Below are 104,227 nucleotides of genomic sequence, written 5' to 3'. Positions count from 1 at the left end.
AAACCAAGGTGGTAGTTCATAAAACAATAGTATTTATTCCCGTACGTAAATAAGAGACAGTGGTAAGTGTATGGATGCAAAAGTAACGATATAAGGTCGCGGATCTATGCAACGTATTGATACAGTAGTAGAGTAGAACGAAATGTGCGCAGCTGAGCCGGATAGATAAGCAGGAGATCACCATCAGCACAATAATTGGAGGAATAAAGTAGTAATGTGCACGAGTCTATGTGCACAGGCATCGATCTTTATAAGATCCTTTTCCAGAATTATTCGAATCCCTGATTCAAAACACAGGCAGTGATGCACTTTAATTTCAGTCGCAGGTGGCAGGGCAGTCATTCTATGAATGGAATTAGGGGAAAGGGTCGACCAAAAATGATGACAACTTACTGGACGGGTGAATGTGAGCATGTGGCAGGTGATGTAACCTTTGGCAAAACCAGCGCCTGCATATGCAAACAGGTATTGCCATTTGCGCCGGAAAGTGTCGAATTCGGCCGTGTCTTTTAGACTAGGGTAGTCTTTGACAATCAAGTCCTGTCTGACATTGGCATCGAGACGACGTCCCCATTCGCGCAGCGTCCGTGGGTAGTCTACACGTACACAAGATTAGTTATTAAGAATGTCATTTAAAGTAAAAAAGCACTTACGAGCCGCGTGATTTTCAACACCCTCGAGCGTGAAACGCCCTTCTGAACCAGTGTTTGCGGCGGTGATGAGCGCCGTGGCACTAGGGAGGCAGGAATTGGGCCACATGTATTTGCGCATGAAATCCTCAGGCCTAAATCTTTAGGTGAGTATGTGGAGTTTTAGAAATGCGAACAACGTACTGATAGCCAGAGTATCGGGATTCTGGGAATGTTGATGCACTAACCACAGCTGTTGCATTGCTGGATTTGAGAGCAAAATCGACCAGTTTGAAGTAGCCGTGGTAGTGCTTAGAGCCCACATGCTATACGGTCGAGCGTAAATTATCGCGATGCCACCACTGGTAATTGATTGCATACCTCAAGCATCTCGATGCTGATAAAAGCATCAAAGGCCTTTTCGAAAGAAGGAGGGATCTCGCGGTAGTCCATGAGATGAACACGGATGACATCTTGCAGACCAGCCGCCTTGATGCGTTCCTCAGCAAGAGCCTTTTGTTCTTTTGACAAAGTCAAAGTGTCGACTTCGCAACCAAACGTGCGAGCAGCCTGAAATAGATGAAGATGAGGGATAGAATCAAAAGTATTTGTGGCGCAACGGACCTCGATGGCCATACCGCCCCAGCCCGAACCAAATTCTAGTATTCGGTCGCCTGGCTTGACTTTGGCTGCGGTGAGAACATAACGAATTTTACGGAGCTGGGCAGCTTCCAGGTCTCCGGGTGTGGGACCAGAAATCAAATCTCCACGGACACCACCTTCGGCTTCGGTCCACAGGGCGCAAGAGTACATCATCTCCTGACTGAGGAAGGCCTACAAGTAAAGGCCTGTGAGATCGCATTATTGCCGTGAGAACATGATTCTTCATTACCTTGAATAGCTCATTTGATTGATCGTAACTGGCGATGGCATTCAAACGTGCTTGGGAGCGCGTCTGGCCGAGAAATGCGTTCGATATGCCGGAAATTGCCGAAGTTACGCGAGAGACAGCAGAAGACAAGTTATCCATTCCAGACTCATTGTCGAGCCAGAGCTAATTGCCAAAAAGAATTCATCAGCGGCCGCATTAAAGCAATTGACGCGACTTACGTCCATGACACCCTTGAGGCTGTCGACTTCGACGTCTCCCATCATGTAGGCTTCACTGACTATAGAAAATTGGAATGATGTTTGAGAGATATGACGTAGATGAACTTACAGCCCAGATCTTGAGAACTGGAGTATTATTAGCAAGATGTGAAAGTGAATGCATAGAGGGGACGTACAATAGAATACGCATCCAGAAGTCGTTGTTGACGACTTTGAGGTAGACATCGTTTGAGCCTTTTGAGCGAGTGCCGAAGTGATGAACGCCCTCAGAATCGGCGACTGTCAGGTGGCCGCAAGTGATGGCTTTCTCCATGACGGCAAGGACCGAGCTCCGCGCTAAAGTAGGTGATTATCATGTCAGAGGGGGGACGATAAGTGTTATCTATAATGATTTGACTGACCATAAGTGGATATGATAGTCTTGGGATTTGGGAGAACTATAGATAATGATGAAGGAGAACGATAAAAGTTTGGAGTGGAGGAGAATGTCAAAGCGGTTGAGGACGCTGCGTTCAACATTTTGTATATAAAGAAAGGGAAGAAGTGTATGATATACTGGCTGAGGAAGGGGAAGAACGAAAGGTACAGCGCAGCTTGTGGAGGAAGGATATGGGGGATGGACAACAGGCCTTTTATACGTTGAACCCACGAAGGACCTTGTCATGGTGTCGCTTGGAGGAAATCGTGGACTGAGACCGGCAAAAATAGATGGTGCATAGTTTTGCATTGCACGCTCGTAATGGTATATTCGCGGGAACTTGGCAAGTTTTAGATCTCGATCCAAGTCATTTTGACGGAGTAAAACTTTGACGAGAATATATAGATCCGTTGCCGGATGTTATTGGGTCCGCGAAGGGTGATTGAACAATGTGCACATGTCCGTATACCGTAAAACAATAAAGAAGTATTCCCCCCTAGACCGGGATTTTGCGATTAACCACAAGGTTACCAAGTTAACTTTGCGCACTCAAGGGCAATCCTCATCTCAGGCTTACTATTGCAAGCGACACGTGGCTCCCACACCAAGTGTTCTCATTCCCTCGTTCCGTGCCTCGTCACAAGCGTTCATTCGGCCTTTTTATTGTCGCCGCCTCGCATGGCCTTGTCGCAACAAGACTCCACGACACACTGCCATCCGAGTCAGGGTCAGACGCCAGCTCAACAAAAACTCTGAAAGGTTCACTCGTCACGTGCAATACCGACTCACTCTTGTACGTGGCGTTTCATACAAGACTTTGATCTACATGTCACAACCACGTCGTAAATTGAAACATTAATAGCTTCTCAAGCTTCAAGAACAATGCTCAACTGTCATTGGTCATTCAGATCTCCAATCACATCCGTGCACCGTGACGCGGCGTTGCCAGATCAAGTCTTGTTTCAATTGGTATCGCGAAAGGCACACGATCGAGTCGCACATTCTGCTAATCTTCTCCACCTTCTTGCGTCTCTCCACCTTATTGGTTTGTCCTAATCTGCACGAGTCACACACAAGCCCTTCGCACAACTCCCCGATCCCAGATATGACTCCATTCCTCCCAACGGACCATTACTACCCGTGAATTCCCTGTGCTCTTGCAACAAACACGGCCCTTCTCCCCTCATTCCATTCCATCCATACCTTATCGGGTTTGATCTTTGTTTGCTCCACCACGCGTCCTGACCCTTGCTTAGTCCACGTTCCTGCCAGGGTGCCATATATCCCTGTTAGAACATCTCCATGATAATATTTCGTCATATAATGTTTTGTTAGGTACCCGCAACCGCATCGGAAGGTTGGTTCAAGCCACCCATCGCTTTGTTCCGCTCGGTCAGCACCAGCCGGCGTAGTTGACCGTGATCCGGCTTCCCCCCGGGGGCCTGGAAAGTCTAAACTTTGTTGTTAACCGATGTTATGTCGCCCAGGGTCATCTGTCAAACACACTAAAGTCAAAGCACTTTGACCTCACATCTTACTTAGACCAATGTTCTGTCTTTTCCTCTCCATTGCGCCTCTCGTCTTTGATGGACTTGCCGCGCATGCGCGCCGTGGCAGGGCAACGGGCAACGGAGTACGATCATCGCATTAAAATGCAATGGATCGCCGTGACCCTAGCCATCCCTGGCCTCGATACCAACTCCTGCCTAAATCGATTATCCGCCCAGTTTTCGATGTTCTATAAAAGATGATCCCTCGTGTTTTTCATATGCTTGAACACTGCCCAGGTTGGCCCTGACAGAGTGCATCGCCAAATGATCGTCAAGAACTCTGGTGATGTTCTGGATATATGTCTGGTCTTCTCAGAGTTTCCACTCAACTAGCACACTTTGTCTTTGTCTCGGTTTTCAGTTTTCAGCCTCTACACTGAATTCGAGAGTCGAATTTATCGACCGTTCGCCGCTATGTTCTCGTAATGCAAACCTGAAGTTCGCTCAGGTTTGCCCGTGCATCTCGCAAAATGCCCTATGATGCACATGGTTCTTACCCAGGCACGATTATGCACCGGCTGATCCGGGCTGATATGACGATATGAGTAGCTGTTTCATGACAATCCGATTATCGTTCATAAATGCGTAATGCACAGCGTGAACTTCTATGATAGCTAGTCTGATTCAGGAAAAGCGAATATCCACCTGAAGCTATGCGATGGGGTGGGTAAACACAGTAGGTGATTGCACGGTACAATCAAGTAGGACCACAGGTGATCTGCGCCATTCTGCCGACTCGGAATGTTGGTTCATCTGCAAGCGCACTGACATTTTGAGTCTTACCAGTGAAGATGCCTCGACAATCTGATTATCTGAAGGTTCGGTATCCCCTGAGAGTACGCACCCTCGAATCTCATGCACTAATCCTGAAGCGTTGATTCTGAAGACCTAACTCCCTGTCAAATTTTACGTGTGCGGTTACCTGCTACCCGCTAGGGATGCCAACGAGTGGAAACGTGACTTGCACGCAGCGCTGAAACCGCAGTGGATCAATAAATTTTTTTAACCTAGTACAATCACTGAACTTTCAGGCGATAAATTCAAGGAAGTAGCTTGCTTCTCTCAAAGTTATACCCATACGGGTAGGCCGTGTCATACTACCAAGTCGTTCGCCCGACACCCCCGCTCCTTCTCTGCAAGGAAATAATATGGGCCGTCTAAAGAATAGGGTCGCAGTTTCGGTTGCACGCTGCGGAAATGAGACCTAGACCGTCATGCGGCGCTCAATCGACATGGTCTATGCGTCTCAGTGAAAGAAGCGCATTCACAAGCAGATTTTCCAGATTTTCGTGCGCGCGAGATGGAAAAAACATTACGCGAAACTAGTCGAGCTGTAGTAAAGCCTGTGAGCTACATCTTCAACGACCCAGTCGAGGCCTTGGATCAGATGAAGACCAGTAACTGCACTGCATGACCAGATCTTCCAGTTGTGAGATTTGATGCCAGGTAGATCCAGTGCCTGGATAGACTCATCAGCATCACTCGAGGCCATCTGAATGGTAAGGAAGCTGGCCTCGCTGATTTCAAGATCTGACATCGAGCCATGTATATCTTGTTTGTTCGCGAAGACGAGGAGAGAAGCTCCAGATAACCGCTAGCGCACGATTTGGTCAGTTGCTGTCAATAACAAGCGTAAAGAACATATGTTACGTCTTCGAGAAGAAGGTTGTGTAGCTCTTCTCTGCAGTCCCGCATTCGCATTCTGTCCCCTGAATCGACTACCCAAACAATGGCATCTGTCTGTTCGAAGTAGTTGCGCCAGTATGGTCGAAGCGTTCGTTGACCGCCTACATCCCCTGATAGCAAAGATGTTTCCGTCACGAGAAAAGCATAAGGGGGGTCTGTTCACTAACAAATGTTGAGAGTGTATCTGTGACGCGTGGCATCACGCCGATCAAACAGAGAAGAATTCTCTCAGTTGCAGAGAAAAATCCAAGTTGAGTTACCAGGCTCACTTTCTGTGAATGAACGTTTTGATATTGAATCCAAGCGTGGGGCTCACGCTGGATATGTCTTCCCCATTGATCTTTTTTAAGATAGTCGTCTTACCAGCATTATCCAATCCTCTGCGCGGTCGTTGAGTGGGAAGAATAAACTCGGAGAGCTGCGGATGGCGTACAGGAAGAGAATTCTCATCTCCCGTTCTTTTTGCCTGCTTTTACGAATGATCGTGAGTAGGCCCATGGTGAAGGTGTAATACTGTGACTGGCCGTCGGAGCAAAGAGTCAGATCCTCAGTACTGGCAATCAATACAGAACCGTTTTGGGACTCTATGGCGGCATCGATTGCTTTTTTATCGAATTGGGGAATTTCCCCGAGCCCGTCGCGGCATCGCGGTGTAACACTCGACCTATTTGTTCGGATCGATCGAAACCTTAAAATTATGTTCAACTACTTTGTTGGCGTTCGCTGTCTTTGATATTGTATAGACGTGTCATTTGACGTACTTGAACATATACTATGGTTTACAACATGCGTGCTGCGTGTCAGGACACAGGACACACTCACACTGAGTCATACCGATGACTGATGTAGCTAGGGACATCGCAAGTCCAGAATATGTAGAGGCCGGCGGAGTGGTGATCGGTAATTCAGCAACTCCGCAAGCACAGGCTGGATCCGTTCATTGGAAAGTGAGTTAACACAGACACAGTGAAATGCACCCACATCCATAGCATGCATGTCAATCTCTCCGTGAGCATGTGGAGCTCTGCAGAGGCCAAGGAACTCACACGAAACCTTATGGAACTCACACGAATTGCATTGCCATGCGGGAAGTACGACAACCGAGTAGCTGGAACACAACTTTATGCACCCGAAAAAATTGGGACACGTACAAAATATTCGGAGACTGCACCGGAGCTTTGGAGACTGGCTATTTCACTCCCAAGGCCTCTGAAGGATGACGAAGGATGCAGAATGCGAATGCGTTATTTATGCGGAACGTGACCTTGGAGATGTGGAGCCACGGAATAAGTTATTACATAAATGACAGCATGCAAGCGTGGTTTGCAATGTAACAAAAGAAACGAACAATTGAACTCACATGGAACATCATAGAACATTGCAAACAACCCCGAGCATAGGTCAAGGCAAATGTGAAGAAATACCAACTCAGCAAATCAATGATTGGTTGAGTATTTCATTGCGGGCCGACTCGTGTCATAGAAGAATGTAATACTTGGTATGTATCAGCATTATTCCACGATGATTGATATCAATATTACTTACGAGGTTCCCTTAATAGCAACATGCTCTTGACAAGTGTTTCCCAGAAAACAAAGTCCCGGCACCCTGGTACATGCAGGATTTTCGATCAGCGTCAAAGTTGATACATGATGAAATTAGCTCAACAAAAAACAATAAAATTTCAATCCGTCAGATGCGATAGGTACATCGCTGCTGCTTGTAAACATCGACATTGGTTGCATTGCTCTGCGGGATCATATGTTGCTGATCCTCATCGACCACTATGCAACACTGGTCTAAATCGACGAATCACGTCAACAATACCGGCAGTGAGCGAAGATCAGGTGAGCATCTCAGTTATGACTGGCTCAGTTGCTGATTCAGAATTCTGCATCGTGGCATATACGAGAGCCCACATGGCTCATGTTTGCACCGCACGCGTAAAAAGCTTGGCCAACGAAATCAGCACTGCGCACACCGATAATGAAGGCAAACCTCCAGGATGGCATAGTCGATAGCAGACATGGAACTTGCTGCGACAAGGAATAATCGGAGGTCCATATGGCGAGAATTTCGACGCTGACGACAATGCAGACATGTCAAACCATGTTTTTTATGCTCATTCAAGGGGGTCTATTCGCCAAAGAGCAACTTGGCAGGCTTTGAGAATTCAGAGAACACCAAAAATCAAGTTCAGTAGATCGCCTTCCTGCCTGGATTATTTCTCTGTGAGATAGCATGTGTAGACGCAGCCTGACATCATACCTGTAGTAACCTAAATGCGGCTGGGATGACCCAGGTGATGATCGTGACCTTTGCAAGACTCAAGTCATACACCGTGATTGCAATTCTCGAGTAGAAACATAGCTACGAAAATAATGCCAAGGCAAGAGTCGACGAACGTGAGAATTACTTGCCTGCTTTGTTTAATACACTGATTAGATGTCAAAATCTACATCCCTCAGCCCAAATTCTTCTCTACTAGTACAAGCGATTGGCGATCGTATTAATCATGCCGCCAAAAAACAAAGGAAAGAAAGGAAAGGCTAACGACGACGATTATTGGTGAGCCTATTGGAGTCAATGTTGATCTGCCCCAGTTGTCTCAAGTAGCGAATTCTGAGTCAGGGAGACTGCTGGTGTATCAGCGGAGAACTATAACGCTATCGATGACAAGATCGGGAAATCTGGTGATGATCGCCTGCCCGCTTACGAAACAGCACAAGCTGAGGATGAGTTCCCGGAGCCGGACCAAAAGACCAAGAAGAAGAAGAAGAAAGGGAAGAACGACGATGATGTCGCTCCTGACGCCGCCCCAACTCCCGCACCCACACATAATGGGACTGCTACAGCCCCCGAGGATGAAGAAGACGGTGAAGGAGTAGACGCTGGAGATTCGGATCCAAAGAAGAAGAAAAAGAAGAAGAAAGGGAAGAAAGATGAGGACACCGCTCCTGCCGCTGCCCCGACTCCGCCGCCTCCTGCACCTGCAAATAACACTACTTCAACAGCACCTGATGATGACGAAGATGGTGAAGAAGCAGGGGCAGGCGAGACGGACACAAAGAAGAAGAAGAAGAAGAAAGGAAAGAAAGATGAGGACGTCGTTCCTGCCGTTGCCCCAACTCCCGCACCTGCAAAGAAGGCTAAAGGCGGCCTCGGCGCCTTGAAGGCCATGATGGAGGAGAAGAAACGACTGGAGGAGGAGGCGCGAAGACTGGAGGAGGAGGAACGGAAACGTATAGAAGAGGAGGAGAGACGAGCGGAAGAGGAGGTAAAGCGCAAAGAAGAGGAGAAACAACGGAAGAAAGAGAAGGAAAAGGTATGATCCAGCATCTCGCCACAAAGGTAATCTTGCTTACAGGCCTTTCAGGCCAAGCTTGAGCTGGCCAAAAAGGAGGGTCGATACATGACGAAGAAACAGAAGGAAGAAAAGGCAGCCGCAGAGCTTCGTCGGCAGGCCCTCCTTGCATCAGGTGTTCAGATTGAAGGCCTGCAACAGCAGGCAGGCATTCCGTCAAAGAAGGTCGCGTTCGGTAATAGGAAGAAGAAGGGCCCGCTTGCTAAGGAGGCCACAGGTTCGCCTACCCCTGAGTCGAGACCGGAAACTCCAGAAAACTTCCTCGAAACTTCCGCCCCTTCGCATGTCGAGCCAACTACTGAGGAGGCCAAGTTGGACGGCGTAAAGGATGAGTGGGATGCAAGCAGTGGGGATGAATCAGATGAAAGTGTTGACTCGGAGGAGACGCAACCAGAACAACCAGAAGTCCAAACGGACATTCAAGTCGACCAGGATCTACCCGACGCGGCGCAAGCAGGTGCAAGGACAGCGCAAGCAGATGCAAGGACAGCGCAGGCGCATGTGAGACCAGCTAAGACACATGCGGCTGCCACTACGGTGCACAGTAAAGATCAGAAAGATAATCTTCGCAGTCCTATCTGTTGTATTCTCGGACACGTTGATACCGGTAAAACGAAACTTTTGGATAAGGTCTGTTGTTTTACTTGCATGTCTTTATCTGTCATACTCATCCTTTCAGATCCGTCAAACAAATGTACAAGAAGGCGAAGCAGGCGGTATTACCCAGCAAATAGGTGCTACGTACTTCCCGTTAGATGCCATAAAGACAAAGACTGCAGTAATGAATAAGGCTGGTCACTTGAATGTTCTAACGATTCCTGTTTTCTGAACAATGATACCAGGACAACTCTCAAGAATACAAGATCCCTGGATTGTTGGTTATCGATACTCCTGGACACGAATCCTTCACCAACTTGCGTAGCCGCGGAAGTTCTCTGTGCAACATCGCGATTTTGGTGGTAGATATCATGGTGCGCTCTAATTTTCTGCTAAAGATCTTTCCTCATTCCCTATTCCAGCACGGCCTTGAGCCACAAACTCTGGAGTCTCTAAGGCTATTGAGAGACAAAAAAACACCGTTCATCGTGGCCCTTAACAAGGTGGATCTACTTAATATTCTCTGGTGTTTGGTTCCGATTTCGTTTCGCAGATTGACCGATTATACGGCTGGAAAGAAACACCCGACGGCGCCTTCCAAGAATCACTTGCAAAGCAAAAGCGATCGGTGCAACGAGAATTCGAAGATCGTGTACAAAAAACCATCCTCGCCTTTGCAGAACAGGGCTTAAACGCAGTCTTATACTACGAGAACAAGAGTTTTGCCCGCAATGTTTCTCTGGTACCTACCTCTGCTATCACCGGGGAAGGCGTTCCCGACATGATCATGCTATTGGTCAATCTTACCCAGCAGCGCATGAGTGATCGCTTGATGTACCTCTCGGAGCTGGAATGTACCGTCCTCGAAGTGAAGGTAGTAGAGGGCTTGGGCACGACAATTGACGTTGTCTTGTCCAACGGTATCCTACGTGAAGGTGACAAAATAATTGTATGTGGTCTTAATGGCCCGATTGTTACTCAGGTTCGTGCGTTGTTAACGCCTCAGCCGCTTCGCGAGCTACGAATCAAGGCAAGTATACAATTTGGTGTTTCCAGAGTGGAACTTATATTCTTCGTAGTCGGCATATGTCCATCACAAAGAAGTCAAGGCGGCACTGGGTGTCAAGCTTGTTGCTCCTGACCTTGATAAAGCTGTTGCAGGTTCACGGCTCCTTGTTGTTGGGCCAGACGATGATGAGGAGGATTTACTCGACGAGGTCATGTCAGACCTCACCACGCTTTTAAACTCTGTTGACAAGTCAGGTCGTGGAGTTTGCGTGCAAGCCAGTACGTTAGGATCTCTCGAAGCGTTGCTCGACTTCTTGAAAGTCAGCAAAATTCCTGTATCGGGGATTAATATCGGTCCCGTACACAAGAAAGATGTCATGCGCGCTGCCACGATGCTAGAAAAGGCCAAGGAGCTCGCAGTCATTCTTTGTTTCGACGTACCAGTGGACAAAGATACAGAAAAGCTCGCTGAGGAAATGGGCATCAAAGTGTTCAAAGGTTTTAATCTCCGTTGTTACTTCGGTGATTGTTCTGACTGGCCATACAGCCGACATCATCTATCATCTGTTTGACGCCTTTACTGCCTATAACAACGATATCATGGAGGCAAAGCGACGAGATGCGGCTCCGCAAGCGGTATGGCCTTGCAGATTGAAGATTATAGCTGCCTTCTGTAAACGGGATCCGATTATTTTGGGAGTTGACATCTTGGATGGGACTCTTCGAGTGGGCACTCCGCTTTGTGTTGTCACGGTCGATCCGACAACACAGAAGAAAGACATCATCGACCTTGGGAAGGTGTAAGTCCTTCATTTCAGACTTTCTAAGTACTACTGCTCATAATCCCGTGACAAGCACATCGTTAGAGATCAACCACAAATCATTTGATGTAAGTTTTTTGTCCTATCCTACGGTGACATCGTGTCATTGAACCTGGCCCCACAGATCGTCAAGAAATCTCAATCTGGTGGTGGCGTTGCTGTGAAGATCGAACACGCTGTGTATGAATCCGGAAAAATGTTCGGCCGACACTTCGATGAAAAGAATGAACTTTTCAGTCACATCACAAGACAGAGCATTGATGTTCTCAAGGTTTGGCTGCACATGCTGTTGTGGACTTCAAAGCTAACATTAGCAATGTCTAGACGTCCTTCAAGGCTGATGTTTCCACTGAAGAATGGCTCCTAATCAAAGCTCTCAAACCTGTAAGCCTGTCAAATCCCTTTACCTTTTCCAGATGTTCAATCATTGTACCTCAGCATCTCAATGTCCAATAAATATTCATGACAGTCGGTTTGCCGATGGTGGCGGATCGGCGGGCCGGCAGCTGTCCATAGATCACAACTGATGCTCCTTATCGAACTTTTTTGTGTGATTTTACTTCGGAGTTACAACTACAACCGAGTTATTCAAGTGTATTTATACCATCCTGCCAGGCCTTGAATCCCGCTCGTACTTTTATCCTCGTCGTCTTCCAGCTCGTTTGCCACGATGTCTAACCATTCCAGCACTGGAGAACAGAAGACAGATGATGTTGGTGGTGATAGTGAAAGTGGTTCTATCGCAGACACGGACGCCCTGCAGCTGGTAATTCACTCCTCAACGACAGAAGGGAATGACCTTGCAGGAAATGACGCGTTTGGCATCACTGAATCAATCGGTATGGTGATAAACTGGATGGCTGCGGGTATCCCTACTGTTGACCGACTCGGAATCGTTTTTGACCATCCCGGACGGACTCTGGGTTGTCACTGACGTCTGAGTTGCAGTAGGGGTTGAGATAATACCGCTCGAACCTGAACAGCGCTCATACCTGCGTAGGGAAGCCCCCAGTGTCACTTCGCTTTCCCACTCCTTACGAGGAGCAATGCATCTTGTGCTGATTCTATTTTTTCATGATTTCAGGCACAACTTGGCTATAAACAGGTGAGACCATATGTACCCTGGTTGCTATCCTATCTCACCTATTTTAGCAATTACATCGCAGCTGGCACCTGATTGAGAGCTTTGCGGCAAGTTTTGTTGCCCTGAACTTCATTGGAGGCGTCAGGTATGTGACTGCATTGAGCGCTTCTGCTATTACTAATATCACTTCGATAGATCTTTTCTCTTCCTCGGGCTTCTCGCGGGAGGGCCCGCCGCGATATGGTTTGTCCGTTGATTTATGTTTTACTCGCGCATGCTAACACTAACACAGGTCATCATATGTTGTTACAATGATCTTCATGTTCATAACTGCCGCTATTCTCGCCGAGATCTGCTCCGCGTTACCATTAAGCGGCTCTATCTACTTATGGGCTGCAGAAAGTGCTGGTCCAAAGCATGCCAGATTCTTCGGCTTCCTTGTTGCTTGGTGGGCATGTACCGCATGGATGACCTTTACCGCGAGCAACTGCCAAGTATGTCATTTAAGATGACGGTGGACTTAATTCTCAATTTTATAGACCACAGCCAATTACATCGTTTCTCAACTTGCTGTTTGGGAGGTCAACTTCCCTGGGGGTGTTGGAAATGACAATATCCAGTGGCGGGCCTTGATATGGGCCATATCCGAAGGAATGCTGTTGTTGTCAGTGGCTATCAACTACCTTCCGCCAAAATATTATTCTGGTGTCTTCAAATTTTCCATCGGCCTCATGATGCTTGACTTTTTCTTATGTCTCATCTGGTTGCCTATCGGTGTTTCGAAGACCTACGGTTTCCGGTCCGCCAGTGATGTCTTCACGATGACTTGTAAGATGTCCACTCTGCCAATGCCTTTAATCATGCTGATTTTACGGCAGATAACGGCACGGGAGCCCCACCTGCGTGGAACTGGCTCTTATCTTTGTATGTCAAATTGTAATTTCAGTAATCAGCCAATTATCTGACACAATTCTAGGTTATTCACAGCGGGGACCTTGACTGGCTTTGATGCCTCAGGACACATCGCCGAGGAGACCAAGAATGCTAGGTATGATTTTCGACAACATCGTAAGGGTGTCCCTGTTTGACTTCTCGCAGTGTGGTTGCAGCAAAAGGAATTTTATCGAGTGCAATTGCAACAGGTGTTTTGGGTTTCATCACGACTATCCTGTTTTTGTTCTGTACGCCAGACCTCGACACTGTGTTTGCCCTCGATGCGCCCCAGCCATTCGTGCAGATCTACGCGCTCGCTCTCGGGAAGAAAGCCAGCATATTTATGACTGTTATTGCGGTCGTTGGCCTGATCATGGTGCGTACTACCTCGCTGAAATTGCCCCGATTTTCATTAGTCGGCCTGCTAGAACACAACTGTTGCTATTGTCGCATCCTCGCGCCTTGTGTTCGCGGTCGCAAGAGATGGGGTTTTACCATTGTCCGGATGGATCGGCGCTGTCGACTCGAAAGGACAACCTCGCAATGCAGTTACCGTCATCTACGTCTTTGCAGCCGCTCTTCTCTGTACAATCATTCCCAGTCAGGTGGCATTCACGTCATTGGTCTCAGCTGGGGCCGCTCCGACCATTGCTGCATATGGCCTCATTGCTTTGTTACGCTTGACGATGACACCCAATTGTTTCCAGTCCTCTCATTTCAAGCTGGGAAAATACGCAAAGCCATTCTATGTTTGTGCTGTCTTATTCAATGCGCTGGTATTTGCGGTGCGTCACTTTCACTCCATGACACATAACTCGAACTCAGACCCGGTGTCAGGTCGACATATCACCATTTGAATTCCCTGTCACAGCTCAGACATTCAATTTTGTGAGTGTTACAGTTTGTCCCCATCAATTCGTGCAATGACTTTGCGGAAGGCCACCGTCATCTTTGGCGCAATTTCCATTTTTGCTTTCTTGAGCTGGTACTTCACTCCTGAAGAAAAGTGGCTCAGAAAGGACCAGATACTCAAGGCGTATGAGACAGTCGATCATCCTGAGGATGAGTGATGTTATCTTGGGGCACGTAGGTTGGGCGAGATCTAGATGTATATATGATTCTCCAGCCTCAAATTGGCTCCAGTCCTAGTAGTCCCTGACATGCACCCTCTACATCTGCAATCTAAACATGTGTGCGTATTTAGTTCATCCGGCGAGGAGAAGAGATCAGGACGAACCTCCTTTGGTGCACTAACACTGAGAACCACGGAGTGTTTCTCGCCAACAAGGACTTCGTCCTGTAAGTTATATCAGTGAAACTGCGGGGAATACAGATATCCTAGCCAACCTCTATCCGAATGCCAATGTTATGAAAGTGCTTTGGGAACTGGGCAGTAGGCGGGACATATATTCCTGAAATGTTGATCAAAGTTAGTGTGGTCATTGTTAATAGAATGCACAAAATACGCACCTGGCTCTACAGTGATTACCATCCCAGCTTTCAATCTTGTGTAGATGGTGAACTCTATATCTAACGAAGACGAGATGTACGTACAGTTCTCCTCTGTCTGAATATGATGATTCATGTAAATCTAGAAAATTCCTGCATTAGGACCCCTGAAAGTAACGGTAAAAACCCACGTACCAATCCCAATTGGATGACTGAGGAAATGAGGGTAAAGTATTCTCTCCAGATCTCCTGTATGGAGAGTAAAGCCTATCTGTTTCAGTTCCTGTCTGAGGAGGTCGCAAGATTTTCGATGCAAGTCATGAAGACTCAATCCCTCTGCCTCAGTGCATAGCCCCACAAGAGTCTTCTGCGCAGATAGCACTGCGCTATATAGCTCCTTTTGCGGAGGTGTAAAGGATCCATTGGCTGGATATGTGCGAGCTTAACCAGATATGGGTAACATGATATTGGAAGAAGAATGAGTAATACCCACTGATATCAGACGCGTAACCGCTTGAAAGTGTTAGTGCGCCAGAAAGAACTCGACGACATGACTCACTTATATTCACATCCAGCGTCCATCAAAATCATTTCACCATCTTGTATAACTTGATTGTTCGATGTATAGTGTATGATGAGTGCATTTGGCCTGCACTACATATTCAAGATCTTAATGTCATACATTAGAAGCTGATAACTCACCCAGATGCAACAACGGGGACATATGCAAGGCGCTGTGAACCTGATAGACTACACAAATATTCAAAATGAGCTGCCAGTGCACTTTCTGAGATGCCGGGTCGTGTAAAGCGCATTGTCTTGAAGACGAAAAACTATCGCGTCAGAATAACAAATGATGGTCAAAATAGCCAATGACCTTCGCATGGGAGCGACCGCTAATGTCAGCGGCCATTCTCATGACTTGTTGCTCGCAGACACTCTTGAATGCTCTTAATTGGGCAATGAGAGGAGCAAGAGGTTTCCGCCGGGAGCTTGACAACGACTCCACGACACTCTCATACTCCGACCGAGGATTGACAGAAGGCGAGAGGTACCGAAGTAATGACTTGGTGGAACGCGCATTTTTGCGTGGAGACTGGGGAAGGTCAATATAAACATTAGAGTAGAGGCTAATCATGGATCGCAGTTGACCAGGAAAAGCCTTGATTGTTAGCGCGTCGTCCGCTTTAAAGACATTCAGAGCATCATCGAAGCCTGTCCTGAAAAAGATATTGTTTCAGGACACGGTGTTAGTCTCAAAATTTACCTTGGACCATCCCATTTCTCTTTCGCAGAGTCCTTCCCATTGGAGAACAGTGTCATTCTATATCCTCGAGAAGACGCATTCTTCTCTGATAAAAGGTAAGTCGAAACAAAAAATATCAACTCCGTACTTACCTAGGACAACAGCAGAATCGGGTTCTTCAAAGCCCGTGAGATACCAGAAGTCGGATCCTTGGCGGTATTTGTAACTTGAAGCCATGATGTCAGGCAAGCAATCAGCACAGACTTGGTGAAGTCCTACAATATATCTTGAAACGGGTTTTAAAGTGTTGAAGAAGGAGAGTAGAATGTTCACATACTTCCGCTCATGTATTTAACAGGTGCAGCAATCAGAACCACCACACTATTGCTAGGTAGGCTGTCCATAAGTTCTTTCCGACGGCGCTCATACTCTTCAGACGGAATCCCAGGTGTGAGTTCATTGGGCCTAACTGTCTTGGCTTTGATAACGATGTAGGAAGTGAACCAGAAGGTTTAAGCTCACGTAGGTGGGGGTGTGACTGAAAGAGCGGTTGACCGTAATGTGAAGGCTTGTGGTCGTAACCTGGTACTGCTTCAGTAGCATATGTTCTCAAAGATGTGCAGATTTGTGACGGAGGACATCTAGCGGCGACTCCGCGGAGAGCTGGCAGCAACGAGCGGAAGCTGGAGCACATGAAGAAAGCTAAATCCCAGAACCCGAAACGGGTACTGCCAGTTGGTATAACGATTTTTTATGTCGGCGATGACGTTCACACAGGGCCGAGTTCATACCGGTCTGAATTGTTTATATTTGTTTTTGATTTGTCAGCTGTTTCCTTTTCCTGCCACGTCTGCGGTCACCCGATTAATGCCATTTTAGGCACTACTGAGTCCAATTTGGGATCTTTTGTGTCGACATAATCACAGGCTTTGTATTGGCTTTCCTTTGATCTGGAATTGTTGTTATTCTTCACCTGAGCAGCTGAGGCATGGATTTGCCCAGCTCACAGATACCCTTCGTTCTTACCTTTAATCATGGACTATGACTGGCAGAGGTTTGGTAGGCACAGTCTTGACCTCACTTCAGCAGCGACTTCTCTTGCTTTCACCGCTGTCAAGGGTACAACACGACTGGGGGTAAGCCGAATGGTGCCAAAATTCCGGTGCAGAGCTCAGGTTACTCCGTAGTTCTCGGTTGCTCGAGATGCAGCGTCCAGTGTCGTGGGTGTAGTTGCTTCCGCCCTCGATCACGCAATATTCGGTGGGAGCGAGATCGCTGCGCCGGTCCTAGAAGGCGCGGTCGTGAGCGCTATCACCTTCGCCGAAAGACTTACTCTTGCTCCCATCTATGTTGGCGAGTATATTTCATCAGCTTCCCTACGAGCAGCTTATAGCTCCATCGACATGCTCTCCGTCATCTTCCCTGGCAGCAGCGAAGCCTCTTTCTCTTTGGCATCGTTCATCGATCTGGTAAAGCGTGAGTGGGATCATCCTGGCTCACACGAGCATATCCCAGGGAGAAAGTACGGAATAACAGAGGTCGCTAGAGCTTTGGTTGCATGGGTGTCTCTGCAGGGCATCACTCACGAGTGGCAAGAGCAGAGTTGGTTCCCATACCTTCGCGAGATTCAGTTTCATGACCCGTCCACCGCCCCTCAACTTAAACATACACCTTCACGAGTTCGAGTAACGTCTGACGTGATACTCCCGGGACATCGAGGACAACTAATATCTGCGGACATCGGAGAAGCATCCACGCAGTCTCATACCCGTTCCAGGTCTCCGAGTGTCCTGTCGAAATTGTCAATATCGTCCATATCCTTTAGATGGGCCCAACCGCGCATAGATGTCCCGCAAAAGTCTATAGTTGAGCTAAAGACTAACTTGCGACGATTTTCGAAGATGGTTCTTGCCGGCTATGGTGGCGCAAGTCTACTCTTCTTCGGAGTTCCTCTGCTTCTGACATCGCCGTCCCTGCGTAATGAAAAGGACGCAGAAGAGGCGCAGCTCGAGGACGCTGTGAATGCAGCAGAAGATGAGTTGGAAGGAAACTCCAGAATACCTTCTGATAATCTGGAATACTCTTGGTGGGACATATTGATGGGCAAGCATGACAAGGAAATTTTTGAAAGATCGGTGCACGGGGAGACAGTAGAGCAGCCAGATATACAAGCGAGGGCTCGCGCAACGGCTGTTGTTGGGATAGAGCGCCAGATGCCTAGGTTCTGGGTTTTGACCGACCACGATAGACACGAGGTTGTACTTGTTTTACGAGGTGGCTTTATTTGAAGCGAAGCTGTTCGTCTTAGGCTAAACATGGATTTACAGGCACAATGTCACTCAACGAGCTCGCTGTTGATCTGACATGCGATCCGGTAGAATTTGAACCTGCATTGAGCGCGTCTCAGGAAGATGCTGGAGACAGCATATCACTCCCTGGGTCAAGTAGAAGGAACCCTCGGAGGCGTTTATCTATTCTTTCGACGACTTCTCATGAGAAGCAGCCCAAATACCAAGTTCACGGAGGGATGCTTCGTATGGCCCGCGTGATGGGCGAGATTGGAAAACCAGTCCATGTGGCCGTCATGGATGCATTGACTCGCAATCCTGGATATGGTAATTTAGATTGTTACGATAACATTCGTTAAAGCTGATTGCAAACCAGAACTCATACTTTGCGGGCATAGTTTGGGAGCAGGAGTTGCGGTCCTCTTGGCTATGGTGAAAGTGACGAAACTGTGATTACTATGTATTGATATGTTTCATTCAGATGTGGGCAGACCCTGCAACTTGCTTGACAGTGCCTTCAAGCGGCCTGCCAACGGACCACAACGTATCCGTATATTGTATAGGACCTCCGTACGTTATGTATTTTATCCGACTCGGACGTTTTCTGAATCCCCCTAGTTGTCTGACAGATGCTAGGGCTTAGCCGGTTGGCATCGAAAATGGTCACATCGTTTGTATGCTCCGATGACATTGTGTCTCGACTGTCGCTCGGTTCTGTCCGGGACATTCGTAATGCAGCCCTCTGGCTGTGTGATGCAAATGAGCGGAATGGTGATACGGAAGGATATTCGGTCATCACCAATAGAATCAGGCGATGGAAAGCTGGAGATGGGTCATCGGATGACCTTCATTGGGTAAGTTCTATTTTGCACCCACAGCTCAACAATTTTGGTCGGATTGACACATGACACAGTTTCTGTCGATGCGAAAAACTCTCGAGGCAAATATGCAAATGGCTGATTTATTCCCACCTGGTCGTGTCTTATGGACTGTTAGGGACTGTGACCTACACCCCTCGCATCAGTCCCAGCGGCCTAATACGCATCCCGATAGAACATTGAGACTATTCGAAGTCTTGGACGTTGAGAAAGTATTTTCTCAAATAGTTTTCTCAAGAAATATGCTTAGGTGCGTTTTGACCCGTGACGCGAGATTACACATTGACGCCCTCCTCTAGGTCACATATGCCTCATCGATATGACCAGGTCCTTCATGAACTGCTTTAATACCAAGAGCTTGCTAAGGACATACTATTGTTGATCACCCATATATCCATTACACCGCATTATAAGTTTTGCTCGACTGTCATTCTGATATTCTTACAAGTGTATTCCCGTGCATCCATGTATATCGGCTACCGTGTTGAAAGCCATGGATTAATACCTTCTTGTTCTGCCGAGGACTATCATATTGTTCTGATTCGATCCAAGTACCATGTTAATACTTCATGATTGCTGGACCTGCGATACCGTACAGAGTTTGTTTACATAGACTCAGATAGTTGCATGAAAGGCGATCGAATGTAAGCGCTAGCGATAAGTCTCTGCAGCTGCTTGTTCAAATATTTCAAGGCTCCCGACTCAGGCGCTGCTCCGGCAACTATGGGCCATAGCGAGTAAACAATGCGACGTACAACAAAGATCTATACTAGCTATTAATTCTGCTACTAAGGAAGCTAGTGTAAATTTTGACAAAACTGAACTGTAACATGAAATGCAACACACTATAAGAACATGCTAATCCTGATCACTCTGGTCTCTTGGACGGTACTTGATGCCACGGGACTCAAGTTCAGCTTCTACATCTTCTGGAATACGACCTTTCACGCGGACAGCATACATTCCCCGAACATACTTTGCTGTAGAACAAATTGCAAGCAGAAATCAGCATATATCTAGTAAGCTCACAGTAAGGTAAACTTACATGTCCTTTGCCATCGTGCAACCCAACTAGCTTCAGTGTCAATGACAGCAATAATACCATCGAAGTAGGTGGTGGTGCAAACACTTATGCGGTCAGGAGAGCCTTTCATCTGACAAGACATGAGCGAAAACAGAGAGAATTTACGATGACCTCGGCATACCTGCATGAGCTCTTCGCAATTTGGACAACCATTCTTCCGAAAATCCATAGGATGTTGAATGATAGAACATAGTAAGCATGCTCGGAGCTGTTTGGACCTTGCCTGAGGAGGAATACTAGCCATGACTCGGTTGCCTTGCTACTAGTGTGGTGGACTGAGTTTCACCCCAGCTGGCTTATGTAATTCAAGTTTCGAGCTGCAGCGCGCGTCCTCAGGCTGCAATGTGCATCATAACTAGTAACTTCTTCATGGTTGGACGTGCTGCTATCTTGGCTTTGCTCCCTGTGGTTGGTGTGCTGGGGTACTCGGACACAGTTCCAATTGTAGCATGGTCATCTAAAAGGTTTGTCAACTGTATCAATAAGTCGGTCATTGGACTCACTTCGGCACAGCTCGTCCGTGTTAAACGGTTTATCTCCAGACCTACGTTATGAAGATTCTGTGAGCATAATTGATGGTGTTCTCTCGCCAGAAGGTGCCTGCTCCTTCGATACTGTTCTGGTGATAAACCAGCCAGGCGTATGTACTAGCTTGCCAGTTGGCTATGATACTGACATTATTCTGCAGCTCCGCAGTTCTGACCTTCGTGCATTACCTACTTCTTCCGGACTCTCTGCCATTCTAAACACTGCGCCATCATCAAGACAGTATCCCCACGTGAAGCGTAGTGCCTCTGCTTCCCTCCAGGACATCACGGAGTCTCTGGCAAGGCGCTGCGGCTCGACTTTGACCAATGCTAGTCCAGCAGATGGCCCTTTAGACCTTGCTGAGAACTCCAAGCACGTCGTATGCGTCAATATGCCAGCAATAGAGGGTAGCCCAAAACTCCGCAAGGTGGCTATGTTGGGTCATGGTGAGTTCATACCAAATTGAGGTGTATCAACTTTACACATCATGCACCAGATCAATACCTCTTTAGCGAAATCGAGAAGATCGATGCAGCGTTCACGAGCCACTTGGTTTTGTACGTTGGGTCACCACTTGAACACCCGGGCTACCGCCGTCAGTTACTTCCCCCTTCCGAATTTGACTCAACATACGCTCCTGACAACTCGACTCTTTCTGACGGTGGTATTTTCAAGAGATACCAACTGTTCTCAACACCCCTTCTTGTCGCTTTACTCGTCGTTTTCTTCATCATTGTACCCATTATCATGATGGCTGTTTCAGCTCTTGCCAGCCTCCAGTCGTCTGTGCGCTTGGAAGCACCGAAGGGTTACCATGCTCAGGAAAAGAAGACCCAGTAGATTCCACAGAATTTGTACATTTGTGTTTATCGAGTTTTTCTCTCATAGTAATAAACATGGTCAGGCAAGCAAGAGGGAACGTAAGCAGTAAGGATACACAGGGTATGCCCCCGGCTACCACCAAAATAGTGTGGTACATGTAACAGCTGTAGGGTAGTTACCAAAAAAGCAAGATAGCGACAAATCTACTTGTTAGAAATCCAAAAAAAAAGACAAGTGAGGGACTGAAGCAAAGCCTCAGCTGATGTCTTCCTGTCTGAGAGAATGATGCATGGCTTCGAGTGCAGCAAGATGAAAAGGCAGTAAGGGGTATTCTTGGAAGCCTAACATCGCGCCTGCAAGAACAGACAATTCATAAAAATTGAGTGTGATATCCTTGCGCATGGTATCATCTGAAATTGAGAGGGAAGAACCAGGAGTATGAAGTGCATGGAGATGGTGTATGTAGATGGAAGATTGGGTAGAAGCCGTGCGAGTGGACGGAGACCGAATGAGGATGGATGTAGATATTGGGAGGATGGTTGATGTATCAGAGGTAGTGCCGTCGTTGTCTGGGATGAATGTCAAATCTACCTGTTCCTGAAAAGAGCGCGAGGCAAGGGGAATTCGTGTAGAGGGATATATGGTGTAGGCAGGGGCAGCAGTGTCCACGTAAATAGATTTGGAATCCTTCGCAGGTGCCCGTCTGGATGCCGCCAAGCCCGAAGTTTCATTAAGGTGTGATAGGATAGGCCAGCACAAATTTTGCTCCACGGAAAGCAAGCTGACATGAAAAGGGGGCAAGTCGTTGCACAAGGGGACGGCAGCGGCCAGGTGAACGTTCCATCCTATAGAACACAATAAATAAAGGCAATATAAGAGTCATTCGATAGCACCAACCTTCCAATTCGCTGACAGTCATGGACCCTAGTTTCGCAATGACAATCCGCCACTCAACATTAGCTCTCTTCGCGAATTGCAACGCAAAATTCCAGACTTGCACCACTGCCGATGTCTCTATTTCGTCCTGTATCAGCCATGTCCCGAGATCATAAGTTTCCCCACGCTGGTCAACACACGCAGCGAATAACCATTTTCCACAGGCGGAAAATCGGTAGCCAACGTGAAGGAACGTGTGCCGATCCATGACGTCAAGGGACCGAGCTGGAGTTGTTTGTGCGAAGTGGACAGTACTCGAGGGGCGGGCCAGAACAAAGGGCTGCTCCTGGAAATATGCAACTGTTTCGCTCTTGTCAGAAAATCTTCTAGACATGGAGCGCTCGACGGGTTTGAGCATTCGTCGGTAGGTGGCGTAACAGAGGGCATCGATCTCCGAGTTTTCACTGGAAGGGCTCTCCGAGGAGGAAATTAGGTGCTCAGGGACAAACTGAAAGAGAATAGGAGCCTCAGAGCGCTTGGCTTGGGTCTGCTTAACAAAACTAAAGATTTCGCGCAGGAGGGGTGAGGAAAGCCCAATCGCTAGGTCAGGGATGGCTATATAGAAGACAAGGTCATTGCTTGACTCCAAGCACTGCAGAAAGGACCCTGTTTTGAGCGTTATATTTTGAGCGTATTAATGATCACGAGAGAACATACTTATGGACTTTCTCAAATTCTCTAGCCTCAGAGGCATGACTCCGTCCGCTGAGCACATCGTGCTGCTCCCAGGAGTGAAAGAACCAAGCTGCTTGGCCTGTCAAAGGTAAAATTGATTACTTGAAAACGAGACGAAGGCGGACTCACACTGTATTCCGCAGACATCTTGTTCAACCAAGCTTCAGCTTGATGCTGCTTTTCCAGGCCACCTTCTTCGAGAAACACAAAAGCGACAACATCTCTTTTACCACCGTGAGGCGTGAGGCCCAGCTTCTCCCAGAAGCGCAATGCTGACGGTAATACTTGCACGACACAACCCGACTTGCCCACTGAAAACATGGGTGGGTCTAGTCTTTGAAGGTGAACCTTTTCCCCGACGGGTACACCATCTGTATTGGCGTGGTTGAGCGACAAATGTGATATAATCATCAGAAACTTACCGGATGAAAACATGGTCATTAGTTCTACTGGTCCGTCAAGGACATCCACACGTTTTAGAATGTCCGCCAGTTCTTGTATGTCGCTGGGCCAAACCTGTTCACCCTCTGTAGTATATCGACAACCCCAAGCGCGGGCCCAAACAGAATTTTCAACGACCTCCCGCGCAAGTACTGCGCCTGCCGCTGCCACCTCCTGGTTAATTTTCTCCAACGATGCAGCAGGAGAGACTGGTGTGTGGGCAGCCACAGGTGGTGGAAGCACCAGGCTCATGGGCGCAACTGCCGATCCTGGCGGGCGAAGAGGTTGGCAGAGTGGAAGGAGAAGCGCGTGGTGGAACTGTGTGTGAAGGAGCATGGGACCTAAAGGGAGGTATGATGGAGGTGGGGTGGTTGAGCGCTCACGTTCGTCGTCCATATCTGCGTCGTCTTCAGAAACAGCCTCAGACTTTTCGTCGTCCTCTAGGGAAGGAATTATTTCTTCGTGGACGACGCTGTCATCATACGAGGACAGGAGGAATTGCCGGCATCGCGCTCTTCCATGATCGAGTGACTTGGACTTGCGTTTGACGCCGATAAGTTGACGTACGACGCTGATGCGCGGGTCTGTTGCGACGCTGTACCGCGCACGCAGATCAGCAACGGAAGCTGTACTGTGGTTCTGTGAACGCAAGGTAGGCAAGGGTGAGGTGCGGTCCTCTTCATCTGGCGGACTGGGGAGAGCAAACTTTCCAGCGGAGGAGTACTTGGCATCCGCAAGACTGTGAGAGGGAGCGAAAGCGATGGGGTCGAAGGTACGAGCGAATTGGGAGGGCGGGTGCGTGACCTTCACATGAGGTGTAGAAGGCGCTGAGTGTGAGGCAGTCGGAGAGGGGAGAGCGGGTGCGGGTGCTGGAGTGAACGTTGGAACATCTGGAGAGAGCTGAGTGCCTACTGCATGGGTAAAGGACACACCAACATCTGCAACACCAAATATGCTTGGTGAGAGTGCAAGTGGTGCGGGCGCAGAATCCGATGGGCGCGAGGGACGATCAAAGAAACTGAAGTCATCGTCAGTGAACGTGAAAGTATCGTAGTCTGCAAAGTCTACATCGAGACGACGCTGACCAGCAGGATCCATATCATAGTCCATAAAGTCAGATGCGGGTTGTGACCAGGTAGAGTCCATCGTGTTGAACGGGTCAAATGAAGTGGGGACAGGTACAAGGTTTGTCTGCGGCAACGGTGTTGGAGGTTCAGACCCAGAGGGGGGCCCGGGAGGAGCAGGGGGATCAACTGCAGTTACAGGAGAAGGATAGAAGACACTCGGATGAATATGTGGTTGTTCAGTGGGTACTGGAGGGGGTGGATGCGGAAGATTTGTGTCGGGTGCTGGGGTGGGGACGGTAGAGACTATAGCTGCAGCCGGTGTGACCTGCGGCGAGGCAGATACTGATGCCATCGCTTCGCGCTCCCTGCGAATTCGTTCCCGTTCCCGGTCTCGCTCACGCACGACAGACTCGACATAACCGCCTATCTCTGATGCGACATTCTGCAGGCTGGTAGTGTGTGAAAGGGTTAACGCGTGGAGAGCCCTGAGGGGGGATGGAGAAGCCGTGGCGGGGCGACGTGTTAAAGGGTGATTCGTTAATACCCTTAACGGTGTGCTCGGCGTGTCTACACGGGGTGTCCCGACATTGATTGATGGTGGAGGTGGTGGAGGCGGGGAAGGCTGAAGCTGCGCAGGTAGTTCTGGAATATGTGACAGTGGCTTGCGTGATGATGAATTTGAAACCAGACATAGGGCTGTGGGCCAGATTATTGGTGTACCCTTGTCTTCGCCCTGCTTATTTTGCACCGCAAGCCATGCGATGATATATTGAGGGTCTTTGGGGCGCGGGAGGGGGTGCGGTGCAAGAGATCGAGTAAATTGGATGGCAAGGGAGGCAGTAGGACCTGAGTAATTGGCGAGGAGGAAGGCAGGGACGCCAGTAGGAAGAAGGATGAGTGGTGTACCAGGTGGGAGGGGGAGGAGTGCGGGAAGGGGGACGTGTGGGAGGGGCCGAAAGTGGGAGTGAACTTCAAGTCGATTGGACGCGAGGTGGAGATCCAGGTGGCAGTGGACGAGCGGGCTGGACAAGAATTATGTCAGTATCAGAAATAATGGGCGGTAGGGACAAGATTCATACCGCAATTGCGCATGATGATCCCAGTCTGCGCCCCACTCGTCGGATATTGCATTGGATATGAGCAGGAAGCCATTACGGAAACGAAGAGCGGAAGTCAATGATGCGTTAACAACGGAGTCTATGAGACGTGTCCGGACAGCATCAATAAATCGAGCGTATATTTGTCGGAGTGGCTTCCTTGGAAGGAGGCGGGCAGTAGATATGAATGGAGGATCGGTACACGATGCGCATGGGTTACGACTGTCTGCACATGCCAGACTGCATGGATAAAGCTCATGCGGTGTGAAGGACGAAGTTTCTGATACTGCCGCAGTAAGTTGGCGGAGTGAGTGTAGGGTTAGTGACAGCGCACGACAGCTGTACGTAGACTCACTTATCAGATCATCGAATCTGAGCTGTTTCAGAACAGACAGAGAGCTGTCGACTTCCTCGTCGGATGCCACAATGAACGCATGAAAGGTAGACACATCCCGATCGATGTGAACATAGGGAAGGATTGAGTCTTGAAAGGTAGAAACCTGATTTCGTGAAACAAGTTGTCTCCGTGCAGACTCTAGCACATCGTAGTGAGGTGCTGTTCCAGACAGTGAGTATGTCGCGTAGAGAATGCATGGATTCGCGGGAAGTGGGAGCACGGATGAGAGTAGCTTGTCCAATGTGGTGAGCGTCGCAGAAATTTGAGTAAAGGCACTTGATAAAGGCGCTGTTGTGTCAGGTCTGTGAGCCATATAGGCTCATTGGTGTCAATGACGTCAAGGAGCAAGTTGCAAGTCGTCGAGAGTGATGGACAGCAATGGGTTACGCGGTCTGCATGTTCTCTGATCCGTGGTGCCAACTACAAACTTTAACGGACTCACTAAACCAAAAATTCTCAAAGTGAATCACTGCAAAACTGATTCACATTACACTCGATTCTATTGCGTCGTCGTTGTCTACAACGATGATGATTGTATGGACAACAAGTATCGAAGTCCTTATTCGTGCTTTTTGAGATCTACGATATAATATCTCATAACGACCACAGCGACGATGACCACGAGCCCAGGTTAACAGCAGCTTCTGATGCAAACACTGTCATTGTCGTCGACAACGTTGAGAACGTTGACGGACACTGGTAAGGCCAGTGTTGGTGGTATTATTAGCTTATGTAATCGTCGACTACTACCTTTGAAACCCTTCTTCGTTCAGTGACCTTGTCATTGTGTTGAGCGTCTTCCTCGCCATCTTCCTCGTCGTCCCCATAGCTTCCAAAATGAACTCGTCATCTCGCCCAGCATCTTCCTCGACACGTCCTACAGTATCACCAAACTCTAGACCTCAAGTGAATACCCACACAAAAGTTCTAGACACTACACACGGTCGCATCCTCTGCATCGCAGACATCCGCGGTCGACTTTCTGGCCTAAACGATCTCGCGCGCGAGGCTAATGCCAAAGCTATCATTCATACTGGTGACTTTGGTTTTTTCGGTGAGCATGGGCGTCTACCAGTGATCGTTTTTTTTCGTGCTTGACGCGTTTATTATATGTAGAAAGTAACAGTCTGGACCGCATAAATGACCGCACTCTGCGTCATCTGACCATGTATTCGCCACTAATACCATCCACGCAGCGTTCCCACTTCCTCGCACCTGACAACACCTCCCAAGCAATCCGCGCCACCGTCGATATTTCCCTTCTTTCTGAATTCCCTCTCCTCCTCTCAGGTCAACTCAAGCTTTCTGTCCCTGTATATACTGTTTGGGGTGCTTGCGAGGACGTCGTCATTCTCGAGAAATTCCGTGCTGGCATTTACAACATCGACAACCTTCACGTCCTCGATGAGGCAACCACTTATTGTCTTGATGTCGGAGGCGTTAAGCTGAGGCTTCTTGGTTTGGGTGGCGCACTCGTTCCCCACAAAATGTTTGATAATGGTGATGGCAGCGCAACCATCGCTGGTGGTCAGGGTACCATGTGGACAACCGCCCTCCAGATCGGTGAGCTCGTTGATACTGCTCAGCGTGTCTTCGATCCCACCGAGACGCGTCTCCTTGTCACCCACGCAAGCCCCGGACGCGAAGGCATAATGGCTCAACTTGCACTCGTTCTCAAGGCTGATCTCTCTATCAGCGCGGGACTTCACTTCCGTTATGCCTCCAGTTATAATGAGTTCAGCGTGCAAAGCGACTTAGAAGGCTTCCGTCACAAGCTCATTGCTGGAAAGGAAGCCTTTGATAAAGTTTGGGACAGTGTGAAGCAGCAGGTAGACACCGTCATCGATGAGCATCAGCGGGTCCTGCTTGACAAGGCCCTGAGTGTCATTGAGAGGGTACCAAATGCGCAGGGTCCGGAAGAGCCCTCTTGGAAGAACTGTTGGAATTGGAACCTGTGTGACGCTGCATTTGGTTCACTTGTGTTGGATGTCAAGGATGGCAGGATCAGTGCCGAGTTGAAGAGCCAGGGTAAGCCGTTAACACTTTAATTGGTGGCTTTCACTAAATGTTTTATAGGTTTCAATTATGCGTACCGTCGCACCGCAACGCCCAGTAATGTTGTTCCAACACCCAATTCAACGACGTCCTCACTACCGAACGCTACTTCGAACCCACCCACCAAGGGTTCAACACCCGTTCAGGCTGAAAAACCTCTCTCGCCGCATCCAAAAGAGATCAGGTCTCCTCTGGTCCCTGTGGCATCTGGCAAAGAGACACCAAAAGAGTCATCTCCATCCACTCCTGCTCCCAAGTCTAACGGGAGTGGAACACCTGCACCGCCATTAGACAAGGCTGAAAAAGAGAAGCAGAAACGGAAAGAGAAAGAGAAAGAGAAAAAAGAACGCAAGGACCGTGAGCGTACGGAAGCGAAAGAGAAAGAGGCTTCTACATCCGAAGAGAAGGCTGATCCTGCTTTGAACGCACTTGCTCCAGCTCCGACCTCTGCGTCTGCTCCAACTCCAATTCCGGTGTCTGCACCAGAGCAATCAGGCAAAGCAACACCCGAAGCGCCCATCGCTGACGTACGTGACGGGATGAAGTCGCCAACAACGGACAGTACCGGCGTCAGGACACCGACAAGCAAGCGGTCATCGAGACATCCTTGGACTTTATTTGTTAAACTCCCTCAACAGTCGACGGAAGCAGACGTCAGGTCATTCTTTGGCGGTGAGACAGCGGGAGTGACGAAAGTGACATTCCTTCCGTTCAAGGGATCCCCGCATCACCGTGCTAGACCCCTTGCTTATGTAGAGTTTGGTGATGATGAGACCATGAAGGCAGGATTGGACAAGAATGACGAGGTAAGGCACCCGAATGTCGTCCTTTTCAGTGACTGATATTTGCGGTCTAGAAAATGGGCGAGGGTACGGTTAGCGTGCAGATAGCGACAGATCGTGAGGAGCGCGCTGATAGAGGGGTCCGCGGTGGTCCTAGAGGACGTGGACGTGGATTTGCTGCACGGAATTTTGCCGCAGCCGGGCTCACCCGTGGCACGCCTCGCACGAATGGCGAGGCACGCGAGAGTGCTGCTACATGATTGACTCACAGAGTGATTTGATACGACCCTTTGACGACATCATCGGTTTCTACTTTTCCATGATTTCAATGCCATGTCATGTTCGTCTGTTTCTTTATTTAGGCCTTTCACGCAGTTTTTTTTATATGATCGTTGAGGGTACGGTATAGTTTTTGTTGTACTCGTCAAATCATGTTCCTTTATGCACATTGTGCGACTCTGCCATTGACCTACTAGGGGTCGGCGTTGACCGGATATCACGTAACGTTAAACAGTTTGAAACTTTGGCACGAGAACGTCGGAAAATGGACACCCCCAGACTCGGACCCAGACAATACTGCCGGAGTCGGTGACGGACTTGCCCCCAGACTGTCCATTAGCTCTTCCTGATCGGCACAGTGCAGTCACAGTCGCATGTCTCTACCTCACTCGAGCTTCTTCCCGACCAGTTCCATAGTATATTCTAATCTTTGATTTTATATTTCCTGTCTAATCAAACGTTGTAGGACCATGCAGCAGCGGGTCTCGGAGCGGGCGTTGTCGCCGTCTTATGCATGCACCCTCTCGACCTTTTGAAGGTCAAGCTACAGGTCGCCACCACAAACCCACAGGGTGGAATCGGAACCGCCATATGGAACGCTCTGCGCAAAATTCATGCAACTGAAGGATGGAGAGGGTTGTACCGGGGCGTAGGACCAAATATTGCAGGGAACGCCTCGAGTTGGGGACTCTATTTTCTTTTGTGAGTAACGTTTTATCAGTTTCGAAATTTATTTGCAGGGCACTGATATACGTCAGTTACGACATGCTGAAGAAGCGGTCATACAGAGACGACCCGGATCATAGGATGTCCCCGGGAGCATACCTGCTCTGTTCCGCTCAAGCGAGTTCGCACATCCATTCCCTTTTCTTTCTATAATAGTATCTCAAACTGAAATTTACAGGCGCGGTCACAGCTATAATTACTAACCCTATATGGGTCGTAAAAGTGCGCATGTTTACGACGCGTGCCGATTCACCAACATCCTACCTAAGCCTTTCACGTACGTTCGTCTTGTTTCATTTTCATTTGTTAAGCGGGTCGTGTCATCTTAGATGGTATTTCCTCGATATGGAGGCAAGAGGGCTTCTCTGGTTTGTGGAAAGGGACTAGTTTGGCTTTGGTCGGTGTGAGCAACGGCGCGGTGCAGTTCATGGCATACGAAGAGATGAAACGATGGGGTTTCGAACGAAAACGAAAACAGTTTGCAAAGGCCGGAAAGGTGATGGGACCGGAGGACGACAAGCTCGTGAGTCTATCGCTCTCTTTTCTTTGTCTCGTATTTAACGATATTGTCTAGTCGAATGTATCTTATACTTTTATGTCAGGTGCGAGCAAGATATGGGCGCTTGCGCTTACCTATCCATACCAGGTCATCCGCTCTCGAATACAGGTGAGAGACGATTATTGTTTACTCCGTCACATCTTCATCCTCATTTCAGAACAATGCCACAATTCGCCTATATCCTAACATACCGACCACCATCAAACGCACTTGGCAAGGCGAAGGGATTCGTGGGTTTTATCGTGGGATGGGGACGAACCTCGTGCGCGTTCTTCCTGGAACTTGCGTCACTTTTGTTGTATACGAGAACCTTGCATGGTTATTACGGACATCTGCAGCGCGCAGGGAGGCAAAGAGACGAACATGAATATCGAGGAGCATTAATCCACAAAATTATAATAATGCGTCGCAATATTAGAAAAGTCGCTCTCTCTTAGAGTCATTTTTATCTCGAGTTTCGTCATCCCATGGTCCATGGATAGATACATCAATGAGGACGGCCTTAACAGGGTTTGGTTAAATGTTGCATAAATATTAAGATTCAGCAAATATAGGCGGTCTTGATCAAACAGTGGGGACGTACTACCATATCACTGCCATCCTCTTTATATCGACACATTCATTCACTCCATTTATGAAAAATGCTGCAGTTGGTCAGCATTTGCTCTCAGGTCAGAACAACTGATGCGCCTCTCATTGCACGGCTTGACATCTTCTGACTTTTCAGGTGCCCTCTCTGGGTTTGGGGGAGCGATCTTATTACAGCCTCGTGAGCACCTTGGGGAAGCTCTTAGTATCCGATTACATTCAACTTGGTACACAGTCGACCTCCTGAAGACCAGGATTCAACAAGGAGATTCTGCTTTGAATGCCGGGTAGGCTTCATGTACAATTGTATTGCTCAACAACTCATGTCTCTGAAGCAATACAACTATTATATGGCGTACGACTAAGGATATTATCCGGAACGAAGGCATAAAAGGGTTATGGACGGGTACAAGTGCCACATTGGTTCGGTGCGTTCTACTATATTTTGCATCTCTCTCGTCGATGACTTTTTCTACACCAGCAATGTTCCAGGAGTGGCCCTCTACTTTACGAGCCTGACTTATCTACGTTCTATCATGGCAAAGTCGCCCTATTTTTCCGCACACCAGCAGCACAGCCGCGACAGCTCTAAAACCGTCCTTCCGAAACTGTCTAGTCAGGGCAACCTCATAGCAGGCGCGACCGCTCGAGTCGGAGTCGGATTCATCCTCAACCCATTTTCTATCTTGAAAGCGCGTTTTGAGGTTCGTGCGGTCGCGTAAACCACTTTGATTTTAATATCCTAGCGTTACGCAGAGTGAGTTGCATGCATACCGTAGTTTATCCGGCTCGCTTCTTTCTATCGCCCGTATGGGACCGTCTGAACTTATGCGCGGATTCGTTGCGTCGTCGCTGCGGGATGCACCATACGCCGGTCTATTTGTCGTCATATATGAGAGTATTAAACGCGAGACAAGTAAGATCGTTCCTGGTGATGCAAGAATCTAACTCATGTGTTCCAGCGTACTTCATCCCAACAGCATATGCAGTAGGCATACATAGCTTCTCAGCAGCATCTGCAGGTGCCGTCGCCACGATGGCGACACACCCATTTGACGTTATAAAGGTCATTTCTTCAGGCCGTCTCACCTTCTAGAATATCTGATGGCTTCCTCAGACGAAAATGCAAGTTCGTTCAGAAGACAAATACCGTGGCTTCACTACAACTGTCATTAGAATTTTCAAGGCTGGTCCCGCTTGTTTCATGTTTGAGTTGTATTCTCATCACTCAATTCACAGCAACGTGGTGCAGCCGGTTTTTTCGACGGCGCATCTCTCCGCATGTCTAGGAAAATCCTCAGCTCGGCAATTGGATGGGCTGTATTTGAAGGAATGCTGCTCTTCATGCAAACGTGACGAACTATTTAACAATATTATCCATTGATACAACTCAAGCCCGAATCTGTTGGTCATCGAGAGTACTCTTGTTGGATGAACTTTGCGATCGTTTGCAATTGGATATTTGACGTCCCCTCGTAGATTGCACCCTGTAAAGAATACCAGCTGAATAATATAATCCATTCAGTCAGAGCGTCACTCACGATCTTCGAGTCTCTCCAGAATTTCTCAATCCCCGTCTCCCTTGTGAACCCGACACCTCCGCACCACTCGATAGCTGACCCGCTCACATCTTGAGCTACCTGACTAGCCCAGTACTTGGCCATTGCCGCCTCCTTCGTGAAGCTTCGACCTTCCTCCTTCCGCCGTGCTGCATTATATGTAAGCAGACGTGCAGTTTCGAGCTCGACTGCAGCCTTTGCAATTTGGAACTGCATGCCCTGGAAGGTTCCAATTGGCTGACCAAACTGAGTCCGTTGGTAGGTATAAGGAACAGCTTTGTCAAATGCGCCTTGAGCGAGGCCCAACATTTGAGCAGCAATACCGATGCGACCTATGGAAGTGAGCTTTCATAGTGTCGACAATGAATATTGCCCACCCTCGTTCAGAATTTGGATGGCAAGCTGTGTTAGGAAAACTCAGCGATTTCTTCGCCTGAATCAAACCACTGACCTTGTAGCCCTTGCCCTCACCGCCTATGATGTTCTCAGCTGGTACTCGGAGATCGTCAAAATTAAGTGTGCATGTCGATGACGCTCTAATGCCAAGTTTCTCTTCCTTCTTGGCTATTTGCACGCCCATCTCTTTCGTTGCAATAAAGCAAGTAATACCCTTGTAGCCCTTGCTTGGATCGACCTAGGGGCTCTTTCAGCCAATAACGTAAAGCGGGAACAAGCAGAATTCACATTGGCAAAGATGAGGAAGATTTCAGCCTCATGCGAATTGGTGATCCACATTTTGGATCCGTTGATAACCCAATGGTCTCCGTCCTTCTTTGCCCTTGTCTGCAGCGCGAAAGCATCTGAACCTGACGCAGGCTCGGACAAGCAGAATGAACCAAGCTATATGTACACATGAGCGCACATGCAGGAAAGTTCGTGTTCAACTCACCTTTGACTCCGACAGCAAAGGCAACCACTTGTCTTGCTGCTCCTTCGTGCCGTACGTGCGCAGAATAGTGTTCACCAGGGTGTTGTGCACATCACACATGACAGATACGGAGGGGTCTATCTTTGCAAGCTCCTCGATTGCAATAATTGCGGATACAAAGGAGGCTTCTGCACCTCCGTGCTCGACGCTTGTCTCTATGCCCATGAGCTGCAGAGTGGTGTTAGCATGCTTTAGAAAGAGACGTGTTTGGATGCCGACCCCTTGCTCAAAGAGACCCTGAATGATAGTTGGGTCCATAGATTCTTTCTCGTCCATTTCGCGGACCTTGGGGCCAACTACGTCTACCGCGAAGCGCTTCACTAAACGTATGTGATCGGTGTCGCGAACGCAGGTAGATACAAAGATCAACATACCTGAATCACGAAACATGTTCTCCTCCTCCGTGAATGTGTCCAGCGAGTTGAGTCGGAGTCCCTCTGTCCGTATTGCAGACATAAATAATGTTCTGGGTAAGGGATTACAGTGACTTGTACGACCCCTGCAACTTGAAGACCACGTACCTAGCTGGCTCGACCAGTTTTGTTGGACGATGCTTGGTAGCTCGGAGTGCTCGTGATGCGACGCGGAACATGTCGGTGAAAGCGAATAACAAAGCTAGAAAGTAAGCGTGCGCACAATACAGCCGCATGACATCAATTTAAATACTGGTCCAAGTTTGGTCCAAGTAATCACATGGTATTGCTTGGTCGGATCTTCTCTCTTATCATAGCTTAATGCCATAGCGTTGATGCTGAGCGTTCTAGCGCACATAATGCATGGTGATACTGCAGCGAATTTGCAAATGCCGGACCATTGGCGGGTAAATCAATGACGACCAACAGTATTGGGCCGCTCACAGTTTCAATCTATTATCACCATGCCCTTTATATTCGCTACTATGCTGCACCTCAGGCAGCACTTCTCGGTGCCTATGAAGGGTCTAAGAGACCCGGTTTCTATGTTATGGGAAACTAGTCTCTGAGACCCACCCTCCCACCATCTAAATCGTCAGCTCGGTAGTTTTGCAGGTGCGTTTCAATAGCTTTGCTCCAAGTATGTGATCATATCATTCCCAAGTTCTTAGTACACTAATTGATATCCTGCGCATCATCTCGCACCCCTCTCGTACATCCATTGCATCCTCTGATGCACCCTCTGTCACATTCTCTTGCACCCTCTTGCACCTCTGTCGCACCCTCTCGCACCTCTGTCTCATCCTCTTGCACCTCTGTCGCACCCTCTCGCACCTCCATCTCATCCTCTTGCAACTCTATCTCATCCTCTCGCACCTCCGTCCCATCCTCTCGCAATCCTCTTGCACCTCCACAGGCTCCACCCCATCCTCTTGCGTTCCTCTCGCAGCTCTGTTCTATCCTGTCGCACCTCCGTCCCATACTTTCGCACCCAAGAGAATGCAGACTGGCAACGACGCTCTTGACATCACGGAAGCTGCGCTATAACTCGGTGAGTCAAACGTCTGATGTTTTCGAAAATATTCAATAGGTCTTACAATCACTCCAAGTTCTCCATCGCGCGGATTGTATCCCGAGCTCAGTGGACCACGAGCAAAACGAGGCACAGTCGATCATACATTCACATTACTCGATGTCTTCCTTCCTGCCCATCTCATCCATCTCCTCTCCCTCGTTATCCTCCCCGCCTTCTTCCCTTTTCCTGCTCTCATCCGTCGTCCGTATTCGTCTAAGTCACGTCAGCAGTTGCTGACGTGCACTGGGCGTTTGCGCATGGCGTTTGCGGTGTTGGGAATTGCGTGGTGGAGCTCAAATATTGATTGCACAAAGACACGGTCCCGAGAGACTTCTTCGACATCCCATCGTCTGCAAACTTATAATTTGGTCGGCAGCACTGTTATGTTCTCGCTTACCTGTATTGGGCCGTGGCTCAGGCCGATCCGCTGCTGAGAGTAGTAGAAAGCAGGTGCGCGTCATGATCAAGATCAATCGCCTGTAGAATGTGAACTCGAGACGACATGGATCTCTTGATGGGAACTTCAAACCTGCCTCTGCATCCCAGCAGCTCATGAGTCATAACGAATCATCTCATCACGGTCCAACGCATCCCCGTGTCTCATGACCAAAAGAACAGGTCCCAGCCGCTACAGGTGGTGGTAGCGGGATGACAGTGTCATATGGCAGCAGGAGGCTGAGAGTGCAGGATTTGTGGTTGGCAGTGGCCTAGCTGAGAGTGTCATCGCAGGCAGTGAATGTCGACAAAAATACGAGCAGTCACGCTAAAGTCCGAGTTTTTAAGCAGGCTAAGATCTGTCAAAGAAACATACCAGTATATCATATAGTAGCTTCAAAGATTTGGAAGCGTGTTAAAGATGTGTGCCATTGAAGGCCGTTAGCGACTCAGTGGAGAGGTGGTTGTGGTAGGTTGTCGAGTTCAATACTGTGATGAATTCTGGTCTAGTACGTACTACTATATATATGTAGTTACTAGTACTATTGGTGGGCCGTGGCAGGGCCCCTGAAGCTCCCCCATAGGTTTGTCCGAATTTTAGCATTTTTGAGGCCGAAATTTGGCCAAATCTCTGTCCGGACTTAGCATTTTTGAGGCTTTTGGAGGGCCGATGTCTGTCCGAAGTTAGCATTTTTGGCGGTGATTCAGGCGCACTTCAGGGCAGGTCATGTAGTGACTTGGAGATAGACTGCAGCTCGTTGGAATGCTCTTGCACGTCCCTCGGTGAAGAGGGTTATACTGAAGCTTCCAGCAGTGAGGAAAGGATTGTCTAAGAAGCCAGTTAGAAGTTAAATATCCCCAAGCACTAACATACCTTGTTTATGTACTCCCAGTATTGCATGGTGCACAACGCAGAAATGTCACAATTTGGCGGAGGTCACACTGTGTGACCACTGACCTCTATCCGACTTAGCATTTTTGACGGCCAAAAAGTTGCATTTTTTAGGGCTGATTTTGGGGTTCTGGACGGACAGACCTTATAGGGAGCTTCAGGGGTCCTGCTGTGGCGGCTGTTGCAATAACTCACAGTTTGCACAAATAGTGTCATATTCCGAGTCATTTCCCTCACAAGAGTACATTATGGTGTCTTGCAATATGCAAGGCCGACTGTACTGCTATTTTTGACCACTCAAAGTGCTGCTATCATCAATATTCAGTCCACAATCAATGTTTTATGTTTCAGTACGAGTTTTATTCATCATTTGATTGGCTACTGCCTGCAGTGAACATTCACTGTGGGAAGTAAATACCCTGAAAATAAACGTGAGAAACCCTGAGTGACATATTCCAGTGACGTAGATACTGAAAAAAGAACCTGTCATTTTCAGTGTTGACGTGAGTAGTGATGCATTGGGCCTGGCCTGAGGCCCTGAGGCCCTTTGGGCCGAGCCCTCGTAGGTCAGGCCAAAGCCAGGCCCAAGGTAAGGGCCTGGCCTGTAAGTTGGACAGGCCCAAGCCTGGAGCTCAGGCCCAGGCTTCCCAATTTGGAAACATCAACGGCATATTCCATCATGACTTACAGTTTATGCGCCACCGGTGAGTGATTCTTCGTGCGACTGATCTACCGGCAGAATGCGAGTGTACTGATGCCTCCCACAGTGATCTCTGATGATGACACACCTGTCACTGTCACCATGCGAGCAAAGCGCACTATCATTTCATCATCTTGCCTTACCGACTCTAACAACACCGCAACACCAGAACTCAGCAGCCATAAAATCAGCACCAACTCGAGAAATGCTGGCAAGCGCACTTTGGCGGATGCAGACTGGACCCCTTCATCGAGAGAAGAATTAGCGGAGTTATCGAGTGAAGAAGACAAAGCGGCAGGCCACAAAGGTATGTTGCAGCCTCTGCATTTGTATACTTACTCTCTCAATGATTCTATAGGCAAACACCTTTGTCGGGCTCACAATCCATCATTTATGGATGACACCCGTTCTCTCATTGATGACACAGGTATGTATTTTTATTTACTTGTTCTATAACTTAACCTCCCTACCAACTAACAGAAGAGACTCCAAGTACTCGCCACACGACACCTGCAGCCACGGACGAATTTCTGTCCGACATCAATGTACAGGACATATCAATGACGCCTGTACTTCGACACGAGGAGAGGGGCTCCGATGTCAGTGCGTTTTTTGGCAAACCTTATGCACACAAGGCCAAGGACGGGAAAACACGTTCAGTCTGAGACTGCGAGTCATGCAAGTAAGTACATATTCTTTCTTCACTATCTCCACTGACAGAGTTGCAGAAAGAAAGGGTACCCATGCCAGATTGTTAGCGATACATCAACGTGTCAACGCCATATTGCATTCCAGCATTCAGTACATTGGTTTTTCATTTTGATACTTGATGCTTTAACATTTACTACAGAATAATTATTGTCAATGGTGCAAGACTAATAACTTTGAGTCGATGTTGCCTCAAGATATCAAGGAATGCAAAACAGCAGTTGCTATTGCGAATGCGCAGCAAACGAGTCTCGACGGCCATCTGCAAGAAAATCCTTCCAGTAAGGTTGTTGTCCCATACACAGACACAGTCTTTTGTGAAGCTGCTATTGAGTGGCTAATTTCCACTAGCCAGGTAGGTGTTGATTCCTTGTATTCACAGCGATTTTTGATTGTTTTGCAGCCTATTCAAGCAATCAATCATCCAAGCTTTCAGAAGATGATTGCTGTAGCAGCTTGTGCTATGAGCGGTGTTGTTCTGCCAAATCGTAACACTACACACTGCGAAATTATCAATTTGTTCAAGAAGCAGATGATGAAGTTAAAAGAACGCCTCAATGCAAGTTTTCCCTTGTATTATCTAATGTTTCATACTGATGTTGCAAACAGAGCAAGCTTGTGTCTGGCACTGTCAACCTGACATGCGATGCATGGCAGGCCAGTAATGCTGATGGCTATTTTGCTGCTACTGGCCACTGGATCGAGGAAACATCACCTGGTATCTGGCAGCTCGAATGTGCCGTCCTTGGATTCACGCAACTGAATAACTCCCACAATGGACAATGTCTTTGGCAGGCTTTGTTCAAGATAGTGGGCATTGCTCATAAGGTAAGGTGTCGAAATATTGGTGCGCTGTGCTCACAGGGTATTAGATTGGCCACATTACATGTGACAATGCCTCGAATGATGACACAATGCTTGATGAATTGGCACGTCGGATAAAGCAAGGGACCGGGACAATATGGATCTCAAAAAAGCGGCGCATCAGGTATAGTTATGTTGTGATTTGTTTCGTACTTTTACTAACATGGAACTTGAAGGTGCTTAGCTCATGTTATTCACCTTGCGACATGAACTGTCATCTCTTCATACAGCAGTGCCCCATACTATAATCCTGAGCATCAAGATTTGTCCGTCCCTCAAGTCCATGGCCATCGAGATGAAATTGGTCTCATACGAGCCATTGCAGTCAAGGTTTGTCATTTTCTTGAATTATTTGAGTATTGTTTGACCAACTGTATATCAGGCGCGATCCTCGGCTCAATGAAAGCAACTCTGGAAGGATATCCAGACCTGTGCACCTAACCCAAGCTCTGTTGTCTCGCAATTATTACTTGACATGCCCATCTGGTGGTCCTTGACTTATGTCATGCTTGACCGTTGTAGAGACTCATGCCTCTCATAGCCTGATATGGCAGTTTTCACTAGGGAGTACATAGCACAAACTTGTAGTGTCACTCTGTGCACTACCCACAGCTATCTCTATATGAGGCACAGCTTTCCCTTGCAACACGCGCCATGCGCGCCCACTTCCTGCACTTCACGATGTATATGCGCGCGCGCTTTCCCGTGCTTGATCTCCCTATAGCGCCAGCCATCCAGAAGCATCCATCCACTGTCCACCAAGCTCTCTAGTGCGTGTATTTCTGTTTCCCTTATTTACATATCATTCCACCTTTATTTTTATCATGGACCCTTACTTATATATATCTTTACATACTAGACCTTACTCGGTAGCGCTTCGGCTCTGCATGACAGCGCTTAGGTACCATATATAAGCGCCAGCACCCAACTTTACCTACTACTTACTACCTAGAAAGTCGCAGTAGAAATCTATTCCTTGACATCTTGCATCTCTCTTCTCTTGACTTGCATCATATCATCACTTAAGCTTAGTCTCACTCATTTCCGCATACCTGCGCACACTTTCCCACGCTTCGTGCCTTGCGTGCACCTGCGCTTTCTCGTGCTTCGCTTTAGTGCACACTTCTAGATCCTTGCTGCACTCGCTTCCCCTTTAGGGTCGAACACACTTGTCTTCTCAAGTATAGCAGACTAGGCAATGCGCAACCTACAACATTTACAGATACAGTCAGGAGCCTCGTTCACGCTTCACTGTGTTGTTGTTTCTACACCATGCTGAGAAGAAGAGACCTGTGTGTATGATAACATAAATGACGTATTGAAACTGACTAATGTTCTTTAGTATGTTGATACATTTGTCTACGAGCTTGGCCTTTGTGAGGCAAACCTTACAAAACGAGCCAAAATTGATCAATTGAAGCTGCACGAGGACGAGTGGGCTCGTATTACTTTATTTACATCTCTCCTAGCTGTGAGCTGGACATTTTCTCTGTAACTCAAGCTGATTATTACTTTAGCACACCGACAAAGCTCAGCAAAGTTTCTCATCTGATAGGGGAGCATCCCTTCACCTTGCTTTACCAGCCCTCGAGGCCTTACACAAGGCCTGGTTGACACATTCTGAGAATCCCAAGTATGAGTCATTTCATCGAGCCCTACAAGAAGGGATTGTGAAGATCCATGAGTATTATGACTGAAGCTCAGAGTGTGATGCATACATCATTTCAATGTGTAGGTGATCAGTGACTTGTAGTAGTGTTGACATTAACTGTATTTAGTGCTTGAACCGTCACAGAAGGACTCTCACATCAAATGTTTTTGGGGCAAGGCCATACATGCCAAGGCTCTCAAGGAGGCAGAATGAATGGTAGGTCTTCCATTTTCGAGATATGATATATGCTTACATCAAGACTAGTTTAAGGAAGAGCATATTAAGTTGTATGGTGAGCATGGTGTTCCGTCGTCACCAAAAAAGAAGTCTGGTAAGGTACATGCACTTCTTCAAGAGCTCTCTAGTGATGATGAGAGTGGTGATGACAAGCCGGAAGAGTTGGAAGTGGATCCCCAGCTGTCATGGCTAAGAGAATTCCACCTCTACCTTAACTCACCTACTCTAGTTCCCGATAACATGTCTATCATTAAATGGTGGGGGGTAAGGTATCATTTCGTGTCAACTGAATTGTTGTTGATCTAGCTTAATATTATAGGTGAATGTTTGTCAGTACCCTGTATGGGCATCCCTTGCCCGTGATCATTTGTCTATCATGGCTACAGTTTCGAGCAAGTGAGCTTTTTCTGCTGCAGCTCTGACTGTCACAAAACATTGTAACTGTTTGAAGGGTGATGTTGTGGAGGCAATTCAGGTGCTTCGCATGATGTATCAACGTGATTTGATCTTCCGAGAGACTCCTTCAACTTTAGAATTAGCATCAGAGGGACTGGATGATGGGGAGGAGGAGGAGGAGGACATTTCAGATGTATCAGGTGTTGAGTATTGAGTATCTAATTTTTCTGGTAGTGAAATAGATGTTTTGATACATTTTTGACTTGTAAGCCCTGGCCCAGGCCTGAGCCAAGCCCAAGCCTGGCCCAGGCCCTTCTAAAGGGCCTGGCCTGATTTTTGTCCAGGCCCGAGCCCTCTAAAGCCAGGCCCAAGCCCTGGCTTTCAGGCCAAGCCAGGCCCGATGCATCACTAGATGTGAGAGTCATGTCTGTCAGTACTTGTGACACTGACTAATTTTCAGCATTCACTTTGTCAGTGCCGCAAGTACTGAATATTTTTCAGTGTTCATTTCGTCAGTGCCGCAAGTACTGAATATTTTTGAACAGCAACTCAGTCTGCAAATCAGCGTCAGGCACAACAAGCGAGTCCCACCACTGCAAACATTCCCCCACAGTCAAAACGAACCTCCTCTCCGCTGGCCCTGACACAAGCCGCACCCAACGTGACGAAACTCCTATCTCCACTCAATCAGCCCTCTCATTCTCCCCCTTACCACACGCCTACTGGCTCATCAGGCGGTGAGAGTGTGACTGCAGTGTATGTGGACTACGTTTCATATAAGCGGGACTCATATCAATCTAATGGAAGCTCCTCCCTTAGGGTTCCCAGTCCGCCACCCACTGTGCAGAAAGCCATTGTCACCGACAATGCTCGTGTCATGCTGCCTGCGGTCAGCAAATTTGCAAGCAATACACCTCCCCTGCAGGCCATGAAGACCTGAACTCTCGACAAGTCGCTGCCTGTCCACAAAGAGCCAGAAGACAATATTGCAACCTCTAAGAACGGCAACGACTATGCTCATGGGAATGACTCTAATGAGGATGGTGATAATGACACTCTCATAGAAAATGACAATGACTTTCCCATCGACAGTAACAGAGACCACGACGGAGAACTAGAATTGTATACCCCATGCTCACCTGCTGCCAGCTTACCAGAACCATACTCTGCCAGGTAATACCCCACGCAGCCTGCAAATGCGCCTCTCAAGCCTCATAAAGCACCACCACAATGGCAGCACAGACCGTCTTGGCCTTCGAAGCTTCGATGCAGCCATCTTTGAAAAGCCTTCCACCAGGTTTACTAAGGAGTGCCGTGAGTTGCCTGCACTTCCAGTGATTATCACTTATTCATTGATGTTGTTTGCTCAGTTCCCTGCATTTCGGCACACGACATGCAGTCTTCATACATTTGCCGTTTCTGTTGTCAAGAAGTAGGCTTCTGTTTTTAGGACAAGTGGCAATGAAATACACTGTACATGTTCCAGCTCCTCATATGTATATATATCAACATTTACTCCGCCTCACTTTCATCTGTATTATACCCAGCACCATCAAAGGCTGGTTTCGCAAAACTGCTTCTGCGGTCAATGATAGTCCATTCCCTGTGACTCTTGACCATCCCTACAACTCCTTTTACATTCCATAGGTCGGTGATGATGCTGGCAAGGTTTCTTGAATAACGTGCTTCCTCCTTGGTAGCATTCCTACCCTCGGTCTGACATGGTCGAATGAGCACAAGCAGAAGAGTTTTGCCAGCAAGCCCTCGCCACTGAGTGTCGTTTGACAATGAGAAAACCAGTATTTTCTCGAGATGACCATATTGCACCAACTGAACCACGTGAAGAGCTCCATTTACACGGTCTTCATATTCATGTTCGTACTAAGTAACCTTGTCAACTTTGGAACTAATGTGTGATATAGTAGACTCACTCGAACTTATGACGAGTTCCTCTGCTTTTTGGATGACCTGGTGGCACTGTGCGTCCGAATACTGTCTCCGCCATTTTGGATACGAACTTTTTTCCAGAGTGCCATCACAGCTGGGAGACGTGCAACAATCACCCCTCGCCTTCCGCCAATAAGTTGCCTGAAATACAATGCAACTTTAACCCACTCATCATGGTCAGGTTCATATGAAGTCACTCGAGGGGGATGAAGAACATAAGCATCATCTGGTAGGACTGTTTATGTTGTTATCTCAAGTCATTGGACGGTGACTTACAATCTTTGAAAACAGTCTCATGCATTGTTAGCTGGGACCAATCCCTCCGAATACTTACTCCTGGACATCATACCGAAGGACCACTTGCTGAAGGTACGTCATATATAGAACTTCTTTGTTAAGGTTTCCCCAAGGCTGAACTCTTGACTTTAGTGCTATTTTGAATTTTTGACAATAGCGCTCCAGGAAAAATGACCATGTGGTCCACACGGGTCCGCATCGACAAATGTCATCAGCAATATGAAGCATTCCGTGAATTGGAAGAGTGCAGGCTGGTAATCTTGACTTGTCATGCTGATAGTAGTACCTTATAATGATATCAGCCATGTTCTACCATGTCCTGCAATAGACTGCTTACTTTTTATACTTGACTACCCAGCTTGCAATTCACTGTTCCAATTCATCAATCTCCGCATGCATGATTGAGAACTGTAGTGTTTTTTTCATGATCCAAACTAACTCGCAAAGATGCTTGTGGTATTTTGTGTTCGGAAAACGATTACGCAGGAGTGTTGGGGCAAGGTAAATGATCCAGAATGACCATGATTCTGCTGTGAAGTTTGAGTGATCATCCACGATATTGCTGAGGACTCGAACAAATGTAGCAGGAATGTTTGCGATTGCAGCGGCAGTTTCTGCTCCAATTTCAGTCCATATATGATCAACTATCTCATAATCTTCTTTTCCAGCATCCATACCCTTGAATTTTCCAGTCCAGTGCTTGACAAGCATCAGGACAATATTCTCAAGGAAGACGTGCATCCATTCCCAAGGAAAGGACCTGGCAAAGTCCATTGACCCTACTTGCCGCCTGTCAGAAAGGTGAAGGTGGCCTGCGCGGAGACCATTTTTCTTGCCAATCCTCTCCTTCTCCGCAGCAGTGTCTGCTTCATCCATCTCTTGCAGTACCTCTTCAAAATAAGCATGGCTGCAAAGGGGGAGCTGAAGGGGGTCCCAGTGTAGGTTCGGAGTATTAAGTTGAGTAGGGTGAGTTAATGGGACGTAGTAATTAGTCTTATTTGCAGACTTATTTCGAACACCAGTGATCAGACATGACCGACATGGTGCAAAGCCATTATGGCCACGTATTTCCAGTAGTTTTTCTATCGCAAGGATATCACCGAGCTTGAAAATGTTGTAGGCATGGAGCCAGAACATTTGCTTCCCAAGGCTATCAAAGGTGAGTGCGCCATTGGCGAGTTTGGCACACTCATTCTCAAATGGGACAAGGAAGGATGCAATATCTTTTGGAGATTTTGGTCCTGGAATGACTCCAAGGCAAATCAGATGTTCGTGGTGGGTGCGCATAGTGGGGGGAAAGTTATAGATCTGGATAAGGATTGGTGTTGCAGAAGGCCCCTTGCGATATCGTCCAAACAGTAGATATCCATCAGTTGCTAAGGAAAATGCAATGTCATTTTTTCCAGAGAAGTACTTATAGTTTTTCTGAATGCCATCCACCAGCACAAACTTGTCCTGGAGAGACTGATAGATCTCACCATCAAAGACATCATTGATGGTATGGGGGCTGCTGTCATATTGATGGCAGTATAAGAGTTTTTCCACTGTATCTTCTTGGGCAAACAGACCCTGCAATTGAGGGACCAGCGGCATGTAGGAAAATTGACGTCTAGGCTTCCCTTGAACATCAAAATGTCTTTCTCCACAGAAGTCACATAGATCACTGACTGTATCTTGCAGTATATGCAATGCAGGAATTGATACAGCAATCTATTTTCATGGGCATGATGATAGTAAGTCCCTCGAAACGCTTGAGCATTTTATACTCAGAGTCGATGTCCATCTTGTGACTGAACTTTTCTCGCAGTTCATTGAACATTGCACGTGGCATATGACTCTTGATGCGGAGACTGTGAGCATGGAGGTTATCTCTATCCTGCTCTGTCAACAAGGTATTGCCTGTATTTAATCTCTTTTGTTACTAGTGAATACTTTCTAGTAGTGATTAAACTCACGAAGTGAATAATGCAGTGCCTCAATCTCAGCATCTACACGGCCACCTCTCAAATCTAACTCGTCTATACCATCATTTTCCTCTTCTTCATCATATGGAACAATTTTGTCTGCGTGACTCAGATTACTCGCAGTATCTTCATCAGACTCCTGATCTGAATGGTTCGGGCTTGGGTCTTCATCATGCTCGCTCATGCTCACATCACCAGGTGCATTGGATGCGTGAATCTCAGGCTCTAGATTTATTGTCTGTGGATCTTCCGATGATTCCGTGGGGGAAACGGAAGGTGATAGATTGATAAGTTTTGCTTTTTTGTAGTGACAGAGTCGCTGGCGATAACTGAGAAGGCATCCACGTTCCCTGCATTCGAGAGAGCAATGGCAATACTTTCTTTTTTTGTTGGACATTATGGAAAATAAATGACAGTATCAAGTAATGTTCAAGCAAGTAATCGTTGTGAGGAAGTGGTGAAAGCGTGATCAGTGGTGAAACCATTGTACATCCAGGAACAGTGTCCTACAATTGTTCTAGCATCACATTTTAGGGAAAACAATCTCCATTCTGGATGTGCATACAATGCATATCACGTGAAGTGTCAATTTCAAAGATTCGGAGGGTCAGAAGGTACAGTTTCCCAATTGATAGTATTGGTAGAAAGAGATGTGCGTGGAATTTGGAGGCTGATGGCAGGAGTGTACTTGAATGACATAAACGAGCGAAGGCAGTACACATCGTGCTCAACTTTTCCAGCCCGAATCGACATTTTGCTCCAAGTCTTTCATGAGGTCCTTAGCGAACAGACTAATGACGTCCTTGACAATATTCTCAGCTCCCGCGGCAATGTACTGAGGATCCACACCCAATTCCTGGGCATGGAAGTCTCCTCCGAGTGAGGCAGATATCTCACCGCTAGGTTCACCTCAGCCCTATTCATCATCATCATGTTCAGTTCAAAGGTAACCAAAACAAAAGCAGAACTCACTCCTTCGGCATACCAGTAGAACTACGAAGCTGTGTGAACATATCATATGTATATTTCATGAACTGGTATCTGTCTGTCATGGGCAAGCGTCAGTGGTGGTCCTAGCCCAGTGGAATGTAAATCTCACAGCCTGAGTATGAGACAGATCAGATGAGTGAAAATCGGCTTCAGCAGGTTCACTGTCATTCTAAGGCGAGGGCGGGTGAAGATGCGAGGGCGGGGAATATGCGAGGCCGGGTGAGATTGGGAGGCCGGGTGAGAATGTGAGGGTGGGTGAAGATGCGAGGGCAGGTGAGAATGCGAGGGCAGGTGAGAATGCGAGGGCAGGTGAAGATGCGAGGGCGGGTGAAGATGCGAGGGCAGGTGAGAATGCGAGGGCAGGTGAAGATGCGAGGGCGGGTGAAGATGCGAGGGCAGGTGAAGATGTGAGGACGGGTGAAGATGTGAGGATGGGTGAAAAGGTCTGATGTTGTGCAGAGGTCATCGATGACCGGTGCATACGCTCCCCATAAATGCGGGAGGTGAAACACTGTGGGACGACATGTAAAGAGAATGCAACGAGGATGCCACTTGGGATAACTTAAAAAGTGCACCTTGATGATTCTCTCTGACACCAGGCAAATTCACCAGCTGCTCAATACTGCATCGCTTGAGGCGACAGGTTGAGTGGTACTGTCTGGTGCTAGAATTGGCAAAGGCAAAGGTGTAGGGCAGCATCTGGTGCTAAAATTGGCGAAGGTGAAGGCATAGGGCAGCATCTGGTGCTAGAATCGGCGAAGGCGAAGGCATAGGGCAGCATGAAACGCCCAGAGGCACAGAGGGTGTCGAAGCACTTGGAGGCTCGGTGAGGGAGGAGCGCTGGAGTGTGCCAAAGGAGAGATCAAAGAAGAGTTGGATATGGAGGACCTGTATGCGGGAGAATGAGTTTGAGGGGATGAATGATGAAATGAACATAAAATGTACCTGATTCACTGTATGTATTCAATCTTGGTAGTGTGGGCATTCCTTGGGGATGATGCAGCATCTTGCAAGAGGGTGAGAATGTGAGGTTGGGTGAGAATGCGAGGGTGGGTGAAGATGCGAGGGCGGGTGAAGATGCGAAGACGGGTGAAAAGGTCTGATGTCGTGCAGAGGTCGTCGATGACTGGCGCATACACTCCCCCATAAATGCAGGAGGCGAAACACTGTGGGACAACATGTAAAGAGAATGCAACGAGGACGCCAACGCCAGCTGTGAGAACGAGTGTGGGGCTAAGCTGCTTGACATTGTATGCAACAAGGAGAGTGCAGCAGGAGAGCGTGTGGTTGATGCCACAGGAGGCGACTGCATGGCTGATTGGCTCAGCGCCATGTGGGATGACTCCTCTGGCAAAGTGTCAGATAACTTTTGCAGATGGTGCACTGCGTTGTGGATATGGTTTCGTAGTTCCTGCGCTTGCTGGGGTTTGTAGGTGTTGTAGCCCATGGGCCAGCATAGGGTCACTGCACCACCATGAATGAATAGGCGGATTTGGCAACTGAACTCTTGTAAGATGAGTAAGGAGAGTTCACTGAGGAGGGTGAGGAGGAACTCCCTTCCATGGGCTGCAGCCATTGAGCAAGCTTAGGGTTAGGGTTAGGAGTTCGCACCTGCGCAAAGCAAGTTTTTGGGGGCAAGTTGGAGAACTTGTACATCTCACAGTACTAGTACAACTTGCTACACCCGAACCATTGGCATCCATGCCAGCTTCCAAGCTGCACTGTATGTATTGCCTCCAGTTTGGAGCTGAACAAGTTGTATTCGTATGTGTGTACATACTTAGAATTCAACCAGTCTTGGTGAAAATTTTGGTTGTAATGATCACGTGACCATTAACACAACCAAACATTGGCTTCGGTTGATGCAAACAACACATAAATAACCCCTACCACTTACCACTAACCATGCCTCACACACAGACTATTAACAAGCCTTCTCTAGGAACCAAGAAGAAATTCCGAGCACTACAGAGGCAAGTTGATGCCAATGAGCGGGAGGTACAACACATGATGCGTAAGTCCTATGTTAGCACTAGTCAAATGTCCTAACTGCGAAAAATCTAGGTGAGAAAGAGGCCTGCAAGAAACTCAAGGCGTGTCAGAAGAAGGGCGCAATTATGTGTCCTGATGGCACTGCCGGACAACATTTCAATTTACAGCACGCTATGAATCTGGATGATAGGGATACCGTGTATAAGAAAATTTGAGTAAGCATTTTTTTTCTATCTGTGTGGATTCTCACAGACATTATGAGGTACAAGATCATCGAAATCGCCAAGGATAATGGTCTACACCTCGAGACCACCATTAGATACCAGCTGCCAATGCTGCTAGGCACATTGGTACATATTTTTTGTTCTCCTACATGCATATATGCGCTAATGATACTAATAGGCCATGCTTGAAATCCCATACCTCACACACTTTAAGGATGGCTGGCCCATCAAAGATTTTTGGCAACAATTCTTACGAAATCATGCCAACTATAGGAGAAGGATGGGTTATGATGCGCCCAGCTCAAACAAGGTATGTAACAATGGCCTGTCATTTGACCATTGACTGTTCATTTTATATAGATTACACTCTCAAGCCATAACAAGTTGACTTGGACGCATACATCCACCGGCTGTGCGAAGTTGCCAGCTCCTGCAGCTCACTCTGACTCAGATGATAGTAGCGAGACGGACCCTGGATCAGATGAAGAATTGGACTCCGAGGAGATTGGGCCAGGAAGTGAGGGAGGTCTGCCTGCTGATATTGCAGAGCTCTTCAAGAAATGGGTCGAGGATTTTTTGAGTGAGCTGCACTCATATTATGTTGCTTGGCTGCACTTACGGCCCTTCAGAAGCCAGACGGGCAAAGGAGGCACTCCAAGCACCTCACACTGACCCTCAGGTAAACAAAAGGCCCACGACAGCAGCCAAGACTCGTATTAGCAGTACATCCAAAGTCACAAGAACCAGTAAGAAGGCCAAGACCATGGCTCCACAGCCTCGTAGTAGCGGTGAGACTGCCATGGCAACAACACCAGTAAGTGACCTCGACAAACCCATGTGTAACTTACCTCCATGATCTGGTGTTGGTCAGCCACAAGTCCAGGCTCCTTCGACATCGTCATCGAAGACAGTGTTGAAGATTCCTTTAAAGGTATGCCCTTTCGTGCATTTTTTAATCTCAAATGTGTAGCCTGCCCCTAACCACACCCCCAGCCTATCAAACCCAAAGCAAAGACCTCATCCGAGTCAGCATGTCATGATGTTCATGAAGACACACCAGTACCGCATTCTGGATCCCAGCACAGCGAAGACATCCCAAAGTTCTGCCCAGATGACGATTGTGAAGACCATGTCCCTCCTGTCCTGTCAGCCGAGCTTGTCAAGTTGTTCCATGACCATGCTGCCTTCATTCAGCAGGACGGTGATGACACTTGCAACGTCCTTCGGACTACGCTCTACATTTGTTCTGCCATCAAATCTGAGAACCATCTGGCACACCGACATCGAGATATCGCTTTGTGTGGTTGGCCGGTATCACCTGATTTTGTTGCACTAAATGATTTTACATGGTCATTGGAAGCTGATATCGCTGCACTCATTTCAGATCGAGGTGTTCGAGCTGAACATATCGTCTGGAAGTCATTTCTCAACTGTCTTTCCCAGTATTACAAAGAAAATACTGAGGAGGCGTGTCTTCATGCGTTCACAAGGGACAGGAAAGGTGCCTCTTCTTCAATTTACATTTTTTCAACAGCCAGCTTGTGAGTGTCATACTTGGCTTTTGACAATTGCTGGTAACTTTCATTCTTGCAGCTATGGTCCAAAAGGAGAGCACATCATTGCTTATGCGCTTGAAGGAATGTTTTGGACATCAACTCTCCCGCTCAACGCCATTCGCCCACTCGACGTCAAAAAGTTCACAGACTTTATTCTCATCCCATATGTCGCTACTAGTGCAATTGCACACAGGTTCGGCATCACCATCGCAGAAGCTCACACCATTCGGCTAGATAGTAGATCAGCTGGAATCGACTTGCATCCTGCTCTTGACTCAGACGAGGAACTAGACCAGATCTACAGGACCAACATCCAGCGCTCAAAGTCCAACACCAGAGTTGCTATCCATGACAACCAGTCTAGTAAAGGTGGTCCGCCAAGGTTGCGCCGGGCAACAGTTCAGCTCATAGAGGTGCTTTCATTTATATTTTCAGACATTCACTGACTGTCTATCCATCACAATGAACAGGCTACACTTCCACAACCTGGACCATCTCAACATCCCAATGTCACGCGGTCCTCTTCTGACTGCCCAAGTCAAGAATGCTCAACTACAACTTCCTGTCCACCAGACAACACACTCTCTCAACTGACTCCACTACCACCAGTGAGTGCTATTATGCTCATGTATCCTTACCAGACTTCTTTTTTGGTGACGACGGAACACCATGCTCACCATACAACTTAATATGCTCTTCCTTAAACTAGTCTTGATGTAAGCATATATCATATCTCGAAAATGGAAGACCTACCATTCATTCTGCCTCCTTGAGAGCCTTGGCATGTATGGCCTTGCCCCAAAAACATTTGATGTGAGAGTCCTTCTGTGACGGTTCAAGCACTAAATACAGTTAATGTCAACACTACTACAAGTCACTGATCACCTACACATTGAAATGATGTATGCATCACACTCTGAGCTTCAGTCATAATACTCATGGATCTTCACAATCCCTTCTTGTAGGGCTCGATGAAATGACTCATACTTGGGATTCTCAGAATGTGTCAACCAGGCCTTGTGTAAGGCCTCGAGGGCTGGTAAAGCAAGGTGAAGGGATGCTCCCCTATCAGATGAGAAACTTTGCTGAGCTTTGTCGGTGTGCTAAAGTAATAATCAGCTTGAGTTACAGAGAAAATGTCCAGCTCACAGCTAGGAGAGATGTAAATAAAGTAATACGAGCCCACTCGTCCTCGTGCAGCTTCAATTGATCAATTTTGGCTCGTTTTGTAAGGTTTGCCTCACAAAGGCCAAGCTCGTAGACAAATGTATCAACATACTAAAGAACATTAGTCAGTTTCAATACGTCATTTATGTTATCATACACACAGGTCTCTTCTTCTCAGCATGGTGTAGAAACAACAACACAGTGAAGCGTGAACGAGGCTCCTGACTGTATCTGTAAATGTTGTAGGTTGCGCATTGCCTAGTCTGCTATACTTGAGAAGACAAGTGTGTTCGACCCTAAAGGGGAAGCGAGTGCAGCAAGGATCTAGAAGTGTGCACTAAAGCGAAGCACGAGAAAGCGCAGGTGCACGCAAGGCACGAAGCGTGGGAAAGTGTGCGCAGGTATGCGGAAATGAGTGAGACTAAGCTTAAGTGATGATATGATGCAAGTCAAGAGAAGAGAGATGCAAGATGTCAAGGAATAGATTTCTACTGCGACTTTCTAGGTAGTAAGTAGTAGGTAAAGTTGGGTGCTGGCGCTTATATATGGTACCTAAGCGCTGTCATGCAGAGCCGAAGCGCTACCGAGTAAGGTCTAGTATGTAAAGATATATATAAGTAAGGGTCCATGATAAAAATAAAGGTGGAATGATATGTAAATAAGGGAAACAGAAATACACGCACTAGAGAGCTTGGTGGACAGTGGATGGATGCTTCTGGATGGCTGGCGCTATAGGGAGATCAAGCACGGGAAAGCGCGCGCGCATATACATCGTGAAGTGCAGGAAGTGGGCGCGCATGGCGCGTGTTGCAAGGGAAAGCTGTGCCTCATATAGAGATAGCTGTGGGTAGTGCACAGAGTGACACTACAAGTTTGTGCTATGTACTCCCTAGTGAAAACTGCCATATCAGGCTATGAGAGGCATGAGTCTCTACAACGGTCAAGCATGACATAAGTCAAGGACCACCAGATGGGCATGTCAAGTAATAATTGCGAGACAACAGAGCTTGGGTTAGGTGCACAGGTCTGGATATCCTTCCAGAGTTGCTTTCATTGAGCCGAGGATCGCGCCTGATATACAGTTGGTCAAACAATACTCAAATAATTCAAGAAAATGACAAACCTTGACTGCAATGGCTCGTATGAGACCAATTTCATCTCGATGGCCATGGACTTGAGGGACGGACAAATCTTGATGCTCAGGATTATAGTATGGGGCACTGCTGTATGAAGAGATGACAGTTCATGTCGCAAGGTGAATAACATGAGCTAAGCACCTTCAAGTTCCATGTTAGTAAAAGTACGAAACAAATCACAACATAACTATACCTGATGCGCCGCTTTTTTGAGATCCATATTGTCCCGGTCCCTTGCTTTATCCGACGTGCCAATTCATCAAGCATTGTGTCATCATTCGAGGCATTGTCACATGTAATGTGGCCAATCTAATACCCTGTGAGCACAGCGCACCAATATTTCGACACCTTACCTTATGAGCAATGCCCACTATCTTGAACAAAGCCTGCCAAAGACATTGTCCATTGTGGGAGTTATTCAGTTGCGTGAATCCAAGGACGGCACATTCGAGCTGCCAGATACCAGGTGATGTTTCCTCGATCCAGTGGCCAGTAGCAGCAAAATAGCCATCAGCATTACTGGCCTGCCATGCATCGCATGTCAGGTTGACAGTGCCAGACACAAGCTTGCTCTGTTTGCAACATCAGTATGAAACATTAGATAATACAAGGGAAAACTTGCATTGAGGCGTTCTTTTAACTTCATCATCTGCTTCTTGAACAAATTGATAATTTCGCAGTGTGTAGTGTTACGATTTGGCAGAACAACACCGCTCATAGCACAAGCTGCTACAGCAATCATCTTCTGAAAGCTTGGATGATTGATTGCTTGAATAGGCTGCAAAACAATCAAAAATCGCTGTGAATACAAGGAATCAACACCTACCTGGCTAGTGGAAATTAGCCACTCAATAGCAGCTTCACAAAAGACTGTGTCTGTGTATGGGACAACAACCTTACTGGAAGGATTTTCTTGCAGATGGCCGTCGAGACTCGTTTGCTGCGCATTCGCAATAGCAACTGCTGTTTTGCATTCCTTGATATCTTGAGGCAACATCGACTCAAAGTTATTAGTCTTGCACCATTGACAATAATTATTCTGTAGTAAATGTTAAAGCATCAAGTATCAAAATGAAAAACCAATGTACTGAATGCTGGAATGCAATATGGCGTTGACACGTTGATGTATCGCTAACAATCTGGCATGGGTACCCTTTCTTTCTGCAACTCTGTCAGTGGAGATAGTGAAGAAAGAATATGTACTTACTTGCATGACTCGCAGTCTCAGACTGAACGTGTTTTCCCGTCCTTGGCCTTGTGTGCATAAGGTTTGCCAAAAAACGCACTGACATCGGAGCCCCTCTCCTCGTGTCGAAGTACAGGCGTCATTGATATGTCCTGTACATTGATGTCGGACAGAAATTCGTCCGTGGCTGCAGGTGTCGTGTGGCGAGTACTTGGAGTCTCTTCTGTTAGTTGGTAGGGAGGTTAAGTTATAGAACAAGTAAATAAAAATACATACCTGTGTCATCAATGAGAGAACGGGTGTCATCCATAAATGATGGATTGTGAGCCCGACAAAGGTGTTTGCCTATAGAATCATTGAGAGAGTAAGTATACAAATGCAGAGGCTGCAACATACCTTTGTGGCCTGCCGCTTTGTCTTCTTCACTCGATAACTCCGCTAATTCTTCTCTCGATGAAGGGGTCCAGTCTGCATCCGCCAAAGTGCGCTTGCCAGCATTTCTCGAGTTGGTGCTGATTTTATGGCTGCTGAGTTCTGGTGTTGCGGTGTTGTTAGAGTCGGTAAGGCAAGATGATGAAATGATAGTGCGCTTTGCTCGCATGGTGACAGTGACAGGTGTGTCATCATCAGAGATCACTGTGGGAGGCATCAGTACACTCGCATTCTGCCGGTAGATCAGTCGCACGAAGAATCACTCACCGGTGGCGCATAAACTGTAAGTCATGATGGAATATGCCGTTGATGTTTCCAAATTGGGAAGCCTGGGCCTGAGCTCCAGGCTTGGGCCTGTCCAACTTACAGGCCAGGCCCTTACCTTGGGCCTGGCTTTGGCCTGACCTACGAGGGCTCGGCCCAAAGGGCCTCAGGGCCTCAGGCCAGGCCCAACGCATCACTAATTGTGATGTGAGCCCATAACCATCGCTCTTGAGTCTCAGCTAATAGTGCATCACCTTGTCTTTGAACTGCTCACCTTATGCCAATGGTGCTGCAGCTGTGTCCTGCTCTCAGCTAGTGTGTGATCTCGTCTTTGATATGCCTTGTCCTTGCTCATTTTCACTTGTCATCCCTCATTCTTTGTCGTCCTCATGAGCCTCTACAACCGCCTTCACAAACCTCTACAACCACCCTCTTGAGCCTCTACAACCACCCTCGCAAACCTCTACAACCATCCTCCTTTAGGTCAACCACACTGATCCAAGTTGGTCCCCACTGCGTGCAAGGAATGATAGCTAGTTGAGAAGGGGTGAAGGGGAAGAAAAGGGGGAAGTGGGGTAAAACTCAAATAGACCTCTGGACGCAAGTGTATTATTCAGCCCAAGGGGATTGCTACTGAGAATGATTCCTCTATGTAAAAAGTGGAGGGAAATCACAGAAACTAATAAGGGGGGTTGAGAATGGATGGAATGTGAAGGCTAGCACAATGCGATGCAAGCATGAGTGAGCTGCCATTGATGCGGTGCGAAGTGAGGTTGAGCAGCCGAAGATACGTTAATGCGTGATAAAGCATGGTCGTGCAGAAAAGAATATGTTATGGCAAAGCGGTGGAACAATGAAGACGGTGGGTTCATAAGTAGCGCAACGGCTACTGAAGCAAAGAACCGATGGGATAACGCGGCCAGTCGATAGATATGCGCGGCGGTCAATACAAAGTTTAGATTTTAGATTCAGACGGTAATGCTTGCAAGTAGGCAATGTCATGGGTATCCAGCACCCACTGTGGGTCGTGGGTGTGGGTACCCAGGGGTATGGGTGGGGGTAGGCACTTATGATACCCACACCCCTACTCACACCCACACGGTGGGTATGTAGGCAAAAAAAATATCTTTGCACTGTGATATGTGATTCAACTTTGTCAAATATGCTAGTAGTGGTCTCAGTGAATGGTATGCCTAGGTTGAATAGCCAACAACTTCATTTTCAATAATACTATCTTTGTCATCTATGTTGATTCCATTTATCATGTTACATGTAGACTATAGAAACATAACTTTGAACTTTGGTTCAGTAGTGTTCAATCCATATGTTACTGATATGTCAACTAATTGATAAGATAAACTAGCCATAGACTCACCTTAAATAGCACTACAATTTTCATCAAGATACATAATGATAATAACAATTTATGTTTGGCTAAACTCATCAATATGTATTTTTACTTTGCTCAAATTACTACTGATTAACAAAATAAGACTCACAACAGACTTGTCTCAACTAGTATTACAAGGATAATGTCAACTTTTATTTTTGCATTTTTCAGAGACTTACTGGTGTTGGGTTTTTATTTAGCTTTATCTCTCTCAAATGACTGCTAATTAACAAGGTGAGACTAGCAATATATTTGTCTCCAGTATTACTACAACATTCATTAAGATATCTAAGTGTGTAGTACCAATCGTTCATGTCGTACCTATGGGTATACCCTCTATGGGTGTGGGTATGGGTAGCCATCCCTGGTACCCACAAATAAACCCACACCCACCAGTGTGGGTGTGGGCTTTTGGTGGGTGTGGGTGGGGGTATCACCACAGATACCCATGGGTATACTCACATCATTCCCTACATGCAAGTGGATGATAGATTCTATGTGGGAGGTAAGAAAGACACATGAAATTTGTAAGTACCAGTATATATGAGAATGCACTGAAGCACTATTTGGAGCTGAGTATGTAGTGGTTGTAGGTAATAAGGGTCTGTGATGAAAGTAATAGAGATATAAACGAAATAGCATCGGAAATATGGTCAGCCTATTCCAAAACAAGTGAAATACACACCAATAGACCAGCCGGAGGACATGGATAGAATGGGATAAGGACGTGCGATGGAGCCGAGTAAAAGCTGTTACGGCCTGATACATGTGTGCAAGCCGTGGCCATTGGCCAATAACAGAAAAGATGCGCGCCATGTTAGCGTTAGCACACGCAACACGAGGACCTGTGGGACGACACAAAAATAGCCTTTACGAGGCCACAAGGACTATAAGTCCTACACTGCTGTTCGCCATTTGTGAGTGTATTGATCCTTCTTTGAGTTCAAGCCACACTGATCGAAGTTGTTGCCCGCCATTTGCAGTTCATGAATCTGTCAATCCTCCTTCTACTCGAGCCATGCTGATTGAAGTTGTTGTCTGCCGTTTGCAGCATGTCGATCCTCCTTCGAGCTTGAGCCATGCTCCTGGTGAGTTTTTTTTAAATTGAACTCATATATACTACAGCTAATAACATCTCACGAGTCACGCCAACTTTCCTCCACTGCACCCTCTCACACCCTCTCAGACCTCTACTGCATCCTCTCGTACATCTCGCACACCCTCTCGTACATCCTGTGCACCCTCTTGCACCCTCAGACCTCCACTGCACCCTCTCATACATCCAGCATACACTCTTGCATCCTCCCTCATACCCTCTTGTATCCTCTCTTGTACCCTCTCACATCCTCCCTTCATACCCTCTCATATATCCAGTGCATCCTCTCGCATCCTCCTTCATACCCTCTCATACAGTATATCCACTGCACTCTCTCGCACCCTCTCTCGCACCTACAATGCACTGTTCAGGGATGTATTAAATGCATAGTCACGACTCACAACCCTCCTCATGCCTATCCTCATTGTCTAGTTGCTCTGTTATGACCACCTACCCTGCTTACATTGGTAGCTACTAGTGATGTGCAGGCCCGGCTCGGCCTGAAAGCCCCGGCTTGGGCCCGGCTTTTGGGGGCTTGGGCTTTGCAAAACCTCAGGCCGAGCCGTGGGCCAAAGCCAGGCCAAAGCCGCGGCTCGGCTTGGGCTCAACGACGGCTTTCAAAAACAAAATGACTCAAAATTCAATATAAGTAACAGTCGAGTCCTACAGCACTTTGTCGTCGTCCACCAAATCAACATCAGACTCTTCCTCCTCCAAAATCAATGTATCCCACCCCTCATCATCTTCATCGATTTCTTCGACACTTGCCCATTTGCTGGTGGTTTCAGGTGTGGTGGTGTCGACGTTTGGTGCAGGAGCAGGCAGGATGGGTGCTTGTGGTGGTTCAGTGGCCGGAGGATGGGTGTCATCGGTGGTGCACTTCAACACCTCTGCAGCATGAAAGGACAGGTTGAGAGGGGAGAGCTGCCTTCTCGGAGTGCTCCAGGAGTGCAGTGGTCGGTTTGACTTTGCGCACTGGATGCACTACACATTGACTTGTCGTCACTGTCTGTATGGACCGTTCCAACCATTAGAGTTTTTCAAGTTAGAGCAAGGGTAGCGACGTACCAGTACCATAGCCATGAATCCCTTTTATCCCACTACAAAGGATCAAGATCGTGATGAAAAAGTATACTTCGAACACAAAGCAACATGAGATAGAGTAACATCAATGGTGCAAAGCACAAAGATGGGCAACCCACCTTTGTTTCTGACGTATGAAGTGTTTGTTGTTGGATTTGCGCGAAGAGACTAGAGTATGAGTGGTATGAGATATACTCAAGTAGTCCTCGATGAGCGAGATATATGTCAGCCCAAGGGGATTGCTACTGAGAAGGTTCTCTAAGTGTATAAATGGAGGGAAACACTGGACTGGGTGCTTTGTCAAGCCTGGTAAGGTGCGTGACGATGAGCGAAGTGCTAGCAAGCGAAAGCAATGTGAAGCGCTGATGAGCGACGACGGCTGATGACAAGTGACAATGTGCGACTTATAATGGAAGCGCATGCTGAGCGGGAGCGGTGCACACGTGCGGGTGGTGGAGTGCAGGGACTCTTAATGAGTCAGAAAACTAATTTGGCAGAGTTTCTAGTAATGTACGGCAGTGGCGCTTGTATTGTACTTAGATACTTTAGATTTATGAGAGAGAACTTTAGACTTCGAGTCCAATGATGTGCGGGCAGAAAGATAATCATTATACAGTTTAGACACGCATATATATACTAAGTAATTCTAAGCACTGTCAAGTGCTAAAGCGAACCAAGAAGCGAAACAGATACAAGATAATATGTAATGTAAGGGTCCATGATGGAAAACATATGAAATATGGTCATAAGTGCCGGAGATATGTCAGAATAAATGAAAATGAAATCGGAATATGCACCAACAAACCAAACAGACATGGAATGGATGGACGGAGGATGGGCGATGGAACCGAGGATGCACACACAGATGCGTGACTGAAGTGCTCATGCAAGTGAGCGGCCGACGAAGTGCTTGAACACGCTAAGAGAGATATGGGTTGCGCTATATTAGGAAGTGATAGAGACATTGGGAATTTAGGTCCCTGCAAGGCCACAGAGATATTAGTCTCTACATCTCATAGCTTCTGACTGTCCCCAGTCAGCGAGTATAGGGGGAATGGACTTGGTGAATTTTCGACGAGGAAAGTCACAAGTCATGTGATTGTGGGCGGAATGCGCCAAAAGCGTATGTGGAATGGTCCACCAGAGTCTTGCGAGTCGTGGATTGTGGGCGTCATTGTGCTGACATAATGTGGTTCGTTTCGGGCATAAAAGAACTGGCCTTGTGTCACACTTCTCTTCTTCAATTCAATACTTCATTGTGTCTTTGCGATAATCTCTTCCTCCTACCACTATGTCCTCCGTTATCTTCAATCCATCTATGCTTACTGCTTCGCCTTCTCCCTCTCCTGAGCCCAAGGAGCGCCTGCAAGAAGGTGGCAACATGTCGACAAATGACGCCACTCTCGATGATCCAACCCCGAAGGAGCCGGAGGAAACTGAGGCCAATCGCATCCAGCATGCTTGGACGGTGATCCTTACAATGATGCATGCTTGTCCAAAGATGCATCCTCCTCGAGCTGAGCTCTTGGAGGAACAAGAGTCATGGCTGCGCGACTGGAATGCAGTCGTGGTGAGTTTTTCTTCTTGTCATGCAATACTTATGTTTCTGATCGGTTCTTTTCTAGGCTGATATGAACTCTGTTTTCGAGCGGGCGCGTGCTGTGACTGTGCACGTGTCACTCAGAAATGCCAATATGGCTGACCTCGATGAGGGGAAAGCCACGGCAAAAATACTGATGAAGGCCGAGGAGTTGGTATTGACCGTGCGCCAGGTGCGCATTGCCAAGGAGAAAGAGGTGGAGACTTTGCGAGCAGCGGAAAAAGGAAAGGGGAAGGTGACCGAGCTGGAGGAGGGAACTTCTCCTGAAGTTTTGGACCTGGGGTGACCAGTGAGTGCATTCTTACTTTTTCTTTCATCTTTCCTTCTTGTGCTGACTTGTTGTTCTAGCGTTTCGGCGGTTGTATCACCACCACGTTGGTGACCACCTGCCCAGAAATTCCATGTGCGCAGTGTACCTTGATCAACTTCCCATGTGTCCTCAGCGACAATAACCTGAGGTGCAACAGCTGTACGAAGGCCAAGAAGGCCTGCTCCTTCAATCTGCCCTTCCTCCTGCCTTTTCTTTTACTAACTTTTCTTTTAGTCGCCGATAAGGCTAAGGACCACACACTGGCTGCGCCAAAGGTGATGACTCCTGTTCCTGTGCCTGTGCCTGTTGTTGTGCTGGCTGCTGGTTCCACTGCCGATGCTTCGCCCAACATTGGTGAGTCAGACATCGAGATCATTGGTGAGTCTACCACTGACGAGGGTGCTGCCGGTGGTTCTCGAACCATTGTCATACAGTGTGCGAAGCGCCCTCTCGCTTCATGACCAGCGCCAGCACCTAAACGCCCTCATCTCGACATAGAGGTGCAGCTTGATCAGGTGCGCATTGACAATTCCCAGTTGCGGATTCGGAATGCCGAATTGGAGGCTGAGGTGGCCAAATGGAAGGGTGTAGTTGTCGACATGTGTCAGCACAGCCGTGTGCAAGAAGCTGAGGTGATGGCGATGAGTAATCACATTTACTGTATGGGGCGCAACTGGGGTGCCTGGGAGAAGGAGATCACAGAAATGCTGGAGAAGTAGGTGGTCTTAGTTAGAATACTCTTAGTTTAGAACTTGTTTGTAGCACCAGCATGCTTGTACTATAGAGTCTCCCAGTGGAGCGGCGCCTGGTGCACCTTATAATTTGTCCTGTCACGTCCAGTCCGATGTCCAATTCCAATTCCAATTCCATGTCCAAATCAGTTCGCTGGCCTAATTAAGTAAGAAATATGAGTAAGTGCATGAAAGTAATATAGAGTCATAAGGAAAATATGGTGGTCATGCAAGCTGCGTGCTTGTCTTGTCTTTGTCGGGCGTCCTTTCACGTCTATTCCTTCACTATTCCCTGTGCGTTGCTTGATATTAGGTGCTGTCGGTGTATGGTCTATGAGTATAAATGGGCACGGCGCAGCTGCGCGCATTCAAAATAGAAAGTCTATGGGTGGTTATGTGCGCGCTTCTATAATAACTTATCTTTTTGTAATATATACTTGGCGGTTGATTATTTGCCGATCGGCTGTATAGGATAGAGTCTGTTGGGTGTATGTTCAATGCAATGCGTGTGTTATGAGACATGATAATTGAGAAACTGAGGTTGCTGGCTGAAACCTGGGGTAAAACGGAGAGAATAGAAATCTATGATATGTTTTTGCGATTGTTTTGTTTTATATATTGTTTTTGTTGATTTGTTGAATGGAGTGATGGTGGTTATGTGCGGATATGTGCGGATATGTGCCAAAAATGGATAAGTGCTACGTGCCAGGTGCACGCTCGGGTTCGTCTTTGTCGGGTTCTTCGACATCTTAGTCAGCTAAATGATCTAGGGTCTCGTCGTCTTTACCAGTGACGCTTGTCACCATGATGCATTCATCGCTGCATGAGAAATAAGGAATGACGTGGAACACTTCATAGCACAATTTAGAGATAGCACCATCCAACTCGGCCAGCAGATATGAGCCTCCTTTTGTGTGGCGCACTATTATCATCAGTCCCAAGTATTGCGGCTTCATCTTCTTGCTCAACTCGTACTCAGCCTTTGAGTTGCGCACCAGCACTAATGTGCCAGGTGCATGGTCATAGTTGCAGATAGTCGTGCAGAAGCGCTTCTCGAAGTTGTGAACAGACACGTAGCATGCCTTCATTACCTTGTCTCTGATAGTGGTGAGATCCTCTATGCGCTTCTGTAACTGGTGTGCGCGCCATGCACTGAGTTCTGTGGTAGTAAACACTACTAAGAACATTGCTTCTGTTAGATCAAAAGGAAAGATCAGCTCTATGCTGTGCACCATACAATAGGGCAATAAACCCGTCGCTTAGTGCATGGTGATGCGCTCAGCTCAAAATACCGAGTGAACAACTTGATACCAATGAGTATCATCTCCATCACAAGTTTTGATGATGGCCTCCTGGACATCACGGTGTCAGCGCTCTACTATACCATTCACTTGTGAATTATATGGTGATATGGAGATCGGATGGATATCATACCGCTCCGCAAGCATGTTGGTGGCGAGTCTATAAGCGGGTGCATTGTCAGTAATGATTTCCGTGATAGGACCCCATTGGCATAGGAGCTCCTCATATATAAGGCCATAAGCAACTTCATATTCTCCTTGCACAGCATGTGCCATTTGGGATATGACGTGAGCGCTGTAGTAGGAGGGTTTGGCCTCAGGGGCATCAGCCAGGGGTGTCAGAGGTCTCTGTAGGTGTCATAGGTCCTCGTAGTCCTTAGATAGCCATGTTCATAGGGTTAGGTCATCATCATTCCACCACCATAGCAGTCTGCTTGGTTGGTTTGGCTGTCTCTCAGCTTGTTTGGTGTTCGAGCCATGGCCCCTCTCCAGCGTGCAGCGTGCTTGCACTAAATACTTGTATCCACCCACTTTGGGCATCTTCATGGTGTCAATATGCACCCTGCGGAACAAACCTCTGGGTGTTGGTACCATCGGCGGGACGTGGAGTTTCAGAAATTGCCTGGTCTGGCATTCATGACATGTGCATGTGTACCATTTGATATTGTCATCTATGTGTGGCCACCAAAAATGCAGTAGCAGCCGCGAGTGAATGGCATATATTCCCTTGTGACCTAGGTCGTTGTGCGCTTGCTTCAGGATCTGGTAGCGCTTGTGTGGCTTCACCACAATCTGATGCTTGCTGTTCGCTTCGCAGCGCCAAAGGTTATCTTCGAGAACGAAGAAGTGCGCCATGTGACTGACAAATGTGGTGAACACATCATCTGTAATGTCAACAGGTCTCTTGCAGTTGAGAAGGAAATGTTCTATCAATACCATGCACTTATCGAGTGCTTGCACTTTCTCAGAGCGCAGGATCTGCAGGTCATCTTGCAGCGGCTCTGTAACATCAAGAAAGGTTCATAAGACAGGTAAGTGTCTCGGCAGCTGTGTGAACGGAATCATATGCATGGTTAGATCATATTTGGCGCCGGCCGCCTCAACTTGGAGCATCCTATCATTCAGGATCGTGATGCCAAATGAGTAAGCGTGGTCTATTTAATCCTCATGATCGTCATCTTCTTCTGGATCATCATCAACACGCGGTCTCCTTGAGAGACCATCTACGCTGGCGTGCTTTGTGGCGGGTACATGAATGAGATTAAATTGAAAGAGAAGGATACCCATGTTCCATCGATTGATGGTCGCATTGGGTTGCAAATCGGGATTATTGATCATACCTTTAATATACTTCGCGTCGACTTCAACCGTTAGGTTAATGATGCCGAATATGTATACACGCATGGTGTGCAGCACACAATACAAGCCAAATCTAAAACCAAATCTTTGAGTGTTTGCATCGCTTGATGCTGCTCTTCGCCAAACTCGAATGGAACATCCTTCTTGGTCAGGTTAATCAATGGGCGCACGATGCGCGAGAAATTATGAATGAAAATATGCAAGACGCCACTTGTACCTAGTAACCCGCGCACTTGCGACTGGTTCTTCAGTTCAGGCCAATCTTGAATCTTTTGTACCTTTGATTCGTCAGGTATGCACCCTTCGAATGTGCACTTGTGACCAACGATGGTCATGGATGGTGTGGCTAGTACAAACTTGGTCACCTGGATAGCCCATTTGGGAAGCCTTATTAGGCTTAGCAATAGCATGCCTCGTCAACTATATTTAGGCTCGAAACTAGTAATATCCCAACACCAGCGTTAAATCACGCCCTAAATATTCTGATACCTTTGTACTGTAGCCTATAGCTAGGCTGGCACTTATCCCGCCTTATCCCGCCCTATGCCTGATACCGGCAGTTTCCACAAATTGCCTGTCTTGGTCCATAGCGGTTTATCTGGTGGGTTCTCACGCCTCTGTCCTCCTACCCCCTGCACTGCTGCACGCTGCACGCTACCGCCACCGTTTCTACAGCTCAGCAGCCATCACCCAGGCCACCACTACCCTCTACAACATCTGTCCCATCTTCCTCACCCAAAATCCCAGTGCCTCAGTGGTCTGTGCACCCCCAGCTTGCAGCATCCTGCAGGCTGCCTCCCACCTCATTCTACAACGCTTGTGCCCAGCACCAAGTGGTCTCTGTGTCCCCAGAATGCTGCCAGCACCAACCTGCTTCCCACCTCATTATCCTTGCCCACCACTGCCCTCTACAACACCTGCCCAAGTGGTCCATGCACCCACTATCAAACCTGGTCTCAGCTAATCGCCTACACCTACAGATTCACCACTTGTGGATCACACCATTCAGATCCACCAATGCCTGGTGTGCTCTATTTGCCTACACCTACAGAATCCTCACTTGGGGATCGCACTATTCAACCATTTGTCCACCTGGTCCGTGCACCCACTATCACCCGGTCTCAGCTAATTGCCTATGCCTACAGAATCCTCGCTTGAGGATCACACTATTCAACCATTTGTCCACCTGGTCCGTGCGCCCACTATCACCCGGTCTCAGCTAATCACCTACACCTACAGAATCGTCCCACTGGCTCCTTATGCCTCATGTAGGGGGTCATTCTAAGCTTAAGGGCCTCTCAAAGTCTATCATCTCGCACAACTTTCGAGGGCGACATCGCCAGACTCATATCCTGAAAGCTAGCCATCAGCTTCAATGCAAGGAGGCAGCAGATGCAGGCCATCAGGCTCAAGTCCAAGGTATACCTTTACATTCTTATTGTTTACATATAACTAATGCGATCTCTCATAGAGATGTCAAGCGAGGACCGCCAGTTGGTGGAGAACATGATGAGTGATTATGGAATGGATGTTGAATCAATACCATACACCGTGCCTCCAGGAGAGGAGGGGATGGAACTGAGTCATGCTGGTGGGGAGTACAAGGCATTTGAGGGACTCACTGGTCAAATAGCGGACCTTGGTGGCTAGTGTGTATTTTTTTTCTTGTCTGTCTCGATTGTTGCTTATACCATCAACCAGTTGCTATATCAATCACAGCACTGGGAGGACCGCACAGAAAGCCAAACGACTCACTGGCAACTTCAAATAGACCTGCTGGTGGACGCTTACCTGGACTATCATTTCCGTGATTCTGGAGACGGCTTACCAACCTTTGACGACATGTCTGCGGAGCCACTTCTAGACAATTCTTCTAGTGTTTCGCTAACTAACATAGAACTAATTGACCTTTTCAGTATGTTTCACAAAGTTCCAATTCTCTGTGCGCTAATTCATTTCTAGAGCGAAGCCACTCTTCACTGCGATCGCAGCCCTCCCACAGATACCCAAACGAGACCTTAATATACCATGGGTACATCGGGTGTGCACCACTTCATCCCACAGCTGCCATATCGCTGCGCACTCTTGCCGCCTACCGTCAAATCCATCGGTCATGTCCCCGATTCAGCATTCAAGCCCAAGTGAAAAGTCTTTGTTTCCTGCATGATGTACGTGTATATTACATCATTTGACTGATCTAAAAATGCCGCACAGACACCCTATCGACCGTACCTTAACGCACAATTTTCAGCCGCTTATGACATCTATTTGGAAATCCTTCACCGCGTGAAACAGCATCATTGTGCAGCACTCAATCATGACACACTGAATTGGTGCATGCTCAATTCATGCCCAGCTTGCTTCTATAAATTAGAGGATGAGCCAGTGCTTGAATTTGATTGACTGGTATCAATTGATGGCAACAATAGTTTGAAGTGCTGGAACTCTACAATTTACGGCTAAAACCCACACATTGATTCTCGCAAGGCACATTCTGATTATTGGATTGATACCTGCAATGTAGACAGGTTCAAGGATGAAGTCAAAACACGCGAGGTAAGACGAGCCTCTCTTCATGCAACAATAGTCTGACTACATGATGCAGAGGGACACAAATGACGATAACTGGGAGGACAAAATGATCGCAGCTGAAGGCACTACCCCAGCATTCAGTTGTGTCAACCGATGGCGCAATGCTGGTCCAGAGACTCGAAAAAAATGTTTTCAGTGTTTGACGAATCCGGGATATTTATTGCAGTGTGCCGTCATAGATTTGTCATTCTAGCTTGCGACATGATATGGAGCGGAGAATTGTTAAGTTCTTTCTTAGCTCATCTTGACAAGCACTGATTTACAACAGAGCAAAATACCTGCTAGCCATAATTGACAAGCTCCTCGCCATATACAGGAAAAAAGGTGGCTGTGCTTATGATATTGGATGCGCATTTTCAAAGACACTGACCAACAGTTCTTTGGGTATGCGAGCGTGCAAGTTAGACTTTCATCTCATGGTGGGCACGTTCCACGGACATGCCCATAACCATAAGTGCCAGCTAGACTGGCATCCCATGTACATCCCCGGAACCGGACACACTGAGGGTGAAGGGTGTGAGCATATCTTCTCGTCATCAAACGAGCTTCCTCGTAGTATGAGACACGCAAGTCTATTCCACCGGCGTCAGACTATCGAGGAACATTTCTCATTCTGGGACACCGACAAGTATGCAACCCTTAGTGAGTAAATATTATAAGTTTTACTACTTTATCACTGATTCTGTCAGGCAATTTCATTTGGAATCACCACTGTGAGGCGCTAAACTCTATTCAGATGCTTACTGCTGAACTAGCTGTCATCAAAGCCGAGCTGAGTCTTACTGATGACGATCTTGTTCAATTTCTCAAAGACGAGCATGATTATCTTGATGGATTGAAGCTGCCACCTGTCTGAGACCAACTCTGCATATGCTATGTTGAAGTTCTCAATGAGCTCACTCAACAACAGTAAGTAAAGTTTCCATGCCGTTATTATGGACCTGATATTTAACTAATTTAGAGCTGATTGGGACATAGCTCGGGAAGTCAGCAATACCGCCCTGACTAGCATTCCCACCGGTAGTTTACAGGAGATCAACAATGCCCTCGCCCAAGCCCAGATTCGTGTTGACTCTTCCTATGCGAAGTTACAGCATGCTGAAGGGCTTGTTGCGCATATTGAGACACAATTGGCTGTGGATCAGCAGTGGGAGATTGGTGGGCCAGAGTACTGACAATTTAAGGAGGAGGCGTCCCTGGGTAAGTACCGCACTGCTCTAGATGAGCTCAAGCGTCTCGTGGTGATGAGGTTATTTGAACTCTCCAAACTCTCACTATTGGGCACAGGTAAGTTCATTTATGCCGAAATACCAACACTAATGACTGTTTATTTCTAGGGTACAAGCTACGCCAGCAGCTAGGCAAGGCTCTACAACATTGTTCGGATGCCATCCGTAATGCTATTAATCGCTACAACACACAGGCCACAGCCCTAAATCCACCCCATTCCAAGATCTCTTGGAAGGACATCGCTGATTATGGTTTTGTAGCTGAATTCGATCTTCTGTGATATTCTCGCAATGATATTCGAAGCAGCACTTGGTCAAAGCCAGGACATTGAGAAGCAACCACTAAATTCTTCAAACTTTGTCGAGCGCGCGAAGAAATCACTAGACTCAACGTTGAAGTCCGCCACTTGTGCACCACCATTCACGATGAAGAATGTCATATGCTTACCGTCATACAGAAACTTCAGGTTTTGGATCTGCACCTAGGCTGCGAGCTGCAACGCCAACATCGTTCACGTGCAGCTATCAATGCAATGCATTGCTACCGCTTGAATCGCATCGAGAGTCTCACAGGCTTTTCTGGAGTCAGGGGTGTTGGTGTCCATGCTGACCGCGCTGCTGACCATGGTATGTTTGAATAGCAAACTCAGATGTTATGCTAATGTTTCCATAGGTCAACCGAATGATCTTGCAGATATCTCACCAACCATTGATACTGAGGATACTGACATAGAAGCCATTGATCATGAAGAAATAAACATGTTGACAGAGGACATGGCTGATTTTCTTCAGTCAATTATTGATTAACTTGGGCACCACATACATACTGCAACTTGTACCTTTAGTTTGTCGTGTCATAATGAAAAACTTTGCCACAAATGATTGCAATAGATGTGTGATACTGAATATGTATAGTAGTGTACACCTTAATGTAGCATACAGTTGTAGATTATCGCTTCGTAATTCAAATTCTATATAGGAGTGAGATGTAGACTACGGCACCATAATGTAGCATGATTTAAGCACGGGTTTCAGTCTGACCAAAAGTGTTAATTGATCCATTAATGAGGGTCTTATTATTTCTCTACAAACATTAAGAGTATACACATTTGTAGAGAAATAAGACCCTCATTAATGGATCAATTAACACTTTTGGTCAGACTGTAACCCGTGCTTAAATCATGCTACATTATGGTGCCGTAGTCTACATCTCACTCCTATATAGAATTTGAATTACGAAGCGATAATCTACAACTGTATGCTACATTATTAATACAGGCAGTGTAGATTATCTATAGAGTGCTGGGCATGATTGTATTCAAGAATCTGAGTACAGATCTATGTGTACATAATAGTGTGCCCGTCAAAATTACTACTTACCATGCACTTGTTAAGCTCGCAAACACGACTCCACTGCACCTAGTGTGCATCCACCATCTCCACCACCCTTGAAGCCATTGCAATCTTCGCCATTGCACTCCATGGCATCTTTACCATCTCCGGATAGCAAATGGTTCGACCAATTCAACATGACAGGTCTTGCTGTGCTGTATCATAATTCTACGTTTGCCTCGGGTTTCAGCAACAACGAGCGTCAAGCAGCCGCACAGGCTTTACTCAGGCATGATGCTCATATTGACGGCTCCCATTATCAGACTAGGACAGTGGGGGCCTTCACCCATCATACATCAGCTTCAATTGGTCAAGCAATTCGAACGAGGCAAAAGAGTGGTCCCTTACACCTAACGAGCTACTTGATGCAGCCACCCAGGATGTATTTGATGCAGTCAGTCATTTCCTTGATTTTTTTTCTTAAAGCTCACAACATTTTTCAGCTCACCACGCAAGACTGTCTTGATGGTGGGATATCCCTTCTCATTTGATGCGCTGGCAGTGAACCTCCGCCGAATCTCTCCCCCAGACAAATTCCTATTGATGTCTATATGATGCCGCATGAGTTGCAGGAAACACAGCAGCGAATTGGTGGAGATCTTGCTGTCTTAGTACAGGCATTCGCACAAGAGTTCGCAGTACCTCATTTGCAGCGTTTTGCTACCCGCTGTGCCATTGAAAAGGTGAAACACAGCAGGTGCTGTAAGTAAATTAATTTTTATTGTATTCTTCGCATTGCTAACACAAGGTGAAGTCCCTGCAACTCATATCAGCACTACCGGACCATGCTACATCCCTCCACCTATGGTTGCTACAGGAGCTCGAATCCAATGCTCTGCACAAGCCCCAGACACCTTTTCCACCAATCTACAGTCCCCTCTCCTTCATTCAGACTCTGCCACTATTCATTGTGGTGTGGAATTGGCTGCCGAATCTGCGAACCGAACTGCACCATCGACACCACACTCGGAGATGCGTCAATGTTGACTGGCTGATGTATTCACCAAGGCTGTCCCACTTGTTGTGGCGCCATCTCAGGGACAATTCGCTTGCAATCTGCCAATGGTTGGGTCGCCCCTTATTAGTATTGGGCCATATGCAGATGCTGCACTTGATCAGTTGAAGCTGGGTGACGAGAATTTGCCGAAGCTCCGAACATTAGTAGCAGCAGTTCGCAGCAGCCGGTGGGAGGCAGTGTTTAGGTCCCCATCATGGGACTTGACTTACGAACAAGCTTCCATCTTGTCTAATGCCCTCCCCATGGACCTACAGGTAGGTATAAGGGACGTCAACCCTGAGGCCGCCAAATTGAAGGTTAGTCATTCTCCATTCTTTGCATTTTAATTTTAATTTCAATCTGTATAATCAGTCATCAGTGCTTACCACCATCCTCAAGATCCTCGGCATCTTAGTTTTCATATGTGCGCTTTACCTTTTCAGTTTATTATTACTGTAGATCTCAGATGTTCCTGCCTTGTTTAGTACGGAATGATGTGATACCTGAGCCTAACCACAATGTTGACGGAGTGAAAATTTTCTTTTCAGCGTGTTAAATAGCTGGACAAATGATTGCAGGTTGTTGACTAGTCTCCGCTGCTTCCTTGTAGCTAATGGTTGCCCAGTCGTTCTTTGCCAACAAGCGCAGTTAAAATGCCAGACTCATCCAGCCACCTGCCCGTCGACGTTCGAACGTTGTGCTCAGTAAAGAAGCCCGTGCTGCTCTCAGGCTCAAGTGACGCACCAAATCTCTTCGGTTCAAGGACACTTTAGATGACACATGGAAGCAGCTCGACGATGCTACCAAATTGATTGCGTCTTCACACCATAAAAGTATCCGCCAAGTTCAAAATGATTTATACATAGGTTGTGGCCTTCTCCGTTCAAAGCACTCTAAGGCTAATTTATGGAATGTGTTCTGCTGGAAGAAAAACCAAGATAAAGAGAATGGTAAGTTTCTATTATAATTGTGTTGTCGTGTTCTGTCATGCTCAAGCGTTGTTTTTTTTAGATAGCCACAGTAAAGCGGTGCTCCAAACACTTGTCTGAGAACACAAGTCCGAATACCTTGCACTCTCAAATGAAGAACAAGTTGAACTTCTCACCGAGTTCACTGAATGGAAAGAGACAAAGAAGACTGGTGTTTGTGTTACGGCCAAGTCAAAAATCAACGATATCACACAAACCTTGAAGGCAGTGGAAAACGAGGTATGTTCTTTGTTGAATTTGTCTCTGACATTTCCTCACATCTTCTAGCTCAAGAGCCTCCATTGTTGTACAGGTGCAGAATCTATTCTATACAGTACACGTGGTTCTACGGATGTTCCCCTCCGAGGTGTCGTGTTTGCCACTCAAGGTGTTGACAACTTCATGGACACCGTAATGGGTATCGATAATCAAGATTTAGTCAGCAAAATGGAAGGCTTTGCTGTCCAGGGGATGAAAGGTTAGTGTCTTTGTTCTTATTGCTACATCATTCTAATTATATTCAGGATCTGCGAAAAACCACCAGAAGCGTGTCTCCAATAAACGCACAGAAATGCGTGACATCATCAACCGAAAGCTTCGTAAGTTTTTTTTTTGCATTTACAACATTCAATTTACTTATTTCATTGATAGAGGAGTGTACCGGTGACACTGGCGCAAAAATGCAATGGGCGCATTACTTCCGCAACATTGTTCAGTGGTACCAGGTTGTTGTGGAAGGATGGCCGGATCAAATTCTGTTTACAAATCTTAGTCAAGTATCGAGTGCACTTCTGGACCTCCAGATGCTTTGCAATAGGTGGGATGATGGTGTGACTTACTGGAAGTCCTTGAGCGACGAAGAATTTGAGAAACTCCGTCTGGAGCATGAAGAGAAGCTCAAGAGTGGCGCGATAATTGATCGCTGCCACTGCACTCAATCTGACAAAGGGATGAAGTGCCGCAGTGCAGCAATACCTGCAAAAACTCATCACAAACATTACAAGAGTGCCGAGACTATTGAGGACAGCAAGGCCAGTGATGAAGAGTTACCTGATCCAGCTGCTCGTGATACAGAGCCACCTGTTCCTGGTGATGACTTCATTCCCTTTGACTGTGATAAAGCGTTGGCTGACTTAGATCGAATATTTGGCCCTGCGCCAATGTTGGAGTGAGGGAGGTTCACTTATACTTACCTAGTGTCAAGTCATAGCTTTCGTGTATGGCATCACTCATTACTATCAGAATGGAGGTTGTGTGTCATGAAAAAATATATATTGTTGTGTACACAGTTGTCAAGTACTACCAATAATGTGATTGTGCAGCCCTCTAGCTCAAAGTCTCGGTCCCTCTAAGCATTGTTGATAGTCTGCACGCTTGAGAAAGTGCTGGACTGACAGGATGGCAAGGGCAGTGGCAGTGGTGTCTTTGAACTGATGGGATGGCAATGGCGGCAGCAGTGGTGTCTTAAAAATTTATAGATAAAATGAGGTGTCAGTGGGAACTGCAAGGCTGATGAAGTGAGAGGCAAGGGGGACACACGGACCAGGTGGACAAATGGTTGAATAGTGTGATCCTCAAGCGAGGATTCTGTAGGCATAGGCAATTAGCTGAGACCGGGTGATAGTGGGTGCACGGACCAGGTGGACAAATGGTTGAATAGTGCGATCCCCAAGTGAGGATTCTGTAGGTGTAGGCAAATAGAGCACACCAGGCATTGGTGGATCTGAATGGTGTGATCCACAAGTGGTGAATCTGTAGGTGTAGGCGATTAGCTGAGACCAGGTTTGATAGTGGGTGCATGGACCACTTGGGCAGGTGTTGTAGAGGGCAGTGGTGGGCAAGGATAATGAGGTGGGAAGCAGGTTGGTGCTGGCAGCATTCTGGGGACACAGAGACCACTTGGTGCTGGGCACAAGCGTTGTAGAATGAGGTGGGAGGCAGCCTGCAGGATGCTGCAAGCTGGGGGTGCACAGACCACTGAGGCACTGGGATTTTGGGTGAGGAAGATGGGACAGATGTTGTAGAGGGTAGTGGTGGCCTGGGTGATGGCTGCTGAGCTGTAGAAACGGTGGCGGTAGCGTGCAGCGTGCAGCAGTGCAGGGGGTAGGAGGACAGAGGCGTGAGAACCCACCAGATAAACCGCTATGGACCAAGACAGGCAATTTGTGGAAACTGCCGGTATCAGGCATAGGGCGGGATAAGGCGGGATAAGTGCCAGCCTAGCTATAGGCTACAGTACAAAGGTATCAGAATATTTAGGGCGTGATTTAACGCTGGTGTTGGGATATTACTAGTTTCGAGCCTAAATATAGTTGACGAGGCATGCTATTGCTAAGCCTAATAAGGCTTCCCAAACAGGCTATCCAGGTGAACTTGGTTGCAGATACCGTCATGCTGACATTCTCTAGGTGCTGCAAGATATGGTTAACAACTATGCAGTGTTCCCAGATGAAGCATTGGATGCCCGGATTTTTGGGTATGGTCTCATATGAGCCATCCTTGCGCTGAGATCAGGTATTGACCGACTTGATCGGTACATCGTCAATGAAAGGTGACGTGTACTTGGGGATTTCATCCTGTAAAATAAAGGCTGAACAGCAATAGCATGTCCTTGCAGAAGTGTTGTTAAGCAATGTGGCCCTAGGGGCGTGCCGAAGGTCATCATGTCATGCAAGTCTATGTGCAGCGCGCTGTAGAAACTACAATACAGCGAGGCGCAAACAAGGCTCCAGACTGTATCTATAAATGTTGTAAGGTTGCGTGTTGCCTAGTCTGCTATACTTGAGATGACAAGTGCGTTCAACCCTAAAGGGGAAGCGAGTGCAGCAAGGATCTAGAAGTATGCGCTGAAAGCGCTACTGGTTGGCCAATGTGAGGCACGAGAAAGTGCAGGTGCTCGCAAGGCACGAAGGCATGGGAACGCGTGGGAAAGTGCACATGTGTATGCGGAAATGAGAGAGTATAAGAGTGAGTTTGCTTAAGTGATGATTAGATGCAAGATAAGAGATGAGAGATGTGAGATGTAAACAAATAGATTTCTACTATGTTCTGCTAGGTAGATGGTGGGTAGTTCCCAAGTCCAAAAGTAAGTAAGTAATAGTATGTACTGCTGGCGCTTATATATGGCACCTAAGCACTGTCATGCGGAGCCGAAGCACTGCCGAGTAAGGTATGTAAAGATATATGTAAGTAAGGGTCCATGAGCAAAATAAAGATGGAACAATATGCAAATGAGAGAAATGGAAATATACACACTAGAGAAGTGGATGGATGCTTCTGGATGGCTGGTGCTATAAGGTGTTCAAGCGTGGGAAAGCGTGCGCGCATGGCGTGCATTGCACAGGAAAGCTGCGCCTTATATAGAGATAGCTGCAGGTAGCACACAGAGTGATGCTACAAGTTCGTGCTGTATACTCCTTGGTGAAAACTACCATATCACACCATGAGAGGCATGATTCTCTACATCTCCCAGGGACTTAAATTCTGAGTGTCCCCACTCAGTGCATGTGTGGTGAGGATTTTGCGTGATAGTATGCAAGCGCGATGCATGTATGATGCTTGGGTTGTTGGGCGATGAATGTGCGAGCATAGGAATGCATCACATGGATGTGCGAAGTGTGGGAAAGCGCAGGCGCATTGTGCAATGCACAGGAATGTGCGCGCACTAGGCATGAAGGCGCAGGAATGAAGTGTAGCATGGCAAATTGCAAGGGTGACTCTGGTGTGAATAGTGTTCCATGGGTGTGAGGCGATGATGCGAGAGTGATATGGACGTGGTGTGCGAAGCGTGAGCGGGATGCGTGCATATGGTGTGAAGCGCGGGAAAGTGCGCATGCACAAGGTGCGAGGAAGCAAGTGAGTGTCACATGTGTTATATTCTGTGGGGACACCATGAGCTGTTGCACACTGCTCTTGGAGTCCAGTATGTGTGCGTGCGTGTGATGCAAAGTGGCATGGTCCAAGAGCGATCCAATCCATGTCCAAACCAAGTCCTACCAGGCATGCTAGATATTAGGTGCTAAGGGCTTGAACAGTGCAAGTAAAACTATACGTGAAGATGCAAAAGGAAAATGGTAAACTTTGCAGATGTCCTATCCGACTTGTCTTCTTCATGCAGCTGTCGACATCTACACCTTCCTGTGAGCAAGGCGCAGGAAGCGCGTGTGTGAGGCACATGGGTGCAGGACGATTGCATGCATATGTGCGCATTCTAAGGTAAAAAGTGCATGGTGCCGTGTCATGTGTGCAAAAAGAAAATAATAACCTATTGAGCTAGGCGGGCACAATCTAAGGTTGTTGTATTGTTTTTCTTCTATGTTTTTCTAGGTGATTCCTATATGCATATATATCAGTGTGTTATTAGTCCTTTGGATGGCATTATAATGCAAGAAACTAAAATTGGAAGAGCTGTAGAGACTCATGCCTCTCATGGCATGATATGGCAGTTTCCACCAAGGAGTATACAGCATGAACTTGCAGCATCACTCTGTGTGCTATCCACAGCTATTCCTATATGAGGTGCAGCCTTCCTGCGCAATGTGCGCACCATTCCCGTGCTTCGCGATGTATATGCGCGCGCACTTTCCTGCGCTTGAGCGCCCCATAGTGCCAGGCATCCAGATGCATCCATCCACTGTCCACCAAGTTCTCTAGTGCATATATTTCCATTTCTCTTATTAGCATATTGTTCCACCTTTATTTTTATCATGGACTCTCACTCATATATATCTTTACATACCTTACTCAGTAGTGCTTTGGCTCCGCATGACAGCGCTTAGGCGCGCTATATAAGCGCCAGCAGTACGTACTACTTTTTACTTTTACTGAACTTCACCTTTGCACTCACTTACTAGTTACTACCCACTTACTACTTAGTAGAACATAGTAGAAATCTATTTGTCTACACTTCACATCTCTCTTCTCTTGTCTTACATCATATCATCACTTAAGCAAGCTTATTCTTACTCTTTCTCAATTCCGCATACATGCGCACACTTTCCTGCACAGCATGCGCGCGCATTCCCACGCCTTTGTGCCTTGCGTGCACCTGTGCTTTCTCGCGCTTCGCTTCAGCGCCTACTTCTATATCTTCGCTGCACTTGCTTCCCCTTTAGGGTCGAACACACTTGTCATCTCAAGAATAGAAGACTAGGCAACGCGCGACCTACAACATTTACAGATACAGTCAGGAGCCTTGTTCGCGCCTTGCAGTATTGTTGTTTCTACAGAGCACTGGATGAAATCCAGGGTAAAACAAATGGCATCCTATGAAACAGCGATGATATATGTTTCTCTTTTGATGCACAGCTGAAGCGCTCAAAGTGCATGGTATACATGGTGTAGGCAAGGATTAAAGGGTGCAAGACTAGCGTGCTTTGGGTGCTTGGTTCCTTCTCCTTGAGCGCATGACTAGCGCACTTTGTGTCTCTTGTGAGCTGACACTTTACCCAAGGTAGGGTTGGAATGTGCAAGGCTGGCACGCTTGGGGTGCTTGGCTCTTCTTCATCAAGCCTCTTTGATTGCAACTCCGAGGGGGGCTAGTAACCGGCAGAATGAATTCTTGCACAATGTGCTGCAGGTTAAAGGTGCGCCAATGGGAGGTGCTGCAAGGGGCGTAGAGGCGCTCTACAAGCTGATAGGATGCACGCAATGTGCGCACCTTGGGGCGATTTTGCATGAATTTGATTAAATTGGCCGTACACGCGAGGAATGGCCATTTCTCTGCAAATGTGTTAGTGAGAGATGTATATAGTGTGGAATTAGGCGCAAATGTTGCGCAAATGGGTTGTAAGGGTGGTTTATCAAGGCACAATAGGCGCATAGGCAAAAGAGAATAGTGCACATCAGGGCATGCAGGAACGAAATTGACATGGTAAGCAAAAGCACGAAGAATGCGAATCAATGTGGGAAGTGTGAAATTAAAGATGATGATAGAGGAGTTAGGCGCATATGTATGTGTCAGGCGCGCCTGGATGACTGATTGGAATATGTTTTGTGTTGAATGACAGAAATGAGATTTAACAGGGGAGAAGCGATAGAAATGCGATAGTGCGAAAACTCTGCTAAAATGATGAATGCACGAGACACGGGAATTATCGCACGATGCGCACAATCATGGCGCATAAACAAGGGGCAGTGTGAAGATGAAATAAAAGTGTTTGGAAGCATCATATGGCTCCTTAAGAGCTTTAAACATGAAAGAGACAAAAAACGTGAGATGAGACAAGGGTAGATATATACTGCCTCTAGGTGCGCACATTGTGCGTTCTCAGGTGCAATATGGTGCACCTGAGTCGCCCCAGGGTCGCCTGAGACATGCTCTGCTTGGTGGTTAGGCAGCGTGATGCACAGATGCTTTACTGGCAAACAATAGTCACTAGAAGCAAAAAGTGTGATGTGTGCATGATCATTAGTGACATGTGGAATTACCGGAGGAAAACTCTGGTTGATGCAAGGTGCGACTTGAGCCTCTGATGTGGTAGGAGGCTCCTCTATAGGCGCGCTAAGGTGCAACAGATGTTTAGGGTCATCCCTGACCTCGGATGATGCGAGCAGTGATAGCTGTGATGGCGATGGTATGATTGGCGAGATTTCTTCCTTCAGCAATGCGATAGGTGAGCGTGTTTCAAGCAATGGCGTAATAATGTCCATAATGGGTGCATTACTGTGCAATAGATGTTTAGAGTCATCCCTGACTGCTGATGATGTGATCGCGATGGGTGAGCATGTTTCGAGCGGCGAGTTAGTGTGCAATAGATGTTTAGAGTCATCCCTGACTTGCAATGTGATTGATGCTGATGCTGATGATGATGCGGATTGTGAAGAAGATGGTGCTGATGATGAAAAAGGTGAAGAGGTGCCTGTGGTGCGCTTCTGGTTGCGCTTCATGGGCGCATGCTTGAGTTCGTGATCTAAAGTGACGCAGTCTGGTATAGCTTTGCATGCTGGCACAGTTGATGGTTGAGGTGCACATGTATCACACGAAGGCATGGGAAAGGAGTGTGCACGAGGCACGAGAATAGGAACTGGTGGCCTTTTGTCAAGTACAACTTCTGAGGATGCGTGATAGAAGAGTCCAGCTGTTGCACTAGCACTAATGGTCATATCCTGGGTTGCATGGCTCGCGTGATAGCGATCTTTGCACTTAGCCACTTTAGCTTGCACCAGTGCTTGCGCTGGCACGGTCTCTGTGACTAAGTTTGCAATTGGTGCTACCATGGGCGCGCTAACTGGTGCGCTTGGCATGGGAAAAGTGCGCCCAAATAATAGGAACTGTGCAGCTGCGAAGACATCCATGAATGGGTATGGGTCATATGGATGGTGGTCGGGGAACTTGATCATAAGGCGCAAGCAAATTTGCACCTGAGTGTCTCTAGGGATTCCTTCTATAAATAAGTGGTTGCATTCAGCCTTTCCAATACAGTCTTCATCCATGAGTGGCTGCATAACCTTCCTGAATGCACGCAAGTAATTGCTTGGTTCTGTGCAAGAGGGCATCGGTTTGTTAGCATATTTGTGCACGATGGTGCGCAAGTCTGCGAGCGCATAGCGTCTTTTACCATCCCACCCAGGATACATTACCTTAACTTCTGCCATGAATGCTTCATAATCACTTACTGCCGCTTCAGGCATGCCTCCCCATAGTTCTCAATCGTCGTGTTCAAGGTAGCGGATTAATACCTTTGATGTGATCAAGCCCTTGGAGGCCTGCTTCATCAGTGAGCTGCTCATATGTGTTGATGAACTTGGCGAGGTTGTCTGTAGTGCCATCAAACTTGGGCATGTTTGCAATGCCACGGATGGGCATTCTATAAGGCATTTGAAGCGCGGGAAAGGCGCGCGTGTGAGGCGTGAGAATGCGTGACTAAAAATGGTTAGCTTGTGAAAATGCAAAGAAATTGACCTATATGTGCTAAATTGCACTAAGTGCAAAGATGCGCAGAACTAGATCTTGCTGACTGTTCCCCTTGCGGTGGGCTCCAGTTGTAGAAACAACAATACAGTGAGGCACAAACGAGGCTCCAGACTGTATCTATAATTTTTGGAGGTTGCGCATTGCCTAGTCTGCTATACTTGAGAAGACAAGTGCGCTCGACCCTAAAGGGGAAGCGAGTGCAGTGAGGATCTAGAAGTAGGCACTGAAGGCGCTACTGGTTGGCCAATGCGAAGCACGAGAAAGTGCAGGTGTGCGCAAGGCACGAAGGCGCACACATGCTGCATGAAGCACAGGAAAGTGCGTGCGTGTAATGCAGAAGTGAGAGAGAGTAAGAATAAGCTTGCTTAAGTGATAATGAGATACTAGACAAGAGATGAGAGTGCAAGGTGTCAAGGAATTGATTTCTACTGTGACTTTCTAGGTAGTAAGTGGGTAGTTAGTTAAGTAAAGTGAGAAGTCCTAGTATGTACTGCTGGCGCTTATATGTGCTGCCTAAGTGCTGTCATGCAGAGCCAAAGTGCTACCGAGTAAGGTATGTGAAGATAAATATAAGTAAGGGTCCATGATAAAAATAAGGTGGAATGATATGCTAATAAGGGAAACAGAAATATACGCACTAGAGAGCTTGGTGGACAGTGGATGGATGCTTCCGGATGGCTGGCGCTATGGGCGCACTTAAGCATGTGCGCATATACATCGCAAAGCGTGGGAAGTGTGCGTGCATTGCATGGGAAAGCTGCACCTCATATAGGAATAGCTGCGGACAGAGTGACACTACAAGTTCGTGCCATGTTTTCTCTAGGGAAAAGTGCCATATCAGACCATGAGAGGGATGAGTCTCTACAGCGCACTGATCATAACCTGCATACAAATCTAGCATTGCGTATACCGCATATCCAGCGAACATTTCGGCTAAGAAATCTGGAAATGGTGGAACCGTGTCGTGAATGGTAACCTCATTGAGCGGCTGTAGGTCATGGACTAAGCGCAGTGAATGGCCATCTTTCTTAATGACACAAAACCAGCGTGAATGATAAGCGGCTGTTGATGGCTCGTATACTCCTGATGATATCTTCTCTTTGATGATGTGAATGACTTTGCCGGTGATTGCAGGTGGGATTGGGATATTGCGCTGTGACCATGGTGTGTGCGGTACTGTTGGAATCTTGTAGGGCAGGAAATATGTTTCATTGAGGCATCCCCGCTCTGAGGTGCCCCAAGTGAACACGAGTTCATGAACCTTAACGAGCCAAGTTATTAATTTGAGCTCTTCAAGCCATAGCCAATTGGCTGGATCTAGGTCTAGCTTTTCCGCGCGCTCGTGCATAAAGTGGGTACCTGGTGAGAATTCTGGGGGGTGAGTCAGTAAATTGGGTAACCCGGTGAGCGGGTCTTCAGGTAACTGGTGCACTATCCCATACTCTGGTGGCATAGTGGTAGGCACTGTGCACATTTTCTTCGCGACTGGCTTATATACCAGTGCGTGAAGTGTGCAATCATAATAATAATAAGAATTGAAGGCATCGATGGATGCCTTATCAATAACGGAGTGGGTGGAAGATAAATGTGTGTAATGCGCCGATGGTTCGGGGATGATGTGATGAGAAAACGATGAAAAAGAACATTGTTCGGAATTGGAAAATGATGCAGGGATGCTCCTTAAGAGCAATAATCGAGCGTTTGAAGCACACATGCTTTGCAGCGCTTTGGGAAACATGCGAGAATGAATGAGACATGACAAAGGAAAATACCGGTAGCAGGGGATATGCGAGGTACTGTCTCCCCGCGGATAATGCAGATCATCGAAAATTAAAAACCCTTCTCCTCCTTCGCTTTCGGCGGGTGATCCAAACATGAAAGACCACTGGTGCAGTGCTTCACCCAAGGCAGCGTCGGAATGTGCAGCTCTTTGTGCGTGTTGGGGTCGGTAACCAAAATATTCTGCTCCCCATCAGGGAGATTGAACATGCGGCAAGTAGTCAGCTTAAAGAACGGGCAGCCCAGAAGAATCTTGAAACTCGCATGAGGTATGACTTGTACTTGGAAGTACAGTGGTCCCCCTCCGAAGTCGAGCAGTACATCCTCAATGACACCGAGCATCGCGTCCTTGTTAGTATTTACCGATTCCATGTTTAAGCGATGGTCTGACCGCAGACCAACACCAAGCGTTTTGCATACTGTGGCCAGCATGACAACAACTTTGGCGCCTTGATCTAAGATGCAGGTTACCACCCTGCTGCCAATCGTGGTTGCGTGAATGCAGCGTAATGGTGCAAAGTGGTCTGCTACAACTCAGCCGTCGTCGCTTCGCAAGCACTTGGCGTCATAGTCGTGCATCTATTCATCTGAAATTGGATGTCCTGTTAGTTCATTAACCGATACTGTGCCAACCATGACATGTTTGGTGGTGGTGAGATCGCGGAATTGCTTGTGGATGTCTGGTGATATTGCAAATAGTTCCCTTGTTGAAATGCTGATATTGGTATCAAGCAGGCACTTGAGGATGCGCTTATCAGCGTCCTTGTCCTCTAAGCCGTGTGAGTACCGATATGATGCCATTTTTGCTGATGATGATGCTGTTGGTGTTGTCGAGTCTGCAAGGTCAGTATGCGTTATACCAGGTGAGGATAAAGATGAAGTTGTGGGAGTGGCAGTTACTCTGCGCATGTTCGCTGATGCTTTGGCCGCTGCTGGTGCAGTTATTGCTTTCGTGACTTCTGGCGCTTCTGCCTTACTTGACGAAGCTTGGACAGCAGGAGAGATAATCTCCTCTGTTACAGTGGCTTGCCTAGATGCGGGCACTGGCTTGGCACAATATTCGGTAGTGATTTCTATGCCGTCAAATCAGACGGTCTTTCCCTTACCTTTGCCTTTTGCTGATCCGTGCTTGGTATCGCGTCTGGTGATTGCAAGCGCAAGTGCTTGCATGGCGTGTAACACATCTACTTCCTCCTTGTCTATGTCAGACTCGGATTCTGCGACAGTGTGAATGAACTCTGACAGGTCTATGTCTAGCATGATGTCAACATCTGACGCTGCGCAAACATATAGCGCCACAGTAATGCTAGAGCTGGGAAGTGCTTCATTTGCTTACTTGTTCGAGTGATACCTATCCAGCCGATCCTTTAGGGTACCGTCGCTTGTGTGACCGGGGATCCAATCTCTGCTGGTCAATACCAGTTTCATCAATGTCTCGTGTACCTTACACCTGCCGGCGCTAATGTAAGCATCCTTTTCTTGGCAGCAGCTCAAGAAATGATTGTTCTTTCCGCAGAACATGCAACCGCCGGGTCGTCGTGCTTGGTACTCTTGTTTCACAACTGTACCTTGTGTTGGTGGTTGCGGCGCTTTTACCACCAGTGCGGCAGCACTTGGATACGGTGTTAGTACTGACATCCCGACGGTCTCAGGAGTCACGGCTCCCATCCCTGGAATCAAGAACTTGGCAGCTGTGTCTACATCTGCAAAGGGATAAGGGTCGTGCAGATGGTGATCCGGGACTGAATCATTAAGCGCATGCAAGACAGCGCTTGAACATCACTTGGGAACCCTTCTAGCCACATGCGATTCCATTCCGCCTTACCTATGTGATCTCGTGATCAAGGAATCAGTGATCTCTCTGAATGCACAGCGGTAATTGCCAAGCTCCATGAGCGAAAGCATTGGTAAGGTCGCATGTTTGCGCGTAACCGATTGAAGGTCAGATACGGTGTAGTGCTTCTCACCTTCACAGCCAGGGTACATTTCCTTGACCTCTTCAATAAAAGTGTCATAATCCCTTAACTTCACCTCCAGCATTCCAAACCAGAGCACGCACTCGCTGTTAGGCAAGTAGTGGGTGATACCTTTGATTCGGTTGCCTCTGACCAGGTTTGCATTGTTGGTGCATGACTCATAATCCTCGATAAACACAAGGAGGTTTTCCGCCGTGCTGTCAAACTTTGGCGCTTTGTCTGAGCTGCAGATCGGCATTCTGATAGTTGAAGACATTTTGGTAGGTTGAGGTTTGGTAGGTTGAGGCTTGGCTATGATGGGTGTTGGAAGTATGACATTTGATGGTCCTGCTTGAGTGTAATGGGGGATCAATATGGTGGTGCGGTTCCGAATAGACATCGGCCCGATTAGGAGTTCCATTTGTTCTGCTTTAACAACAGGTGCTTCGTTTGTCAGCAGCACATGTATCCAAGATAAGGGTTCTTCTTTGACCAATGCGCTAGAAACAGTTAGCAGGGTAAGTGGAGACAAGGAAATAAAGTTTGGATCTAGGGGATTTTTAGGTGTTTCAACAAACGCGCCAGGTGGCGGATTGTGGGGGTGGTCGTGTGATTTGAAGTTGTCCGAAGATTCGCCATGTACTGATTCTTTGGGCAACAGCGTGACAGGCGATGCGGGTGTGAACGGGTTTGGTGATAATAGGGATAGATCGGGGCGTGTTGGCTCCGAGAAGTTCCATGGTGAAGGTGAGGAACCTTGACTATAGGTGAAAGCTCTAAAAACTAATGGGTGCTCTACAGCAAGACCAGGATACAAGACAATGACTCGACCCAAAGGACAACTACTGAGAGAAGTTCCTCAGTGATAAAATGGAGGGAAACTCTACAAGCTAGGTGGGCACTAGCAGGCGTGAGAAGGTAACGTGCACCTTCGCGTGCATGAGCGGGAGGTTCGAGGAGCACGCATGTAGCTGTCACGAGTTCCAAATACAAATCATTATTCGTTCCTAAATTCTAAGTCCTTTAAGCGCCCAGTCACAGCGCCTGTTCCTAAGAATATGTTTACGGTTGAAGAAGTTCCTATTATTGCATCTATTGTAGAATTACCAGAGTCACGTGATCTATCGGACAAAGCCGAAGATATTGATGTCATGCCACGCGACACTCTTGGAATGTTCCAGAGTCTTACTGCGGCTGCGGCACATGTTATGACATCATAGTTATATATAGAATCGTACGATACCTTTAATTATTCTGATTGGTTAGTTAGTTCATACTCAGTTTCAGTCTCAGTTTCAATATGTGTATATAGGTAGCTCGTCGTAGTCAGTAGTTCTTTAGTTCAAACCTCTTGTATCTCCAAGTGAGCAATACCAAGACGTACCTGCTGCCTACTTCCTCTGCGTGATTATTCTTTGTTTGAGTCCTAGTCTCTGCCCAGCGTTAATTCGTTATTGGGTTGTGACATTAGGTTTGAACTATAGGAGACTCCGACTCTCGCGTTACACTCTCGCATCTCTTTCTCTTTCGCCTGGTCGTGTTGATAGCCATCACACCGTCAGCCGAAACAGAACCGTTATACTTTTGCCCAGCTTAACCGCTGTGATCCTTTGATTTCATCCCTTTGCTCATTTGAGCGCATTTTCCTACCTATCATCTTTCTTAGTTAGTAGTCCTATACCAGGCCCTGTCTTACCGCAGCCGCCAGTATACGGAGGTGTTCACGACATTAGGCGTGTCACTGCAACTTTGAGTGCTGGCCCAAAACCCTGCCTGCTCAACGTTACTATAGTTTCATTTTACCTATTCCTTTCTTCATACGCACGTAGGCATTCGTTTCGAGTCAATAGCGGAACTGTCTAGACGACAAACCGTGCTTTCGACCTACGAGGATTTAGCGACATACCCTAGTGAGACTCGCACTTGTAAGCTTCGGCTGGAAGAGTGATAACTTGTCCTAGGCTTGTACCCTCAGAACGGAGATTGCATTGTCCCTAGTTTTTCCCACTCGATCGAGTATAGTTACGTATTATTTTTAGTTAGTATTAGGGAAGCATCGGTTGGGTTGATTAAGAACCCTTCGATCCTGAAGTACGTGGTAGATCCGATCAGATATCGGGGACCGCTTCAGTTTTCCATTACATAACTTTCTTCTTTTCACCATCATTCCCTTTCGGAAGAGCCCTTACGAGCAGCTCTTCAACAGACATCAGTGAATCGGGTTCCAGAATACAACTGGCACTATGTCTGAGTTACCAAACTCTCCTACACAGTCTGCACCGACAGTGGTGTTACCATCCACTCCACAGGAGGTTGTCGAGTACATTCACATGTCACTTGCAAACCAAGCGGAAAGCTTCAGGGTCAGAATCACAGAACTAGAAGCCAAGAATGCGGCTCTAGAAGAAGCAAACAGACTCCTGGGCGTACGCCTAGAAATGCAAGAAGACGAGACTGTGAAAATACAGTCTCAACAACCATCATTCGGCTCTGCAGGAGCTAGCTTACTCTCATCGAACTCTTCCCCCTCCATCAAATATTCCAAACCCCAAGACTTCACTGGAGAAAAAGACTCCATAGAACTCATGGTCTGGATATCCCAAGTAGCGCTATACACGGCGCAATGGCCCAACATCCAAGAAGGCCAAAGAATAGGAGTGATGCTTTCATTTATGAAAGGAACTGCAGCCAAATGGGCGCAACCTTACATCACCAAACTTGGAAGGACCGGAGACGAGAAGTTGACCGTGGAGAAATTCCTGGAAGACTTAGAAGCCATGTGGGGGCAAGAAGATCGTGAAGGAAAAGCGATCCGAGAACTGGAATCCCTTAGACAAGGATCTTCCTCAGTTCCAGAGTACGCAGCCGCTTTCAGACAAAAGGCTGCACACACTTCATTTTCCGACTATGACCAGAGACAGAAGTTCAGAATGGGACTTCAAGACCGCGTCAAAATACAGCTTGCTCATGTCCGTTACGAGGACAAAAACACCATGAAGAAACTGGTGGAACATGCGATCCAAATCGGACGCAACTTCGAAGAGCTGGACGCGGACAAGAAGAAGACGACCTGGTGGACCCCTAAACAAGGCCCCAGGACCCCTGAATACAAACCTGGTCCAAGCAGGGAAAGCGACGCTATGGACGTCGACGCCAACAAGCAGCGAGGTGCTCCAAAACCTCAAGGAAGGACTGGATCCTTCAAATGCTACCGCTGTGGAGGCGAAGGCCATATGGCTAGAAACTGCAAAGACGCAGTCGCACCAAAGGTGCAGGTGAAGGCTACTACAGTGCCAAAAGAAGAAGACCCTATTCCGAGTTGGTTCAAAGCTTGGGTCGACTCTAAGGAAGGCAAGGGTTTTTAGAAGGGTCGAAGTCAAAGTCTGCAAACTTAGACCCGAACAATCGTTTCTCTATCCTATCTACGTTCTCGGATGTATCAGAAGTATATATTAAATCCAAATCTGAGCATTTTTACATTCCGATCACGTTGAAGGGAAAGAACCGACAAGCAGATGTGAAAGCACTGGTAGATTGCGGTGCATCAACATTATTTATTAGCGAGAAGTTTGTGAAAAAGAACGAGGTCCGGCGCCATAAATTATTGAGGCCCATTCCGGTTAAAAATATTGATGGCTCGTTAAATGCCGCTGGATCAATGACTCATTACGCTGAATTAGGTCTCAAGATCGGTGACCATGTTGAAGACCAAGCAGCCTTCATGGTTACGGACTTAGGAAGCGATGATGTTATTATTGGCATAGATTGGCTAAGATATCACAACCCGGAAATAGATTGGAACGCTGGACGTTTTGCACTTTCTCGTTGCCCGGTTAAATGTATTACTAAAAAAGAACAAAGACAAAAAAATAAAGAAAAAAGAAAAGAACAAAAAAAGATAGAAGAAGTACCAGATCTGATTCCCACAGAAGAGGATGACGAAGAAGACATGGCGATGAAGAGGGCAACAGTTGAGGAAATAGAAGACGAAGAGTATCCTGGAGAATGGATCAAGTATAAAGCCTCGGTTGCCATGGAGCAGAAGGTTGCAGAAGAAGCAACGAAGGTGAAGAAATCGGTCGAAGAGATGGTTCCCGATTGGCTTCACGAGTACCTGGGAGTTTTCTCAGAAGAAGAATCTAAGTGCTTCCCTGAAAGAAAGAAGTGGGATCATGCGATAGATCTTAAAGATGATGGCGATCTTCCGCCGAATGCGAAACCCTATCCCTTATCACCCAAGGAGATGGACACTTTGAAAGATTGGTTAAAAGCCGAGACTGCACTGGGACGTATAAGAAATTCACAATCTCCAGTGGCAGCACCTTTCTTCTTTGTGGCCAAAAAAGATGGCAAGTTAAGACCAGTGATGGACTATAGAAAGCTCAATGAGAAGACGGTTAAAAATGCATACCCGCTACCAAGATCTCAAGATTTGATTGATGCTTTAACCGGTGCCACGATGTACTCCAAGATGGATGTAAGATGGGGGTACAATAATATTCGCATGAAAGAAGGAGATGAGTGGAAGGCGGCCTTCAAAACACCGTTTGGTCACCATGAACCAACCGTGATGTACTTCGGTTTAACAAACTCCCCTGCCACGTTTCAAACCATGATGAACGAGATATTCAGAGATTTAATTGATGGAAAGACCGTAGTTGTCTATATCGATGATATCCTCGTGTTCACAAATGGCAATAGGGAACAACACCGAAAAGTTGTACGAGAGGTACTAAAACGACTAAAAGAGAATGATCTGTATCTGAAGCCTGAAAAGTGTAGCTTCGAACAGACAGAAGTCGAGTTCCTCGGGTTGATAGTGGAGAAGGGTGGTGTTCGAATGGACCCTGTGAAAGTAGAAGGAGTAATGAAATGGCCTGTACCTAAATGCGTCAAAGATATCCAAGCATTTATGGGCTTCGCCAACTTCTACAGAAGATTTATCTTCAGGTTCTCAGACATCGCTAGACCAATGAATGATTTACTACGGAAAGATGTCAAATGGGACTGGACAGAGAAACAGCAAGATGCTTTTGATGAACTGAAGTCAAGGTTTACATCAGCTCCAATCCTAGTAATGCCTGACGTTGAGAAAAAAATGAAAATAGAAACCGATGCCTCTGATTATGCAACTGGAGCGGTTCTATCTCAACTGATGGAAGATGACCTATGGCACCCCGTGGCGTATTACTCAAAGTCAATGAACGATGCAGAAAGAAATTATGACATCCATGACAAAGAGTTACTCGCAATCATTCGAGCGTTGGAGGAGTGGAGGCACTATGTGCAGGGAAAACCTCACCATGTGGAGATCTGGACGGATCATAAAAATCTCGAGTACTTTATGACGAGCCAAAAGTTGACAAGAAGGCAAGCCAGATGGAGTTTGTTCCTGGCGGAGTATGAATTTACGCTCCAACATAAGCCTGGTGTAGTCAACGATAAGGCCGATAAGCTTTCTCGGAGAGAAGACCACAGAGGGGGGGTAGAAAACGACAATTCCGATCGTATTTTGTTAAAACCGGAGTTTTTTACTGTAAAAGCTGCTAAAAGAGGTCAAGTTCTAGTGCAAGGAGAAAAACAATTGCTGATAAAGATAAGGCAATGCACAGAACGAGAACCCGAAGTCGCTAAAGCGCTACAAACGCTAAAAGCAGCACCGGTACAATTGCGTAGAGGAGTTGAAGAATGGAATGTGGAGGATGGATTGGTGTTATTTCGAGGACTGGTTTACGTTCCAAACAATAAAGAGATTCGCCGAGAGATATTGGAGTTGTTTCATGACTCTCCACCGGCTGGACATCCTGGACGTGCCAAAACCTTAGAATTGATTTCCAGAAATTATTGGTGGCCTTCAATGACGAAGTATGTCCACGATTACGTAGATGGCTGTGATAGATGCAGAGCAACGAAGATTCACCCAACGCAACCACATGGTCCGCTTAAACCAAATGAAATACCAGCGGGACCTTGGCAATCAATCACTTGTGATTTGATAGTAGATTTGCCTAAAAGCGAAGGGTTCGACTCTATTTTTGTTGTCGTTGATCGATACACGAAACAAACGCACATCATGCCTACAAAAAAGGAAGTTGACGCTCGAGGAATCGCGAAACTTTTCTTAGATAACGTATGGAAACACCATGGAACTCCGAAACAGGTGATATCGGACAGAGGAACACAATTTGTCTCCAAGTTTATGGGACAAGTGTCGAAACGCCTAGGCATAAAATGGAACATGTCAACGGCTTATCATCCTCAGACAGACGGACAAACAGAGAGAATCAACCAAGAAGTAGAGCAATATCTGAGAATGTTCACGTCTTACCGCCAAAATGATTGGGTAGACTGGCTTCCAATAGCAGAATTCGCTCACAATAACTCTGTCACTGTAACGGGTCATAGTCCGTTCAAAGTACTCTACGGATACGATCCAGAGTTTACTTTTTCACCAATTTCCAATTCTAAAGTACCTGCAGCTGATGAACGAGTGGATGTAATGAAAGAGGCGAAGGAAGACGCAGAAAGTATGCTGCGAATGGCGAATGAAGAGATTCTACGATAGAGGAGTAAAAAACGCACCACAATTCAAGAAAGGAGATCTGGTCTGGCTCAATGCCAAAAATATCCGTCAGAAAAGACCAAATAAGAAACTCTCTGATCGACGACTTGGTCCGTTTGAAGTGCTAGAGAAGACGGGTGATGTAAATTACCGCCTGAACCTTCCAACAAAATATCAGATTCATCCGGTATTCCACGTAGAATTACTCACTCCGCATTCCCCCTCGACCTTAGTCCAAAGACTTCCACATCATCGTCCGCCGCCAGAGATCTTATCAGAAGGCGATTCCGAATGGACAGTACGAAAAGTCCTAGACTCGAGACTGCACAGATCAAAACTCCAATACCTAGTAGAGTGGGAAGGATATCTGATAGAAGAAGCGACATGGGAACCTGAGGAAAACCTTGAGAATGCCCGGTTGAAAGTTCAAGAATTTCACTGGCAAAATCCGAAGGCATTAAATCCCCGCAAAATTAACAAATCGGTGTTCGAAACCCAAGAGTTTTTGGAATGGCGCAAGAAGTTTATCTGCCCTAGTTTCATTCGCGATGACACTCATCCTAGAGAGGGGGTAATGTCACGAGTTCCAAATACAAATCATTATTCGTTCCTAAATTCTAAGTCCTTTAAGCGCCCAGTCACAGCGCCTGTTCCTAAGAATATGTTTACGGTTGAAGAAGTTCCTATTATTGCATCTATTGTAGAATTACCAGAGTCACGTGATCTATCGGACAAAGCCGAAGATATTGATGTCATGCCACGCGACACTCTTGGAATGTTCCAGAGTCTTACTGCGGCTGCGGCACATGTTATGACATCATAGTTATATATAGAATCGTACGATACCTTTAATTATTCTGATTGGTTAGTTAGTTCATACTCAGTTTCAGTCTCAGTTTCAATATGTGTATATAGGTAGCTCGTCGTAGTCAGTAGTTCTTTAGTTCAAACCTCTTGTATCTCCAAGTGAGCAATACCAAGACGTACCTGCTGCCTACTTCCTCTGCGTGATTATTCTTTGTTTGAGTCCTAGTCTCTGCCCAGTGTTAATTCGTTATTGGGTTGTGACAGTAGCGAAGGCGCGTTCCAAGCAATAAGAGAAAGGACTCCTTAAGGAGTAGTGGAAGTGCAAGTGTTGGTCAATGGAAAAGTATAAACTGATTTCAAGTAACGAGGTGCACTATACACTTTTGCAGTATACTGAGATAAGGGGGAAGTAAGTACCAGAACCAAAAGAGCTCTCCCTCTATTTAAGAAGAGAGATTACGCTATGCAGCATGCTTCCGAGTGTGGACCCAAACCGAGTAACCATATCAACTCTAAATATATCCTAAGTTTAAATAACTCTATATATGTAAGCGTGGACATTGGACCGAAGGTTCATTAATTAAGTGGAGGAGATAAGAATAATGCACCAGTAAATCAGTAAGGACATGGAATGGATGGATGGACAATAGGAGCACGGAGGCCTAAAGGGACATGCATGGAAGGTGTGAGTGTGTGTATGACATGCGAGTGAGGCGCGTACGTGGGGGGCGCGCACGAGAGCGTGAATGACTGATCCTTCAGACAAGAGCTAGTATATGTAGGAATTTTAGTGGATAATAAGGCCGTATATCCAGCATTGAGAGGCACAAGTCTCTACAGCAGGCGCTTGTATTTGACCGGAGTCAAGATTTCCTGAATGGTTGATAAGCGCAAAGAGGCAACTGCTCTTTGAAATTCTTCCAAGACTTTGTTTCTTGTGACACATTCTTTTGTAGGCCTGAGTAACCTACCAGTTTCCTCAGATGATCCCCTCGTGGTGGGCTCCAGTTGTAGAAGAGGAATTGAGGTGGGATAATATGAGTGGTATGAGATATACTCAAGTAGTCCTCGATGAGCGAGATATATGTCGGCCCAAGGGGATTGCTACTGAGAAGGTTCCTCTAAGTGTATAAATGGAGGAAAACACTAGACTGGGTGCTTGGTCAAGCCTGGTAAGGTGCGCGACGATGAGCGAAGTGCTAGCGAGCAAAAGCGACGTGAAGCGCTGATGAGCGACGACAGCCGACGACAAGCGACAATGCGCGACTTATAACGGAAGCACATGCTGAGTGGGAGCGGTGCATGCATGCGGGTGGTGGAGCACAGGGACTCTTAATGAGTCAGAAAACTAATTCGGCAGAGTTTCTAGTAATGTACGGCGGCGGCACTCGTATTGTACTTAGATACTTTAGATTTATGAGAGAGAACTTTAGACTTCAAGTCCAATGATGTGTGGGCAGAAAGATAATCATTATACAGTTTAGACGCGCATATATATACTAAGTAATTCTAAGCACTGTCAAGCACTAAAAGGAACCAAGAAGTGAAACAGATACAAGATAATATGTAATGTAAGGGTCCATGATGGAAAACATACAAAATATGGCCATAAGCGCCAGAGATATGTCAGAATAAATGAAAATGAGATCGGAATATGCACTGACAAACCGAACGGACATGGAATGGATGGATGGAGGATGAGCGACGGAACTGAGGATGCACACGCGAATGCATGACTGAAGTGTTCGTGCAAGTGAGCGGCCAACAAAGTGCTTGAGCGCGCTAAGAGAGATATGGGTCACACTATATTAGGAAGTGATAGAGACATTGGGAATTTAGATCCCTGCAAGGCCACAGAGATATTAGTCTCAACAGCACGGACTTGTCCTACCTATGTCCAGTCTCATTGTGCTAGCCTCGCTAGGTGCGTAGTTACTTATTTTCACATTCCTAATGTTTCAGACCACTTTATTACATGTATTCTCATGGTCCGCAGTACATCATGTCTTATTACATAGGAATCGGTGTAGAAACAACAATACAGCAAGGCGCAAATGAGGCTCCTGACTGTATCTGTAAATGTTGTAAGGTTGTGTGTTGCTTAGTCTGCTATACTTGAGACAACAAGTGTGTTCGACCCTAAAGGGGAAGCGAGTGCAGCAAGGATCTAGAAGTATGCACTGAAGCGAAGCATGAGAAAGCACAGGTGCACGCAAGGCGCTGGAACAGCGTGTGTGCGAGGCACAGGAAAGTGTGCGCAGGTATGTGGAAATGAGAGAGACTAAGCTTAAGTGATGATATGATGCAAGATAAGAGATGTGAGAGTGCAAGATGTAAAGGAATAGATTTCTACTGCGACTTTCTAGGTAGTAAGTGGGTAAGTAAAGTTGGGTAAAGTGAGAAGTAAGTGATAGTATGTACTGCTGGCGCTTATATGGTGCCTAAGCGCTGTCATGTGGAGCCGAAGCACTTCCAAGTAAGGTATGTAAAGATATATGTAAGTAAGGGTCCATGATAAAAATAAAGGTGGAACAATATGTAAATAAGGGAAATGGAAATATACACACTAGAGAGCTTGGTGGACAGTGGATGGATGCATCTGGATGGCTGGCGCTATAGGGCATTCAAGTGTGGGAAAGCCCACGTGCATATACATCGTGAAGTGCGGGAAGAGTGCACGCATGGCATGCATTGCGCGGGAAAGCTGTGCCTCATATAGGGATAGCTGCGGGTAGCACACAGAGTGACACTACAAGTTTGTGCTATGTACTCCCTAGGGAAAAGTGCCATATCAGACCATGAGAGGCATGAGTCTCTACATTGGATCCGAAATATTGCGCTACTACTTTCGCCTATAGGGTTCTGGGTTTCTGCGTATCTACATAAATATTGGACTCCCCATAGCATCATCATCATCCGAGTAGAGGAGAGTTGTTCTCTGACGCTTAGGGGCCAAACCCGATATTTCGTAATTCTTAGTTGATATTGCAAATATCATCGTTCCTTCACCATCCGTATCCTTCATTGTTATTATTGCGCACACCGCTCGCTTTTCCGACACTCACTATCATGTTGTAGAGACTCATGCCTCTCATGGTGTGATATGGCACTTCTCACTAGGGAGTTCATTGCACGAACTTGCAGCACCACTCTGTGTGCTGTCCGCAGCTATCTCTATATGAGGCGCAGCTTTCCCACGCAATGCGTGCCATGTGCGCACACTTTCCGCACTTCACGATGTATATGCGTGTGCGCTTTCCTGCACTTGAGCACCCTATAGCGCCAGCCATCCAAACACATCCATCCACTGTCCACCAAGTTCTCTAGTGCGTATATTTCCATCTCTCTCATTTGCATATCATTCCACCTTTATTTTTATCATGGACCCTTACTTATAGATATCTTTACATACCTTACTCAGAAGTGCTTCGGCTCCACATGACAGCACTTAGGCGCCATACTTAAGCGCCAGCAGTACAGACTACTGCTGACTTTTCACGGCACCTTACCTTACTGGAACCCACTTTTTACTTACTAGTTACTACCCACTTACTACTTAGCAGAACATAGTAGAAATCTATTTGTCCACACTTTGCATCTCTCTTCTCTTGTCTTACATCATATCATCACTTGAGCAAATTCACTCTTACTCTTACTCATCTCCGCATACACGCATGCACTTTCCCGCGCGCGTTCCCGTGCCTTGCACGCACCTGCGCTTTCTCACGCTTCGCATTGGCTGAACAGTAGCGCCTTCAGCACATATCACTAGATCCTTGCTGCACTCGCTTCCCCTTTAGGGTCGAACACACTTGTTGTCTCAAGTATAGCAGACTAGGCAACGCGCAACCTTACAACATTTACAGATACAGTCAGGAGCCTTATTCACGCCTCGCAGTATTGTTGTTTCTACAGTGTCACTATTAGTTTCCAATAACCCAAACCCAAACCCGACAAACCCAAAACCCAAAAACATCGGACCCAATGCTTTTGCATCGGACATCATAATTATACCTTCAGACATTGTTTCCCATGCTCGGACTATTGACCCCACATCACTCACTGACCCCCAAAACTATTCCCAGACCGCAGACCCCTGGGTCAAATGCACTTGTCTCATCAAGTATAGCAGACTAGGCAGTGCAAGACACATCAGGGTGAACAATATTTAAAAGAGGTTTATATGTTGTACAAAATGTGAAAACAATATTTGATATTTAAACTAACATAAAGATAGGTGCACGACTTCAAATTTTGGTGGTGTTTTGTGTGTCATCCAAAATATCAAATATTCACAACCATATTCCCACAGACAATATGTCAACAAATATAATAAATATAATCAGATTTTCCATGTCTACTTCGATTTAAAGTTTGATTCTTACATAAAACTTTGGAGAAAACTTGAAGTTTTGCCAAAGCTTGACATTTAAATCGAGTTTTAATGTCATGTCATCTGTAAAACTTCAAATTTTCTCCAAAGTTTTACATGGAAATTGAACTTTTAAGTTGAAGCAGACATGAAAAATCTGACTATATTTCTTATGTTTGTTGACACATTGTCTGTGGGAATATGGTTGTGAATATTTGATATTTTGGATTACACACAAAACACCACCAAAATTTGAAGTCATGCACCCATCTTTATGTTAGTTTAAATATTAAATATTGTCTTCACATTTTGTACAACATATAAACCTCTTCTAAATATCGTTCACCCCGATGTGAGACCACAACATAAAGATATCAGTTTGGAGCAATCTTTGTATAGCCCCACTCTGTGTTGTATTCCTACATTGTTCCTTTAATCTCGTCATCTGCTGCTTGAAGATCAAAATAATTTTGGATCGTTGTAGGGATTCATTTCTGGCTGGGCTTGTAGAGACTGTTTTTATCTTACCTTATGTTGGCACTTTTGTAGCTTACATAAGAAAGTTATCTTTTCACCAGTTACCAGTATGAGTCAGAGTACTCAGCAAGTTTTCATGATATTTCCTCTCCTCTGAGCCTTGAGCCTGGTCCAGAAACCCTTTAGGGTCAAATAGCAACTAGGTTCTGCAAGACCCAACATTGTTCAGACTCACCATCTGAATTGTTGTACCTTCATCATGTTGCCTTTCAATTTGGTATGAGGACACCCATTGTGGCCCACGAAGTAGTGTCAATCATTTTCTTAAAGCTCAGATGATCAACTGCTCGAATTGGCTGAGAAGGATATCAGTATCTTGTTACATCACACTAAATATACATACCTGGTTTAGTAGATGCCAACCACTTGATTGTGGCTTCACGAAAAGCTTGTCAGAATATGGGAGAACATGTTTGCCTGGTTGAACCTCATGAAGATGAGGATCAAGACTGCCCTGCTGTGCACTCATGACCATGGCTGCATTTTTTTGTTCCTTCACATCTAGAGCCAGCATAGATTTGAATTTGTTAGCCTTGCATCATTTACAATATGCATCCTACAGTGCCACAGCACATGAGTCAAGGGCCGAGGGATGAGAGATAACTTACCAAGTGTCTGTATGCAACATGGCGTCGACATGTTGATGTGTCGCTCACAATTTGATGTGGGAAGCCTTTCTTGTTGTGATCCCATGAATGTCGTTGGGAATTGAATACAATTGTTCACTTACTGGCATGATTTACAGTCTCTGACATTATGAGTCTTGCCGTCCTTCGACTTTGCAGCATAAGGTGCTCCAAAGAAGGCACTTATGTCCATAGTCTTATCCTCCTGGCATGCCTTCATGATCAGGCTGATGTCTTGGACATCAATATCTTCTAATAATCCATTGCCGTCCATGGTATCTGATTGAGCGTGTCCTAGTATACAATCAAAATTAGTGTATATTTATATTACTCATTGTGAATACTAGATGTACCTCTCATTGTGTTGCTCATGTCTGAGACTGTGATGCAGGTGTCATTGATACACTCAAAGCCTTCACTATCGAGCGTTCCTTCAAAAGTGTGTGAGCATTAACAGATGAAACATCAAAGGTTCAAACTTACCTAAATGCATTTCCACAGGTGCTGTGGATTCAGCATCTGTCAAGCACATTAGAGTGCAAGTAGTAGCATTAAATAAAATACCTGTACACCGAGTTTAAAAATATCACATACCTGTGAGCACATCAAAAGACGTGTCAGCATGAGTGTTCGCGACAGCATGTTGCAAGTGTTTGCCTTCAAAATTCAAAGACTGTAATCAGCATGAGATGAACGATGAAAAAGATGCTTACTTTCATGGGGCCTGTCCTTCATAACACCCTCATCAGGCACACATTTTTCTGCCGAAAGACTGCCTATAAAATTGGCTGCTTGTTTGCTACTCAATTGTGCAGACTTTTGAGTGATGGCAGGTGGAGGAGGTTTGTTCCTGTGAATGGAAAGCTCCGGAGTTGCATCATTATTGGCATCTGTGAGCTGTGAGGACAGTGTGACAGTTCGGCGTGGTTGAGACACGATGTGCACTGATGTGGACTCATCATCAGACACCACGACAGGCATCATTACAAAAGTGAGTGTGGAGCTAATCAAGTTACGGTACGTACTTGCCTTATCAAGAAACTTTAGAACTGTATAGTTTTACCATTTTAGATTTGCCGCCGGACCTTCCACTGAGAACAAGCCAGGGCCCAGGCCTGAGGCTTGGGCCTTGTCAAATATCAGGCCAGGCCCTAGGCCCTGGAAAGCCTGCCCATGGGCCTGGCCTGGTGAGGGCCTGGCCTCAGGGCTTGAGGGCCTCAGGCCCAGCCCTACACATCACTAATTGCCAATAAGCCAAACACTACTAGTATGAGACTGAGTTGTACTAAGAACTGCTTCACAATTTAGCAAGTAGCAAAACAAACAAACTTAAATTTAATATGCAGTACAATTTTACAAAATACTAGTGTTGTTGAATTTTGAAAGGCACTACAGAAATTCTGTGACCATTAGATCAATCTCACTGAATAGTGATTTCATGGCCATCATGGTCCTACCTCAACAACAGAGCCTGTAAATTGTTACTAGTATTGCACCATGAAACTCAACGTGTTCATAGACTTACCATGGAGATGGTGTGCACGGTGAGGTGGGCCATGTATTTTGAACATGATCTGCATGTATCCCAATCCTACATCCACTTGGTCAAGTTTCTGCCCAGAAAGACTCAACTTGAACTTTGATAAACTCGCCATGAGTTTGAGTTCATGGACTACACAATCGGCAAGTGACTTTTCGGCATGGAGTTTCTCTCATCTAGCCCTGGCGAGTTCCATAACTAGGTTTGCTTCAAGATTCTCTGTATCATCAATGTTCTATGAAATTAAATATATGTTATTAGTTAGTAATCTTAATATAGTCCTACTATGTACCATGGAACCAATAGTGTCAGTGATATCATACAAGTGAGAGAGACTGGCGGCATGACCACCAGGATTCACTGTTTGGCAAGTGTGAGATGGATGCTGCTGAGCACAGCATAGAGAAAACACCAATGGAGTGTTTTATTTGACATAAATGCTGGAACATTGTTGTGAATATTGAGACTGACAGGTGAGGTTGACATATGTACTTTGTATACAATGATGTTATTTAGAAAATGCGAATACAGAAAACGCTGGTGTAGAAACAACAATACTGTGAGGCACGAATGAGGCTCCTGACTGTATCTATAAATATTGTAAGGTCACACGTTGCCTAGTCTGCTATACTTGAGACAACAAGTGTGTTCGACCCTAAAGGGGAAGTAAGTGCAGCAAGGATCTAGTAGTAAGCACGGAAGGCTCTACTGGTTGGCCAATATGAAGCGCGAGAAAGTGCAGGTGCGCGCAAGGCATGAAGGTGCGAGAATGCGTGTACGTGCTGCGCAAAGCGTGGGAAAGTGCGTGTGTGTATGCGGAAATAAGAGAGAGTAAGAATAAGCTTGCTTAAGTGATAATGAGATACTAGACAAGAGATGAGAGTGCAAGATGTCAAGGAATAGATTCCTACTGCAACTTTCTAGGTAGTAAGTGGGTAGTAAAGTTGGGTAAAGTAAGGTAAGGTGTCTAATGGTATGTACTGCTGGCGCTTATATATGGCACCTAAGCACTTCCAAGTAAGGTATGTAAAGATATCTATAAGTAAGGGTCCATGATAAAAATAAAGGTGGAACAATATGCAAATAAGGGAAATGGAAATATATGCACTAGGGAGCTTGGTGGACAGTGGATGGCTGGCGCTATAGGGTGCTCAAGTGCAGGAAAGTGCACATGCATATACATTGCAAAGCGGGAAGAGTGCGTACATGGTGCATGTTGCGTGGGAAAGCTGCACCTCATATAGGAATAGCTGCAGATAGCACACAGAGTGATGCTGCAAGTTTGTGCCATGTACTCCCTAGTAAAGACTGCCATATCACGTAATGAGAGGCACAGGTCTCTACACCAGAATCATTGATTGTCTGACTTGAGCTTGATCATTTGAGGTGAATGTAAGAATATTCATTTATTTCAAGTATCCATTTACATTCAACTACATCTACAAGTACAGAATGAACTACTATCCAAATATTAACAGAGGAGCTGATGAGAACTGCAATTGTGAGGTGTGTTGTGTATTAATTGTTCCCATATCAGTCACTTACCATTTGATGTGGAGATCCCTGCCCTGCAACATGCACAGAGACCTAGGGAAGTGAGGTTCACAATGTTATAGGGGCAATTAGTGAGTATCTCCTGCATTTTTGAGCTGCTACTGACATCTTACCTTGAAGGACTTGTTATATGCCAAGTGGGCTGTCGTGCAAATGTGTGTCTGCCAACAGCTGTACCACCCTGACCTACCGTTAATACCATACACACCACCACCATTCTGGTCAGAGGAGACATGTGTGATGCTGGTACCTTGGATCACAAGGGAGAGGTGCATGTTCAAGATGGAGATGGTGGAGCTTGAATATTTGCTGGGGCCCAGGGGGGCACGTTAGTGTGAGTGCATTTTGAGGTGAGTTGAGACTATAAATAATGAATGGACTTATGCAAATTTGGTTCAGACCACACAAACAAAAGAGAATCAAAAAGTCTAAGGAGCTGGGATTGAGTAAATGCAATGTATACTGCACAATAGCCGAAGCAAATGGATTACAGCAACCTAGGAGTATGATGTAAAATATAAGTAGTGTGTCAACTCATCAAAACAGAAATATCTCACCTTAGTTCAGACAGATTATCAAAATGAAAGTCATTGACAATATACTTTCATATAAAGACTTCGATGACTGAATTCTAGCACCTGCTCAAATAGAGATTGAGTGCATCAGATATGTGTGCCCTGGAGACAAAAGCTTTCAGGTTCAAATTGTTTACCAGCTTCATCACACTAGACACACATAACTAAGAGGTTTTCAGCAACAGAGACATCTTTGGGTAGGAATTAACTGGACCTTTGGTAGATTATAGCAATAGGAAATAAAAGGAACTAGCAAGGCAGGAGTAGCTAAGGGAGACAGCTCAGATAGGATTGGGGAATGAGCAGACATAGGGAGGCATGAGAGCCTGAATTTTATTGTGATATAACTTATTGACAGCTAACTGATTCAAAGCATTGATAAGCACATAGTGGTACAGAGGAAAAGCAATATATAAACAATAAACACAGAACAATAATTGATGATTGTGCATGTTACTTATGTAATCTGGATTCTGATCCCAGCCATTGAAAATTATTGATGCAGTATACCAACATCTACTGGCTGCATACCTTTCTTCCGTGACTCATGTCTCTCTAGTGTCCATCCTGTGGCAAAGATGGATTCAAGCCTGACACTGCTATTGTCTGTCACATGAGCCAACCTCATTCTGGATGCAATAGTTGGCTAGTGTCATATCCCATATTCTGGACCTATATCTGACAATATTCCTACACCTCATCTGGACCTTTGGATACCCCTATCCATGTCTCTGGTCCTCTACTCATCCAGATGCCTGCACCTCTGCATATTTACATCCAGATCCCTTTACCTCCATACCTCCGCAGCTAGCCTGCATCATTCATCCTTTGTCCTATCGCTCTAATGTCATATCCCGCATTCCGGACCAACATCTGACAATGTTCCCATGCCTCATCCGGACCTCCAGACCTCCTGTCCATGTCTCCAGACACAATTCTCTATCTGTCCAGATCCCTATACTCCTGCATCTGACTGACTGATTCTCCATTAAGTCCTCAGTAGTATATAAACCCTGTAGAATCTTTGTACTTCCTTAGTCTGATTATCACATATAGTCCTCACACTAGTCTTTGCACTAAGTCCTTGTATCAAGTTCTAGTCCTTTGACTTAGTCAATATCCATCTCAGGCCTAGGGAGAAATTCCCTAGGCTGGAGCTCCACTCCTCCGCTCCTCCAATCCTCCACTCCTCCAATCCTCTGCTCATCTGATCCTCCATTCCTTCAAAGTTTCTGGAACTTTCCCATGGTCCTCTGGACCTATTCTGCTTTGGACTTTGTCCTTGCAGCCTTTCCTCTGTTTGCTTCTACTCAGGACAAGTCCTGAGTAGCCATTACATATCTCCATATCAGAACAAAACTCCATGGTAATTTCCGGAAGTTCCTCTGGAACTTTCCCGCACTCATCCAGAAGTTGCTTGCACTCATCTGGAAAGTCCTTCCAAACTTTCCCACGCTTGTTTGGAAGTCCTTCGGACTTGCTTGAACTTTCTCTGGACATCATTCTGAAATTAAGGGCACATACCTAGGTAAGGGCGTAGTGCACAAGCTGAAGCCAAGCCCCTTTGAATCAGGCTGACCCTTTGTGGACGGTCTTAACAGCTGGATGAGTTGATTCAGCTGAGATCTCACTTATCACCCAGGCCCTTGAAAGATGACCCTATGGAGTTGAATGAAGAAAAAGATGATGTTCATTTTGGAGACACTTACAATGGTGGTTGGGATGAGATTCCTGTTGAAGAAGAAACACCTGCTAAGGTCACTGACTACTTTCCAGGCACTGCAAAGATGTACAAATGGGCTATACATTCTTGAGCCTGTTCAACACCAACAAAAATAGTGTCTACCGCAAAACAAACTTGTACTATCCATTCAGCTGTAAGCAAGACTGGGAGATTGCATCATGTTACTGCATTCTGGTTTGAGTATGGGGAAGATAGATTCCTTCTTATTGCTCAAGATGGTGAGGTATCTGAGTCAGTAACTTTCTCTTGATCTCATCCACGAACCAACATTCAGATTAGGGACCTTCCTTTCTCATTTCACTCTGCCAAAGAGTTGCGAGGACAAGCAGAAATGTTACCTAGCAGCCCACATTGGATGTCATGAGTTCTTGATACATTGCATTCAATGAAATCACCTATTACTCTGTACTGGCATGATCCACTTAAGTGTATATCTGCCATTCTTAACCATCCTCTCTTTCATGATCAATTGGACTTCACACCTCGCAAGGTTTATTCTATGGTGCAAAAGCTCTGTCATGTGTATACCAAATGGATGACAAGTGATGATGCATGGAGACGCTGATTTTTCGACAATAAGTAAAAAAAAACTTACAATGAACGTGACCCATATCATTTCCGGGTACTTGAGAGGTAGTTCAAGACGTATGGTGTTGTCTTCAAACACAAGCATGATGTGAAGTACTAAGTAGAAGAAAAGACTTAGCGATTTTTTTGACTCTTGGGCCATCGCAACATACAGATATACCCTTCGAGCATGCCTGTACGCTGGTTAGCGTTGAGTTTGGAACACTGCTTGGACGTGTGCAGTTAGCTGGTCAGTACATATGTCTAAAGTATAGTTTGGGTCTGTTTACCACGCATGTCTTCTATCTGTCGGTCCAGTTTTTTCCGAAGTCAAACAGCTGTGACCGCCATATTCCCCAAGTCTAGTTTGTGTACAGATATACTACAAGGTATGGTTTGTGTCTAGGCAGACAATTCATCCATGTCCAGATAGGGTCTGGACAATTTCTTGTTTCCACAGTGAATGTGTTTGTCCAAGATCTTAAGCAGCGCATCAAATTCAATGGGTCAGTGGAGAGCCTGGCCATCGACACTGCCAACCTGAACTGGGAAATTGAGCCTTAGGAGGTCCATCCACTCCAATGCAAGCAGAATAAGATCCTTGAAGTAGTTGTCAAACTGTATTGTGATTGCAGCTTTGCTGTTGTCCATTGTATAGATTGCTCCATGAGTACTTCAATGCCTTGAAGAAGACCTTGCAGTAGGTCTACCATTGTCAAGAGCTCTACAAAAAATCTTATATCTTCAGGCCACCCAGGGAAAGGTTTCATTCACATCTGACCTCTGGTCAGATTCTAACCTTCGCCCATTCATGGCCATGACTGCCCACTGGATCGCTAGGGCAGATCAGCGTTCAGCACTCATCTTGAGGGCAGCGCTGATAGGCTTCCACCACATTCCAGGAAGTCACAGGTTATTTGCTAGCATCAGTAATCTTGCATCTCCTCAATTGTGCCGGTGTGACTGAAAAGGTCAGTGTTCAAGTGTACCATGTAATATGCTCTGACTTTGATTAGACTGGTCATTTCACTTTGGACAATGCAGCAAACAATCAGGTTGCCATGGAGGAGCTCGTGCAAAAACTGTATTTTTGTGGGATTGATTTTCATCCAATCAATCGCAGAATACCTTGCTTCCCTCATATTATCAATGTTTACCACAAAGCTGACTTTTTGCTCATGGACGAACATTGGGTAATTGGCAATTGCACTGTCATCAAGACAGAGTATGTCAAAGCTGTGATGGGGAAAGCTCTCAGCAGAGCTAGAGACGTTGTGCGCACACTTTGTGCTCAAACCAGCGACACAATTCTTTCAGGGACACCATTGTCACATCGATGAGGCAACCTGTTGTGATTTAGTTTATATCATGCTCAACCGTTTACAAATCCTTCGCCAGGTGAGGTATCACTCACTAAATGTCTGCCATGCACTAATAGTTGGTCCAGGCAATAGATCTATCCTTTGACTCTCCCACTCAATGCTGAATCAGCAAATTTAAATTAAATTCGATGGAGTGGCAGTTCCTGCAGGATGTCGAAGTGATCCTAGAGGTTAGTTCTGTCATATTCAAAACTCATGTTCCATTTTATTATTTTAAACTAGGCGCCCCATGCTGCCAAACGATGCATGTTGGGTGAACACACTCCCTGCCTGAGTGGTGCATTTCCAGCATTTGAAACATTGATTGAGTGGTGGAAATTTTTAGCTTGACATGTCTGTCCCACACTGTGAACCTCTTGTTCAAATAGGTATAACTTGGGCAGATAAGTATGACAAGAAGATGGGCACTACAAAAGCCTATGCAGTCAGTATGTGTGAGTCTGGTATCCTTCAGTAATGTTTGGTTGCTCATGACTGCATTTATAGTTGTTGATCCTGCGATCTGAATGTTGTGGGTCCGGAGTCATTGGGAGGCACAACTGCTTGCAGATGTGGAGAAACATATAATTGCTCTGGTACATCTATCAAACCAATAACAACTTTAAACTGATGTTATCAATACAGATCTATCAAAAGTGAATTACAAATGGCTCGTCATCTGCAGAATCTCCAGCTAATGAAGCAACACCTCAGCAACAACCACACACACTAGGCTCATGCCTTTATGGGCTTCCTGATATTGATGTCCTGCCACGTCACAGCAACAACACCCAGACAGTCGAACAAGAATTTGAGGCCTACATCATGGCTAATCTCAGCCCCAAGGGAACAGACATACTTGGATTCTGGGCAGTGAGTGTCTCCTATCTCTGCAAGTTAAATCATCATCATTGACCATGAGGTGTTGATCAGGTCTCACAGACCATATTTCTGACACTATGGCATTGCGATGGACCATCTCCCAATACAGGCCTCTGCCATTCCCTGTGAGTGAGTATTTTCGTCCAGTGGTGAAACCAACATGAAGAAACATAATTGTATGATCCTGGTCCTGATAGAGGCCCTGCAGATGGTAAAGTTCCTCCTGAAAAAAGAACGACTTGACTTTACAAAAGGTTGGGCAGCATCACAAAAAGATATGGAGTACAAGATTTTGGGCGAAGGAGATGAGACTAACAATCTCTTGACATTTTCCAGCAGTGAAATCATCGGTGATGTATGTGATACTCTTCTCAGAGCTATCGCAAAGGAAGAATGCAACGACATTGATGATGTTCCTACCACCTATGACTTCTGATGTTTTTCTTCCTTACACATTTTTTGCAAATTTTTTTTCATTCCTTCTTTATTATCCTGACTTCTGACTACCTGGCATCTTGCTATACTTCTGTGTCAATTGTGTGCTCACACTGAGATGTACTGACTTTAAGCTAGGTATCGGGCTTGGTTCTAACTTTCCTTTGGTATCTGAATTGATTCTCATGATATTAGATCCACTGCCACTGCTGCAAGTGTGTTGGTGCTGGTGTAAGTTTGGTTTGGGTGCAGGCCCAAGTGTCACTGCAACTACAACCACACTTCAACTGCTACTGTGGGCATAGGATTAGGTGCAGGCAGGGACAAAGTCATAGAAATCATCAGTAAGCTGCTACTGCAGACATGGGATTAAGTGCAAAGGGGGGTGAAGTCATAGAAATCACTAGCAAGCTGGTGCCAGTGTCCAGGTGCAGGCCCAAGTGTTATCGCGACTGACTGCTACTACTACTGCAGGCATGGGATCAAATGCAGGCAGAGGCAGGCAGTGTGCAGTACCACTACTGCTGCACATTTATAACACAGGTTGGTCTTTATATCTAGCTTGTGAATAGTAATACAGTGGCTCAAAAAAGTGTCCCAATGTTTGTAGGTTTTCATGTAATTGTGTTATTGCGAGCCAGGGTGTGAGAATCTGACTAAGTCAAAGGGAGGTCCCAAAAAGCTCCGCTTCTCGGCTACAATTATGTCCCCTATAGCGTGAGAATCCATTGACGCCGTGCGAAGATATGGCTATTTTAATTAGGTGACTCATTGGGACACTTTTTTGAGTTTGAATCAATTATACATAATCTCTATAATTCTAGTACTTAGTGTTTCCTCCCTTAGCTTTAATGACTG

The 104,227-nt window shown here is 46.5% G+C and overlaps 26 protein-coding genes across 26 annotated transcripts; 13 read left to right on the top strand and 13 right to left on the bottom strand.

Annotated features, from left to right (window-relative positions):
- Positions 1–316: 316 nt before the first annotated feature.
- F5891DRAFT_1185925 (Mycolic acid cyclopropane synthetase-domain-containing protein) lies at positions 317–2,258 on the bottom strand (the record flags this gene model as incomplete). The annotated part of the gene is made up of 11 exons (XM_041366613.1): positions 317–343; positions 394–596; positions 654–784; positions 834–955; positions 1,011–1,199; positions 1,254–1,463; positions 1,522–1,683; positions 1,740–1,798; positions 1,849–1,865; positions 1,916–2,075; positions 2,141–2,258. 11 exons carry the CDS (start codon positions 2,256–2,258, stop codon positions 317–319), a joined length of 1,398 nt encoding a protein of 465 aa, XP_041228365.1.
- A 2,322-nt stretch (positions 2,259–4,580) lies between these two features.
- F5891DRAFT_1021238 (ADP-ribosylation factor family-domain-containing protein) lies at positions 4,581–6,022 on the bottom strand. The gene is made up of 6 exons (XM_041361166.1): positions 5,827–6,022; positions 5,663–5,773; positions 5,561–5,577; positions 5,358–5,503; positions 5,221–5,301; positions 4,581–5,166 (listed from the first exon to the last, which is right to left on the bottom strand). The coding sequence occupies exons 1-6, from the start codon at positions 5,889–5,891 to the stop codon at positions 5,020–5,022; spliced, it is 567 nt and encodes a 188-aa protein (XP_041228364.1). The 5' UTR covers positions 5,892–6,022; the 3' UTR covers positions 4,581–5,019.
- A 2,099-nt stretch (positions 6,023–8,121) lies between these two features.
- F5891DRAFT_948170 (uncharacterized protein) lies at positions 8,122–14,270 on the top strand (the record flags this gene model as incomplete). Its single annotated transcript, XM_041374786.1, has 23 exons — positions 8,122–8,718; positions 8,770–9,387; positions 9,437–9,562; positions 9,600–9,728; positions 9,777–9,857; positions 9,908–10,402; positions 10,434–10,860; positions 10,910–11,162; positions 11,218–11,251; positions 11,308–11,454; positions 11,508–11,575; positions 11,841–11,949; positions 12,268–12,288; positions 12,336–12,412; positions 12,463–12,510; positions 12,560–12,761; positions 12,807–13,095; positions 13,146–13,191; positions 13,244–13,315; positions 13,366–13,576; positions 13,629–13,985; positions 14,038–14,088; positions 14,139–14,270. Coding segments are annotated over 23 exons (4,590 nt in total), but the record flags the coding sequence as incomplete, so codon positions are not given.
- Positions 14,271–14,328: 58 nt separating this feature from the next.
- Positions 14,329–16,589, bottom strand: F5891DRAFT_1142734 (peptidase M24; the record flags this gene model as incomplete). Its single annotated transcript, XM_041364932.1, has 14 exons — positions 14,329–14,382; positions 14,438–14,497; positions 14,548–14,612; positions 14,671–14,705; positions 14,755–14,791; positions 14,845–15,090; positions 15,143–15,162; positions 15,209–15,298; positions 15,352–15,467; positions 15,527–15,869; positions 15,917–16,001; positions 16,048–16,121; positions 16,229–16,364; positions 16,418–16,589. 14 exons carry the CDS (start codon positions 16,587–16,589, stop codon positions 14,329–14,331), a joined length of 1,533 nt encoding a protein of 510 aa, XP_041228362.1.
- Positions 16,590–16,749: 160 nt separating this feature from the next.
- Positions 16,750–19,689, top strand: F5891DRAFT_1021198 (uncharacterized protein). The gene is made up of 8 exons (XM_041361165.1): positions 16,750–17,031; positions 17,083–18,169; positions 18,223–18,510; positions 18,560–18,615; positions 18,665–18,753; positions 18,827–19,037; positions 19,097–19,311; positions 19,361–19,689. Exons 1-8 carry the CDS (start codon positions 16,930–16,932, stop codon positions 19,407–19,409), a joined length of 2,097 nt encoding a protein of 698 aa, XP_041228361.1. The 5' UTR covers positions 16,750–16,929; the 3' UTR covers positions 19,410–19,689.
- F5891DRAFT_1021196 (Spt4/RpoE2 zinc finger-domain-containing protein) lies at positions 19,690–20,442 on the bottom strand. Its single transcript, XM_041361164.1, has 3 exons — positions 20,267–20,442; positions 20,107–20,215; positions 19,690–20,041 (listed from the first exon to the last, which is right to left on the bottom strand). Exons 1-3 carry the CDS (start codon positions 20,387–20,389, stop codon positions 19,920–19,922), a joined length of 354 nt encoding a protein of 117 aa, XP_041228360.1. The 5' UTR covers positions 20,390–20,442; the 3' UTR covers positions 19,690–19,919.
- On the top strand, positions 20,443–21,586 carry F5891DRAFT_1021195 (uncharacterized protein). Its single transcript, XM_041361163.1, has 4 exons — positions 20,443–20,609; positions 20,659–20,785; positions 20,834–21,119; positions 21,170–21,586. The coding sequence occupies exons 1-4, from the start codon at positions 20,488–20,490 to the stop codon at positions 21,511–21,513; spliced, it is 879 nt and encodes a 292-aa protein (XP_041228359.1). The 5' UTR covers positions 20,443–20,487; the 3' UTR covers positions 21,514–21,586.
- On the bottom strand, positions 21,587–26,521 carry F5891DRAFT_1276764 (mediator complex subunit 13 C-terminal-domain-containing protein). Its single transcript, XM_041370245.1, has 7 exons — positions 26,067–26,521; positions 25,694–25,997; positions 23,529–25,636; positions 23,236–23,477; positions 23,089–23,185; positions 22,393–23,037; positions 21,587–22,340 (listed from the first exon to the last, which is right to left on the bottom strand). The coding sequence occupies exons 1-7, from the start codon at positions 26,419–26,421 to the stop codon at positions 21,751–21,753; spliced, it is 4,341 nt and encodes a 1,446-aa protein (XP_041228358.1). The 5' UTR covers positions 26,422–26,521; the 3' UTR covers positions 21,587–21,750.
- Positions 26,522–26,589: 68 nt separating this feature from the next.
- Positions 26,590–29,474, top strand: F5891DRAFT_1021192 (uncharacterized protein). Its single transcript, XM_041361162.1, has 4 exons — positions 26,590–27,162; positions 27,225–28,136; positions 28,185–28,969; positions 29,020–29,474. The coding sequence occupies exons 1-4, from the start codon at positions 26,946–26,948 to the stop codon at positions 29,203–29,205; spliced, it is 2,100 nt and encodes a 699-aa protein (XP_041228357.1). The 5' UTR covers positions 26,590–26,945; the 3' UTR covers positions 29,206–29,474.
- F5891DRAFT_1021191 (mitochondrial carrier domain-containing protein) lies at positions 29,475–31,030 on the top strand. The gene is made up of 7 exons (XM_041361161.1): positions 29,475–29,640; positions 29,691–29,926; positions 29,983–30,071; positions 30,129–30,227; positions 30,280–30,473; positions 30,525–30,617; positions 30,667–31,030. Exons 1-7 carry the CDS (start codon positions 29,599–29,601, stop codon positions 30,874–30,876), a joined length of 963 nt encoding a protein of 320 aa, XP_041228356.1. The 5' UTR covers positions 29,475–29,598; the 3' UTR covers positions 30,877–31,030.
- Positions 31,031–31,067: 37 nt separating this feature from the next.
- On the top strand, positions 31,068–32,660 carry F5891DRAFT_1021185 (solute carrier family 25 member 38). Its single transcript, XM_041361160.1, has 9 exons — positions 31,068–31,180; positions 31,237–31,278; positions 31,333–31,384; positions 31,433–31,525; positions 31,579–31,801; positions 31,854–32,013; positions 32,060–32,163; positions 32,215–32,283; positions 32,337–32,660. Exons 1-9 carry the CDS (start codon positions 31,144–31,146, stop codon positions 32,451–32,453), a joined length of 897 nt encoding a protein of 298 aa, XP_041228355.1. The 5' UTR covers positions 31,068–31,143; the 3' UTR covers positions 32,454–32,660.
- On the bottom strand, positions 32,507–34,040 carry F5891DRAFT_948437 (acyl-CoA oxidase; the record flags this gene model as incomplete). The annotated part of the gene is made up of 8 exons (XM_041374807.1): positions 32,507–32,584; positions 32,639–32,988; positions 33,034–33,058; positions 33,108–33,290; positions 33,341–33,496; positions 33,546–33,752; positions 33,804–33,904; positions 33,959–34,040. 8 exons carry the CDS (start codon positions 34,038–34,040, stop codon positions 32,507–32,509), a joined length of 1,182 nt encoding a protein of 393 aa, XP_041228354.1.
- Positions 34,041–34,581: 541 nt separating this feature from the next.
- F5891DRAFT_129482 (uncharacterized protein) lies at positions 34,582–35,327 on the top strand. Its single transcript, XM_041370591.1, has 2 exons — positions 34,582–35,048; positions 35,107–35,327. The coding sequence occupies exons 1-2, from the start codon at positions 34,731–34,733 to the stop codon at positions 35,287–35,289; spliced, it is 501 nt and encodes a 166-aa protein (XP_041228353.1). The 5' UTR covers positions 34,582–34,730; the 3' UTR covers positions 35,290–35,327.
- A 7,140-nt stretch (positions 35,328–42,467) lies between these two features.
- Positions 42,468–43,505, bottom strand: F5891DRAFT_948301 (uncharacterized protein; the record flags this gene model as incomplete). Its single annotated transcript, XM_041374799.1, is given in 5 exon segments — positions 42,468–42,836; positions 42,855–42,891; positions 42,924–43,128; positions 43,179–43,235; positions 43,403–43,505. 5 exon segments carry the CDS (start codon positions 43,503–43,505, stop codon positions 42,468–42,470), a joined length of 771 nt encoding a protein of 256 aa, XP_041228352.1.
- Positions 43,506–43,565: 60 nt separating this feature from the next.
- F5891DRAFT_900959 (uncharacterized protein) lies at positions 43,566–44,414 on the bottom strand (the record flags this gene model as incomplete). Its single annotated transcript, XM_041373463.1, has 1 exon — positions 43,566–44,414. A coding segment is annotated over one exon (849 nt), but the record flags the coding sequence as incomplete, so codon positions are not given.
- A 1,908-nt stretch (positions 44,415–46,322) lies between these two features.
- On the bottom strand, positions 46,323–47,729 carry F5891DRAFT_1213960 (uncharacterized protein; the record flags this gene model as incomplete). Its single annotated transcript, XM_041369264.1, has 4 exons — positions 46,323–46,704; positions 46,763–46,899; positions 46,952–47,041; positions 47,088–47,729. The coding sequence occupies 4 exons, from the start codon at positions 47,727–47,729 to the stop codon at positions 46,323–46,325; spliced, it is 1,251 nt and encodes a 416-aa protein (XP_041228350.1).
- Positions 47,730–49,963: 2,234 nt separating this feature from the next.
- F5891DRAFT_917850 (uncharacterized protein) lies at positions 49,964–50,230 on the top strand (the record flags this gene model as incomplete). The annotated part of the gene is made up of 1 exon (XM_041373740.1): positions 49,964–50,230. A coding segment is annotated over one exon (267 nt), but the record flags the coding sequence as incomplete, so codon positions are not given.
- Positions 50,231–53,452: 3,222 nt separating this feature from the next.
- F5891DRAFT_978263 (uncharacterized protein) lies at positions 53,453–54,465 on the bottom strand (the record flags this gene model as incomplete). The annotated part of the gene is made up of 6 exons (XM_041376778.1): positions 53,453–53,637; positions 53,691–53,759; positions 53,811–54,078; positions 54,114–54,127; positions 54,214–54,349; positions 54,385–54,465. 6 exons carry the CDS (start codon positions 54,463–54,465, stop codon positions 53,453–53,455), a joined length of 753 nt encoding a protein of 250 aa, XP_041228348.1.
- Positions 54,466–56,682: 2,217 nt separating this feature from the next.
- F5891DRAFT_978262 (uncharacterized protein) lies at positions 56,683–57,627 on the bottom strand (the record flags this gene model as incomplete). Its single annotated transcript, XM_041376777.1, has 6 exons — positions 56,683–56,850; positions 56,902–56,949; positions 56,998–57,011; positions 57,060–57,210; positions 57,269–57,486; positions 57,573–57,627. The coding sequence occupies 6 exons, from the start codon at positions 57,625–57,627 to the stop codon at positions 56,683–56,685; spliced, it is 654 nt and encodes a 217-aa protein (XP_041228347.1).
- A 5,896-nt stretch (positions 57,628–63,523) lies between these two features.
- Positions 63,524–64,138, top strand: F5891DRAFT_1185903 (uncharacterized protein; the record flags this gene model as incomplete). The annotated part of the gene is made up of 1 exon (XM_041366612.1): positions 63,524–64,138. The coding sequence occupies one exon, from the start codon at positions 63,524–63,526 to the stop codon at positions 64,136–64,138; it is 615 nt and encodes a 204-aa protein (XP_041228346.1).
- A 101-nt stretch (positions 64,139–64,239) lies between these two features.
- Positions 64,240–64,751, top strand: F5891DRAFT_1185902 (uncharacterized protein; the record flags this gene model as incomplete). Its single annotated transcript, XM_041366611.1, has 3 exons — positions 64,240–64,399; positions 64,452–64,629; positions 64,682–64,751. 3 exons carry the CDS (start codon positions 64,240–64,242, stop codon positions 64,749–64,751), a joined length of 408 nt encoding a protein of 135 aa, XP_041228345.1.
- A 914-nt stretch (positions 64,752–65,665) lies between these two features.
- Positions 65,666–66,222, top strand: F5891DRAFT_948139 (uncharacterized protein; the record flags this gene model as incomplete). The annotated part of the gene is made up of 2 exons (XM_041374784.1): positions 65,666–65,793; positions 65,841–66,222. 2 exons carry the CDS (start codon positions 65,666–65,668, stop codon positions 66,220–66,222), a joined length of 510 nt encoding a protein of 169 aa, XP_041228344.1.
- A 926-nt stretch (positions 66,223–67,148) lies between these two features.
- On the top strand, positions 67,149–67,388 carry F5891DRAFT_911308 (uncharacterized protein; the record flags this gene model as incomplete). Its single annotated transcript, XM_041373628.1, has 1 exon — positions 67,149–67,388. A coding segment is annotated over one exon (240 nt), but the record flags the coding sequence as incomplete, so codon positions are not given.
- A 2,541-nt stretch (positions 67,389–69,929) lies between these two features.
- Positions 69,930–71,330, top strand: F5891DRAFT_948392 (uncharacterized protein; the record flags this gene model as incomplete). The annotated part of the gene is made up of 5 exons (XM_041374802.1): positions 69,930–70,140; positions 70,241–70,398; positions 70,447–70,636; positions 70,683–70,757; positions 70,810–71,330. Coding segments are annotated over 5 exons (1,155 nt in total), but the record flags the coding sequence as incomplete, so codon positions are not given.
- A 402-nt stretch (positions 71,331–71,732) lies between these two features.
- Positions 71,733–72,347, bottom strand: F5891DRAFT_1185899 (uncharacterized protein; the record flags this gene model as incomplete). Its single annotated transcript, XM_041366610.1, has 1 exon — positions 71,733–72,347. One exon carries the CDS (start codon positions 72,345–72,347, stop codon positions 71,733–71,735), a length of 615 nt encoding a protein of 204 aa, XP_041228341.1.
- A 21,947-nt stretch (positions 72,348–94,294) lies between these two features.
- F5891DRAFT_948272 (uncharacterized protein) lies at positions 94,295–94,623 on the bottom strand (the record flags this gene model as incomplete). Its single annotated transcript, XM_041374795.1, has 2 exons — positions 94,295–94,381; positions 94,429–94,623. Coding segments are annotated over 2 exons (282 nt in total), but the record flags the coding sequence as incomplete, so codon positions are not given.
- Positions 94,624–104,227: the final 9,604 nt, after the last annotated feature.

This window comes from Suillus fuscotomentosus (genome assembly GCF_016647785.1).
Source record: "Suillus fuscotomentosus strain FC203 chromosome Unknown F5891scaffold_15, whole genome shotgun sequence".
NCBI lineage: Eukaryota > Fungi > Basidiomycota > Agaricomycetes > Boletales > Suillaceae > Suillus > Suillus fuscotomentosus.
The sequence above is the reverse complement of the archived record's forward strand: the minus strand, read 5'-3'. Positions and strand labels throughout refer to the sequence as shown.

Excerpts from the sequence above, each read along its gene's own strand:
- F5891DRAFT_1021238 (XM_041361166.1), bottom strand. The coding sequence starts at position 5,891 with ATGGGCCTACTCACGATCATTCGTAAAAGCAGGCAAAAAGAACGGGAG. Across the intron at positions 5,302-5,357 it reads ACAACCTTCTTCTCGAAGAC|CGGTTATCTGGAGCTTCTCT; the intron begins GTAACATATGTT and ends ATCGTGCGCTAG. Across the intron at positions 5,167-5,220 it reads CAGATCTTGAAATCAGCGAG|GCACTGGATCTACCTGGCAT; the intron begins GCCAGCTTCCTT and ends GAGTCTATCCAG.
- F5891DRAFT_1021198 (XM_041361165.1), top strand. The coding sequence starts at position 16,930 with ATGGACTATGACTGGCAGAGGTTTGGTAGGCACAGTCTTGACCTCACT. Across the intron at positions 17,032-17,082 it reads AGGGTACAACACGACTGGGG|TTCTCGGTTGCTCGAGATGC; the intron begins GTAAGCCGAATG and ends GTTACTCCGTAG. Across the intron at positions 18,511-18,559 it reads GACTCGCAATCCTGGATATG|AACTCATACTTTGCGGGCAT; the intron begins GTAATTTAGATT and ends ATTGCAAACCAG.
- F5891DRAFT_1021196 (XM_041361164.1), bottom strand. The coding sequence starts at position 20,389 with ATGGCTAGTATTCCTCCTCAGGCAAGGTCCAAACAGCTCCGAGCATGC. Across the intron at positions 20,216-20,266 it reads ATTGCGAAGAGCTCATGCAG|ATGAAAGGCTCTCCTGACCG; the intron begins GTATGCCGAGGT and ends ATGTCTTGTCAG. Across the intron at positions 20,042-20,106 it reads TGCACGATGGCAAAGGACAT|CAAAGTATGTTCGGGGAATG; the intron begins GTAAGTTTACCT and ends TTTGTTCTACAG.
- F5891DRAFT_1021195 (XM_041361163.1), top strand. The coding sequence starts at position 20,488 with ATGTGCATCATAACTAGTAACTTCTTCATGGTTGGACGTGCTGCTATC. Across the intron at positions 20,786-20,833 it reads TGGTGATAAACCAGCCAGGC|CTCCGCAGTTCTGACCTTCG; the intron begins GTATGTACTAGC and ends ATTATTCTGCAG. Across the intron at positions 21,120-21,169 it reads GGTGGCTATGTTGGGTCATG|ATCAATACCTCTTTAGCGAA; the intron begins GTGAGTTCATAC and ends ATCATGCACCAG.
- F5891DRAFT_1276764 (XM_041370245.1), bottom strand. The coding sequence starts at position 26,421 with ATGGCTCACAGACCTGACACAACAGCGCCTTTATCAAGTGCCTTTACT. Across the intron at positions 25,998-26,066 it reads CAGATTCGATGATCTGATAA|TATCAGAAACTTCGTCCTTC; the intron begins GTGAGTCTACGT and ends TTACTGCGGCAG. Across the intron at positions 23,478-23,528 it reads AATGACCATGTTTTCATCCG|ATGGTGTACCCGTCGGGGAA; the intron begins GTAAGTTTCTGA and ends ACGCCAATACAG.
- F5891DRAFT_1021192 (XM_041361162.1), top strand. The coding sequence starts at position 26,946 with ATGAACTCGTCATCTCGCCCAGCATCTTCCTCGACACGTCCTACAGTA. Across the intron at positions 27,163-27,224 it reads TGGTGACTTTGGTTTTTTCG|AAAGTAACAGTCTGGACCGC; the intron begins GTGAGCATGGGC and ends TATTATATGTAG. Across the intron at positions 28,970-29,019 it reads GATTGGACAAGAATGACGAG|AAAATGGGCGAGGGTACGGT; the intron begins GTAAGGCACCCG and ends TTTGCGGTCTAG.
- F5891DRAFT_1021191 (XM_041361161.1), top strand. The coding sequence starts at position 29,599 with ATGTCTCTACCTCACTCGAGCTTCTTCCCGACCAGTTCCATA. Across the intron at positions 30,228-30,279 it reads ATCCTACCTAAGCCTTTCAC|ATGGTATTTCCTCGATATGG; the intron begins GTACGTTCGTCT and ends GTGTCATCTTAG. Across the intron at positions 30,618-30,666 it reads TCATCCGCTCTCGAATACAG|AACAATGCCACAATTCGCCT; the intron begins GTGAGAGACGAT and ends TCCTCATTTCAG.
- F5891DRAFT_1021185 (XM_041361160.1), top strand. The coding sequence starts at position 31,144 with ATGAAAAATGCTGCAGTTGGTCAGCATTTGCTCTCAG. Across the intron at positions 31,279-31,332 it reads AGCGATCTTATTACAGCCTC|TCGACCTCCTGAAGACCAGG; the intron begins GTGAGCACCTTG and ends CTTGGTACACAG. Across the intron at positions 32,284-32,336 it reads CTGTCATTAGAATTTTCAAG|CAACGTGGTGCAGCCGGTTT; the intron begins GCTGGTCCCGCT and ends CTCAATTCACAG.
- F5891DRAFT_129482 (XM_041370591.1), top strand. The coding sequence starts at position 34,731 with ATGCACCCTCTGTCACATTCTCTTGCACCCTCTTGCACCTCTGTCGCA. Across the intron at positions 35,049-35,106 it reads GGAAGCTGCGCTATAACTCG|TTCTCCATCGCGCGGATTGT; the intron begins GTGAGTCAAACG and ends AATCACTCCAAG.